Below are 144,179 nucleotides of genomic sequence, written 5' to 3' on the forward strand. Positions count from 1 at the left end.
ACACTCCACACACACACACTCCACACACACACACTCCACACACACACACACACACACACTCCACACATACACACACACACTCCACACACTCCTCACACACACTCCACACACACACACTCCACACACACACACACTCCACACACACACACACACTCCACACACACACACTCCACACACACATACTCCACACACACACACTCCACACACACACACTCCACACACACACACACACACACACTCCACACATACACACATACACACATACACACACACACACACACACACACACACACATACTCCACACACACACACTCCACACACACACACTCCACACACACACTCCACACACATACACTCCACACACACACACACTCCACACACACACACTCCACACACACACACTCCACACACACACACTCCACACACACACACACACACACACACTCCACACACACACACTCCCCACACACACACACACACACACACACACACTCCACACACACACACACACACACACACACACTCCACACACACACACACTCCACACACACACACACTCCACACACACACACACACACACACTCCACACATACACACTCCACACACACACACTCCACACACACACACTCCACACACACACACACTCCACACACACACACTCCACACACACACACACACACACACACACACACACACACACACACACACACACACACACACACACACACACACACACACACACACACACACACACACACACACACACACACACACACACACACACACACTTTTTTAACCCACTTTCCCTCTTTGTACAATTCCAGCCTGCATGGTTCTGGGTGTCAATGGTATACCTGCTGTATTAGAAAAGGTGGATCCATTTACATAGCCTCTTTCATTTCAGGAACAAAAAATTATACTAGGCAAAAATAATTTTACAAAAAGACAATGGATTATCTATTTGTGTTTCTTCAAAATACATCTGTTTTGTTCCATTATTTTCCAATCATCTGTTCTTCTCTGTTATGCCAAACAACATCACAGTTGAGGGTGGAAATATGACATTACAATGCAGTGGAGTCTCCATAGGAGAGACCCTACTGAGAAATGGCACGGAACTCCTACAGAGGAAATCAGATGGATTGCCAGTGAAATTGTATTTTGAGGAGATGGAAGTGAAGAATGAAGGTTTTTATTCCTGCAAGACACAATCAAGTCATCTAACTAGAAATGAAAAACTAATTTTGGTGCAAGATACATCATCTAATTTATGCTACTAACCATTTATTTTTTAACCACTTGATGACCCAGCCTTTACCCCCCCCCCCTTAAGGACCAGCGCTGTATTTGCTGATCTGTGCTGGGTGGGCTCTACAGCCCCCAGCACAGATCAAACACCAGGCAGAGCGACCAGATCGCCCCCCTTTTTTTCCCACTAGGGGGATGATGTGCTGGGGGGATCTGATCGCTCCTTCCTGCGTGTGGCTGGCAGGGGGAGGCACCTCAAAGCCCCCTCCACCGCAGGATTCCCCCTCTCCCTCTCCTCCCTCCCTTCCCCGGAGATCCGAGGCTGCACAGGAACGGATCTGTCCTGTGCAGCCTCTAACAGGCTCCTGCCTGTCATGTGACAGCGATCCCAGGCCGCTGATTGGCCAGGGATCACTGATCTAGTACAACGCTGCTACTGTTAGCAGCGTTGTACAAATGTAAACAAAGCGGATTATTTCCGCTTGTGTTTACATTTAGCCTGCGAGCCGCGATCGGCGGCCCGCAGGCTATTCACGGAGCCCCCCGCCGTGAATTGACAGGAAGCAGCCGCTCGCGCGAGCGGCTGCTTCCTGATTAATTAGCCTGCAGCCGGCGACGCAGATCTGCGTCGCTGGTCCTGCAGCTGCCCCTTTGCCGACGCGCGGTATGAGTGCGCATCAGCAAGTGGATAAAGAATGCCACTAATAAACTGCAACTACTCAACCTACTTAGATGTTGATATAACAATGAATTATAGTATTCAGTATAAGAAATCAGCCTCCTGATCCTGAATGGAGAGAGGTGGGCCCTTATTCAATTCACTTTTTCTCCTAAGTTTTCTCCTAGCTGATATTATCACACCTTGTCAATAAAATGCCTTTTAATAATAATAATTCCTATAACTGTGTAGCGCTTTTCTCCTGGCAGACATGAAGTGCTTGCAAGGCAGCCACTGGAGCGCTCTCAGTGGGCCAACAGCAGTGTTAGGGAGTCTTGCCCAAGAACTCCTTACTGAATAGGTGCTGGCTTACTGAATAGGAAGAGGCAAGGCTTGAACCCAGGTCTCCTATGCCAGAGGCAGCACCTTAATCATTACACTATCCTGCAAGACCGCCAGCAAGCAAGAAAATATACTAATTTTGACAGTCCTTTTTACCTGCTTTGTGGTTCTTTTTCAATCACAACATTTGGAAAAGTTACTTTAAAAAGAAGATAAAAAAAAATATCTCCTGGGAGAAAACTCAGGAGAAAAAGTTTATTGCATATGGGCCCTAACCAATAAAATGCCCTTTAAAGAGACACTGAAGCGAAAAAAAATGATGATATTATGATTTGTATGTGTAGCACAGCTAAGAAATAAAACATTAAGATCAGATACATCAGTGTAATTGTTTCCAGTACAGGAAGAGTTGAGAAACTCCAGCTGTTATCTCTATGCAAACAAGCCATTAAAGAGACTCCGTAACAAAAATTGCATCCTGTTTTTTATCATCCTACAAGTTCCAAAAGCTATTCTAATGTGTTCTGGCTAACTGCAGCACTTTATACTATCACTGTCTCTGTAATAAATCAATGTATCTTTCCCCTGTCAGACTTGTCGGCCTGTGTCTGGAAGGCTGCCAAGTTCTTCAGTGTTGTGGTTCTGCTATGAACTCCCCCTTCCAGGCCCCGTTCTGCACACTGCCTGTGTATTATTTAGATTAGAGCAGCTTCTCTCTTCTCTCTTATCTTTTACAAGCTGAATAAATCGTCCTCTGAGCTGGCTGGGCTTTCACATACTGAGGAATTACAAACAAGGGCAAAGCTGTTTGCAGGAAGAAAAGAGCAGCCTGAAACTTCAGTGCATGGGGAAAAGAAACACACAAATGATCTCTTGAGATTCAAAAGGAATGCTGTAAGCAGCCTGCTTGTGTATGGATGTATTTTCTATGTGTGGACATGCTGTACATCAACCTACTTCCTGTTTTGGTGGCCATTTTGTTTGTTTACAAACAAACTTCTTAAAACTGTTTTTAACCACTTTTAATGCGGCGAGGAGCGGCGAAATTGTGACAGAGGGTAATAGGAGATGTCCCCTAACGCACTGGTATGTTTACTTTTGAGTGATTTTAACAATACAGATTCTCATTAAGCTCTCCGACTAAGTTAGTCTTGGAGAGGGCTGTTATCTGACTTTTATTATCTCAACTGTTCCTGGACTATTTACTTTTTCTCTGCTAGAGGAGAGGTCATTACTTCACAGACTGCTCTGAAAAACTCATTTTGAATGCTGAGTGTTGTGTAATCTGCACATATTATAGAATAATGCAATGTTAGAAAAAACACTATATACCTGAAAATAAAAATATGAGAATATTTTCTTTGCTGCTAATCTTCTAGTAATTATTCATAGTACACAACCAATTCACTATATCATATATTTTTTTCGCTTCAGTGTCTCTTTCAGCCATCAGGAAGCAAGAAAATACAGTATTTAGAAATTACATTTTCACCTACTTTTTGGTACTTTTTTCAATTGCAGAGTGCTGAAAAGTTATTTTAAAGCGGTTTTAAACTCTGACAAAATATTCAATAAAAATGTGTTTTCCTCCTTTTTAGAACCCATACAATTATCATATTTGCTTTTGTGCACAAGGATTATTATTCATTTAGAAATTATAAGTTCCCAAAGTTCAATAAATGCACCCAGTAATGATTTCTGAGCAGTGTTTCTGTTCAGGACTCATTAGCAGAAGTTTCTGCACAGTCAGAGAATGTTTACTTTAAAGGGATACTGTAGGGGGTCGGGGGAAAATGAGTTGAACTTACCCGGGGCTTCTAATGGTCCCCCGCAGGTATCCTGTGCCCGCGCAGCCGCTCACCAATGCTCCGGCCCCGCCTCCGGTTCACTTCTGTAATTTCTGACTTTAAAGTCAGAAAACCCCTGCGCCTGCGTTGCCGTGTCCTCGCTTCCCCTGATGTCACCAGGAGCGTACTGCGCAGGTACAGACCATACTGGGCTTGTGCTATACACTCCTGGTGACATCAGCGGGAACGAGGACACGGCAACGCAGGCGCAGGGGTTTTCTGACTTTAAAGTCGTAAATTCCAGAAGTGAGCCAGAGGCGGGGCCGGAGCATCGGTGAGTGGCTGCGCGGGCACAGGATGTCTGCGGGGGACCATTACAAGCCACAGGTAAGTTCAACTCATTTTCCCCTGACCCCCCTACAGTATTCCTTTAACTTCTTGCCGACCGCGTCACGCCAGTAGGCGTGGCCGCGGCGGCAGCCCCAGGACCGCCTAACGCCAATTGGCGTAAAGTCCTGGGGCTCTGTTTTGCAGGAGATCGCGCGCAGGCTGCGCGCGCATCTCCTGCTTGGGGGGCGGAGCTCCGCCCCGCCTTCAGTCTCCGAGCGGCTATTGCCGCTCGGGAGACCGGTAGACGGCGTGATCGCCGTCTATTTACTTTGTGCAGCGCTGCGATCAGCAGCAGTGCTGCACTGGGGACAGCCGTGTGACACGGCTGTCCCCATGGGGGACAAGAGAGCGATCGGCTCTCATAGGCAGAAGCCTATGACAGCCGATCGCCATATTTGGCCGGCTGTGGGGAGGGAGGGAGGGAGGGAGGGAAGGGAGTTAAAGAAACAGGGTTTTTTTTAAAAAAAAACCAAACAATAATATTTATTAAAAAAAAAATAAACATGGGGGGAGCGATCAGACCCCACCAACAGAGAGCTCTGTTGGTGGGGAGAAAAGGGGGGGGGAATCACTTGTGTGCTGAGTTATGCGGCCCTGCAGCTTGGCCTTAAAGCTGCAGTGGCCATTTTAGCTAAAAAATGCCTGGTCACTAGGGGGGTTTAGCCCTGCAGTCCTCAAGAGGTTAAGCGGACCCAAACCAAACATTTTTTTAATTCAAAATATTTAGTTGCACCACTCTGACACATACAAAGCTAAATAAACACTCCTTCAAGCCCATGAGCATTTCAGTGCATGCTTTTCACCCTTCTCTTTTCATAACTAGGGTTATACAGGTGGCAGCCATTAGCAATTCCTCCTCTGCCAGACACCTCCTACTCCACCAGTCTGCCGGATTCTGTCCCGGCAATATGAAAGGAAGGAAGGGGTTCCTCCAATAAATGTAAAATATTTTATATTTGTCATCATGCAGCTGAAAAAAGGCTGCTATTTATTATTATAATTTAGAAAATAGATTTTATTTCTGAAATCTTGTATTTTTAATTTGGGTCCACTTTAATTGTATCAAGGGAAGAATGTATACACAAGATAAGGTTATCACCAGTTTTGATGCAGCTGCCCCTGGCTGCAGGAGAAAAAGTCAGTCCTGTGATATAACCCTTTGAATGCTGTTTTACTTAAAAAAATGTGTTCGTATATTATGTGCTGTAAATAATTTTTTAGAGCAAAGAAGAAATGTTGGGTTTCATTTCACTTTAAACAGAAGATTATAAAATGTCTCTTAGGATACTAAGGTGAAAACCTTTTCAGCACTCTGCTAACTGAAGAAGTGCCAAAAAGTAGGTTCAGGTGTACTGTCTAATATGGGTTGCACTATTTGCGCAGCACACACTATTTCCCTTGCATCAACTGCAGTACTTGTATCAGCCCAAACCATAACATTCAGTCAGGTAGGGGTCCCTGTATGCAATCTTGCATTAGAGGTGACAGCCCATCAGGGCCGAATTTGCACTCTTTACCGCCCAAGGCCACTATCAGCAGCTGGACCCCTTCAGTATAGGTAACAGATGTCCCCTCCCCTTCTCCAATTTAGTTATCCAGATGACACTTCCCCCTCCCTCCAGTATAAGTAGCCCATTGACCATTCCCGTTATTATCGACAGCCAGATGACCTTTCCTCCCCCAAACCTACACTATCGGTAGTCAGATAACCCTTTCCTCCTCCTCCAGTTTAGATAGCCTAATGACCCCTCCCCCTTTCCCTCTAGTGTAAGAAACCAGATTACTCTCTCCCTTCTGTAAAGTTAGCCTGATGACCAACCCTCCCTCCATATAGGTAGCCAGTTGACCCTTCTCTCCTTCCCTAGTATAGCCTGCTGCCTACCCACCCCTTGATCCTGTGATGCCCTAGGCCATGGCCTATGTGGCCTTGGCTTAAATCCGACCCTGCATCTCCTATTAACGAATAGGCCTGTTTACATATTTAACTTACTACAGTGCTCCATTTTATTCCATCAGGCCACGTTATCTCCATTAAAATCATTGTCCATTTTTGCCTAACAACACACATTGATTTGTAATGGAGATAAATGTGCTAGAAAATGGTGTTCATGCTGCTTGCACGCGGCAACTTAGTCCCTCCCTTAGAAAGACTAATCTGCCAGTTCTGTAATAGTCATCTGATTTTTTTTTTTTTGCGCAATAAAACTTTAATAAAAAATAACTAATGATACAAAAACTATAATAATTGATTTAACAGCTATTTGAAGCTTGAATCACTTTGAAAAAAAATCCATAATGAAATATAAAATGCCATGCTAAAACTGCTAATAGAGCTGTCTGATGTATACATCCCTGCATTATATGAACACTCAGTTCTTCTTTGCATGTGGCCCGGTGTTAGTCATTTAAGTTATTACTTGAACAGCTTTTGCTGTTATGTCTTACTATTCTTCTGTGTAATTTTATTTAGTTTCAGTTTTCCATTTCTTAACCATGAGTAGCAGAGGCAGACCTAGACCCATGCAGACCATCCAGCTACACAGGGGCCTCATGACCTCTAGGACCTCATGCAGAGGAACCACAGTCAGGATCCTCTGCACCACTGTTTATCCTCTAGGCTTTTCTTAGTGCCTGTTTCCACTAATGGAGAAAAACTGACTCCAATGAATGCCTATGGGTCTGTTTCCACTAAACGCAATTTTTCTGATGCAGATCTCCCATAGGCATTCATTGGAGTCAGTTTTCTGCATCCAGAATCTGTGTGTAGTTAAAATAGGCCCTTAGTGTATCTCTTTCTGAAATCCTTTTCCCATGTGTCTCTTTCTCCCTCCCTGTGTCATTCCCTGCATCTAACTGTCTTTGCCTTAGTTCCTGGATCATTTTTCCCCATTTGGCTTCCTCTCACCGTGACTATGGTAGGGGTTAGATTGTGAGCTCTTCTGGTGACACTGACATGACTATTGTAATATGTCTACTTAATGAATACCAAGAACAATATTTTAGGCTATAACAATGGTAGGGATTAAGTTGTGAGCTTGAGGAACAGTTAGTGACATGACTATGTACTCTGTTAAGTGCTGCAGAAGATGTCAATGCTATATAAATGCTTAATAAATACAATAAATACATTGTAGGGCATTAGACTGTGACTATGGTAGGATTAGATTGTGAGCTCCTCTGAGGACAGTCAGTGACATGACTATGCCCTGCGTAATATGTTGGCGCTTTGTAAATACAATAAATAAATAAATAAATGTACCCTGTAAAGTGCTGCAGATGACACTGCTATATAAATACATAATAATAATATGGTAGGATATTAGACTATGGCTGTCTGTGGTAGGATTAGAGTGTGAGCTCCTCTGAGGACAGTCAGTGACATGACTATGTACTCTGTAATGTGCTGCAGAAGGTGTCAGTTCTATATAAATACATAATAATAATATGGTAGGACATTACACTATGACTATGGTGGGATTAGATTGTGAGCTCCTCTGAGGACAGTCAGTGACATGGCTATGTACTCTGTAAAGTGCTGCAGAAGATGTCAGTGCTATATAAATACATAATAATAATATGGTAGGACATTACACTATGACTATGGGCTTGATTCACAAAAGAGTGCTAACTGTTAGCACGGCCGTTTTCACGCGGATTTCCTCATTGCGCGCGCTCGCGAATTTTCACGCAAAACGATAAAGTTTTCACGCAGAAACGCAACTTTTCACACGAAAACGATATTGATTTCGCGTGAAAATTCGCGATTGCGCGCAATGCGAAAATTCGCGCGAAAACTGCCGTGCTAACAGTTAGCACTCTTTTGTGAATCAAGCCCTATGGTAGGATTAGATTGTGAGCTCCTCTGAGGACAGTCAGTGACATGACTATGTACTCTGTAAAGTGCTGCAGGAGATGTCAGTGCTATATAAATACATAATAATAATATGGTAAGATATTATATTATATTATGACTATGGTTATATTAGATGGGAGTTCCTCTGAGGACAGTCAGTGACATGACTATGTACTCTGTAATGTGCTGCAGAAGGTGTCAGTGCTATACAAATACACAAAACAATACCAATGTGATTGTAGTTAAGTGTTTTTCCATTTACATTTTTACACATTTTAACCTTTACTTAGAAGCATGTGTGACACTGTTGCAGCAATAATTGCTGAGGCCAAGTCATGTACTGTACGAGTAAAAACATATGCTACATTAATACTGTGCCTACAGAAAATAACCTAGGATCATGTACTTACATTACGTTATGAACATTATTTGGAGCCACCCATGATCTGTTATGACCATAACAGATCAGGATTATAGAAAGTTATTTTGGGTGTTTGGGTTTCCTTTTCCTAAAATGCTCTACAAGTTTACAAAAAATGCTTGTGTGCTATATATCAGCAGCTAAGAGGAAATAACTCTATAGTTTCACATTTATAAGAGACTGACTGCAATCTGTTCCTCTTTACTGATAACCATCATGGGAAGCAGCATGAGAACTACCCTGCAGTTCCTGAGCACTGTTATTGGTGAGTAGCTCATCTCACTGGCAATTTATTTCTTTAATGTACATTGTTATTTTAAACAAAACCACTTTTTGTGGTTGACTGCTACTTATGGCTTAAAGATGACCCAAACTCTGGCACAGCACACAATGAAAAGTTTTCATTCCACAGATAAGTGCTGTAGAAATCCATTGTATGTTGCATTTTTGATCATAGACACATTAGTAGACATTTTAACCACACTTAAAGGATAACTGTAACCCACCACCACCTAAGAGGAGGCAGTAGTGAAGCTTAGGAGCTCTGGAACCCAGTGTGAGATTTATACACCTGCCAAGGACATCTACAGTGTCAGAGAGGTGTAAGCTGGGGGGGTGAACAGCATATTAATGGTTACAACTAATCAAAGCACACCTAGAGGTGATCATTACCAGCAAAGCACCAATAAAGAGCTAATACAGCAGTTGAACAAGGGCCCCTCTAATCCAGGGGCCCTGGTGCAGTTGCTACCTCTGCATTCCATATTGCTACGTCACTGAGAGGAAGTAAGGCTCTGAAACCCTTAGAGCCTTCCCGGTCCTCTCTGCATCCCCTCATTCCACCACCAGGTTCAAATTCAGATTCACTGCTGGCTGCACCTTCGGGTCTCCTCAGGATTACTCTGGTCTGTGCGCAGTACAGAGCTACTTGTCTTTAGAAGTCCTCGGAGACCCGGATACTTCTGTAGCTTACCGAGGAGACCCCAACGCTTCTTCTACAGTAATGTCAAATGCTGCATTGGGGAGCCTGGCGGTGGAATGAGATGACACAGAGAGGAACAAGAAGACTCTAACGGATCCAGAGTCTTCCCTCTTCTTAAGAGAGTATCTAACTTTTTTCTTGGGTTGTGGTTACAGGTATCCTTTAAGTATCTTTTACATACACTCTGAACTGCAAGGTAATGTTAATGTTTTTTTTTTTTTGGCAAACTTTAATAGAGTAGAGTGTAATGCAACACATACCAACTACGTACACATATTAATACATATTAACACAGTTATACTGTCATGTGTCATCATGCATATGTAAATCATTTACAATAGGTGCAAGCATATCTAACTGAAAGGTAAATGTAAAGTCACTGTATTGCAGCACTTTTCTAAACTAACATTAAATAGTTACACATGGTAACATTTTAGGCATGGTAGCATTTTATGCAGCCAAGAGCCTTACCTAGTGACCCCCCCCCCCAACCACCTATAGATTGTAAGCCTTTGGCAGAGTCAAAAGCTGGCGGGTTCACTTAAAGCAAACTTGGTAGCAGGAAAAAAGGGCGCTGGCTGAGGGTGGACAAAAAGGGCGCCGCCCGCCATAGACTTTAATACAATTATCGTAAAAAAGCAGAAAAAGGGTGCCGTGATATATATTGTTAACAACATTAAAACATTAAAGTTTTTGAAGTATGTTATCATTTTAGAAGCTTGCAACGTTATAGTTTTTTGTCATATTATTTCGTTTTGTATGCCAAGATTTCATGTTATCAAAGATATTATTGTTTCTATGTGTAAAAGGGTGTTTCTGCAGAGGGAGTGGTTAGGGTTATGCAACATCAGCCAGGGGGAGTGGTTAGGCACCACTCGGGCGGCGGTTAGTTTTAGGCAACACCAGGGGGGTTAGGGTTGGGCACCACCGGGGGGGGGGGTTTAGGGTTAGGCACCACCGGAGGGGTTAGGATTAGGCACCACCGGGGGGGGGGGGGGGGGGGTTGGTATTTATCGTTAACCAAATTTGACAATGATGTTTATCATTATCAAATTTCGTTATCCACCCGCGCCATTTCGTTATCCAGCCGGGCCCTTTTTTCACGGCGCCCATTTTTCATGCACGCGCAAACTTAAAGAGAAAAAAAACTTATGCTATAATGAATTGTATGTGTGGTGTGGATAAGGAATAGAACATTAGTAACAAAGTAAAGTCTTTTACTTTTATTTTCAGTTAGAGAGCTTTTTTTTTTATAACATTGCATCATTCTGTCATATTTGCAGTTTACAAACCAGACTCTGTATCTTAACAACCCTGGCGATAATCTTGAGCGTAGCTTGGGCTACTGATTACAATAAAGTGCTTTTTTGTATTATAAGGTGGTCTATTGATCCAATTATGCCAGACCTCTCCTTTTTTGTACCCTGTGAACTTCCCTACAGAAAAATCTAAATCTGTCTCTCACTCTTTCATTGATGTATAAGTGCTTCAGAATGCAGGGCTGTCTTTGACCCATGTTCGGTTGAAGAGCTCAGAGAGGATCTTTTGCATAGATAACAACTTAAGTTTCTTAACTCTTCCTGTACTGGAAACAGTATGAGATGCCTATCTTTGCTACTAATGTTATATTTCTTAGCTGTACTATACATACAATTCATTATAATCATAAGTTTATTTTCACTTCAGGTTTGCTTTAAGTCTTTGCTGGTCTCCTGAACTTGTATATTTTAGGCCTCTTGCACGCTACATGCAATTCCGATTCCAATTTGTGATTTTGACGTGATTTTACATGCGATTCCGATTTGCAATTCTTAATTGGTACTGCATGCTGCGTTTTTACTGCGTTTTTTTTTGTGTGTTTTGTTTAGATAGCATCCAGGTAAAATCAGAATCGCAAATCGGATTTGCAAATTGGGTGTGGCCGTAGGTGCCATTTTAAATTGCAACTATACAGTGAAATTTGGGCACCCATGCTGCCTGCGGACACTCAAATTTCACAGTTTAGCTGCAATGTATAATGGCGTGTGTATGTAATTTCGGCGGATTGGTGGCTGATTTTGGTTAAGGTTAGGCGTGGCATTTTTTTTGTAAGGGTTAGGCATGGTGGTGGTGGTGGTGGGGGCTGGGGGGGGGGGGTTAAAGATTAGGCATCAGTAAGGGAGGGTTATATGTGAGAATAGTGTTAGGTTAAGTTGTAGTGAAATATAAGTTTTAATTACTGATTTACTACAGTAATTTACACTTTTAAAACTTAGTACATCTGTAAATTTTACCGAGATTTTATGAGCCACAATTGGGCGGCAACAAAGATTTCCTTGCTCCCCTTTTTCATGCATGTGTTTGAGGTGCTTAAAGTGCTACACATTGTTTAAAATACTGGACACAATTTGACATGCTGAATTGCAACATAACATAACACAATCACCATAACAAGGAAGCCGCATCTGCTGAGTTTAGTCCAGCATATGTGCAAGGCTTAACAATAGGTTAAAGGACCACTGTTGCAAAAAAAATTAGATTTAAAATATATATAAACACATACAAATAAGAAGTATGTTTCTTCCAGAGTAAAATGAGCCATAGATTACTTTTCTCCTATGTTGCTCAATTAGAGGTAAAGAGGCACCCTGGTTGAAATAAAAGCATCTAAAAACAGCTTAAAATCGAAGAAATAATATGAGGTGGCTTACCTCAATAACGAAATCCTTGTATATGACAAAGGATTTTTATTTAGCACTGGCAGCAAGTTTCGCGGGTCCAAGCCCGCTTCATCGGGCCAATAAAAGTGCCAAATGAACAAGTCGATATGGCAAAGGGAGCCTTTTTTCCCTGCAAGGTGCTGTGACACCCCCACTACACTACTCCTATGTTGCTGTCACTTACAGTAAGTAGTAGAAATCTGACAGAACCAACAGGTTTAGGACTAGTCCATACCCTCATGGGGGGTTCTCAGGGTTTTCTTTATTATCAGAAGCATTTAGTGAAAGGCAGTTGCTCTGTCCAACTGCCAAAAAAGTGTACAGCGAGTATGGAGGCTGGCCAGCATCACTGTATAAATCTTTTTCAGGGAGTGTTTATAAAAAATAAAGGCAATGCTGAGAATGCTCTGTGGAGAGATGGACTAGCTCAACACATGTCGGTAATGTCAGATTTCTACTACTTACTGTAAGTGACAGCAACGTAGGAGAAAAGTAATTTTGTGACTCATTTTACTCTCAAAAGAAGCATACCTGTTATTTACACACATAAACACTCAGCGAGCTCCACCTACTAGTCCTAAACCTACACTCTACTGTGGGTATGCTGCAATAGTTACAATGTTGCACTGACACATATAAATATAATTCTATAAAACTATGCGCTGCCTCACAGTCCTCTAGCAATAAAGAAGTCCCACGTCCCACAGTTCACAGGTCCTCTTCAATCTCCAGAACCGATAACCTCATACATGAAAGAAAACAGAGAAAATCTTCATCGCATAGGCTGCCAGATCAATTGAGCAATTCTCCACCGACTATGCACAATTCTACTGGATATCACCAATCGCTGTGCACACCGCCACCCGTGGTGACTGCTCTCACCTTGCACTTTGGCTGCCCAGACCCACAGACAGCTAGTACAGCATGAATTCCAACCACGATCAACTCTTCTTGTTTCCAATCCAATTCACAGGCAATTCTCCAAAGAATCACAAATAAAAATCATTGCGCAGGCTGTACTGCTGGTGTTTGAGAAGGATCACCCACTAGCCAGGATATGTCACCGTGCTCTAATTATGGGGGCCACCAATTCAACACTCAGGGCCGGTTTAAGAAACAATGGGGCCCCAGGGCAAAATAAACCTGCCCCCCCCCCCCCCCAACAGATACCCCAGAGCAAAAATCGGCATTAAGGGACCTTTTTGCAGCTGGTATAGTCAGGGTTTGAAGCCCCAATCGGTCGGAGCTCCACATTCTGGCTACCCCAGCCTGCATGGGGGACAAGGGGTTAAACAGTTTTAGGAGGGGGGACCCCACATAATTAAAAAAAAAAAATCCCACACTCCAAACATAAATTTTTTGGGGGGAAAATAGGAAAAAAAATGCCAGGGATCTTCATGCAGCCATATTGCGGCTGTATAGCGATCCCTGGCCAAAGCGCTGCGGCTGCGTATGGACCCCCTGGAAACCCCGTCAGGAAATTTATTGCTCTTTCTTTTGATACATGTAAAATTACACTACCGTTAGGTTTGCTACTAAAAGTGACATTTACCGCATTTAAAAGTATACTTTTTTCCTTCGAAACTTTAAAATCTATTTTCTCAAAAACTATAAGGTCTTTTTGAAAAATTGTTTTTTCCTCTTATTCCCAATGATCTCCTTAACATATCTTGCAAATTTAGGGTTTCTAGAATTTAAGGTGGATTTGCTATTAACCATTAAAGTCGGCTGTTTTTTAAATGTGTATTTTTTTTCCCTTGAAACTTTAAAATCGATTTTCTCAAAAACTATAAGGTCGATTTGAATTTTTTTTCCTTTTGTAGCCACTCGGGGCCCCTACAAGCTCTGGGGCCCTGGTGCAGCTGCCTCCTTTGCCTCTATGGTAGCGCCGGCCCTGTCAACACTGTGCCACCCCCACCTTCCGGGATCGTGCTCACCTGATTTTTTGGCTGCCCAGATCACAGACAGCTTCACAGTGTGTGTGCACAATCCTGTGACTCCCAGCAATCTCTGCCAGCTTGAGGTTATACCTTCCCAGCTTCCAGCCAGATAATCAGCCCACTGCAACTAAAAACTTCATATAGCATAAAACCCTTTAATTCAGGTAATAAAATCAGTAGTGCTACTCACAAACATCAGTAAAATGTCAGCATGTATCAATAAAAGTCCAGGACTTCTTGCACTGCCGCTCCCTGCCCGCTAAGCCACGCCCTACGCGTTTCGTCTCTCGACTCATCAAGGGCTCTGGGTCAGGATTCGCTGGCAGTGCTGATATACCCACCCCTCATACATATGCAACAACCCTTATAGTTCCGACCCTAATGGTGTAAAAACCTGCACACAGCCTGCGCGCATTACACCTAACATAATTACATTATCCCCCAACCGCAGACCCGCATCAATTACCCTTCAGATCCCGCGAGACTCTCCGCAAGTCACTTCCGCGCTCCACCACGGATCGCGCATGCCCGCAGGTCTCCGAGAATTCCTTCCCTGACCACACATCTCGCGCGAGCGCTTAGGGGAAATTCGAGACCACGCTCCTACGGGAACATCATCGGGCTCACGCAATAGCTTTTGAGTTGCCATAGTAACCCACAATCCTCTAAATATAAACCAGGATACATGCAAGGTTTCCACACCATTCACAACTATATAGTACCATAATCTCCCATACCCATATGCGCTATATTCACTAAATCAAACCTTAACCATATTCAATATCCCGGGACCTCCAATTGAATAGCTCATTAGTGCTGTATTATATCGTGTCAAACTAAAACTCAAATCCCATAACATCCATATTTACCTATTAGTATACATGAATTATATTCCCCAATCAATTACTATAACGTGTCATAAGAGGGAGAACCTCCCTCCCACTAATACAAGGTGTCATAGAGAAATGCCCACCCTCCCATCATTAGTGTACCCCCACAATTAACTACACCCCCTAAACATGATATCTATTTATTACTAATGTATTCCCATAATTATATAATTTCACCTTATCATAATCAATACTCTCTGTACCACACTATTACTACCTGAATGTGCCATAACACTGGAACCACCATAAGTGATCAATTTACCACCCCCCTATGTATAACTAATTTCTGTAACAGTGTACACTTTTAGTGTCTAGTGTAACCAACAATAATTCACTGCAACGTGCACAACCATCTAGTGGCCCCACCTTCTCGTGGGCTTACAGAACCCAAATACAAAATAATAACAATTAGAAAAATAGAAAAGTAATAAAATTATGAAATTATAAAAAACATTATAGCAGTGTACATATACCCCTCATGCCAAAATACATCTAGTCATCAGATATGAAGCAATTGTCTACTTCTATATTAAGACCCATGGGGGTGCAGTGTTTTCATTTTGTAGATCCACTCTGTTTCCAGCCTCGACACCTCCCTCACTTTATGGCAACCTCGGCACTTCAGTGACAGCTTCTGTAGTGCCGTGAACTGCAACAGAGTAGGATCTCTATTATGCAGCAGATTAAAATGTTTGGAGAGACTGTGCCCCTCTACCCCTTTTTCAATATTTCTAATATAATCCGACATCCTTTTTTTCAATTTTCTAGTGGTACGACCAATATACTGGATCCCACAGGGACACCAGGCTAGATATACCACATACGTAGAATTGCAGGTTAAACATTCCCGAATCCTGTGGTCCCTTCCAGTCACAAAAGAACTCACCATATTTCTTCTTCCTGATCTGGTCTTACAACAGATCCGATACCCTCCTCCCACCCCCATACCGCATCCCCCCTGCCCCCCCACCCCCCTCTCTAAAAAATCCTGTGAATTGTTACTTACCTCAAAATGATTGTAATTGGTGAACTCTCGAATTGGCTCATATCGATTGTAGACAGGAACATTGTATGCTTCCTGGGGTCTACCTCTGATCTCTCCACCCCTTCCCCCCCCCCCTCCATCCTCCCTGTGAGGGCACAAGGTATCCCATGGGTTCCCTATTGGGCGGACCCCTTTGCAAATGCTCCTGAAAATGTCTAGTTGGAGCCCATCTCCACTCCCCTCCCTATTCCTACCCCCCTTCCCCTTCTCTGCGGCTGCGACCACCCCCCCTGTCCCATGGGACCCTCCCATTTGCCCATTTGGATGTGGACCCCCCTATCCTCACCCTGGCCAGCACCTTGAGGTGGCGCTCCCTGTGGGATTAATTTCTCCAGGAGCATTTCTGATTCCTGTTTCTGTTGCAACTCAGCATCCTTCCTTTTCTTCTGTTCCATCTGCCATTTATATGCCACATTTTCCTTGTACTCCTGCCAATCCTTTTGGAACCTGAGAACCCGTCGTTCTCTCGCCTCTCTCTCAACTTTTTCCATACTTTTATTTAGCTCCATAACATATTGAGAAAGTTCCAAACTTTCTTTGTAGGGTTCTATCTTGGCTTTTACCTCATTAATTTCCCTAGCTAGTCTATTTAATCTATTTTCCTTTCTTTTAGCCAAAATTTTCAGAAGTTTACCCCCACAATCCTCAAGGAAATCCCCCAACTCTTTATCATTTGTATCACTTTCTTCCCCATCATACACACTCAGATCCCACCTAAACCTTCTCGGCACAATGCCAGCCTGAGAATATTTTCCCAGACTTGCCATATCCCACCATGCATTCACCTCCTTCTGCATTAATCCTTGTAACATTTTAAAGCAGCCCTCCAGGCTCATTTCTTTTGCATTAGGTTCTTTCAAATAGATCGTATCAAGATCCACCTTACCCCTGCTCCTAATATTAAACATCTCCATTGTGCTACCCAATCAAACTCCGGGTCTTGTGACAAACTTGTGACAAAAAATAAAATCTTCTATGAACTCACCATACTCCTAACTGAATACCTTGGGGTGTCTTCTTTCTAAAATGGGATAATTTGTGGGGTTCCTATACTGTCCTAGCATTTTAGGGGCCCTAAACCGTGAGGAGTAGTCTTGAAACCAAATTTCTCAAAATGACCTGTGAAATGCAAAAAAGTGCCACACGTGGTACCGCCGTACTCAGGAGAAGTAGTATAATGTGTTTTGCGGTGTATTTTTACATATACCCATGCTGGGTGGGAGAAATATCTCTGTAAATGATATTTTTTTTTTTTTTTTTTTTACACACAATTGTTCATTTACAGAGATATTTATCCCCACCCAGCATGGGTATGTGTAAAAATACACCCCAAAACACATTATACTACTTCTTCCAAGTACAGCAATACCACATGTGTGGCACTTTTTTGCACCCTAACTGCGCTAAGGGGCTCAAAGTCCAATGAGTACCTTTAGGATTTCACAGGTCATTTTGAGACATTTGGTTTCAAGACTACTCCTCACGGTTTAGGGCCCCTAAAATGCCAGGGCAGTATAGGAACACCACAAATGACCCCATTATAGAAAGAAGACACCCCAAGGTATTCCGTTAGGAGTATGGTGAGTTCATAGAAGATTTTATTTTTTGTCACAAGTTAGCGGAAATTGATTTTTATTGGGGTTTTTTTTCACAAAGTGTCATTTTCCGCTAACTTGTGACAAAAAATAAAATCTTCTATGAACTCACCATACTCCTAACTGAATACCTTGGGGTGTCTTCTTTCTAAAATGGGGTAATTTGTGGTGTTCCTATACTGCCCTGGCATTTTAGGGGCCCTAAACCGTGAGGAGTAGTCTTGAAACCAAATGTCTCAAAATGGCCTGTGAAATCCTAAAGGTACTCATTGGACTTTGGGCCCCTTAGCGCAGTTAGGGTGCAAAAAAGTGCCACACATGTGGTATTGCTGTACTTGGAAGAAGTAGTATAATGTGTTTTGGGGTGTATTTTTACACATACCCATGCTGGGTGGGAGAAATATCTCTGTAAATGGACAATTGTGTGTAAAAAAAATCAAAAAAATCTAATTTACAGAGATATTTCTCCCATTCAGCATGGGTATTTGTAAAAAATACACCCCAAAACTCATTATACTATTTCTCTTGAGTACGGCGATATCTCATACACTTTTTTGCAGCCTAGGTGAGCTAAGGGGCCCAAATTCCTATGAGCACCTTTATACTTTACAGGGATGCTTACAATTTAGCACCCCCCAAAATGCCAGGACAATAAACACACCCCACAAATTACCCCATTTTGGAAAGTAGACATCCCAAAGTATTCAGAGAGGGGCATGGTGAGTCCGTGGCAGATTTCATTTTTGTTTGTCACAAGTTAGCAGAAATTGAAACTTTTTTTTTTATTTATTTTTTTGTCACAAAGTGTCATTTTCCGCTAACTTGTGACAAAAAATAAAATGTTCTATCACCATGCCACATAGTGAATACTTTGGGATGTCTTCTTTCCAAAATGGGGTCATTGGGGGGGTATTTATACTATCCTGGAATTCTAGCACCTCATGAAACCTGACAGGTGCTCAGAAAAGTCAGAGAAGGTTCAAAATGGGCAAATTCACTTTTTGCACCATAGTTTGTAAACGCTATAACTTTTACCCAAACCAATATATATACACTGAATGGGTTTTTTTTTATCAAAGACATGTAGCACAATAAATTCGGACAAAAATGTATGTAGACATTTTACTTTATTTGAAAAATGTCAGCACAGAAAGTTAAAAAAAATCATTTTTTTTGACAAAATTCATGTCTTTTTTTATGAATATAATAAAAACTAAAAATCACAGCAGCAATCAAATAGCACCAAAAGAAAGCTGTATTAGGGACAAGAAAAGGAGGTAAAATTAATTTAGGTGGTAGGTTGTATGACCGAGCAATAAACCGTTAAACTGCAGTGGTCTGAATGGAAAAAAGTGTCTGGTCCTTAAGGGGTTTTATGGCTGCAGTCCTTAAGTGGTTAACGTAACTGTAACTGTAACAGTAAGGCAGTGGGCTACGTGGGCTAATATAGGTAGCCAGAATAGTTGCCCCAGCATAGGTTAGATAGGTAGGTGCCCCCAGTATAGGTTAGTTAGGTAGGTGCCTCCAATATAGGTAGCCAGTATAGTTGCCACCAGTATAGGCTAGCTAGGTAGGTAGGTAGGTGCCCCTAATACAGGTTAGAGAGATAGGTGCCCCAGTATAGATTACATAGGTAGCTGCCCCCAGTATAGGTTAGATTGGTAGGTGCCTCCGGTGTAGGTTAGATAGGTAGCTGCCCCCAGTATAGGTTAGATACTTAGGTGCCCCCCAGTATAGGTTAGATTAGGTAGGTGCCCCCCAGCAAAGGTTAGATAGGTAGCTGCCCCCCAGTATAGATTAGATTAGGTAGGTGCCCCCAGTATAGGTTAGATAGGTAGCTGCCCCTGGTATAGGTTAGATAGCTGCTGCCCAGTATAGGTTAGATTAGGTAGGTGCCCCCCAGTATAGGTTAGATTAGGTAGGTGCCCCCTAGTATAGGTTAGATTAGGTAGGTGCCCCCCAGTATAGTTTAGATAGGTAGCTACTGCCCAGTATAGGTTAGATTAGGTAAGTGCCCCCCAGTATAGGTTAGATAGGTAGCTGCCCCCCAGTATAGGTTAGATAGGTAGCTGCCCCCCAGTATAGGTTAGATAGGTAGCTTCCCCCCAGTATAGGTTAGATTAGGTAGGTGCCCTCCATTATAGGTTAGATTAGGTCGGTGCCCCCCATTATAGGTTAGATTAGGTAGGTTCCCCCAGTATAGGTTAGATAGGTAGCTGCCCCCCAGTATAGGTTAGATAGGTAGCTGCCCCCAGTATAGGTTACATAGGTAGCTACCCCCCAGTATAGGTTAGATTAGGTAGGTGCCCCCCAGTATAGGTTAGATAGGTAGCTGCCCCCCCGTATAGGTTAGATAGGTAGCTGCCCCCCAGTATAGGTTACATAGGTAGCTGCCCCCCAGTATAGGTTAGATAGGTAGCTGCCTCCCAGTATTAGGTTAGATAGGTAGCTGCCCCCAAGTATAGGTTAGATTAGGTAGGTGCCCCCCAGTATTAGCTTAGATAGGTAGCTGCCCCCCAGTATAGGTTAGATTAGGTAGGTGCCCCCCAGTATAGGTTAGATAAGTAGCTACCCCCCAGTATTAGGTAGGTGCCCCCCTAATGGAGGGGAGAGCCACAGCCGCGGGGAGGGCAGCCCGACCTCTCCCAGGGCTGCCCTCCATGCTCCCCCCTCCTGACTGCAGAGAGCAATGTGCAGGGAAGCCTGTACTAAACTACTCACCTACCTGGTTCCAATCGCCGCTCACTAGCCACCAGTCTCCTCTCTGCATATCTTTATTGAAATATATATTATTACCAACACAGGACCAATAGAGAGCTAATATTGTGCTTGAGAGAGGACCCCTCAGGGCCCCTCTGACCCAAGGGCCCCGATGCGGTCGCTACCTCTGCAACCCCTATTGCTACACCACTGTGTATTTACATGCATTTTACATTTTAAGATTTTCGCAACAGTGGTCCTCTAATAATGTGTGCCAATGGTTGTTGTACACCAGCCTGAGTATAAATTGCAGTGTGCCCTAAAAACACTAAAAGCTTCAGTTTTATGCTTTGGGTTAATGAGATGGTGACAAATAAAAGGATGAAATATATGTGAGATTTGGACTGTAGTCCATCTGAGCTTGATCTTTCTCTCTAACATTGACACTGCTTTATTCTTTATTCTTGTAAAGAATTAACTTTGATTTCTGTTACTATCCTTCATTTTTATAGAGTAATGCCTCAAAGCTCTTGCCTGACAATGAAGAGATCATAAGCAATTTTCTGAGATGTTGATTGCTTATATAATTGTTTGAGGGCCTTCAAAGGTCTTCCTCTTTATCTCTTGGGCACTTCATTTGATATAAAACTTTTTCTGTAAGTATTACCGTATATTCTATATTATCAAACCACCAACTTCTTTCCCCTCAATCAAATCTAAGTAGTCTTCAATTTGGCCACAAATGAGGGGCCCAGTGGATGGGTCCGACAAAACGCCAAGATCCTCTGCAGGTCTGCTGTACTGCAATTTTGATTTATAGGTAGTGATGATTGTACTTTGATACACTGTAACATAACCAGTGCACAGCTTATGTGACAGTGTACATTTGCTGTCACATGAAAATAACTTAACACACACACACCCACCCATTAATGACTAAACCGCTGGCAACAAAAGTTAGTAACTCTTTAAGGCATGGAGTTCATTATCATTAGAGCTTTGGGAGGTTGCCACTGGAATCCTCTTCCGCTCCTCCATGACAAACCTTGTGCTTGTGCATGTGAGAGCTTGCGCTCCTCCACCTTCTGCTTGAGGATGCCCCACAGATGTTCAATAGGCTTTAGGCATGGGGGCATGCTTGGCCTGTCCAGTATCTTTATCCTCACTTTCTTTAGCAAGGCAGTGGTCATCTTGGAGGTGTCGCTCATTATCATGGTGGAATACAGCATTGAGGACCAGTTTACAAAGGTAGGGGATCATGCTCTGCCTCAGTATGTCATTCTACATGTTGGCATTCATGGGTTCCTCAATGAAGGGTAACTCTCTGGTGCTGGCAGCGCTCACATAGCCCCAAACCATGACACTCCCACCACCATGCTGTAGTCAAGACACACTTATCTTTGTACTCCTCATCTGGTTGCTGCCACACGCCCTTGACACCATCTGAACCAAACGAGTTTATCTTGGTCTCACCAGACCACAGGACATGGTTCCAGGTTGTTAGTTTATTAATTTAGCAGGGGCATAACTACAAACCTTGGGGCCCCCTCTGTGAAAATGTCATGGGGCCCCCTTTTTTAACGTTCCAGTCCTCCTCCCCCAGTGTACAAGTGTGGCCATCATTGACACATTACATTTACACTTTAACCCGGGCACCTAAACTTCCAGGCACCCTTTTTTGACGTACACCTCTCTATACAGATAGACACACATATACACAATGCTTTCACACAGTACATAGATAATGCACGTATATACAAAAATAAAATATACACAAACTTGAAGCACTCACTGAAACAAACACACACACACACTCACACACAAACACATACACACACACACATACACACTCACTCACTCACTCACACAGTCCCCCTTTAATCTTGCAGCATTCACTGATACACACACACACACTTCTCCATCTTGCAGCACTCACTCAGTGGCCATTAAGTGTCTCCTCTTTAGCAAATAGCCGTGGGTATGCCTATATGCATACACGTGGTGTCTGCTTAGGGACTCTTCAAAATCTTCTTGTTTGCCAGGTCGGTGTATTATCATTTCACAGGCCCCTACGTGCTTCCGGGCCTGACTGCGGCCGCAGACGCAGCAGGGGCGATAGTTACGCCCATGTAAATTAGTGAGTTGAGGCCATGTGGTGTAATATTTTGAAACCACAAAGGTTGCTGTGATATCCGGTCTGAGTCACTTTTGCTCTTCTGTCAGTAACAGGGCCATATGTGAATCTCTTTCATGACGTTGGTCAAACTTGCAGCAACGGACATTAGCAAAAAACATTTTCAAAATTAGCCTTTTAACTGAACAAACCAAACTTAAAATGAAGGACTTTAAAAGTATAAGCAATAGTGCTGCTAATCTTGAGAGTATTTGCAGTGAGTGGGAGAGTGGGTTATAGCAGAGGCATAACTTCAATTCAGAAGTAGGGATAAGCGAGCGAGAATACAAAGTTCATTCTTATGGCAAATCGAGCCTTTCTCACTTGTGAACGAGGGAAGACAGAACCTGCAGTGGTAACAAGTGCCAAAATTGTGTTGGGAAGTACAGAATGGGTGTCTTTTGAGTGAATAATTTGCTCCCAGGATAGAAGCCAAGCCCAGCAGCTAATGAGAAGAGATCCCACCAGGGCCAGATTTACCATAAGGCCCTGTAGGCACGTGCCTACAGGCGCATGCCGATGATGGAAAGACAGCCCACTCCCTTCCCCAAGTGCCTCCCTAACTCCTTCCTACGCAGAGTCCTGATGAGATAGGAAATAAGAGATTACTCAACCTTCTCTCGGCATTCTCCTCTAGCTACCCAATACTTGGGGACACCTCTAGCTACTTAATATTGAGGCTCCTTTAGCTATTTAATACTTGAGGGCAACTCTAGTTACTCTATGTTGAGGGTACATCTGACTACCTAATACTTAAAGAGACACTGAAGCGAAAAAAAAAATATGATATAGTGAATTGGTTGTGTACTATGAATAATTACTAAAAGATTAGCAGCAAAGAAAATATTCTCATATTTTTATTTTCAGGTATATAGTGTTTTTTCTAACATTGCATTATTCTATAATATGTGCAGATTACACAACACTCAGCATTCAAAATGAGTCTTTCAGAGCACTCTGTGAAGTAATGAGCTCTCCTCTAGCAGAGTAAAAGTAAATAGTTCAGGAACAGTTGAGATAATAAAAGTCAGATAACAGCCCTCTCCACGACTAACTTAGTCGGAAAGCTTAATGGCTTGTTTGCATAGAGATAACAACTGGAGTTTCTCAACTCTTCCTGTACTGGAAACAATTACACTGATGTATCTGATCTTAATGTTTTATTTCTTAGCTGTGCTACACATACAAATCATAATATCATCATTTTTTTTCCCGCTTCAGTGTCTCTTTAAGGGAACCTGTAGCTACCTATGAAGGGCAAGGGAAGTAGGGGAGAAGTGACAGCTGGGCCAGCCAGCACACTTGTGGTGCAGTTCGGTGGGGGTTTGTAGATTCCCAGAGGGCAAAGTCTAAGGTGCCAGGACATCTGTGCCTATAGGCTCCTCTGAGGTAAATCCGGGCCTGGATCCCACCACAACCAGATATTAAAGTGGGCAGAGGGACGGGTTAGTCACTCCATCTTGTGTTTGAACAGGTAGACAGAGACGGAGAGAATTGTATTGTTTTAGGGAGAGATAGTTAGGTCTGTTAGCACCACAGATATGTAATTTATAGGGTATATAGGGCAACATCCAATTCAGTTTTTTCTCCTAAATTTTCTCCAAGGAGAAGATCCATCTTATGTTTTAATAACTTTTCAGCTTTCTGCAAATGAAAAAGTACTAAAAAGTAGGTGAGAAAGTACTGTGAAAATTATTTTGAGTACTTTCTTGCCTGCTAGTGGTTTAAAAGGCATTTTAATATGAAAATTTCATCTAGGAGAAAACTCAGGAGAAAAGTGAACTAATCTAGCTCATAGTATGCAGAAGTGTTCTGTGTAGGATGTGCTGTGTGCAATGTGCATAAGTAGTTAATAGGCAGATGTGTGCAGTTACACCACTAAAGGTGGCCCACACACGATACAATAAAATAATCGGATTGTTTTCTATGAAAACAATCAGATTTCTCGCAAAATCGAAAGCTTTCTTTTTTATTCAAGCAAGAAATCCAATCGAATTTCACGTTTTTATGCGATATAAGTCGATTAGGAGTGGTGGATTTTCGGATCAATTTTTATGAAAATTGAATGGTGTGTGGTACATTGTCAATTTATTAATATGCAGTGCTGCCCATAAATATTCATACCATTGGAAAATTTTGACTTAAAGTTACTTTTATTCAACCAGCAAGTAATTTTTTGACGGGAAATTACAGGTGTCCCAAAAGATAATAAGACAATATACAAGAGGCATTACTCTGGAAAAAAACATTTCTAAGCTTTTATTTACATTTGAGCAAAAAGTGTCCAGTCCAAAATTATTCTTCTCAATAATCAATAGAAAAGCCTTTATTGTCTATTACAGCAATCAAACACTTCCTATAATGGCAGATCACTTTTTTGCATGTCTCCACAGGTATTTTTGCCCATTTATCTTTAGCAATGAGCTCCAAATCTTTCAGGTTGGAGGGTCTTCTTGCCATCACCCTGATCTTTAGCTCCCTCCACAGATTATCAATGGAATTCAAGTCAGGACTCTGGAGGGGTCAATTTAAAACGTTAATTTTGTTGTCTCCTAACCATTGCTTAACCACTTTTGCTGTTTGTTTTGGGTCATTGTCATGCTGAAATGTCCACTGGTGCCCAAGACTAAGTTTCTCTGCAGACTGCCTGATGTTGTCGTTGAGAATGCTCATGTATTGCTTTTTTTAACATGGTGCCCTTTACTGTGATTAGGTTCCCTGGTCCATTGGCGGAAAAACACCCCCAAAGCATTAGGTTCCCACCACCATGTTTGACAGTGGGGATAGTGTTCTTTGGATGGAAGGCTTCTCCTTTTTTTAAGCCAAATGAAGGAAATATCATTGTGGCCAAACAATTAAATTTTTGTTTCATCTGACCATAACACAGAAGACCAGAAGTCTTCTTCTTTGTCCACATGAGCATTTGCAAAGGCCAAGCAAGCTTTTGTGTGCTTGATCTGCATCTGTGAAACCCAGCAGTTTGCAGTATCTGTTGGATTGTCTGCCTTGAGACATTGCCACCATCAGAGCCCAGATTCACCAGGATGGCCTTGGTGGTGATCCTTGGATTCTTTTTCACCTCTCTCACTATCCTCCTGACCAGCACAGGTGTCACTTTTGGCTTCCGACCACGTCCTCTGAGATTTTCCACAGTGCGAAATATCTTGTATTTTTTAATATTACTTTGCACTGTAGCCACTGGAACTTGAAAACATTTAGAAATGGCCTTGTAGCAGTGTTGCTTGCGAATTTTCGCCAAAGTCATTTTCGCATCGAAAATCCCATTTTCGATTTCGCCGAATTTTCGCAAAAATAATTACTATTTTCGTTTCAAAAGGTGAAAAATCACCTAAAGTCCGTTTTTCGCGTTAAATATCTAAGCCCCCTTTCAAGCTAGAATCACCACATTTTCAGGGTATATTAAGGAGATACGTGGGTACAAGAGGAAAAATTTTTTGCAAAAAGACCTTATAGTTTTTGAGAAAATCGATTTTAAATTTTCAAAGGAAAAAAGTTTACATTTAAATGTAGTAAATGACAGTTACTGTAGCAAACCTAGCGGTAGTGTAAATTTAGTAATATCAAAAGAAAGGGCCAAGTGCAAACTGGCAAGTGCAAGTGCCATGGGCCAAGTGCCAGCACAAAGGGTCAAGTGCCAGCGCAAAGGGCCAAGTGCCAGCGCAAAGGGCCAAGTGCCAGCGCAAAGGGCCAAGTGCCAGCGCAAAGGGCCAAGTGCCAGTGCAAAGGGCCAAGTGCCAGCACAAAGGGCCAAGTGCCAGCGCAAAGGGCCAAGGGCCAAGTGCAAAGTGCCGAGTGCAAAATGCCAAGTGCAAGTGCAAAGGACCAAGTGCCAAGTGCAAGCGCAAAGGCCAAGTGCAAGCGCAAAGAGCCAAGTGCCAAGCGCAAGCACAAAGGGCCAAGTGCAAGCGCAAAGTGCCAAGTGCAAGCGTCAAGGGCCAAGTGCAAAGGGCCAAGTGCAAAGGGCCAAGTGCAAGCGCAAAGGGCCAAGTGCAAGCGCAAAGGGCCAAGTGCAAGCGCACAGTGCAAAGGGCCAAGTGCAAAGGGCCAAGTGCAAAGGGCTAAGTGCAAAGGGCCATGCAAAGTGCAAAGGGCCATGCAAAGTGCAAAGTGCACTTTGCATTTAACACTTTGCACTTGACACTTTGCAATTGACACTTTGCACTTGGCACTTTGCATTTAACACTTTGCACTTGGCACTTCGCATTTGACACTTTGCACTTGGCACTTTGCATTTGACACATTGCACTTGGCACTTTGCATTTAACACTTTGCAGTTGACACTTTGCACTTGGCACTTTGCACTTGGCACTTGGCACTTTGCATTTAACACTTTGCACTTGGCACTTTGCATTTGACACTTTGCACTTGGCACTTTGCATTTGACACTTTGCACTTGGCACTTTGCATTTAACACTTTGCACTTGGCACTTGGCACTTTGCACTTTGCATTTGACACTTGGCCCTTTGCACTTGGCCCTTTGCACTTGGCCCTTTCATTTGATATTACTAAATTTACACTACCGCTAGGTTTGCTACAGTAATTGTCATTTACTGCATTTAAATGTATACTTTTTTCCCTTGAAACTTTAAAATCTATTTTCTCAAAAACTATAAGGTCTTTTTGCAAAAAAAAAATTTCCTCTTATACCCACAAATCTCCTTAAAGAGACACTGAAGCAAAAAAAAATATATGATATAATAAATTGGTTGTGTACTATGAATAATTACTAGAAGATTAGCAGCAAAGAAAATATTCTCATACTTTTATTTTCAGGTATATAGTGTTTTTTCTAACATTGCATCATTCTATAATATGTGCAGATTACACAACACTCAGCATTCAAAATGATTCTTTCAGAGCAGTCTGTGAACTAATGACCTCTCCTCTGGCAGAGAAAAAGTAAATAGTTAAGGAACAGTTAAGATAATAAAAGTCAGATAACAGCCCTCTCCACGACTTTGAAAGTCGTAGAGATTAATGGCTTTTTTGTATAGAGATAACAACTGGAGTTTCTTAACTCTTCCTGTACTGGAAACAATTAGACTGATGTATCTGATCGTAATGTTTTATTTCTTAGCTGTACTACACATACAAATCATAATATCATAATTTTTTTTTTCGCTTTAGTGTCTCTTTAATATACCCTGCAAATTTGGTGATTCTTGTTTGTAAGGGGGCTGAGATATTAAACGCGAAAAAAAAAAAGGACTTTAGGCGAAAATTAATGCAAAATTATTCGGCAAATTTTTGCCTTTCGAAACGAAAATTGTAATTATTTTTGCGAAAATTCGGCGAAAAGAATATTTGCATTTTCGCTCATCACTGCCTTGTAGCCCTTTCCTGACTTGTGAGCACCCACAATGCGCAGCCGCAGGTCCTCACTGAGTTCCTTTGTCTTAGCCATGACTGTCCACAAACAATCTAAAACAGATGATTGTCAGGAGTTCTTTGAATAGGCCTCAACAAAAGGGAACATCACCCTTCAGACAAAAAATATGTGGGACCTGCAGACACATTTACTCCACTGACAGGTTAACGATACCAGGTTCACAACAGGAGTACAGAGTACAAGGCACATTTTCCTGTGGTTCCACCAATCTGGTATATCTGATCATGTGTACTAAATGCCCCAATGTTATGTAGGTGGGAGAAACTGGACAAACTCTGTGCAAACGTATGAATGGACACAGGCACACTATTAACGATACCAAATCTGAACTCCCAGTTGCTACATACTTTCGGTCCAACGGACACAGCATGTATGATCTTCGTGTCACTGCCCTGAAGGGTGGCTTCAAAACGTCAAATGATCGATTAATAGCAGAAACAAATTTTATAAATTGGTTCAAAGCTGTGGAGAAGGGTTTGAATAAGGACAAAAACTTTTTATATTGGTAGGAGGCTGATGATATTTGAACTTTCTCAGCCTATACAGCTGAACTTGTGAACTAAGAATTTACGATACCTCTGGGTCAATCCTAATCCCAGGTCTGTGAGCATGGAGTAAACAAGGATCCTTATCTCAGCTAACAACCTCTATCCCCATTTAGATGTTCTGTTTGAATTAAGGCATCTTAATGACATGTATTTATACTTGAAAAAAATATCTGTTTTCCCTTTTGATGTTGCATGTATATAGCTGTCTGTACCACCAGCCTGCAAACTAACAGGATATAAGCTCGGCGAAGGCTGCAAGGCCGAACGCTTGCTTATTTTTATTCATTTTTAGTTAGCCAATAAATGGTATCATCCTGATTTAAAACTTCTAGGTTTAAAAAATAAATAGTAGTAATATCCTAAATTGTTCCAGACAACGACCAGTTGCACATCCTAGCACCAACGCTGATTGCATGGCAAACTTGTATAAAAAGTATTGTTTGGTCATTTCTTTAATTATTCAAAACCCTCACATGACCTGTTCCTATTAGTATTACATTGCATATCACTGAGTATCGTTACACAGAAAAATAGCAAATGATAGTTAAAGACAGAAGATTTATGACGCCTTTGTTCATTTTAAAAGACCTTCATGACGGATTAAATCAGAAACGAACAATGTTTCCGCAAACTTCTATGAAACTTCCCCTCTCATTTAACGATCCGACTGTTAATGTTCATCGTTTACATCACTTCGCTTAAAATCTTGAAAGATAGATCAGGGAAGGATTGTTCATTGGTAGATTTCCACAATCTATCTTTCTGTGGGTAGCTTAAAGAGGAACTGTAGCCGAGGATTGAACTTCATCCCAATCAGTAGCTGATACCCCCTTTCCCATGAGAAATCTTTACCTTTTCTTGAATAGATCATCAGGGAGGTCTGTATGGCTGATATTGTGGTGAAACCCCTCCCACAGTGTGATGTCAGGACCTAGGCTCTGACAGTTTGCTGTCTGTGAACCTTGATGCCTTTACAACTGCCAAGCAACCAGTATCTCCCTCTGTGTATGTGTATCTATTAAAAAACAACCTTTTGGCCTATAGCAATGTTAGTGGGTATAGTTATAAATAATGGCAGTTGGTGCTGTCTTTTTTCATGTCTGACAAGCAGGCTCATTGTGGAACAAACATGAACACTTTACATGGCGATTTGCGAATATAAATAATTTCTTGATCTAGGTTCTATTTTTTTAACTTCTCACTTTGCAATGTATTGATTTATTTTTTTCCCCTTTTCGCTAAAGTTCCTCTTTAAAAAATGGTACATTTATTGCATAAATATCGAGAGACATCCATCTAGTGGATAATTGAATACAAATTGCTGTCCAATATAACAACATTTAGGGTACGTTTCCATTGGGGCGGTGTGACTCCAGTGCAAAAAATGCATGTGTGATTTCGCATGCGGATGCGTTTTTCCATGCGATTATGCGTTTTTTTGCCAAGCGTTTCTAATCATGTCAATGCTGGTGTGCTTTTTATATTGTTTTTACACAAAAATGCATGCGAAAACGCATAGAAAAACGCATGGCAAAACCGCATGCGTTTTTCCTATTTAATTACATTGTATGCGATTCGCACACCGCTTCGCGGTATACAAATTCTGATGGTTCTGCCATGCAGATTTTTTCTGCACAGAAAGACGCAAAGAAATCCTGACAAGTGGTAACAGTCCCATCCACTTGTATTATTTATGCGAATCTGCATGCAGGAAACGCATGCAGATTCGCTCTAGTGGAAACGAGCCCTTACGTATCCCTGATTAAAAGCAATTAAAAGTCTGCAGCAAATATTCAGGGTATAAATGGTATAGTGTTACTCAGTTATATAGCAGTACGGTATTTTACCGTGTTAGCCATCAGTAAAAGCAAGAAGTTTTAACCACTTGCCGACCGCACACTCATACCGTGCGGCGACAAAGTGGTAGCTGGAGGACCAGCGACGCAGCTTTGCGTCGCCATGTGCCTCCCTAATTAAACAGGAAAGGCCGCTCGCGCGAGCGGCCGTTTCCTGTTAGATCACAGAGCGGGTCTCCGTGAATAGCTAAATTACTAAATGTAAACGCAGGAGACATTAGTCTCCTTTGTTTACATTGTACGGCGCTGCTGCGCAGCAGCGTCGTAAGGCAGATCGGCGATCCCCGGCCAATCAGCGGCCGGGGATCGCAGCCATGTGACAGCGGACATCCTGTCACAGGCTGCACAGGACGGATAGCGTCCTGTGCAGCCCCGATCACCGGGGGGACAGGTAGGAGAGGGAGGGGGGGGGGGGGGAATGTCGCCGCAGAGGGGGGCTTTGAGGTGCCCCCCCCCCGCAACATGCCACCAGCAGGAGCGATCAGACCCCCCCCTGCACATCATCCTCATAGGGGGGAAAAAAGGGGGGCAATCTGATCGCTCTGCATGCCAGCTGATCTGTGCTGGGGGCTGCAGAGCCCACCCAGCACAGATCACAAAAATCAGCGCTGGTCCTTAAGGGGGGGGGGGGGGGTAAAGGGTGGGTCCTCAAGTGGTTAAAGAGAAACTCCAACCTAGAATTGAACTTTATCCCAATCAGTAGCTGATACCCCCTTTTACATGAGAAATATGATGCTTTTCACAAACAGACCATCAGGGGGCGCTGTATGACTGATTTTGTGCTGAAACCCCTCCCACAAGAAGCTCTGGGACCGCGGTACTCTGGGCAAACTGCCACAATGTAACAAGGTTCACAGACAGGAAATAGCTGTTTACAGCTGTCTCTAACAGCCAAAACAGCTAGGAGCAGCTACATAACCTGCCCACAGTAAAAATGTCACCAAGTAATAAATGTCAGAATGTCAATCGGGGAGAGGAAAGATTTTACAATGAGCAAACACTGACTAAATCATTTATACATAATTATTGTAAAAATGAAGCACTTTTTTTACTACATTATTTTCACTGGAGTTCCTCTTTAAAGAGAACCCGAGGTGGGTTTGAAGAATATTATCTGCATACAGAGGCTGGATCTGCCTATACAGCCCAGCCTCTGTTGCTATCCCAAACCCCCCTAAGGTCCCCCTGCACTCTGCAATCCCTCATAAATCACAGCCATGCTGCTGACAAACAGCTTGTCAGAGCTGGCTGTGTTTATTTCTATAGTGTCAGTCTGCTGCTCTCCCCGCCTCCTGCAGAACTCCAGTCCCTGCCTGCATCCCTTCCCTCCCTGCTGATTGGAGGGAAGGGACGAGGGCAGGGACCGGAGCTATGCAGGAGGCGGGGGAGCAGCTGAGACTGACACTACAGATGTAAACACAGCCTCACAGCATGGCTGTGTTTTATGAGGGATTGCAGAGTGCAGGGGGAGCTTAGTGGGGTTTGGGATAGCAACAGAGGCTGGGCTGTATAGGCAGATCCAGCCTCTGTATGCAGATAACATTCTTTAAACACACCTCGGGTTCTCTTTAAAGGGACTCCGAGCAGTGCCTGTGGGTATGCCTTTAAGCATACCCACAATCAATTAATTATATCCTCACACCTACCAGCATGATGTTTGTAATTATATCCCCCTGGGTTCCTTGTATTTCATTGCATTGTGCTGAATGGAGCTGCCGACACTGGGTAATGTGTCGTCCTGTGTAATACAAGTAACTATGGAAAGATGCATACATCCTCCTCTTTCCAACGGCGGCCGCGATTTCGATAGCAAAAATAGCGAAAGAGAGCTTCAAAATGGTATGCATCTTTCCATAGTTACTGCACTGCTCGGAGTCCCTTTAAATCAGGATGATACCATTTATTGGCTTGCAGCCCGACGAAGGCTGCAAGGCCAAATGCTTGCTTATTCTTATTCATTTTTAGTTAGCCAACAAATGGTATCATCCTGATTTAAAAATTCTCAGTTATATACGTAATAATCAAAGAAAAAAAAGGGAGGGAATGAGTGATGACAAATGGACCCTAAATAAAGCATAAACATGCATACACGTATTTGTAGAAGGAGCTAGTGTGGATAACACATTTTGCGGGCCTCGCCGACTTCTTCAGGTAAAAAACAAAACACTGTCTGTGTCTAGAGGTGGGCCGAACGGTTCGCCGGCGAACGGTTCCAGGCGAACATCGGGTGAAGGCGAACTTTCCCAGAAGTTCGATTCGCCCCATAATGCTCTATGAGGGTCAACTTTGACCCTCTGCATCACAGTCAGCAGGCGCATTGTAGCCAATTAGGCTATACTAAGCCCTGGAGCCCCTCCCCCCCCCTTATATAAGGCAGGCTCCGGCGGCCATTAGCCTCACTCGTGTGCCTGCTAGAGACAGACTAGGGACAGCTGCTGCAGACTTGTTCTCCTGGGGACAGATTAGTCAGGCTCTTGTCTTCTTAGCTTGCTCCTAGCTGAATCTTATTGCTATAATAGCGCCCCAGAACAGCTCTTTTCAGAGCTCATCCTGCTCGTGTGATCAATTTTTTTTTCTGTGTTTGAAACTGACACTTGTGTTGTTTAGACAACATTTCTAATTCATACTGTGTGTCCCACTGCAAGCAGCAGTAGCACATTCAGTGACTACCTGTGTGTGTGAGACACTTGTGTTGCTTAGACAGCATTGCTAATTCATAATGTGTGTGTCCCACTGCCAGCAGCCCACCAGCATCAGCAGCACATTCAGTGACTACCTGTGTGTGTGACAGGGAGCTGCACATTGTACTACCCACCCAGTACTGCATTTACCTACTACTAGTACCAGTTGTGTTTAGTTAACCCACCTCATCACTACATACACCTACGTTTGTGTTGAGTGAACCCACCTCGCTGTACATAACTACCTTTTGTGTTGAGTGAACTTGCCTCACTGCATATAACTACCTTTTAAGTTGAGCAAACTCACCTCACTGCATATCTACCTTTTCTGTTGAGTGAACTCACCTCACTGCATATAACTACCTTTGTGTTGAGTGAACTCAGCTGACTGCATCTAACTACCTGTTGTGTTCAGTGAACTCACCTCACTGCATATATAACTACCTTTGGGTTGAGTGAACTCACCTCACTGCATATAGCTACCTTTTGTGTTCAGTGAACTCACCTCTCTGCATATAACTACCTTTTTTGTGTTGAGTAAACTCACCTCACTGCATATATAACTACCTTTGGGTTGAGTGAACTCACCTCACTGCATATATAACTACCTTTGGGTTGAGTGAACTCACCTCACTGCATATAACTACCTTTGTGTTGAGTGAACTCAGCTGACTGCATCTAACTACCTGTTGTGTTCAGTGAACTCACCTCTCTGCATATAACTACCTTTTTTGTGCTGAGTGAACTCACCTCTCTGCATATAACTACCTTTTGTGTTCAGTGAACTCACCTCACTGCATATATAACTACCTTTTGTGTTCAGTGAACTCACCTCACTGCATATATAACTACCTTTTGTGTTGAGTGAACTCACATAGTTACATAGTTACATAGTTATTTTGGTTGAAAAAAGACATACGTCCATCGAGTTCAACCAGTATAAAGTACAACACCAGCCTGCTCCCTCACATATCCCTCTTGATCCAGGACAAAAAGCTCATCCGCCAAGCTATTATATTGCCCTCTGATGTATTTATACATGTTAATTAGATCCCCTCTAAGGCGTCTTTTCTCTAGACTAAATAAACCCAGTTTATCTAACCTTTCTTGGTAAGTAAGACCTTCCATCCCACGTATCAATTTTGTTGCTCGTCTCTGCACCTGCTCTAAAACTGCAATATCTTTTTTGTAATGTGGTGCCCAGAATTGAATTCCATATTCCAGATGTGGCCTTACTAGAGAGTTAAACAGAGGCAACATTATGCTATAAACAGGGGCAATATTATACCTAGCTTCCCCCCGAGATGGACAAAATGGACAAACCAGGTAGAGGAAGAGGTAGAGGCAGACCCAGAGGAAGGCCACCTGGCACTGGCAGGTCTGTGCGAGGTGGTGTTGCTGTGATTTCGTGCGGACCTGGCCCAAAGTACAGTGCTCAGAAGAAGGCACGTGCCATCACTTCCCAAAATTGTGAGGACGTGCTTGAGTATTTAACACAAAACACCTCATCTCCCGCAGCCACCAGCGCTACAACAAGCACCACATCCGCTGCATTTGACACTTCGCAGGAGTTATTTGGTGGTGGTGGTTAGAGTTGGGCCGAACCTCCGATTTTAGGTTCGCGAACCGGGTTCGCGAACTTTCGCGGAAGGTTCGGTTCGCGTTAAAGTTCGCGAACCGCAATAGACTTCAATGGGGATGCGAACTTTGAAAAAAAAAAAAAAATTATGCTGGCCACAAAAGTGATGGAAAAGATGTTTCAAGGGGTCTAACACCTGGAGGGGGGCATGGCGGAGTGGGATACACGCCAAAAGTCACCGGGAAAAATCTGGATTTGACGCAAAGCAGCGTTTTAAGGGCAGAAATCACATTGAATGCTAAATGACAGGCCTAAAGTGCTTTAAAACATCTTGCATGTGTATACATCAATCAGGGAGTGTAATTAAGGTACTGCTTCACACTGACACACCAAACTCCACTGAACAGAACAGGTATGCAGTGGCGGGTTCACTGAACAGAACAGGTATGCAGTGGTGGGTTCACAGAACAGGTATGCAGTGGCAGGATCAATGAACAGGTATGCAGTGGCAGGATCACTGAACAGGTATGCAGTGGCAGGATCAATGAACAGGTATGCAGTGGCAGGATCAATGAACAGGTATGCAGTGGCAGGATCAATGAACAGGTATGCAGTGGCAGGATCACTGAACAGGTATGCAGTGGCAGGATCAATGAACAGGTATGCAGTGGCAGGATCAATGAACAGGTATGCAGTGGCAGGATCAATGAACAGGTATGCAGTGGCAGGATCAATGAACAGGTATGCAGCCAGGGACAAGCTAAGGCTAACTAATCTTTCCCTATGAGAGACTGCAGTAGCTCGCCCTACTCTAACTAATGCAGGCACACGAGTGGCCACGGCCGCCGCTGCCTGCCTATATAAGGGGGGGTGGGGCTCCAGGGGCTAGTGTAGCCTAATTGGCTACACTGGGCCTGCTGACTGTGATGTAGAGGGTCAAAGTTGACCCTCAGTGCATTATGGGGCGAACCGCAATGGGGCGAACTTTTCCGCAATAAAGTTCGCGTGCGGTACCCGCACGCGAACCACCTAGGTTCGCGCGAACCAGGTTCGCCGGCGAACCGTTCGGCCCAACTCTAGTGGTGGTGAAATCACTGATTCACAGCCACTACTGCAACAACAAGAAGAAGGCGCAGGGACACCACCTCATACGTCTGAGTTAGGTGGTGATAGTATGGACGTAACGTGTGAGGAGGGGCATGATGAACCACCTAAAGTTGTTGCAGTTGTGGAGGTGTCTGAGGAAAGCGAAGCTGGGCAGGAGGATTATGATGACGATTATAAGGATGCCACGTATGATCCCAATAGAGGAGATGACCAGGGGGACAGTTCAGAGGGGGAGCCAGAGAGGAGTAGGAGGAGACGACTCCATGATAGAAGCAGAGGGAGCTCGTCCTCAGAAACAGCTGGGGGCAGTGTCTGGCGCCATGTATCGCCAGCTATGGCCAGCCAGCCAGCCAACATGCCCTTCAAGGTCAGCTGTTGATACCACCGTAGTGCCATCACCCCAGGGGGGCTCAGCGGTTTGGAAATATTTTAACTTGTGTGCCTCAGATAGGAGCAAAGCCATCTGTTCTCTCTGCCTCCAAAAATTGAGCCGTGGAAAGGCCAACACTCAAGTAGGGACAAGTGCCTTACGAAGGCACCTGGAGAAAAGGCACAACCAGCTATGGGAAGAACACCTGAGGAAAAGCAGCACCCCTCAAAAGACAAGCCACCTTCCTTCTCCTCTTCCTCCTTCAGGTGCATCGTCTTCATCCGCTTTCTCCCTTGAACCTTCACAGCCACCCTCCTTCACACCGCCTCTGCCCTTGAGCGGTTCCTGCTCCTCTGCCCACAGCAGTAGCCAGGTGTCCGTGAAGGAAGTCTTTGAGCGGAAGAAGCCAATTTCGGCCAGTCACCCTCTTGCCCGGCGTCTGACAGTTGGCGTGGTGGAATTATTAGCACGCCAGCTATTACCATACAAGCTGGTGGAGTCAGAGGCTTTCCGTAAATTTGTGGCTATTGGGACACCGCAGTGGAAGATACCAGGCCACACTTATTTTTCACGAAAGGCCATACCCAAATTGTACCGTGCAGTTCAGAGGCAAGTGGTGTCATCTATTGCGAAGAGCGTTGGGTCAAGGGTCCACCTGACCACGGATGCCTGGTCTGCCAAGCACGGGCAGGGCCGCTACATTACGTACACAGCCCATTGGGTCAACCTGGTGACCGATGTCAGCAAGCAGGGAGTACGTAGCTGCGCAGCGGACCGACTTGTGACACCTCCACGCAGGGGCGTAGCAATAGGGGGTGCAGCGGTAGCGACCGCATCGGGGCCCTTGGGCCAGAGGGGCCCCGAATGGGCCCTCCCTCAACTACAGTATTAGCTCTCTATTGGTCATGTGCTCATAATAATCACTTCTATAGATACTTTGAATAGTGGTAATCATTAACAAGCTGTTCCCCATCCCCTTCTTGCACCTCTGACACTGTAGTTACCATTGGCAGGTTTTGGTGCGCCGTATCAATTGTTATGTATAGAGTGCTTGAGGGGCCCCATTGTAAGACTTGCATCGGGGCCCACAGCTCCTTAGCTACGCCACTGCCTCCACGGCTTGCAGGCAGGCCTCCTGCCACCTCCTCTCCTTCTCCTCCAGCTACATCCTCTTCGCTGTCAACCTCCTCATCCTCAGCTGAGTGTCAGTTGAACTCTAGCGGTGCTGCTATCTCCTCTTGCTCTCCAGCTACACAGCCCCATCTCTACAGAGCCTACGCTGCATGCCAGGTACAACGGTGTCACGCAATTTTAGACATGTCTTGCCTCAAAGCGGAGAGTCACACTGGAGCAGTTCTCCTGGCTGCTCTTAACAAACAGGTGGAGCAATGGCTGACCCCGCACCAGCTGGAGATCGGCAACGTGGTGTGTGACAATGGCAGCAATCTCCTTTCCGCTTTGAATTTGGGAAAGCTGTCACATGTACCCTGCATGGCACATGTGCTGAATCTGGTCGTGCAAAGATTTGTCTCAAAGTACCCAGGCTTAGAGGACGTCCTGAAGCAGACCAGGAAGTTGTGTGGGCATTTCAGGTGGTCTTATACGGCCATGGCACGCTTTGCGGACATTCAGCGGAAAAACAACTTGCCGGTGAGACGCTTGATATGTGATAGCCCAACTTGCTGGAATTCCACCCTGCTCTCTCGCCTGCTAGACCAGGAGAAAGCCGTCACCCAGTACCTCTACAACTACAGTAGAAGGACACAATCTGGGAAGATGGGGATGTTGTGGCCCAACAGCTGGACACTGATGCGAAATGCATGCAGGACCATGCGGCTGTTTGAAGAGGTGACCAACCTGGTGAGTCGCATTGAAGGCACCATCAGCGACTTGATCCCCTACGCTTACTTCCTGGAGCGTGCCGTGCGTAGAGTGGTGGATAAAGCTGTGGAGGAGCAGGAACAGGAACAGCTACGGCAGGAGGATTCGTGGGAGCAACCACATGTTTCCTCGACACCTGTGGCACCACAGAGGGGAGAAGAGGAGTTCGAAGGAGAGGAGTCAGACTCGGATGACGATTATGTGGAAGGCGTTTCTGTGGAGGAGGAAGAGGCGGCGGCAGAAGAACAATCGCAGCAGCCATCACATGGGGCTTCTGCTGCTCCACGTTCCCGTGGTATTGTTCGTGGCTGGGGGGAGGAAGAGGAGTTGCGTGACGTCACTGTGGAAGAGCAAGAGGAGATGGAGATGGATCCGACTTTGTGCAGATGGCCTCTTTCATGTTGTCCAGCCTGTTGAGGGACCCCCGTATCAAAATACTCAAGGGGAATGACCTGTACTGGGTGGCCACGCTACTAGACCCTCGGTACAGGCACAAAGTGGCAGACCTGTTACCAACTCAACAGAAGGCGGAAAGGATGCAGCACTTGCAGAACAAGCTGTCAATGATGCTTTACAATGCATTTAAGGGTGATGTGACAGTACAACGCAATAAAGGTACCACTGGCAGTAATCCTCCTCCCCAGTCCACGCAGGCAAGGACAGGATGCTCCAGCGATCTCGGGGTGATGTCGGACATGCGGACATTCTTTAGTCCAATGCCTCACAGTAGCCCTTCGGGATCCACCCTCCACCAACGCCTGGACCGGCAGGTAGTCGACTACCTGGCCTTAAGTGTGGATGTACACACTGCGACTGCGAGTAGCGAGGATGAACCCTTGCTCTACTGGTTGCGCATGCTTGACCTGTGGCCAGAGCTGTCCCAATTTGCCATACAACTTCTCTCTTGCCCTGCCGCAAGCGTCCTGTCAGAAAGGACCTTCAGTGCAGCTGGAGGCATTGTCACTGAGAAGAGAAGTCGCCTAAGTCATGACAGTGTTCAGTACCTGACCTTTATCAAAATGAATGAGGCATGGATCCCTGAGGGCTATTGCACGACCGAAGACTAAGTCAGTCTCCACACACAGCATCTCTGCCTGCAGGCCGCTTGACTGCCTTCTCCGCCACCACCACTCAGGACTCTAGGTCGGATTCCAGAATTTTTAAGGACTGCTGCTAGCAGCGGCCGCTATACTAATTTTTCTGGGGCGTTCACATGCCTGCCTAATTTTTCTGGCTGAACTGCAGGCGGCTGCAACAAAAAAACAAAAGGCATGTACATGTGCCCATCCCCCTTCATGATCATTACCTTGCCGCGGTGAAGGGGCTTGCGTATCACAATAAAGCAATGACCACCGGCTATATGAGTGTCTCGGGTGGGGGTGGCACACCAAAGATAATAAGGTCGTTGTTTCATTGTGGTCAGACCAAATTTGATCAGCTGGACAGTCACTGTTCTGTCATTCAGCTACATCAGCCGGGCGACCATATGGGCTGAAAAGCCACCAACACCTGCACTCTCGTCATGGTGCGCACCAGTCCAGCACGGCCGTCACTACACAAACGGCTGTTTGCAGTCACTGCATACCTTTCACTGCATCTGTGACTGCACATTGTATTACACCTGGCAGTCAGTGCAGAACTTGCACTTGAATGGATGGCAGACATGCCCTCCATAACAGATTCCCGTTAAAGGATTTAAAGTTGATTCATTACAATTAGGGCCTCAAAAGTCCTCCTGAGTCCTGTATTGTTATTATTGGTCCCCACCTCGGGGCGGGCGTGCATGCCTGCCTGCTGCCCTCCTTGCCTGGATGTGTGGTGGTAGCCGTTTCTTAGGCTCCAACTCCGGAACGCAATACAACCATGCAGAGCCGGGACAAGTTCCTCCAGCACCCAAGGCTGAGACACCAAAGTGTGCCCCTCCATCCCTGCCACCCCAGCCATCGCACACTGATTGCTATTAGACTAAGAGGCGCCACAGGGCCCCCAACCTCCCCAACACCTTAATCTCTAGTTATCTGGCTTGCAGTCACTGCCATGTATCCCCTTTTCTTATTTCTTTCTGCTTCAAACACAATTAGGAATGACAGCTGAATGAATTCTACGCCCCCTCCTACACTGCGCCCTGGGGCTGGAGCCTCTCCAGCCTATGCCTCTGCCCGGCCCTGCAACCATCTACAGTTTCAAACAATTGAAAAATACAACCATCTACAGTTTCAAACAATTAAAAAATAAAACTATCTACAGTTTCAAACAATTAAAAAATACAACCATCTACAGTTTCAAACAATTGAAAAATACAACCATCTACAGTTTCAAACAATTGAAAAAAATGGCAAAAAACTTGCCACCCGTAAAACATTCTTGGCAAATGCTTTCGACTTGGTTTGTCTTCCGCTGGGTCAAGGGTCCACAGATGCCTGGTCTGCAAAGCACGGTCAGGGCAGCTACAGCATGGGTCTCAGCAGGCTCCCACTTCGGGTCGGAATCCAACCTTCATTCCCCGCCCATTACCCGTGGTGACAATGGTACACTTGCCCTCCATAACGGATTCCCGTTAAAGGATTTAAAGTTGATTCATTACAATTAGGGCCTCAAAAGTCCTCCTGAGTCCTGTATTGTTATTTTTGGTCACTACCTCGGGGCAGGCGTGCATGCATGCCTGCCTGCTGCCCTCCTTGCCTGGATGTGTGGTGGTAGCCGTTTCTTATGCTCCAACTCCGGAACGCAATACAACCATCTACAGTTTCAAACAATTGAAAAATACAACCATCTACAGTTTCAAACAATTGAAAAATACAACCATCTACAGTTTCAAACAATTGAAAAATACAACCATCTACAGTTTCAAACTATTGAAAAATACAACCATCTACAGTTTCAAACAATTGAAAAAAATGGCAAAATACTTGCCCTCCATAAAACATTCTTGGCAAATGCTTTTGACTTGGTTTGTCTTCCGCTGGGTCAAGGGTCCATCTGACCACAGATGCCTGGTCTGAAAAGCATGGTCAGGGCAGCTACAGCATGGGTCTCAGCAGGCTCCCACTTCGGGTCAGAATCCAACCCCGCCCATTACCCGTGGTGACAATGGCAGACTTGCTCTCCATAACGGATCCCGTTAAAGGATTAAAAGTTGATTCATTACAATAAGGGCCTCAAAAGTCCTCCTGAGTCCTGTATTGTTATTTTTGGTCACTACCTCGGTGCGGGCGTGCATTCTGCCTGCTGCCCTCCTTGCCTGTGTAGTGGTAGCCGTTGCTCAGGCTCCACACCGGATTCCATCCCCCATTCCCCAGCCATTACCCGGGGTCACAAATGGCAGACTTGCCCGCCTCGATATGATTCTCGTGAAAGGAATGTTGTGTCATCTTTGCCCGCCATAACTGGTTCTCGTTAAAGGATTTAAAGTACATTTATTCAAATACACAGCAGGGCCTCGAAAGTCCTCCTCCTGTATTTTTATTTTTGGTCACTACCTCGGGGCGGGCGTGCATGCCTGCCTGCTGCCCTCCTTGGATGTGTAGTGGTAGCCATTGCTCAGGCTCCACACCGGATTCAAACCCTCATTCCCCGGCCATTACCCGGGTTCACAATGGCAGACTTGCCCGCCTCCATAGAATTCTCATTGTAGCGGTACTGAACAAGTACACAGCAAGTAGAAAATGTAATTTAAAAACAAAACGTAAGCTTTTTAACAATGCCATGGAAAGCTGATAAGGCAGTCACACATTACCTGACATCACTGAGTGAGGAAGAGCAATCTCGCCATGTTGCGCAGTAGTCCAGCATGGCCGTCACTACACAAACAGCTGGTAACTTGCGGTGTGTTACACAGTTAGTTTGGTGTGTCAGTGTGAAGCAGAACTCTAATTACACCACCTGATTGATGTATACACATGCAAGATGTTTTAAAGCATGTTAGGCCTGCAATTTAGCATTCAATGGGATTTCTGCCCTTAAAACGCTGCTTTGCGTCACATCCAGATTTTTCCCCGGGACTTTGGGCATGTATCCCACTCCGCCATGCCCCCCTCCAGGTGTTAGACCCCTTAAAACATCTTTTCCATCACTTTTGTGGCCAGCATAATTTTTTCGATTTCTCAAAGTTCGCCTCCCCATTGAAGTCTATTGCGGTTTGCGAACTTTTTCGCGAACCGAACCTTCCGCGGAAGTTCGCGAACCCGGTCATCACTATCTGTGACCTGAGCACTTAGCTCACAAGGCACTCCAAGTCTGAGGTGCTTGAGTTACAGACAACATATTTTTTTAACCTGTAGAATCGGGTAAGGTCGACAAATGCATCACCCAATAAACTGCATATTTCTTACAATAGCTCCTGTACTGAGGAAAGATTGCTTATTTCACACTGCTTCCCAGCTGTTCACAGTTATTTGGGGCACCTCCTTCCACCTATTTTAGTTTATTCCCCCTAGCTAAAGGCCTGCTCCCTCCGCTCAGCTAAGGGCCTCCTCCCACTGTTCGGTGAAGGAGATTCCTGTACATTAGAGTTGGGCCGAACCTCCGATTTTAGGTTCGCGAACCTGGTTCGCGAACTTCCGCCGGAAGGTTCGGTTCGCGTTAAAGTTCGCGAACCGCAATAGACTTCAATGGGGATGCGAACTTTGAAAAAAAAAAATAATTATGCTGGCCACAAAAGTGATAGAAAAGATGTTTCAAGGGGTCTAACACCTGGAGGGGGGCATGGCGGAGTGGGATACATGCCAAAAGTCCCCGGGAAAAATCTGGATTTGACGCAAAGCAGCGTTTTAAGGGCAGAAATCACATTGAATGCTAAATGACAGGCCTAAAGTGCTTTAAAACATCTTGCATGTGTATACATCAATCAGGTAGTGTAATTAAGGTACTGCTTCACACTGACACACCAAACTCACCCTGTAACGCACCGCAAACAGCTGTGTATGCAGTGGTGGGTTCACAGCACAGGTATGCAGTGGTGGGTTCACAGCACAGGTATGCAGTGGTGGGTTCACAGCACAGGTATGCAGTGGTGGGTTCACAGAACAGGTATGCAGCCAGACAGGAACAAGTTAAGCCTAACTAATCTTTCCCTGAGAGACAGTCTGCAGCAGCTCGCCCTACTCTCACTAACGCAGGCAGCACACGAGTGACCGTAATGGCCGCCGCTGCCTGCCTTATATAAGGGGGGGTGGGGCTCCAGGGGCTAGTGTAGCCTAATTGGCTACACTGGGCCTGCTGACTGTGATGTAGAGGGTCAAAGTTGACCCTCATGGTGCATTATGGGGCGAACCGAACTTCCGCAAAGGTTCGCCTGCGGGACGCGAACGCGAACCACGGAAGTTCGCATGGAACCGTTCGCAGGCGAACCGTTCGGCCCAACTCTACTCTACATCCACACAGAGACGGAATTTTCGACACGCCTGTTACTGTAGTTGCCTTTCAGAAACCCAGTCTTGTAAGTAGCATTTCTTGTACCAGTTATCTAGTTCACTGGAATACTTCACTATATTGACACTTCTGGTTTCTCTATCTTTCTTCTTTTTCTTCCTTTTCGGTTCCTGGAGTTTTATCCCTTGAATCTCAGTCACAGGATACATCCATTGTCCTTTCTATAATCGCTTTCTTTAACCCACTAACAAAGTAATGAGGAGATTGTCATATGTTGGTGTGTTGCTAGGCAAAACACGGAAAGTTTCCTGTAAAAAAAAATCACAAAAAAAATATTGGAAAAATTGATGGGTTTTCTTTTGAATGAAAAAAATGTGCATGCAAAGTTTTATATGAAAAACATAAGCCTGTAGCTTCCTTCCCTCTTCTAATTATATAACATTGCACTCACACTATAAATGTCTCACACTTGTTTGCTGTCACAGAAGCAAAAGAAAAGAGAAGAGAAAAAAGAAGAAGAAAAGTTGCAAGAAAAACAATATGCAAAGTAGACTGGTGCAAAACATCACTTTATAAAAAGCAATTTCCAACATTATGCAACCATAACAACAAGTTTATGTCTTACTTTATATTTCACTTTTAATTTAGCTTCTGCTTCCAACTTCTGCTTCCAACTTCTGAAATGTATATATATATATATATATATTGTAGGGGTCATCGGGGCTGGGTGCACAACGGGAGGTATATTTCCCCATTATTTGGACTGTGGTCCCTTTAAAAACTACATGTGTACCTGGAAAGGAGTCCGGGTAGTGTTTGGTAGCAAGCCAGTTGCTGCCTTTGTTGTTGGTTTTTTTCCCCCCCAGGGCCCGACCCCTGGAATGGGAAGGAAGGAAGGGTGGGCCTTCCCATTCCACCTAGGTACACTCCTGGTTTTCTGTGGAGCAGAAGTAAGCTCTACCAAAATTTGCGTACAAGTAGCAGCTCACATGCAGTCTGGGTGGAGTTGATGTGGAGGAGCATGTGGGTCCGGGTACGGGTGAAAAATGGGGCCTGTTAAATAATGGCGTCGCTAAAGTGTTTTTAAAATGATAAATATTGTTTTGACATAAAACAATAAATATTGTTTTATGTCAAATCGATATTTATCGTTTTATGTCAATGTGGCTCCCTAAAGTGCTTTTAAAGCCATAAATTAAGGCGCTGCAAAGTGCTTTAAAAAGTATAATAATAATAATAATTTTATATATATATATATATATATACATATATACACACACACACACACACACACACACACACACACGTGTGTGTGTGTGTGTGTGTATGTGTGTGTGTATATATATATACACATATGTACACACACATACATATATATATATATATATATATATATATGCTTATGTATGAATATACTGTATATATATGTGTGTGCATATATATGTGTGTGTGTGACTGTGTGTATGTGTGTGTATATATATATGTGTGTGTGTGTGTATATATATATATGTGTGTGTGTGTGTATATATATGTGCGTGCGTGTGTATGTGTATATATATATATATATATATAAATATATATATATATATGTGTGTGTATATGTGTGTGTGTGTATGTGTTTGTGTGTGTGTATATATATATATATATATATATATATATATATATATATATATATATATATATATATGTATATATATATATATATATATATATATATATATATATACACACACACTGGGAGCAAACTCATATTTAACCCGTAAAACGATAAATAGCGTTTTGAAATTTAAGTCATAAAACGATAAATATCGCCATCGCTGTTTGGAGACATTGCTGGAAGCCAAACCATTCCTTGGACTGCTGTTTGTATGGCTTTGGCTTGAGGAAATGAACTGTATTTGAAGAGCTGGACTGCTACTGCTATGGACTACAAAGCTGAAGTAAGCTTGCCATGTATTTTCCAATTTATGCTGGGGTAAAGCTGTTTATGTTACTGCTGCAAATAAGCAGACTTTTGTCTTACACAACTGTGTGCTGCGTACTGGCTGCAATCCCTCTAAACTTATATATATATATATATATATATATATATATGCTTATGATAAAAGTGGCATAACTATTGCAAGGGCTATTGTTATGCCCAGCTGATAGTACTAGTACTATAATGGACTTTGTTCCCACACACACACACAAGGAAATATCTAAACTTTCTCATTGTGTTATCCCTGTGTCTGTTACATCACTTTTGTATAAATATAGCTGATATGCACAACATTTACTAATTATTTCTCAAAAACATATTCTATTCTAGGTTGCACTCTGCTCTTGAAGGGGAATGTTGGAGGAGGTAAGACAACAACAACAAACAACAAACAATATTTGTAAAGCATTTTCTCCCATAGGACTCGCATGGTTCCGGCCAATATTTGGTTTATTGGTAAAATTAGGTACAGAGGAAGAATTCTACAAGTTCACAAATGCCGGGCTAAACAGCTGGCTTTTCCAGGGATGGGACTGTCTTTACTAAGCGTGGTAAGGGAATTCCAAAGGGTAGGAGCAGCATGGCAGAAAGCTCTGGCTCCAAAGGTTTTGAGGCAAACTCTGGGAGTGACAAAATGTATAGATCCTGCTGATACGAGATTGTGAAGAGGTATGGTGCAGTTTCAGCAAGTCCTTTATTTATCCAGGGACCAGGACCTAAATTGTGTAGTAATTTGACTATCAACAGTCCAATCTTGAAAAATATTCTCCATTTTACAGGTATCCAGTGCAGTGAGTGAAGAATCAGTGTAATGTGACAGTGGCAAGGCTGGTTTGTTGCATGCACGGTGGCATATTGGGTGGTGTTGTAGTTTTCGTGTTGTATTGTGATCTAGTGATGAGCTAGAATTTTGCATAGCAATTTTGCAGTGAAATTCAGAATTACAAAATTATAACTTTCTCATGCTTGTAGATTTTAATGCATGCAAAAATGTGCTTTCTCGTATGTGAAAATTTAATTTCGTACCCCTCTCATATACTTCAATGCATTTATGCAAAAACTGCATGAAATCAAGATTACCCATGAAATCATAATTTGGATCAGACTCGTAATTGCAAAAATGTGCAAAATCATTATGCAGATATCACACATATTAACCACTTAAGCCCAACTGGACGAACTTCCTCATCCAGTTGGGCTGCGCACACTCCAGTGGGCTGCACGGGCTCCCGCGGGATCTCCCGTGCGCGCTCCCGCCGCCAGCCGTTAGTCCAGCGATCAATGAAAGGGATTATAGATCCATTTCATTGATCAAAGCCCCCCGCAGAAAAGCCGACAGCGTCTCATCAAACGCTGCGGTTTTTCTGAGTTCAAAAAGTTCCCCGTCTTCATTCTTCTTCCTGGGAGCGAGATCGGTCACAGGGATGAGCAAATCAGATCTGGGAGACATCCAGACAGTTGTTATCCGGATATCTCACAGTAAAGCTTACCTGAATGATGTCTTCTTTGTCCGTATGCGTCACCTCCCACGATGTGCTCCAAGCGCCGCATGCGCTTCCAGGGTGAAGGAGGAAGTGTTTGTAATCACGTGACCGGTGCATGCGGCGCTTGGAGCACATCATGGGAGGCGACGCGTACGGACGAAGAAGACGTCATTTAGGTAAGATTGACCCCCCCGCACAGCTTTACTGGGAGATATCCGGATAACAACTATTCGGATGTCTCCCGGATCAGATTTGCTCATCACTGATCGATCACTCCCAGGACTTTATGACTGTGGCCATCTTGTGGCCAAATAGTAAAACTACACCCACATCCACTTTTTATTAAAGCGGATCCGAGATGAAAAACTAAGTATAACAAGTAACTTGTCTCTATATATTATCTAAAGTTTAGATAGTTTACACAGCAAATCTATCTGCAAACAGCTTTAATAGAATATGATTATTTCTTCCTGTGATACAATGACAGCAGCCATGTTGTTTGTAAACATTACACAGAGGCAGGCTTATCTGCATCTTGAGCAAAAAATCCTCCTCCCCCTCCTCCTCCTTCCTCCTCTATGCCTCTGAAATCTCTGGCTAGTAATACCTTCCCCTCCTCCTGCCCAGGCTGAGCTCCCATGAGCCCTTGCTACTGTCTGAAAGTGCCTTGGCTCTCTGACAACCTGTGGGCGTGGCTTTTTTAGTTTATAGAGAATTCGTGTATTAAAACAAAAACAAAAAAGTATTTGGCTTGAGGAATGCCCTATAAACAATAGGAAAGGAACACAATTATGCAATGTGAAAAACTTCTCACTGCATTCCTCAAGCCAAATACTTTTTTTTTCTTTTTTGTTTTAATACCCTAATTCCCTATAAGCTAAACAAGCCTTGCCCACAGCTTCTCCAGTGCATTGGCACTCACAGACCCATGTAGCAAGAGTTTATGGGAGCTCAGTCTTGGCAGGAGGAGGTTAGTAGCCAGAGATTTTAGAGGCAGAGGGGAGGGGAAGAGGGAGGAGGAGAGGGGAGTGAAGTTTTCGCAGGCTGAGGGGTGGAGTTGCAGAGCAGCTTGTATGTATGTTTACAAGCAGAACATGGCTCCTGTCATTGTATCACAGGAAGAAATAATGATATACTGTTGAAGCTGTTTGCAGCTAGATTTGCTATGTAAACTATCTAAACTTTAGATAAGATATATCAACAAGTTGCTTATTATAGTTAGTTTTTCATCTCGGATCTGCTTTAAAGAGAAACTCCAACCAAGAATTGAACTTTATCCCAATTAGTAGCTGATACCCCCTTTTACATGAGAAATAGAATGATTTTCACAAACAGACCATCAGGGGGCGCTGTGTGACTAATTTTGTGCTGAAACCCCTCCCACAAGAGGCTCTGAATACCGCGGTACTCTGGGCAAACTGCAACAATGTAACAATGTTCACAGACAGGAAATGGCTGTTTAAAGCTGTCTGTAACAGCCAGAGCAGCTAGAAACAGCTACATAACTTGCCCACAGTAACAATGTCACCATGTAATACATGTCAGAATGTGAATCTGGGAGAGGAAAGATTTTACAATGAGCAAACACTGACTAAATCATTTATACATAATTATTGTAAAAATGAAGCACTTTTTTTTATTAAATTATTTTCACTGGAGTTCCTCTTTAAGCAGCTAGAGGTGCCCTGAAGTATTAGGTAGCTAGAACTACCCTCAGTATTAAGTAGCTAGAGGTGCCATCAAGTATTAGGTAGCTAGAAGAACCTCAGTATTAAGTAGCTAGAGGTGCCCTCAAGTATTAGGTAGCTATAAGAACTTCAGTATTAAGTAGATAGAGATGCCTCTGACTGAAGGCAGATCTCGTCAGTGGAATGTCGAGAGCAGGGTGAGTAACCTCTCATTTACACTCTCATTAGGACTTAGTGAAGAAGGCACGTAGGGAGGGGAGTGAGGCTTCTTACCACCATCAGGCGCCTGTAGGCACGTGCCTACAGTGTCTTATGGTAAATCCCGCTGTGGTTACACTACAGTGCAATACACACAGGTAGTATGCTACTTTTGCACTTTAGAGGAGATGACTGTGGTAATAACTGAGCTTTCTGCTTGTATTTTAGCTCAAGGTGTACTGGAGAAGCCAGAGTTCCAGTTGTACACAGATGATCCTTATGATATGCATATGATAGGAGGAAATGTTTGGCTGAATTGCTGCAGTTCTACAAAGGCAGATGCCTACATTTTCATCAAAGATGGAAAAGAGTATGCAGAAAACCACAACAGCCCAAACTTTACTATGACTAACCTGAATACAAGCAACTCTGGCCAGTACAGCTGCAAATACCGTTTTGGCTCCAGTGTTTCAGAAGAAAGCGACCCTCAATACATTTATGTTAAAGGTAAGAATCCAGAATGTTACACCGTGTAATGTAAGACTGCTTTACATGAAATGACACTATGCCACGCACGTTGACATAGCGAGCAGCACTGTGGTGTAGTGGTTAGTGCTCTCACCATGCAGCGCTGCATCCCCAGTTCCAATCCCAGCCAGGGCACTAGCTGCAAGGTGTTTGAATGTTCTTCCTGTGTCTGTGTGGGTTTCCTCCAGGCACTCCAGTTTCCTCCCAAGAACAAACAGATAAGTTAATTGATTTCCCCCTAAGTTGGACCTAGACTATGATACATTCATACATAGACATATGACGCTATTTTCTCCCCTGCCACAATACACTCGTCCTGCCATCTCTATGACAGCTAGAGGGGGTTAAGATAAAACATTAGTTACCTTTCAGAAATGGTCCATATGATGCTAATACTTTTAAGTTGATGCACATTTTATGATGATTGTATGCAAATAAAAGCATCTTTCAATTGGACTAATCAAATTTAGTAGCCAATGATTTAGACTGGTCCAATTAGAGGATGCATAAACTTGCATACATTTAATCCATAGTTTGTTTCAAATCGATCCAGTACCAAGATGCATGAAGTATAAATCAATAATGAAAATAGTTATAGAAACCTATTACGCCTGATCTAGGATACGGTAGAGTCGAGGTTATCCAGAACTCAACTAACCAGCACGAATCACTGGCTAAGGCCAAATTCTTAAGCTACGTACACACTCCTGATTTCTTCAAACGACGGGTCGTCAGCCCTGCCCGTGGGCAGGGTTGCCAGGTCGGCTGATGGAGAAAACCGGACAGGGGGTGGAGTTAGGGGCGGAGTCAGAAGCGCACTTTTATGTAGAGTGGGGCTAAGCAATGGGCTTTTTAAAAAATGTTTTTTACAGTATTTATATCGCACTGACATCTTCTGCAGCACATTACAGAGTACATAGCCATGTCACTAACTGTCCTCACCAGTACATGCACATAAGAGACCACTTTTCACCAGTAAATGCACATAATAAGAGACCGCTTTTCACCAGTAAATGCACATAATAAGAGACAGAGCAGAAAACTATTACAAAACTGGAAAACTATGCAAATAATGCAATGCATTTATGGCGTTTTTGCACAGTGAAGTGGTCGATTTCTTGCGGGAAGTTTTAAAAAAAAAATTTTTTTTCCCCACCAAAATTTTTTATTGAGAACAATAAAGTGGACATACATAGGCATAAAGTTAAAATATAAATCTGCGCATACATGTATGTACACATTTTGAGCAAATATAACAAATATAACAGTATAACAGTATAAATTGCGTTGTACAATAGTATGAATTCAAGTGTAAAGTATAGTAAGCAGCGGGCTCAGGCGAGATTGAATGAGATTGAAAGTCACGCCTGGATTATACGGAGTGGAGATAGAGCGGAGCCAATGCACACAAAGAGCGGAAATACAACCAGAGAATTATGGGTCACTCACTCACCATATCTCCAGACTCCTGACCTTACCTTGCTTCCTTCGCAGATGCAGAATCGCATTGCAAATGACGTGAGTGACGCACGTCATGCGTGCGTTGGCAACGCAGCGTTGGCGTTGCCGTAGCAACGTCGGGAAGCGCGGGCTCGGGGGCGGTACTTAAGCTGGCGTAACTTACGCCGCATAAGCTGGCTGGCTGTGCCTTTGACTGACAGCCAGGCAGCGAATCAGCGGTCGCGCAGCGCTGGCGGACGGGTGGCGGCAAGTGGCAAAAGGCATAAAACCGGACATCTTAATTGTCCGGTTTAACATGCCTTTTTGGACAGGACACAGCGGCCAAAAACCGGACTGTCCCTTCTAAAACCGGACACCTGGCAACCCTACCCGTGGGGCGCCCGTTCTGATGACAGTTTTACTGTGTGTACAGTCTGTCGGCAGGCTGATCAGGCTGGTTTTGACTGATCCGCTCTGCGGATCGGTCAAAACCAGCCTGATCAGCCTGCCGACAGACTGTACACACTGGCAAACTGTCGTCAGAACGACCGCCCCACGGGCGGGTCTGACGACCCATCGTTTGAACAAATCAGGAGTATGTACGCACCATTAATAGACACCAAATGGGCCAGCACCACTTTAAAGTATTATAGCTCTTTATTTCATAAAGTCGGCAGCAGTGACAGACCGCTGTTTTGGGGTGAACCCCTTTCTCAAACTGCAAAATGCCATGGCATGAGAAAGGGGTTCACCCCGAAACAGCGGTCTGTCACTGCTGCCGACTTCATGAAATAAAGAGCTATAATACTTTAAAGTGGTGCCGGCCCATTTGCTGTCTATTGACGAGTGCTCCCCAGGAGGCACTGGGGTTTTCTGGGCATTGGCACGCAAACCATTTTTCTGATTTTTTTTTTCTGGTGCTTCTCTCCATCTGTTTGTGGTGTACGCACCATTAGGCTGTTTGTGAGTTTAGCTGTGCTTAAAGAGGAACTGCAGCCTAAACAAACATATTTTCATTAAGTTACATTAGTTATGTTAATTTAAATAGATAGGTAATATAATCTCTTACACACCCTGTTTTAACCACTTGAGGACCTAGGGCTTTCTACCCCTTAAGGACCGGCCACTTTTTTTCCATTCAGACCACTGCAGCTTTCACGGTTTATTGCTCGCTCATACAACCTACCACCTAAATGAATTTTGGCTCCTTTTCTTGTCACTAATAAAGCTTTCTTTTGGTGCTATTTAATTGCTCCTGCGATTTTTACTTTTTATTATATTCAGCAAAAAAGACATGAATTTTGGCAAAAAAATGATTTTTTTAACTTTCTGTGCTGACAGTTTTCAAATAAAGTAAAATTTCTGTATACATGCAGCGCGAAAAATGTGGACAAACATGTTTTTGATTAAAAAAAACCCATTCAGCGTATATTTATTGGTTGGGGTAAAAGTTATAGCGTTTACAAACTATGGTGCAAAAAGTGAATTTTCCCATTTTCAAGCATCTCTGACTTTTCTGACCCCCTGTCATGTTTCATGAGGGGCTAGAATTCCAGGATAGTATAAATACCCCCCAAATTACCCCATTTTGGAAAGAAGACATCCCAAAGTATTCACTGAGAGGCATAGTGAGTTCATAGAAGATATTAATTTTTGTCACAAGTAAGCGGAAAATGACACTTTGTGACACGAAAAAAAAAAAAAAAAAAGTTTCCATTTCTTCTAACTTGCACCAAAAAAAAATGAAATCTGCCACGGACTCACCATGCCCCTCTCTGAATACCTTGAAGGGTCTACTTTCCAAAATGGGGTCATTTGTGGGGTGTGTTTACTGTCCTGACATTTTGGGGGGTGCTAAATTGTAAGCACCCCTGTAAAGCCTAAAGGTGCTCATTGGACTTTGGACCCCTTAGCGCAGTTAGGCTGCAAAAAAGTGCCACATATGTGGTATTGCCGTACTCAGGAGAAGTAGTATAATGTGTTTTGGGGTGTATTTTTACACATACCCATGCTGGGTGGGAGAAATATCTCTGTAAATGACAATTTGTTAATTTTTTTTTACACACAATTGTCCATTTACAGAGTTATTTCTCCCACCCAGCATGGGTATGTGTAAAAATACACCCCAAAACACATTGTACTACTTCTCCTGAGTACGGCGATACCACATGTGTGGCACTTTTTTGCACCCTAACTGCGCTAAAGGGCCCAAAGTCCAATGAGTACCTTTAGGATTTCACAGGTCATTTTGCGGAATTTGATTTCCAGACTACTCCTCACGGTTTAGGGCCCCTAAAATGCCAGGGCAGTATAGGAACCCCACAAATGACCCCATTTTAGAAAGAAGACACCCCAAGGTATTCCGTTAGGAGTATGGTGAGTTCATAGAAGATTTTATTTTTTGTCAAAAGTTAGCGGAAAATTGATTTGTATTGTTTTTTTCACAAAGTGTCATTTTCCGCTAACTTGTGACAAAAAATAAAATCTTCTATGAACTCACCATACTCCTAACGGAATACCTTGGGGTGTCTTCTTTCTAAAATGGGGTCATTTGTGGGGTTCCTATACTGCCCTGGCATTTTAGGGGCCCTAAACCGTGAGGAGTAGTCTGGAAATCAAATTCCGCAAAATGACCTGTGAAAGCCTAAAGGTGCTCATTGGACTTTGGGCCCTTTAGCGCAGTTAGGGTGCAAAAAAGTGCCACACATGTGGTATCGCCGTACTCAGGAGAAGTAGTACAATGTGTTTTGGGGTGTATTTTTACACATACCCATGCTGGGTGGGAGAAATATCTCTGTAAATGGACAATTGTGTGTAAAAAAATCAAAAGATTGTCATTTGCAGAGGTATTTCTCCCACCCAGCATGGGTATGTGTAAAAATACACCCCAAAACACATTGTACTACTTCTCCCGAGTACGGCAATACCACATGTGTGGCACTTTTTTGCACCCTAACTGCGCTAAAGGGCCCAAAGTCCAATGAGCACCTTTAGGCTTTCACAGGTCATTTTGCGGAATTTGATTTCCAGACTACTCCTCACGGTTTAGGGCCCCTAAAATGCCAGGGCAGTATAGGAACCCCACAAATGACCCCATTTTAGAAAGAAGACACCCCAAGGTATTCCGTTAGGAGTATGGTGAGTTCATAGAAGATTTTATTTTTTGTCACAAGTTAGCGGAAAATGACACTTTGTGAAAAAAACAATACAAATCAATTTTCCGCTAACTTTTGACAAAAAATAAAATCTTCTATGAACTCACCATACTCCTAACGGAATACCTTGGGGTGTCTTCTTTCTAAAATGGGGTCATTTGTGGGGTTCCTATACTGCCCTGGCATTTTAGGGGCCCTAAACCGTGAGGAGGAGTCTGGAAATCAAATTCCGCAAAATGACCTGTGAAATCCTAAAGGTACTCATTGGACTTTGGGCCCTTTAGCGCAGTTAGGGTGCAAAAAAGTGCCACACATGTGGTATCGCCGTACTCGGGAGAAGTAGTACAATGTGTTTTGGGGTGTATTTTTACACATACCCATGCTGGGTGGGAGAAATAACTCTGTAAATGGACAATTGTGTGTAAAAAAATCAAAAGATTGTCATTTGCAGAGGTATTTCTCCCACCCAGCATGGGTATGTGTAAAAATACACCCCAAAACACATTGTACTACTTCTCCCGAGTACGGCAATACCACATGTGTGGCACTTTTTTGCACCCTAACTGCGCTAAAGGGCCCAAAGTCCAATGAGCACCTTTAGGCTTTCACAGGTCATTTTGCGGAATTTGATTTCCAGACTACTCCTCACGGTTTAGGGCCCCTAAAATGCCAGGGCAGTATAGGAACCCCACAAATGACCCCATTTTAGAAAGAAGACACCCCAAGGTATTCCGTTAGGAGTATGGTGAGTTCATAGAAGATTTTATTTTTTGTCAAAAGTTAGCGGAAAATTGATTTGTATTGTTTTTTTCACAAAGTGTCATTTTCCGCTAACTTGTGACAAAAAATAAAATCTTCTATGAACTCACCATACTCCTAACGGAATACCTTGGGGTGTCTTCTTTCTAAAATGGGGTCATTTGTGGGGTTCCTATACTGCCCTAGCATTTTAGGGGCCCTAAACCGTGAGGAGGAGTCTGGAAATCAAATTCCGCAAAATGACCTGTGAAATCCTAAAGGTACTCATTGGACTTTGGGCCCTTTAGCGCAGTTAGGGTGCAAAAAAGTGCCACACATGTGGTATCGCCGTACTCGGGAGAAGTAGTACAATGTGTTTTGGGGTGTATTTTTACACATACCCATGCTGGGTGGGAGAAATAACTCTGTAAATGGACAATTGTGTGTAAAAAAATCAAAAGATTGTCATTTGCAGAGGTATTTCTCCCACCCAGCATGGGTATGTGTAAAAATACACCCCAAAACACATTGTACTACTTCTCCCGAGTACGGCGATACCACATGTGTGGCACCTTTTTGCACCCTAACTGCGCTAAGGGGTCCAGAGTCCAATAAGTACCTTTAGGCTTTACAGGGGTGCTCAAAATTTAGCACCCCGCCCACTTGCCAGGACAGTTAACAAACCCCACAAATGACTCCATTTTGGAAAGAATACACAACAAGGTATTCCATGAGGGGAATGGTGAGGTCATTGAAAATTTTATTTTTTGTCACAAGTTAACGGAAAATGACACTGTTAAAAAAAAATAAAAAAAAAAAATCTGCTAACTTGTGACAAAAACTAAAATCTTTTATGAACTCACCGTGCACCTCACATAATACTTTAGGGTGTCCTCTTTCCAAAATGGGGTCATTTGTGGAGTCTGTCCTGGCATTTTAGGGTCTCTGCAATCATTACATGTATGGCCAGTATTAGGAGTTTCTGCTATACTCCTTATATTGGGTATACAAGTAATGCACTCTGGGCTGAAAGGAAAAATGAACGGCAAACATACCTTGCTCCACATCAATGGCAGATCTTCCTCCACATCAATGGCAGTGATAACCTCAGGAGAGAGACACCCCGTGCCACCCTGCACTCAGGGTGAGCCACCAACTTATGTGACTGGGCCTCAGAACTTTAGTATACAGCATTATGCCTGTAGGATACAGCAATATGCCTGCCAATAGAGATGACTCTGTGTGGCATTAAAGCATCATCATAGGCCCAAATCACATATAAACCGGGGGTGTCCACACTCAAGGGAAATTCAAACATGCCGTCTTATATCGCCAACCCAGGACAGATCAGCAATATCAAGCATGGAAACCGATCCTTCTTCCCATTTTTATGCTTACCCGTTTGGTCTTCAAGCTTACCTCTCCTCTCCCTGCGACAATGTGCGAAAGACCACTGAGTGTGTGCCTACTCCTGTGTCTGGAGTTCCCTAGGTTCTAATAGTGTACCTGCTCGTGGTACCTCTCAAAACACGGCCCTACGCATAGACCAGGCTGGTCAGGACAGCGGGGACAATAATAAACGGTGTCACTCCTTGTTCCAGCCCTGCTGCAGACACGGCAACGTTTTCTTCGGATGCGTTGACCTGGGGCACACGGAAGCTGATAGGCGTAATGCCTTCCATGCAGTCGGCTAGTTGCATCTGGGGGGGGGGGCCTGGCACCTCCTGGATACAGGATGTCCATAATGATCTCTTCCTGAAATTGGAGGAAAGATCCAGTTCTCCCAGCCTTACTGTAGAGAACAAAGCTGTTGTAAACTGCCAATTGAATCAGATAAAAAGACACTTTCTTATACCAGCGTCTTGTTTTCCGGGTAACTAAATAGGGCGCTAACCTCTGGTCATTGAAGTCCACCCCTCCCATGTTGACATTATATTCGTGGACGACAAGGGGCTTTTCAATGACCGCAGTTGCCCGTTGAATTTGGACTGTCGTGTCTGTGTGAATGGTGGACAGAAAGTAAACGTCCCTCTTGTCCCTCCATTTCACCGCGAGCAGGTCTTCAGTACGCAAGGCGACCCTCTGCCCCCGTAAAAGTCTGGTGGTAACGAGCCGTTGGGGGAAGCCCTGGCGACTAGGCCGCGCAGTGCCACAGCATCGGATTCCTTCTAACTTTAAGTGCTGAAAGAGGGCCACACTTGTGTAATAATTGTCCACAAAAAGATGGTACCCCTTCTGGAACAAGGGTGACACCAAGTCCCACACAACCTTTCCACTGCTCCCCAGGTAGTCAGGGCATCCGACCGGCTCCAATTTTGAGTCTTTTCCCTCATAGACCCTAAAACGACATGTATAGCCTGTGGCCCTTTCACAGAGCTTATACAGTTTCACCCCATACCGGGCGCGCTTGCTTGGGATGTACTGTTTGATGCCAAGGCGCCCGGTAAAGCGTAAGAGGGACTCGTCTACGCAGATGTTCTGTTCAGGGATATAAGCATCTGCAAATGTTGATGACAGGTGGTCTATGAGGGGCCGAATTTTGTGGAGCCGGTCATAAGCAGGGTGGCCCTTTTCATGACAGGTTTTGTCGTCGTTGAAGTGCAGGAAGCGCAGGATGGACTCAAATCGTGTCCTGGACATGGCAGCAGGGTACAAGGGAACATGATTTACTGGGTTCGTAGACCAATACGACCGCAGTACATTCTGTTTCATTAGTCCCAAGTGAAGGATAAGGGCCAAAAAGATTTTAATGTCGGAAACTTGGACTGGTTTCCACCCGAAAGGCTGGGCATACATGCTCTCCGGGTGCTCGGTGATGAATTGTGTGGCTTTACGGTTGGTCTCAACCACAATTAAGTCCAAGAGAACCTGGGTGATGAACAGCTGCAAAAAGTCTAGGGCCGTTCCTAGATGAGCTGTCGCCACCTGGACTCCAGACTGGGCGGTGAAAGGGGGCACTACGGGTGCGGCGGAATCAGGGGATTGCCAATCTGGTTGTGCCAGCACCTCTGGGAGTCTATGGGTACTACGGGCCCGTCTTCTTGTTGGTGGCTGCGACGGGGGTACTACTGCACTTGCCACCGTACCAGTTTCAACTTCCATGCTGACGCTCACCACTTCGTCAGGGTCTACGGAAGCACTGGCACTAAGTCCAGGAGATGCTGCGCTGCTGGTGCCTGCCTCACCAAGAAAACTATCAACAGCGCTAGCACCACCCTGCTGCCCTTGAGGCGGATCCTGCGCCACCTGCGGTCTAACGACTTGGGGTCTGGTACGCCTGGCTCTAGCCGGGACCATAGCCTCGTCATCACTATCGGTCAGGGAACCACTGCTTTCTACAGGTTCAAAATCGGACCCGGAAGATTCGACGGATGATTCTTCCCAAAAGAACTCATCCGACTGGTCCATGTACCTGTATACCTCGTCATCGGAAAGCCCCCTTCTTGCCATTTTGGATTGCTAAATTTATGGGGTTTTCCTCCGAGACTACCCAGAAAAAAAGAGCACCTACCTAGCAAAAAGGGAGTATTTGAGAGGTATTGGGGTTGGTGGGAAGTGGGGTCTCAGAGGCAATCAAACAATCACGGGACAATCAAATCCAATTACAGCACAATCGACTCCAATCACAGCACAAGCAGATCTGATGCACTCGGAAGGTGATGGGGGGAGGGTGGGATTGGGTGTGGCGGGAAGTGGGGTCTCAGGCAATCAAACAATCACGGGGCAATCGAAGCCGATCACGGGACAATCAAATACAATTACAGCACAATCGACTCCAATCACAGCACAAGCAAATCTGATGCACTCGGAAGGTGGTGGTTGGAGGTGGTGGGGGGGTGGGGTTGGGTGTGGTGGGGGGGAGGGTGGGGTTGGGTGTGGCGGGAAGTGGGGTCTCAGGCAATCAAACAATCACGGGGCAATCGAAGCCGATCACGGGACAATCAAATACAATTACAGCACAATCGACTCCAATCACAGCCCAATCAAATCTGATGCACTCGGAAGGTGATGGGGGAGGGTGGGATTGGGTGTGGCGGGAAGTGGGGTCTCAGGCAATCAAACAATCACGGGGCAATCGAAGTCGATCACGGGACAATCAAATACAATTACAGCACAATCGACTCCAATCACAGCCCAATCAAATCTGATGCACTCGGAAGGTGATGGGGGAGGGTGGGATTGGGTGTGGCGGGAAGTGGGGTCTCAGGCAATCAAACAATCACGGGGCAATCGAAGTCGATCACAGGACAATCAAATACAATTACAGCACAATCGACTCCAATCACAGCACAAGCAAATCTGATGCACTCGGAAGGTGGTGGTTGGAGGTGGTGGTGGGGGGGGGGGGGGGTGGGGTGGGGTTGGGTGTGGTGGGGGGGAGGGTGGGGTTGGGTGTGGCGGGAAGTGGGGTCTCAGGCAATCAAACAATCACGGGGCAATCGAAGCCGATCACGGGACAATCAAATACAATTACACCACAATTGAATACAAGCGCAGCACAATCGAATACAAGCGCAGCACAGTCAAATACAATGCACTTGGACGGTGATTAGGGGGGGGGTCTGAGGGCGATTTGAGGGGATGGGGGGTTGATCAGGAGCCTGCACGGGGCAGACTGAGTCCTGATCTGATGAGAGGCAGACACAGGGGGTTACTGATCAAAGATCAGTTAGTGATTGCTGGGGAGGACAGATGTAAACAAACAGCAGGGGATGTAATCAGAAGGGGGGTACGAGGGCAATCGAGGGCCTGGGCAGGTGATCGGTTACCCCCGCGGGGCAGTTAGGGTCTGCTCTGATGGGTGGGGGTGCTGAGGGCTGATGGACAGGTGATAGACAGGTGATCAGAGGGGGATCAGAGGGGGATCAGAGGGTAATGTAGCTGTATACAAATGTATACAGTATACAGGGGGGTAGTCTGGGATGGGGTGTGGGGGTGATCTAAAGGTAGGGAGGGGGGATCAGGGGTGACTAGGAGGCAGTTAGGGACCTAAACTAAGGGGCAGCGTCGCTAGTTAGTGGCAGGTGGGGGGGGTGGGGGTTTTGCAGGGGTGCAAGGGTGCTGGGCAGGGGTCTGCTGGGGTGATCAGGGGGGGTATGAGGCCTGGGGTGGGTGATCAGGGAGGCTGTGGGCAAAATCAAGCTGCGTGCAGTGAAACTTACAAGTGCTTCCTCCTCGCTGGTGGTCTCTGGAACAATGAGACCACGAGGCGAGGAGGAAGCACGTATAAGGCACTTTGTTTACCTAACAAAGTGCCTTATACTCAGGGATTGGCTGATCCTGCGGATTCCTCCGCTCGCCGGCTCTGCTAAGTGGCCGGCGAGCGGAGACAAAATGCCCGTGCTTCGATCCCGGGCGGAGGATCGCGTCACGGATGACGCGATCGCTCCGCCCATGCCCTTAAATGGACTGCCGCCTCTGTGGGTGAGGCCGTCCTACAGGGCTCCACTTCCCCGCCGCCCCTGTGTAGTGGGCGGTCGGGAAGTGGTTAAAAGAACGGGCAAATGTTTGTGATTTCATGGGGGCAGCCATCTTTTTGGTTGAAAGGAGGTTACGGAGCATGAGACACAGTTCCAACTGTCCTGTGTCCTGATCACCCCTCCCAGCTGAGCGCTAGGCTTCAAATTTCAAATAAAAAAAAATTGTGCCAAAACTGCAGAACGGGAATAACAACATCAGAAATCCCATCATGCTTTGCACAGCATCAGGGGAAAAATGCCTGTGCAGATTTCTTCTGTGCAGCTAAAAATGAGGCTTGGGTAAGAAAAACAAAGTTCTGATGCTGTGAAACTGTTAGGCTGGGTGCACACATAGCAGAAACACTAGCTTAGCGGGAAACGCTGCATTTTATGCAGCAATGTTAGTGGGATGCATAAGAAGCTGCATTTCACTGGGTTTGTACGCTGGTAGTGTTGCATAATATGCAGGCTGGCTGCCAAAACACACATAATCAAAGTCTATGGTAACGCATATGCATTGCGCTTTTCATGCATTTTTTTTTTTTAAAGTCAAAATTTTATTGTTTTATGCAGAAAAAGAAGAACAACAGCAGGTGGTCCCCAGTTACAACATTCTGGGTCCAGCCCGCAAAAAACATAACATAACAGAACATCAACTAAAACCTATCAACTAGTGAGCTGTCAGCGGGTGTGGTCCTCACCCCAGGTATCAAAAAACAACCTCTTAGTGTGGTGGAATAGATGGTATTACCATCCACTTAGTCTAGTGAGATATTGTAGTGTTTGAGCCACCTTGCCCAGACCTTATCAAACTTTTTAGGTATTTTCCTTTGTTCGTATACTTTCTTCAGTATCGGGAGTTCTTTTCTAACAAGGGTTTCCCAGTCCTGTATCACAGGGGGGAGGTCTTGATTCCACTTAAGTGTAATCGCCTTAATTGCATAAAATACTAGGTTTCTGAACAATAACCTTGCTGCTTCCGTTTTAATTGTGTCGTTAATAACACCTAATAGATAATGCCGAGGAGCATTTGGGATTATATGCGAGGGAAACATTTTTTGCGTTATGGAGTGCACTTGAGCCCAGAAGGGTAGCAACCGAGGACAGCGCCATAACATATGAAAAAAATCAGCCCCTTCATGGTTACATCTAGGACAAGCAGAGGGGTTTTCATTTTTAATTCTATGCATTCGGATGGGAGAGTAATATGCCCTATGGATTATTTTAAGCATTATAAATGTATCCCTGGCTGAGATTCTTGCCTTGATTGAGAAAGTTAGAGCTTCTTCCCAATCCTCCTGATCAAGGTCTGCATCAAGTGTTTGCCATTCAGAGAGCAGCTTGTCCATTTTAGGGGAGACTTGCGGTTTAAGGGCTTGATATAAGGCAGATAACGCCTTAGGTAAGTCCCCAGTGGCTGCTGTCAATTCCATTTGGGTGGATTCTAGCTTAATTGGTGTCATGATGCCTCCAAATTGGGCAGAAAAAGCATGCCGAATCTGGAGGAATCTAAAGAACCCCTTATTAGTGATACCATATAGTTCTTTCATTTGGTCAAATGTTATCAAGAGACCCCCCCTAATCAAATCCCGGAGTCTAGTGACTCCCAACCCGACCCAGAATCCAGGATCCGGGATCGTGAGAAAGTGCGGAAGTGCCTTATTATTCCAGATTGGGATGAATGGTGAGTATTGTGGTTCTAAGGATTGGGATTTTTGAGCCACTTCCCATACCTGTATGACTGTTTTCATTGGGCTAGTGAGTCTGGGAGAGCAGTTCCGGCCCCGAAAAGGAAGACTGGCCAAGGCGTTGGTAGATCCCATTATTGCAGCTTCAATTCTGTTAGATGGGTTCTCGGTGGATTGGGAAAACCACCACCTCGAGGTAACCAGCACTGCCGCCCAATAGTATAATTTGAAGTTGGGTAAAGCTATCCCTCCTTCATCCTTAGCTAGTTGGAGTGTTTGTAATGCAATTCTAGCAGTTTTAGAGTTCCATAAACAAGAGGATATGTGTGAGTCTATTGCCTTAAAAACCGAGTTAGGAATCACCACCGGAGTATTACGAAAGTAATAATTAAATTTTGGAAGAAGATTCATTTTGACTGCATTGGCCTTCCCAATGAGCGTTAATGGCAAACCTTGCCAGGCTTTGCATTTAGTTTTGAGACTCTCCAAGGCCGGGAGTATATTTAGTTTTACATAATCTTTTAGGTCTGTTGTGAATCTTATTCCAAGGTATTTAATTTCCTTTGCGCAGATTAGTGAGCTCAGTGGCCCATCCAGTGGTGGAATGGGGTCCAAAGGTAATATAACCGACTTATTCCAGTTTATTTTTAACCCGGAGTATTTTCCAAAGGTGTCAATGGTGTTTAGAGATTCCACCAGGGAAGGACCCGGGTCCTCCAGGTACAGAAGGATATCATCGGCATATAATGATATAATTTCGGTTATATCCCCTACCCTTAATCCCTTAATTCCAACATTATTCCGTATCGTTATTGCCAGTGGCTCTATGGCCAATGCAAACAACGACGGAGACAAAGGGCAGCCCTGACGAGTGCCCCTCCCCAAAGTGAAGGGCGCGGAAATGTAATTCCCTGTTTTGATTTTGGCTATAGGTTTCTCATATAGTGCTTGCACCCAATTGATAAATTTAGGCCCGAAACCGAATCTATGGAGCACTTCCCACAAATACACCCATTCTACGGAGTCAAAGGCCTTCTCTGCGTCGAGAGAGGCCACCACTCTTGATCCCGTGTTGTCATGTTTTATTGCCAGATTAGTAGTAAGTCTTCTGATATTTATGTCAGTGCCCTTCCCAGGAATAAATCCTGATTGATCAGGATTGATTAATTTAGTTATTATGTTGTTCACTCTGAGGGAAAGAATTTTTGCTAGAATTTTATAATCCTGATTGAGGAGAGAGATTGGGCGGTAGGAGGAGCACTCGTCAGGACTCTTACCCGGTTTGGGAATGACCACTATTAGGGCCTCTGCCATGGACTTAGGAAGTTTTTGGCCACTTTGGACCCCTTGAAACAGTGACAGCAATTTTAAAGATAATGATTGGGCATATTTCCGGTAGAAGTCTATAGGGAGACCATCTGTACCTGGGGACTTATTTGACGAGATCGTACTCATAGCCAACTCCAGCTCCTCCCTGGTAATATCTCTTTCTAGCAGTTCTCTATCAGCATCCTCTAGTTGTGGGAAGGTTATAGTATCTAAGTAGGAACATAATTGTTCCAGCGAGTAGTCAATCTTGGTACTATAAAGTTGCGAGTAGTAGTGTTGGAACGCTTGGTTAATTTGTCTAGTAGTGTGAACTAGTTCATGCTGGTGATCTCTGATTGAGGAGATATGATATACCTGCCTTTCCTTCCCAATTAAGTGAGCTAGTAACTTCCCCGTACTATCCCCTTGTTCATATATCCTGACCTTTTGGATCTGGCCTATTCTGGACGTGACACTCAACTGTTTACTGGCTAGGGTCGTTAACGCTGCCTTCCATACTGAATAGTTCCCTGGTGTTTTATGTGCAATATATTCATTTTCGGCTCTAGTTGCCTTATTCTCCGCATTTGTCAGTAGCATTCTGTGTTGTTGTCTAGCTGTAACTATTGCAGAAGTATAGGCTCCTCTCACTACCGCTTTGTATGTATCCCATACAATTTCAGGGGGGGCCGTTCCCGCATTCTCTGCCCAGAAGTGAGTTAAGGATGCTTTAGTTTCCCCCTGCACGTTTATGTCTTCTAGCCAACCCGGTGATAATCTCCAGAGCGGTCTGGTTTTTGGTCCTTCAAAGTTTAATGTTAACTCTAAGGGTGCGTGATCAGAAATACCTCGGGGGAGAAGTTTAATATCAGTAGCGAAAGACGCCAGGTCCGAGCTAGCCAAAAATATGTCTATGCGCGAAAGGGATTGATAGGTGGACGAGTGGCAGGTAAAACCTGGTGTATCTGGGTGTCGCAATGGCCATATGTCCACTAGGTTATATGAGTCCGCCCATTGCTGGAATATCAAGTTGTCTTTAGGGGTTGGGGTTAACCTATCTTTAGATGGTGAAAGGACCATGTTGAAGTCACCTGCAATTAGTGTTTTGGTTGCTGGCCACTGTGTAACTGCCGCCATAACCTCATTTAGTATTGTGATGTCCGCCGGGGGCGGTATATAAAGTGCTATGAGGGTAATCAGTTCATCAGAGATCTTGGCATGCAAGGCTATATATTTGCCTTGATCATCTAGTTTAAGATGAAGTAATTGAAAAGGAGTTTTTTTATGTACCAAGATTGACACTCCCCTAGCATAATTTGAGTACGTGGCATGGTAGTAAGCAGCCACCCACGGCTTTTTTAAGGCCATTATTTTACTACCAGTAAGATGCGTCTCCACCAAGATGCATATGTCTGGTTTAAAATCCTTTAAGTAGTTAAAGACAAGCGACCGTTTGAGTTTTGCATTAAGGCCCCTTACATTCCATAGAATACACTTTAACACCGACATTGGAATTTTATCTTATAATAAACAATGAATGCATTATCATTTTAAATTTGCACTTCTTCCACCTCATATTACCTCTCCTAAGGCGAGTAAAACATAGACCACAACCACCGACAGCTTCAGAACCACAAAACCTAAATAACATTTTAATCCCCATTACCCTCTAACCCACCCTGCTACTCTATACAACAGGTACGGCAGCTTATTCCCTCAACGTAACCTCTCCTGGTCCTACCCCGAGAGGTTTTAGAACTTAGGCACCTGCACTATTTGCGTGAGCCTAAAACGGTGGGGGGGGGGGTATGTGGCAGCGGGGGACGAGGGTCCGCTACCCAGCAACTCCCAGCATGCTGGGGGACAGTATTCCTTATGAGCTTGAATTATGTGGCTGTAACTTATACGTGCAGACATGGACAATCAAAGTGACATATCAAACTAGCGTTGGTAAGCATGTGAGGAGATCAGGGAGGGAATGGTGCAAGAGGGGAGGGGGGGGGGGGAAAGAGAAGGGGGGGGAGGTGGGGTTGAGAGGGGGAGGGGGGGGGAAAGAGAGGGAATCTCCTTGATACTTAGTAGGTCTATTTGGGATTCATTATGCATAAATACACATTCTGCAGTGTTGGTTATACAGGACAGCACCTATATTGAACTTTCATTGAGTATGAGTGGCAGTTCAGCATTGAAACGGTCATAGACTGTGTTTACTTGTGAGCACTCGGCCTCAGTTGGATTGTCATCTTCTTCCAGTCATATCACAGCTTATATTTGCTTATGCAATAAGAATTGGCAGTTGTAGACAGCTGTGAATAACAGCACATTAGCAGTGTGAATGTAGTTCCTGAGCCCCCTTCAAGGGTACAAAAGTCCTTAGTTTTCGGATATTAATATATATGAAGTCTTGTTTCATACCTCCTGACAAGGTGCCATGTCATTATCATTAATAACTCTGTTTGGCTGTTCAGTAAACAAAAGTCCCACAGTGACCTGAGACAATATAACTCTTGTCAAGGATAGAAGTAAATCAGAACAGGAGAGATGTCAGTGTGTCTAGTGGCATGTTACCTGTGACAGTTAACCCTGTTGGTGGTGTGTTGTCTCTCCTGTCCATTAGGGCTCAGTTTCATCATGAGAATTTAAATTCGGTGGAGAGTAAGACATACACCCCAAACAGTCGTGGCATACCTCTTTCTTCTGAAGAGATTAGATGAAAAGTGTTAGGTAGAATTCACTGCAGGAAGAGACTCCAGCCAGGTCGAGACTTCTGACGGAGTGTCAAAGATCCTGATGGTTTCTCCGTCCTGGACACGCAATTTCGCTGGAAATAACATAGAATAGATTATTTGTCGTTCTCTTAGCTTAGTTTTGACCTGCTGGAACGATTTCCGCTGCTTTTGAGTTTCCGCCGTATAGTCCGGAAAGATCATAAGCTTAGTTCCATTATAAAAGACTTCACCTTCCTTCCTCATGGCCGCCAAAATGGCGTCTCGATCCTTATAATTTAACAGTTTAAAAATTACCGGTCTAGGAGGAGCTCCTGCAGGGCCTCTCTTCGCTGGAATCCTATGTGCTCTCTCAATTACAAATACATTGGAGAAAGTGTTTCCAGGGAGCAGCTGTTTAAGTAAGTCCTCCATAAATGCAGTTACGTTAATATCTTCAGTACCCTCAGGGAGCCCCAGCAGTCTTAGGTTATTCCGGCGGTTCCTGTTCTCCGCATCTACCGCTCGGGTCTCTAGTTGGGTGAGCCTTTTCTGCATGCCTGGTATCACCACCCTGTGATTTTGTAGTGTATCTTCATTATCAGAAGTACGGCGTTCTAACTCGGCTGTTCTGCCTCTGAGATTCCCCAGGTCCTGTCTAAGCAGACTCAGGCTGGCTTCCATGTGGTCTATCTTCAGGGTCAGTGTCGTTTGACACATTCGTATAGCGTCTAACAGCTCTGCCGAATTGGGAAGAGAGCTGCCGCCATTACTCCCATGCTGGTTCGTGTCACCTCCCTCCTTATTATGTTTCCCGCGGCCAGTGGTTCGCTGCTGGATCGGGGTGCTAAGGGGGATCTCTGTCTCACCCTGTTCTTCCCCGGGGTCTTTGTTGGTCTTATTTAGTTTGGGAGGCATCGTTTGGTATGGAGCGGAGCGGTGCAGTACCTTAGGTGTGCGTAGCGGGCCTCCGCAGTGATCCCAGTCTGAGGCCGCTGGCTCTGAGTCGGCTCCGTCTGCCGGGTCTTCGCTCGGAGGTTTACTCCACGACTCCAGCTTGTTCCCGGTAAGCTTCTACTGCCAGTCAGACTGTTCCGGCGAAAAATTGCAGCTCTATTAGTCTACGCAGGGAAGCTGGGCAGCGGAGCTCTGATAAAGACGTCCGTCTAGTCCGCCATCTTGGCCACGCCCCTTTCATGCATTTTTAATGCGTTTTTTAATTAAAAAGTAAAGATTTCTGGTGTGTTTCCACTTCCTGTTGTCTTCCTAGTGATTTGCATAAATTAAAAAAGCATACAAAACGCATATGTGTTTTCCACTAGCTATCCGCAAACGCAATAAAACGCACACAAAATGCGTGAAAAACGCATCTGCGTTAAAAAATTCAAACGCAAAATGCACCAAAAACATGGTAATAACACAATAGCAAATCGCAAACGCACCATCCTAAAAAGCTAGTTTCACGCTATGTCATATGTGAACACAGCCTTAAAGAAACACTAAGCCTTTTCAGTGCTGCTGAGTAGATTTTTAGTCTGGAGGTTCACTTTAAAGAATGGGTTCTACATCTGCGTACATTTAAATAAGGCGCTGCGCAAAAATGGTGTGGGGTGATGCCAATAATGGCATCTTGCTACTAAACGTATTTAGCGTTACAGCAATGTCCTGAAACGATAAATATATTTAGTGATAAGATGTCATCCCCAGCATCTGTGATGCATTACCTGGTCCTGGCATTCCTGTTTCTCTCCACTTCCTGTTTAGTTTGGAAGAGTCCTGCAGCCAGCCAATCACTATGCAGGGACTGAAGCCGTATGGTGATTGGCTGGCTGCCGGACTCATTCAAACTAAGTAGGAAGTGGATAGAAGACGCCATCATTGGGGACCAGGTAATGTATACAAACCCCTCTGCCTGTGTCACCTGCTCTCACACTGCCTCAAATCCCCCTGCCTCTCTCACACCAAACCCTCCCTCTACCTCTGCCTAAACCCGGACTACACTCCCCGGCTGCCTAACACTAACCTCTCTGCCTCCATAGGCAATAGTACAAGCCGGATTTGCAGCAAGCAAGCAGATTAAATTATGGAGCCCGATAAAGCGGGCACTGGACGCCCGCCATAATTTATCCTTCTTTCCGCTAATTATGGCTTGTACCTTTGCCGTGCCATTTGTCCTGTGCCATTTTTATCTGCTCCGTCTACAGCTCCCCCACTATATTTTTACTATATTACTATATTTTTACATTTAATACAGAGTGTATGGTAACTATATAGAGTGCTGTATGATACTACATTAGCTGGGCCTATTTTTAACATTGAGTTTCAAGCAACCAGAAAGCAGACTTATCCGGCATAAGCCGATCCCCGCCGGCGCCGGATAACTGGGGGTTTGCTGAACTGCTGTCTTTATTTTGTGCCAATGGTATCTTTACTTTCCAATGGGCCTGAAGGTACCCAGGAATCATATGGTCAAAAAAAAAGATGTAATGGAATTGTCTACAAATGCTACATGATCTTGCTGTAATCATGCTTTTAACATTTTCTCATCCATACAGACAGATATGAACCTCCAACCATTATTGTCACACCTCATAAAATCGTTCATCCAGGGGAGGACGTCACTGTAACATGTTGCTCTAGTTATTCGAACATAGTATTTACCATTTACAAGTACGATACTCCACTGGAAACAAGCGAGGACAATCCATTCTCATACGTGCTAAAAAATATAGAAGACAAACATGCTGGACAGTATTTCTGTGATTTCAAAACTAAACCTGGGAGTGCAATACAGATGAATTCAGATCCCTCCAATCCTATGAGGATACAAGTGAAGGGTAATTAAAGAACAATATCATGTCATTTGAATATATGAAAATATAGCAATTAGGGATGGTCAGCAATCCTTTGGCTTATCTTTTAGAAAAGAGAGGACGTTTTGAGTTTAGTTCCACTTTAAAGGAAACCTAAACTGTGAGGGGTATGGGTGTTTCCTTTTAAACAATACCAGTTGCCTGGCAGTCCCGCTGATCTCTTTGGCTGAAGTATTGGCTGAATCAAACACCTCCAACAAGCATGCAGCTAATTCAGTCTGACTTCAGTCAGAGCACCTGATCTGCATGATTGTTGAGGGGCTGTGGCTAAAAGTATTAGAGGCACAGGATCAGCAGGAGAGTCAGGCAACTGGTATTATTTTAAAAGGACAACCATATCCTTCTCAGTTTAGGTTGCCTTTAACTGAAGAATGTTGTATGTTTGAAAAAGTGCATAATACCTGTTTGACTGAATGCACATCATAGTTACCTACTTACCTATCAAATGCATAATGGGTATTATAGATGATGATCATTTTAATTTAATAATAGAATCAGTTATGATATATATACTATACAATTTGAGGTAGATCAGGTAAGCAATCAGTGTCTTCCAGATATTGATTGGTTACCTTACCTATTCTGTTCGTCTTTGTCGAAACTGGAACACCCTAGGGTACCCATTCAAACCCAAGTAAAACATACAGATTCAATGCAGATAGTGTTTTGGTTAAAACTTGAACCTGAATGGTGTAAGATGAGTGTTATCCCTCTAGCCACCATCCCATTGCAGTGTCTGTTTGTCTCACTGATGGTTTCTTTTTTTACATTTTGCAATGTTTTACTCCAGATGAAGTTTTTCAATCAGTAACTTTGCCTATTCAATAATAATAATAATAATACACTTTCTACTTTCAGATCTTCGCAAGCCTTATATCGCTTGGGCTGGTAATCACATGTCAATTAAATGTGAAGCTCCAAAGACAGGTGAAAGAATAAGTAAATGGTGGTTTCAGCTACTCAACAGTGACAAAGAAGTTGAAGAAGAAACAAGTGTAGTAAATAATAATTTCGTATTTAAGATCTCAAATACTGAAGACAGTGTGAAGACTTACTACTGCCAGTATGCTATAAGGATAGGCAATGACCTGGCATATTCTGTAATCAGTGACCAACTTCTCATAGCTGGTAAGTTTGAACATGGTTCTTCAATTATTCATTTTCATGTGTGTAAATACACCATATAGGCCACACTGCAAAACTTTGATGCCCCCCAACATTCACACCCTCGTCCCTCATTGTAAGCTTTTAAATCGGAAGACCCCTCTGCCATGTATTATAACGAGTGTGGACACCATGGCCCATATGCAATTAACTTTTTCTTCTAAGTTTTTTTTTCCCAGGATATATTTTTACACCTTGTCAATAGAGATGTCCCGAACACCAAATTTTCCATTCGTGAACAGCGAACGCGAACTTTCGCAAATATTTGCGAACATGGTGCACTGTCATAGACTTTAATGGGCAGGCAAATTTTAAAACCTACAGGGACTCTTTCTGGCCACAAAAGTGATGGAAAGGTTTTTTTCAAGGGGTCTAACACCTGGATTGTGGCACGCCGGAGGGTGATCCATGGCAAAAGTCCCACCAAAATGTACAGAGTTGACACAAAGTCGGGTTTTAATCCCTAAAGGGCATAAATCACTGCATTCATACACTGGAGTGGTAACGTGCAGGGCCGTTTCTTGGGCAGTGCGGGCAGGGCGGCCGCCCTTGGTGCGGAGTGGCCAAGTAGAACAAGGGGGGCGCAGGCAGTGGTACATAACCACTAGGAAACTGGTGACACGCGGTGCAGCCAAATGGAATTGGATTACCAGCGCGATCACCTTCCTTGACTCCTCCTGGGCTGCCTGCGTCAGACGTCAAGCCATCATCACGTTACCCACCACGTGATGACACCTGATGTCCTGTAGCGGTACTGCAAGATGTCAGTGGGCGGTGCTCATGGAGGAGTCGGCTTTCTGGGTTCTCTTTGCCTGTGTGTTTTCCTGGTCCCTGCTTCCCCCTGGATGAGCGGCTGGTCACTAGTAATTAGGCAGATCTACCTATGGCTGTGTGACTGTCCCTAAAGAGTAAGGGATGGCGAGTCCACAGGGGTGGGGAGGGGGGCACCATTGTTACACCCTCGCCCTGGGTGCAATTTAGCCTAGAAACTGCCCTGCGTGCCTTCAACTTAATGTAGCAACAATAGCAGTAGTACTGTGCACAGCTCTGGGTGTCAGTGGGCTGTGGAGCATTACACACAGAGAAATGCAATAGTACTATCAGAATACAGTGAAATAGTAATGCACTGGAGTGGTAATGTGCCTGCAACTTAATGAGGCAATAACGATAGCAGTGCACACAGCTCTGGGTGTCAGTGGGCTGTGAAGTATCGGACACAGAGAAATTCAATAGTACTATCAGAATACACTGAAATAATAATGCACTGGAGTGGTGCTGTGCCTGAAACTTAATGTAGCAACAGCAGTAGTGAGCACACAGCTCTGGGTGTCAGTGGGCTGTAGAGTGTCACACACTCAAAAAAAACAAAAAACACAGGCGACCGATGTGCTAGCCCTCAAAAGGTATATTTGGGGTGCTTTCACAGCAAGTGAGGAACAAGAACACAGGCCTACATAATGCTTTCCCAACCTATCTGCAGCAAGTCTGACCCTGCTCTTACTATCAGTCAGCAGGCCAGCAAAGAATGAATCCGAAATGGCCACCGCAACTGCTTTTTAAAAGGGGCGTGGGGGGTCCAGGAGGGGGTGCTAGCTGATTGGCTGCCCTGTGTCTGCTGACTGTGAGGTAAGAGGTCAAAGTTTGGCTCCATGATGATGTATAGGGGCGGGTCAAACACGCCATATGTTCGCCACGAACGCAAACAGCGCAAATTCGCCGGGAACTGTCCGCCGGCGAACTGTTTCGGCGATCTCTACTTGTCAATAAAAATGCCTTTTAAAACACCAGCATGCAAGAAAATATTCAAAATAATTTTGAAGAATGGATATGCCCATTCCACAGGGAAAAAGAGTTAGAAAGCATTGAATAAATATCACTAGAAGGGTTTCCAGGGACCAGGGGCGTAACTAGAAATCACTGGGCCCCCCTGAAAAACATTGGATGGGGCCCCCTTGCCCCACCTTCTGCACAGGTAAATTGAGAACCATTGTTATTATGTTGGCTAGTGTACACTTGAATGTGGTTTCCCCATGCAGATAAAAACAGACAGCAGGGAAGCACTGCATGCATTTTCTCTATCAATTACATTAGCTTCTGTGATAAAATGTGCATGTTTTCATACATACAGAAACATATGGGGCTTGATTCATTATACCGTGATAACTGATATCACAGTCGCGCTAGCATTTTGCGTGCGTTATAACGCGTGTAATGCTTTACGCGCGCAATTGCAAATTTTCATCCGCAAACGCGAATTTTTGCTCGAAACCGGTCGTTTATGTTTGAAAATGTGCATTTACGCACAAAAATTTGTGATTGCGTGTGAAAATTTGCGATTACACGTGAAAACGTTACGCACGTTATAAGGCACGCAATATGCTAACACGACCGTGATATCAGTTATCACAGTTTAGTGAATCAAGCCCATGGTGTGCAGAAAATGCACACAGAAAACCACACCCAGAAAACTGATGGACGAGTGTACTCCCAGCCTCATTTTCTTATTAAACTAACTCTGTTCTCCTCTGAAGGAACAGAACTGGCTTGGCAGACTCCTGCTCCAGCACCACTACAGTACACAGCACTTGGGGAGGAGGTGGAGGGTGTAGCTGTACACAAAACCCTGCTGAACACTGATCAGGGACTGTCTACATCTTTGCAGAAACTTTTTTTCTCTCCGTTGCCTTAGTTGTCAGTCTCTCAGGACAGGGAAAATAAATTTCTCCCCTCACGTGGCTCCCTGCGGTTTCTGGCCCCCCTGTGGCTGCATCCCTTGCAGGGTCTATTGTTGCGCCCCTACCAGGGATCCCTTAGTCTGAAAAGTTAAAATGGGCTCATCGCACGCCTGGCATCATAGGCCAAAATGTAAATTGTGGCTATGGTGGTGCCGACAAGATAATTTGAATGCCAGGTGCAGGAGTTCAGCTGTGGTATAACCAAACCCTGACTAGTGTTTATGGTGAAGTTTGCATCAGTTACAAGCTATCGTACAGTTGTAGTACAGACGAACTACAGCTACTGGATGTGTTAGAGCAGGTATGTCAAACGAGGGCCAAGATCCTCACACATTTTTGATACAGCTCAAATGAATTGATGGGTCTGAATCAGGAAAGGTATGGTCCACCAGGTAGAACACATTCCTTTCTTTCTCAGTCCATCCTAAACACTGGCATGGATCTGGCCCTCCAGGCCTTGAGTTCGACACATGTGTGTTAGAGAATGCGCTGGAGTTTGTGGCAACAGTATTAGTTACAGCAATTGGGTGCCAGAGTTCTCCGGGTAGTGTTGCTGTTGAGAAGCAGCAGATATGAGGGAGCAGCAGCCACAGGGTAACAGTGGAGAGGAAATGACAAAAGCAGTGAGGAGGCTGGATGGCAGCACTAAGTAGAGGAAAGGCTAGTGTTAGGCGTAGGAGGGCGTGGTAAATTAGAGTTAGATGTAGAAGGCAGTGGTGCTCGTCACAACCTCATGATCACGAGTCGAGTTTTTGCCGATCACAAGGTTTTCATCGGCAATAGTGATCGGCTCTCGATCACGAATGGCGATCATGAATGCATGCATGATTGCACTCATTACCCGACTCTCGATCACGAATGCCGATCATGAATGCACTCGTGATTGCACTCATTACCCGACTCGTGATCACGAGTTACTCGTGATCACTAGTCGTTAATTGTGATTAAAAACCCGCCGAATTTAGCGGTTAATAAAAGCCCCCTTACATGTTAGAAACACCAAATTTGCCAGATATGTTAAGAAAAACAATGGGAACAAGAGGACATTTTTTTTACAAAAAGACTCTAGTTTTTGAGAAAATCGATTTTAAAGTTTCAAAGGAAAAACGTATACATTTAAATGCAGTAAATGACAGTTAATGTATTTACCGCATTTAAACCGCATTTAAATGTATACTTTTTTCCTTAGAAAATTTTCTCAAAACCTATAAGGTCTTTTTGAAAAAAAATGTCTTCCTCTTGTTCCCACTGTTCTTCTTAACATATCTGGCAAATTTGGTGTTTTTAGCATGTAAGGGGGCTTTGCTATTAACCGTTAAAGTAAAATCGTGATCACGGCCGTGATCATAGATATCACTTTTAATCATGGTTAAAATCTGAGTCAAATTCAGAATTGGCCATCAAGATCACGATCACGGCGTATCCGGATTTCGATACTGCCATGATCGGATTTACTTGAATCCGTTATTGGGGTTATTCGACTACCACTGCTAAAAGGGGAAGGTTAATGTGCATGTAGGTTAAAGAAGACACAATGTTTGAGGAGGTGATAGTTAAATATTTGGTAATGGTAATATTGGTAATATTGACGGTAATACAATATTGGTAACATTACTGATATTACTGATATTTTTTTTCACTATTAAAGCTTATTGAAAAAACATTACTGATATTTTACTATCGACTTGTTCCAGTGCCCAAATTAACATACGCCTTGATTATAATGTACGCCCCTTAGTGATTAATATAACATTCTATTAAAGCTTTGGTTATATAAATTGTAACCCTGATCGCTGGGCTCTAAATATAAATGTGACTAATTGATGGAGAAGCTGGAATGAAGGGCCATCCTGGTGTTATCTCTTTAAAATTTCCCCTTCCCATTTCATTAAATACTAACCTTGGGCCTAATCATTAGGGGTCAAGGTTAGATAACCATTTTGTGATTGTGGACTGTGAGTTACAATGGTTGTACCTCTGCTGAAGTCATTAAAAGTTATTTTAACCATTTCAGGTTCACAGGTATTTTTCCCCTTCAAAACCAGAGCAATTTTCACATCACGCTCCTCCCATTTATTTGCCAACAACTTTATTGCTACTTATCACACTAAAATGATCCATATATTATTTTTTTCTGGGAAAAACTAGGCTTTCTTTGGGCAGTATTTTTTGCTAACAAATATTTTATTTTATATGCATTTTACAGGGAAGAAAATAAAAAAAATAGAAAAAATAATTTCTCAGCTTTCAGCCATTATACTTTACAAATAAAATGTGTTATTGTAAATAAGACCCACACATTTGACTTGCCCATTTGTCCCAGTTACTACAACAAATACATTATGTCCCTAGTACAATGTATGACAATAATATTTTATTTGGAAATAAATGTTTATTTTTTCCAATTTTTTTTTTTTTTTTATACCACAGCAATGATTACAAGCATTTATTTACAAAAATAACAGTAACATACCCTTATGACATACACATTAAAAAGTCCCTACGGTAACTATTTATGTATTTTTTTTTTATGATGTCATTTTTTTACAGCTGTTTTATTTTGGTAACTTTGGGGTAGGGTGGAAGGGTTTAAAAAATAACAATGTATTTCATTTTCCTATATAATAGTGTATTTGGGTGTATTTTAACTTTTTGGCCACAAGATGGCTCTATACTTAGTTCCCAACAGTAGATGGGATTAGTGAATGTATCTGGTTACTTTCATTTTGTGAATAAAAGCAGATGTCTCTCTGACATCGGCTTTTATTCATCACAGGCACAGTGATCGGGTTTGGGAACAGCTGTTTCCCATACCTCGATCACCGAAAGCAGATTTTCAGCAAAGGCGAACAGGAGGAATGGGACGAACATGAATGGTGGTGGTAACGAAACAATATGTATATCTACGCCCCTGATTCACAAGTGACGTATATAGGGGTGTAGATAGCAGATAGCAGAGATTCAGAAGTAGTTATAGGCATATCAAATATGTCATTTTTTGTACAGTGTTTTAATCCTCCACTGTTATCTGTTTCTGTGAATGTTTAAAATATCCATCCATCCATCCAAATATGTTAAAAAATAACCATCTTACCATTAGAAGGGGAAGATATCTGGTTGCTACCATAAAAGGGGTCATCTAGATCCCACTGTAAGTTGTCCCATTTTACTAAAAATCTTTTACCACCTTTTTGGGGCATACAGATGAAGGGAAAATGCCATTGTATACCAGCATTGGGACAGGGATACGTTGCGTGCAAGTGAGAAAGGAACCCTTGTAACCCCCTCTCCCACCCACACACACACCTAAACACCTAATGCTAAGTACCCACGGCCTGATGAATCGCAGATCTCCGCCCGTGAATGATAACTCCCAGATCCACCTGGCATAATCTGTGCTGTTTGCATTCACGGAAAAAACAATGGTGTAAAGGATCCTTTTCATCATTGCGGAAACTGCAGTGGGAGTCTATAGGGATCTGAACAATTCGCTTGTTCAGTGATCTGTCATGACGGTTGTTCAATAGAATGACCATCGCAGGTGGTCGTACGTTGTTAAACATTGTTTAAGGGATTTTTCGTTAAACAATGTTGCATGATATCATAAAAATAATTGGTTTTGTGTGAAAACGTTGCCTGAAAAATTGTGTCAAGGGTATGGACCTTTACATGGTACCATCCACTCCACCACTGGAAGATCTGCAGTCTGATATGGTTTAGAAAGAAGGGGCTGCCCTTGTTTTCCTGGTCACCTAGGCCAAATGCCTAAATGGGGATCTGTGTAACATATGGGAAGCCCCACGCTAATATATATATATATACAGTATATATAAATTGCTGATTTATTGTAGTGCCAAATTATAAACTGGTTATGTAGTAGTTTATCATTTAAATGTGGAAAGGTGCCATTTATTGATCTGTCCATCTAAAAGAGATATATGCCCATAATTATGCACATTAAAGACTACACAGGCTGACATGTGACGTGATGAGAGAGACATGTGTATGTACAGTGCCAAGCACACAAATAACTATGCAGGGTTCTTTTTTAATTTCTCTGCCTGAAAGAGTTAAAAATCAGGTATGCAAGTGACAGTTTCTATCTGGGGCCAAGTCGGACCATAGCATAACCCTCATTTAAATACAGCCATGAAAAACTTTCCTGGCATAAAAAGTCATATTTAGGAGAAGGAGGATAGATACAATTATTTTTTTTTTTACCTTGGTATTCCTTTAAGCATCTTTTTGCACATGTTTTTGCTTTGAATGTTATGCACATGAACATCACAGATATTTGGTTCTATATTTTCATAACTGAAACTGAAGTGTTTGAAGCAAATTTGTTTTTTTTTCTCTGACCCGATCAGCACCAACAGCCATTGAAGAGACATTTGCCCCTATTTACTGCAATGAACATATGATCATCATTCACCTTGCGTTATCCTCTTGTCTTTGCTTCTTTCAGACTATACCATGATGAACATCATACGGAGTCTCCTCTCAGCATTACTCTTTATTATCCTGGGCATCATCCTTGTGACCCACTTCAACATGTGTTGGGGAGAAGAAAACAAACCACCTAAACTACCACCTATGAGGAAGACTCAAGCTGTGGAGTCGGAGTACGCTGAGGTCAGCAACTATACTTAAAGGGATACTGTAGGGGGGTCGGGGGAAAATGAGTTGAAGTTACCTGGGGCTTCTAACGGTCCCCCGCAGACATCCTGTGTTGGTGCAGCCACTCACCGATGCTCCGGCCCCGCCTCCGGTTCACTTCTGGAATTTCTGACTTTAAAGTCTGAAAACCACTGCGCCTGCGTTGCCGTGTCCTCGATCCCGCTGATGTCACCAGGAGCGCACAGCGCAGGCCCAGTATGGTCTGTGTCTGCGCAGTACACTCCTGGTGACATCAGCGGAAGCGAGGACATGGGCGTGCAGGCGCAGTGGTTTTCTGACTTTAAAGTCAGAAATTCCAGAAGTGAACTGGAGGCGGGGCCGGAGCATCGGTGAGTGGCTGCGCCAACACAGGATGTCTGCGGGGGACCATTAGAAGCCCCGGGTAAGTTCAGCTCATTTTCCCCCGACGCCCCTACAGTATCCCTTTAAAGGACAACAATCAAAGTTAACAAAATTCTAAATGCCACAAATATTTCCAGTAATTAATAGCACATAGCAATACAAAGGCTTTTTTCATCTTTTCATTTGTTATGTGAAGAAAAAATGACATTTATAGAGAACAGTTTTCACTGTGGGCATTACCATGGATGGCTGTGTCCCCCATATCCAGCATACAGAGACAGTCCTCGCTGTCTGTAATCCTGTGACTGGAATCTCTAGTCTTTAGAATGATAGAAAGCAGAAATATAGCATCAATATAGTGTGTAAATAACTCATCAGCTGTTCCTCTGTCTCTCTGCTCATGCAGTGTAAAGTAAACAGAGATTACAGACAGGAAGAGCTCATTCTAATTAGGGGAGGGGGAGCATGCAAAAACAGGAATAAAGTGAGCCTCCTTCTCTCCAGATCCTTTCTCTGTAGCTGAAAAATCTTTCAACTGTTCTCATATGATCTATGAAAAAGCAGTGTGTGTGTGTCCAGGGCAGAAACAAATAGTAAAACACTCCTCTGTGAATAGTGAACCTATCTACATGGTACAGCTCTAGCCACAACTACGACTTTTGTTACAAAAAGCTGATACATTTGACGTTCCTTTCACACAGGCTGTGATCAGAGCCTTCTCAAAAGTTTTCTATTGTTGCTGGCTTAAAGCTGTATAGGTATGTGGGGTTTACAGAATGACAGTTTCTTTGATAGTTACTCTTTAACAACGGGACTTACTTGCTGGTTCATAGTAGGTCTCATCATTTTGCTGTTACCTCCTCAACATCTTATGCAGTTTTTTAGCTCTATCCATTATATATTTCTCTTCTTTGAAATCTGTGCTAAAAGGAGGTAGTTCTAGTCCAGATGTAATTAAGGAAGAGATCCAGAAGATACTTTCAGGCAAAGGAAAGCTTATGAACATTAACCTCCTAAGTGGTATGCCCAACACTGTGTTGCGCATGCCGCTCAAGAGGTTTTGCCGGCCTCAGGAGTCCCCCCATATAAAACTTTTAGGTTATATGCCTGCATTAGGTGTTAGCTAGCACTAGGCTAGATAATATAAGTGTTCACAGCCCCCCGATTATCCCCAATCCCTCCCGATCCAGCTGCTTATACATTACCCAGCCTGGTTCCAGAAATCACCGCAGTCTCCCGCACAGCTCTGGTCTTCTCTATAGGGAGGATCGGGACTGCGCATGACATCATGACGTAGGTGACGTCATGATGTCATGTACGATTCTCCTCATAGAGAAGACCGGAGCTGTGACAGAAGGCTGCAGCGATCGCGTGATAGAGGCTGAGTAATATATAAGTGGCTGGATCTGAGGCAATCGGGGGGGGGGGGGGGGGGGTTATGGACACTTATACTATCTAGCCTAGTGCTAGCTAACACCTAATGCAGGCATATAACCTAAAAGTTTTATAGGGGGGACTAAGGCTAGCAAAACCTCCTGAGCAGCGTAACGCTCAGGAGGTTAAGGAGCCCCATTACAATTTTGCTGGGTTGCCCATGATTTGTAGTTACGCTCCTGCAGGGAGGTTCACTGGCTGGACAGGTGAGATTGCTCTATTGCCAAGAATACTTTGCAGGGTCCCCAGTGGAGCACGATTAGCTTGTGGGGGAAACAGCTTGGGTGTGGGGAAGACCTGGCACCAACTCTGCTGTGACACTCCATAAGTCGCACCTGGTTCTGAATATTCTCTTCTGGCTTTCCTCCTCTAAACCGAGATGCATCTTCTGATCAGGTGTGTCTTATAGAGTGAAAAATACTTGAAATAACAAAGCTTTTTGCTAGCCTGATTAATGAATTCAGGTCATCTTCATCAGGTCTGAAGACATGATGGCATAGTGACTAACACTCCCACCTTGCAGTGCTAGAATCCCCTTTATTCACTAAGCTTTATCAAACACTTTATCAAACATTTGATAATTTACCTCATGGGTAAAATCTAATTTTGAATTCACTAAGGTGTTATAGATTTATTGAACGTTTTATTGATAAAACATTCAAGAAATCTAGAACACCTTAGTGAATTCAAAATTAGTTAGTTAAATTATCAAACGTTTGATAGTGTTTGATAAAGCTTAGTGAATTGAGGCCTATGTGTTAGGAGTTTGCATGGTGTATTTGTGTTTGCATGTGTTTCCTCCCAAAAACATACTGGTAAATTAAATTAGTTCCCTAGAACAGGGGTGTCAAACTCAAATACCAAATGGGCCGATATTGTACACTGGGACCATGTCGAGGGCAACCTCAATGTCTTCTGGCCACCATCCTCCATTATAAAGTTCCCAGGTGTCTGATGGCCCCCCTCCAGCCCCTATACAGTTCCCTTATGTCTAGAGGGCCCCACCCTTCCCTATACAGTTCCTTAGTGTTTAGTGCTTTACCCTACTTCCCCCGATATGGCTTTCCTGCTATTCTAGGGCTTCACCTAAAATATAGCTTCCCTGGTGGTCTAGAGTGGGCCAAACATAATGCAAAGTGGAGAAACCTCTTGAGGGCCAAATTATATGGCTCTGAGGGCCAGATTTTGCCCGCAGGCCAGAGTTTGACATGTAAATTACACCAGAAAGGAAATGTGTGCATCAACCAAGTGAACCTGACAAATCTGGCTTTGCAAATTTGGCCTATTGGCTAATCACGAGACATTGCTCATGCAAATATGCATTTGCTTTCGCATGCCTAAATATGCAGGGTCAAAAACCAAAACCGCAAAACAATCGCCCTGCAGGAATTAGTTCATGCTACATAGCACTATCCAGGGGAGCCACGAGGAGGCTTCCCATTGCCCCCTTATATGACCCTGCATATTTAGGCATGCGAAAGCAAATGCATATTTGCATGAGCAATGTCTCGTGATTAGCTAATAGGCCAAATTTGCAAAGCCATATTTGTCAGGTTCACTTGGTTGATGCACACATTTCCTTTCTGGTGTAAGTAGCAGAGTTTGACATGTATGCCCTAGAATGAGCTTTAAACTACGGGAGGAACATAGACATAGACTAGTGACTATTTTAGGGATTCGATTTTGAGGTCCCCAAGAAATAGTGAAATAACTATACAGTATACTCACTAAATAGAGGTAAAATTGCTGTGCGTACACAGTGTATGGCAATTTTACTGGTGTTTATGTAACCTAGTGCAACTAATATTCTGTACCAAACACTCTCATCACTTCTATAACGCATATTACGCTATTTGCGTAATTTGTTTAATAGAAGCACTGTGTGCATTGTATACATGGCTGTGCTACTTGCCTAAACACAGGTTTACCATTGTTTAGTGAATATGTCCATATGTAGAATATAAAGTTCTGCAAAATTAATTGTTGCTGTATAAATACACAATAATAATATGAATAACACAAACCTAGCAGAGAACTTTTATTTGGAGCGAGTCATTAAAAGGTATTGCCAGTAGTTACAATTGTGATTTTGATGAAGGGTATTTTTGTTTAACCTTTTAGGGTATATTCACAGAGGAATGTTTACATTTATATGTGCTCCTGCTCATGGATACTTTTCAATTATTATTTTTTATTTTAATGAATGATGTATCCACATTCTAGAGTCACACAGCTCTCCCCCCTCCAGCTTGTCATGCAGACAGGGTTTCTTCTAGCCCACCATCCTTACCTTGTAGCAGAACTCCATCAACACTGCTCTGGTGAAATTTGGGTGCTGTCATGTGGGCGCTCATGTTCAAAACCGCAGATAGCGGCTACAATAGGAAATATGGGAGCCTCAGGTGCCTGATAAAAATAGCGGGCAAACTGTCTGCAGCTACAAATAGTGGGCACCAGCATGATGGCATCCCCCGAAACGTTTTTGGGGGTACGCTGCTGTTTTGGTGCAATGGGCAGCCCTAACACCCGTTATTTTTCACGGGCGCCTCCAGTGCCCAAATGTACAGTTGTATCCACGAATCATGGTTATTAACATGGATGCCTACGGCATCGCCTAGACTTCCCTGACACCTCTGATGCCCGTTTTTTCTGCTTTCCACTGATGCAACCCAATCAGTTATCTCTTTCTCTCGTAGATGGTAATAATGAAAGTAGAAGATACTGAAGACAATACAGAAGATGCAGAAGACAATACAGAAGCAACGCAAGAACAACCAGCAGATACTCTGGCTTAAAGTGGCCATGCACAATGCAATAACATGATCCAATTTTACAGCAATTCGATGAAAATGATTGGTTGTAATCAGATATGTCATTTAGGAGTGTTGGATTTACCTGATCAATTTTTATGAAAATTGAATGGTGTAGGGTAGATTGAAAATTTCTTGATGTGTAGACCCAAAAATGTTCTGTTTTCAATCATTTTTTTCATAATTGGGGAAAAGTTGAACACGTGATACATTGGTCAGATTCTTCATGTTACAACCAATCAATCAATCAAAAAAAAAAAAACTGATTGTAATTCTTGAATTGAAAGAAAATATTTAAAAAATTGTATGGTGTGTGGCCACCTTTAGAGACCTACTTGGGTCTACTTCTGTGGCCCGGCAATCTGTTTTTGAATAGTGTTTGTACCTGCAACCTAACTTCTGACTACCCTAACTGTAGCTACAAACATATTCTAAGCTTGCAATTAGTGCCACTGCCACCATGCTAGGAAACAGTGTCCTAACTACAATTGAAGGGGCCCCCCAGGAACACTTTAATGGGACCCTCCCCCAATGTTCACACCCCTTACCTTGCCTCCCCTTGATGCCCTTCATGGCCTTGGGGCCCATCTCACAAGGGTCATAAAACAAGTGTGGCCATCATGATCTTCACACCTGTAACAAGTGTAGCCACACAAACACCTGATCTGAAGTATAGTCCCCTGTATCGGAGGCAGGGAAGGTTAGTAGTTGCCCCTCCCAGCTCTGGACCCCCCTGCAATCACAGGGGTTGCTCTGCTCTAGTTATGCCCCTGCTAGGAAACACTGCTATGTTATTCAAGAGCTCTCAGGCTACATACTGTTACGTAAGAGAGATTGTTACAGGAAACTTGGATGCTGCAAGAGATCACGTTAGACATTATCAAAGACTGAGACAGCTGTTTGTCACATTTTAACATGCTGAGAAACACTGCATGGAAGTGATGTAGAAGAGTTTCACAGACAAGTGTGTTCATTACTGTATGTGCCCCTATCCTTTCCCAGTCCCAGCCTGAACAAGATACTGTAGGTGAACATCAGTTCTCAAAATTCACTCATAAGTCATATGGTAAACTCTGGCCTTAGGCCTCGTTCACATCTCTTCAGCGCAGATGGCCGTGCGATTGGAAAACAACGCGTACGATTGCATGCCATCTGCGCTGCTGCTGATCCCATCCATTGACAGTGATGGGATCAGCTCTGCGCTTACGGGCAAAATGCAGGCAACAATACGCAAGCGCTTCATAGCGCATCGTACTGCTGCGCAGCGCAGTAGATGTGAACGGTAGAAGGACTGTCTACGCCCTTCTGCCGTTCCTGCGTTTTAGCACATCATACGCGCTTCCAAATGCGCACGGAAGCGCATATGATGTGAACGAGGCCTTAGTCTATGGTGGAGACATTAGGCTATGACTATGGTAGAGTAGATTGTGAAGATGTCACTGCAATATCAATAAATAATAGTATAAATAATTATTAGTTCCTATGTGAGAACTACCCTAAAGGATAATAGGAGATTCATGACTTACTCACTGCTAGGGATTAGAGGGTATAGAGAGGCAGGCTCAGAAGGAGAATTGCAATCATAGAGAATAATAGCTGTAATATTACTCTAGAGATGGTTAGTGAAATGTACGGTAAATAATTCTGGTTTTCATGAAAATCTGAAGAAAACGAGGCTGGATTTATATTTTTGTGCCCCTAGGCCAAGTATGTTGTGGCTCCTTTTTTATGTGCAGCAGCACCCCTCCTGCTCCATGAGCAGTCCCCTTTTCCATGTGTATCATACATTTAATGCAGTCTTTCTCTTGAGGAACAGCTCCCTTGGGCATCATTTTACCTTTTTCCATGTGTTGCTCCCTATTTTCAGCTTCCTCTTTCCTATGTAGCAGCACCCTTTTTAAGTTCAGGTGCTCCCTTGGGCTGCTGCAGCCCAAGGCCCGGACCTTTGGGGCCTTGCCAGAAATCCAGCCCTGTAAGCAAATCGTATCCAGCTTAGGATTGGGCCAATCATGTTCAGCAGGAAGTACATGTGACTGGCCAAATTCCAGGCGGGACACAATTCGCTGGACATTTGCCTAGCAGCTGGAATTATTTGCATTTAATATGTACTTGCTAGAGCTGTAATAGGTACAGGAGATCCGCTTATCCTGAAATCATGGCATTTAAACTGTAGGTTCATGCTGGGAGGACAATCAGGCTTCTGTCAGCTGGTAGCATCCACACAGGAACTGACATTAACTTTTTTTCATTAGCTTTGAAAGAACAAATTGATAGGTGAGTGCATATATCCTTAAACGCTGCCAGTATACTAGAGAAACTATTAGAGGCTCACGGCATTTAAAGAGGAACTGTAACCAAGGATTGAAATGAATGCCAATTAGTAGCTGATACCCTCTTTCCCATGAGAAATCTTTACATTTTCTCAAATAGATTATCGAGGGGTCTGTATGGCTGATATCGTGGTGAAACTCCTCCCACAGTGTGATGACCATGGTCCTGACAGTTTTCTTTCTGTAAACCTTGTTGCATTGTGGGAAATAACAGCTGTTTCCAACTGCCAAGCATCCAGTATCACCCTCTGTGCATGTGTATACCTATAAAAAAAACAACCTTTTAGCCTATCCTACGGTTAGGGGGTGTGGTTATAGATAATGGCAGTTGGTGCTGTCTGTTTTTTTCATGCATGCCAGTAGTAAAGATGATTACGTGTCGGATCAAACAACATAACAAATTACACTGCGAATATCAATCATTTCTTGATCTCTCTTCTATTTTTTAACTTCTCCCTATGCAATATATTTATTTTTTTCCCCTTCTCGCTAAAGGCTTCACTACCTAGAAAGCTGCTCACTATTAATAAGTGTGGGCACTGGTAATCCAAAATCAGAACAAATAATGGAGTATATTCAGCAAACAGTGGAAGTATTGCTGTGCAAAGATTTTACTGGTACTTGCAAAATTAACATAGCATGCATCGCGCAAATAGCACAACCCATGTTATGTACACAGCTCTAGCGTTGGTAGTATAATGAGAGTTATGCCATTTGCATAATGTGCGTTATACTAGCAATGTGGTCCTTGTGTACATAATGAAGTTGTACTATTTATGCGTTATGTATCTTGTGCTCCCTATGCACAGCAATTTTACCACAACTTAGTGAATATGCTCCAGTGGAGCTTAGCTCATAGCTAAATTTATACATTATGCCATCCCCATACTGAAACTAGCCCAAGATTCCTCAAACTACAACTGGATTGCTACTTGGATACACTTTCATCTAATATCTAGATTTTTTTTTAATTCTTTAATTTTTTATTGCCAAAATGCGAGAGAACTTGACATAAAGTTATAAAATCGTATATTACAAGTGGCATTTACATACCGTATATACCGGCGTATAAGACGACTTTTTAACCCTGAAAAATCTTCTGAAAAGTCGGGGGTCGTCTTATATGCCGAGTGTCAGAATGTCAGGTCTGGTCAGGGTGCCGTGTGTCAGGCAGAACTGTAATTACCTTATGCTGCAGTCATCCGGTAATAAGAAAGATAGATCGCGTTCTCAGTTTAAAAAATAACTTGTTGTAACAGCTTCTTGCGAGCAGCCGCTCGCACGGGTAGCAGTGCAGCTTCCGGCGTCACCTGACTTGTGACGTGTGCGCTCCACAATACAGCCCGGCAATCTCTTCCGGCGTGAGCCTCATCAGTGGAGCGCACACGTCACCAGTCAAGGGAAGGGACGCAGGAAGCTGCACTGCTACCCGTGCAAGCGGCTGCTCGCAAGAAGCTGTTACAACAAGTTATTTTTTAAACTGAGAACGCGATCTATCTTTCTTATTACCGGATGAGTGCAGCATAAGGTAATTACAGCTCTGCCTGATACTCGGCACCCTGACACTCCTACTATTGGGTAGTCTTATACGGCGAGCATACCCCAACCTCTACATTTTAACTGGCAAAGTTGGGGGGTCGTCTTATACGCCCAGTCGCCTTATACGCTAGCATATACGGTATATACAAAACAAATCCAGAAAACAAACAAACATAGGCTATAAACAAGGCATAACTCTAATCAGGAGCAAACAGAGAACATAAAATATTATCTTCTAATCTGTCACCGGAGAGAGCTCTTGAGCTGTCAAGGATTACATTGATGTAAAATTACTGTTGGCATAAAGGGTTAATCGGAGATATGACATAGTTTTTTCTCCATACTCATATTTATTGAGGATTGAGCAATAACTTGTGATAGCAAGGGGGGGTTGGGATCCCACCACCAATTAGATACTATCTGATGTCGAGTAACACAAAGAATCTGAGTTATTTCTAAGCGATATGGGGTTGGGATGGACTCAAGACCAACATGCAATAGCGCTAGTTGAGGAATTATTGTGAAAGAGGGCCAAATGTTAGTTGAAATATGTAGAAATGTCTCTCCGTAGGGTAAAAATAGGCCGACAGTGCCAAAGTATATGGGGTAGCATGCCAAGGAACCCACACTTCCTCCAACAATCAGGGGATGAGCATCCCTTAATTTTGGATAGGCGTGAGGGAGTTACATACCAGTGTGATAAAATCTTCTGAAACGTTTCCCAATGTGAGCTACATTTGGAGTATCTAGATAACAGTGAAGAGGCCTGTCTTATTTGTTTAATAGATATGTATTTTAGTTCATATGACCAATATTCAGAAGACCTAAGGATTTCCATGTAGTGTAAGGAGATACCTTTTTTTTTTAAAGAAGTTTGGGCTTTAACAATGTGGAACAAAGTCTTGGGAATGCTAGGTAGAGAGTTTTGTATAGAGGTCCATACATGTTTAAAATCCAGGCAACAGGTTGCTGCAACCACTGCACCTACTGTGATCGGGATCAGAACACCAAAGAGCCAGGAAATTGTAGTAGATAAGAATTCCGCTGCACCGATCTCAGGATAAAAGTTTAATTTTTATTGGGGCAATTGTGGACAAACCGCAATACAGCTCACGCGTATCGGAGCAAACTTACGGCTCCTTAGTCATAGCTTCATTTAAGTTGAGTACAGGTAAAAAAGTCTGATGGGAGTAGATGGAACTCTGATTGGAGCTGTGAAAAGGGTTTAAATGTCCCAGTTGATAGAAGATTGCTAAAATTAGAAACTGCTAAAATTAGAAACTAAGATCTAGTTTTATGATGTAATGAGCAAACAGCTGGTATTTACACATAAGCAAAGCACTCACTGCTCTTATACACAATGTGCATATAGCTTCTATAATGCATGCTTCAACACTTCCGTAACGAGCATTATACTATCTGCATACAGCAATTTTGCCAAAGTTCAGCAAATTAATGATAAGTGTGTATGACAGATTTATGTGCAATACGTATATGCACTAGCAAACTTGTCAGATTATACGGGGCACTCTTTGGCATCTGTGTCTCAGCCTTTCTTCTTAAAGGACAACGGTAGCGAGAGGGATATGGAGGGAGGCTGCCATATTTATTTACTTTCAAGCAATACCAGTTGCCTGGCTGTCCTGCTGATCCTCTGCCTCCAAAACTTTTAGCCATAGACCCTGAACAAGCATGCAGCAGATTAGGTGTGTCTGACATTATTGCCTGCTCTGACAAGATTAACTGCATGCTTATTTCTGGTGTTATTCAGACTCTGCTGCAGCCAAGTAGATCAGCTTGTCTGCCAGGCAACTCATATTGTTTAGAATAAAATAAATATGGCTGCCTTTATATTCTTGTCACTTCAGTTGTCCTTCAAAAGTAGCTATGTGGTAAATAGCATCGGACAAGTATGCTTATTTTCACTTTGCCAAAAGCTTAGTGAAAAAAGGACTTTGTGGTACCTGTGTATGACTTGGATGGACAATAAAGAATAACCTTTGCTGATGTTACTTGGACCTCTCGTTCTTTTTATATGCATACATTTGCATAGAATTACCTAAAGTCACCAAATGAGAAAGATGTAAAATGTCTTTTGAAAGTTCAACCTATGGGATTGTCTTTCAAAGCAGATTGGAACTCAAAGTCTTGTACAAGACTTGCTGTATGAGAAGGGCCAAAAACATTATCCAAGGATAACATTCATCCTGGAAATGCTTGGTTTGCGCTCCTACTGTTATGGTGGCCATACATGGTACAATTTTTTTCATACAATCTTACAATTTCTATGTAGTATAAGGTTAAATGAAGTGAATATACTGAAAGGATAATTTAGGCAGTTCCCTTATATTACATAGAAATGGTAAGATTGTATAAAAAAATTGTACCATGTATGGCCACCATTAGGTAGATGTTTTATATCAATCCACATACACACACATGGAATGAAAAACAGCTTTTCCCCATCTGCCATTAACTTTTTAAAGGGATACAGTACTTAAACCTAAGGGGAAAAAAACAGTTTTACTCACATGGGGCTTCTACCAGCCCCCTGCAGCTGTCCCGTGCCCTCGCAGTCACTCTCGGATCCTCCTGTACCCCGCCGCCAGCTACTTTCGTTTGCGGCCGACAGACTTACTGTGGCTGCGCAAGCCTGGCCACACGTCTCCTTCTACGCCTTCCCGTCCGCAATAGCATTCTGCGCAGGATGCTATTGCGGACAGGAACGTGAAGAAGGCTACGTGTGGCCAGGCCTGCCAGCAAAACGAAAGTAACTGGCGGCGGGGGACAGGAGGATCCGATCGAGACTGCGTGGGCACCGGCAGGGCCGAGGCAGAGGCGAGAGAGGCTCCAGTCTCGGGGCGCAGTGTAGGAGGAGGGCGCACAACTCACTCGGCTATCATTCCCCTATTGTGTTTGCAGCAGAGAGAAATAAGAAAAGGGGACGCATGGCAGTGACTGCAAGCCAGATAACTAGAGATTAAGGTGTTGGAGGTGTTGGGGGCCCTGGGGAGCCTCTTAGTCTAATAGCAATCAGTGTGTGACGGCTGGGGTGGGAAGGATGGAGGGGCGACCTCTGGTGTCTCAGCCTTGGGTGCTGGAGGACCTTGTCCTGGCTCTGGGCATCGGACAGCTGCAGGGGGCTGGTAGAAGCCCCAGGTGAGTAAAACTGATTTTTTTTTCTTAGGCTTAAGTATCCCTTAAAACTCTGAATCTTCTCTGAGATAATTGTTTTATTGAATACTTGTTGAACATGTGCAATAATTCATACTGGCAATGTGCAATTGTTATTATTGATTTATAAAGTGCCAACATATTCCGTGGCACTGAGCAATATACTATTCATTAATGTGTGCAATATAATAATTATGATGCTGACTACTTAATACTGTGTGCAACATTTTGAAATATTTGGCATACTTGTATAACTCCCCTATATCTACTTTTGCTACTGTCACTATGTTGTTTGAAAAGTAATTTTGTTTTGCTTGAATCTTGAATATGCAAAAAAAAAATAATAATATATATATATATATATATATATATATATATATATATATATACAGGATCTTCTCAAAAAATTAGCATATTGTGATAAAGTTCATTATTTTCTGTAATGTACTGATAAACATTAGACTTTCATATATTTTAGATTCAAATACACACAACTGAAGTAGTTCAAGCCCTTTATTGTTTTAATATTGATGATTTGGGCATACAGCTCATAAAAACCCAAAATTTCTATCTCAGAAAATTAGCATATTTCATCCGACCAATAAAAGAAAAGTGTTTTTAAAACAAAAAAAGTCAACCTTCAAATAATTATGTTCAGTTATGTAATCAATACTTGGTCAGGAATCCTTTCACAGAAATTACTGCTTCAATGCGGCGTGGCATGGAGGCAATCAGCCTGTGGCACTGCTCAGGTGTTATGGAGACCCAGGATGCTTCGATAGCGGCCTTAAGCTCATCCAGAGTGTTGGGTCTTGCGTCTCTCAATTTTCTCTTCACAATATCCCAAAGATTCTCTATGGGGTTCAGGTCAGGAGAGTTGGCAGGCCAATTGAGCACAGTAATACCATGGTCAGTAAACCATTTACCAGTGGTTTTGGCACTGTGAGCAGGTGCCAGGTGGTGCTGAAAAATGAAATCTTCATCTCCATAAAGCTTTTCAGCAGATGGAAGCATGAAGTGCTCCAAAATCTCCTGATAGCTAGCTGCATTGACCCTGCCCTTGATAAAACACAGTGGACCAACACCAGCAGCTGACATGGCACCCCAGACCATCACTGACTGTGGGTACTTGTCACTGGACTTCAGGCATTTTGGCATTTCCCTCTCCCCAGTCTTCCTCCAGACTCTGGCACCTTGATTTCCGAATGACATGTAAAGGTTGCTTTCATCCGAAAAAAGTACTTTGGACCACTGAGCAACAGTCCAGTGCTGCTTCTCTGTAGCCCAGGTCAGGCGCTTCTGCCTCTGTTTCTTGTTCAAAAGTGGATTCATGCTTCCATCTGCTGAAAAGCTTTATGGAGATGAAGATTTCATTTTTCAGCACGACCTGGCACCTGCTCACAGTGCCAAAACCACTGGTAAATGGTTTACTGACCATGGTATTATTGTGCTCAATTGGCCTGCCAACTCTCCTGATCTGAACCCCATAGAGAATCTGTGGGATATTGTGAAGAGAGAGTTGAGAGACGCAAGACCCAACACTCTGGATGAGCTTAAGGCCGCTATTGAAGCATCCTGGGCCTCCATAACACCTGAGCAGTGCCACAGGCTGATTGCCTCCATGCCAAGCCGCATTGAAGCAGTCATTTCTGCAAAAGGATTCCCGACCAAGTATTGAGTGCATAACTGAACATAATTATTTGAAGATTGACTTTTTTTTGTTTTAAAAACACTTTTCTTTTATTGGTCGGATGAAATATGCTAATTTTTTGAGATAGGAAATTTTGGTTTTTATGAGCTGTATGCCAAAATCATCAATATTAAAACAATAAAAGGCTTGGACTTCTTCAGTTGTGTGTATTTGAATCTAAAATATATGAAAGTCTAATGTTTATCAGTACATTACAGAAAATAATGAACTTTATCACAATATGCTAATTTTTTGAGAAGATCCTGTATATATATGCTGCAAATTGCAATGTCTAATGCCCTGTTCTCTTTTACATTATGTTTGCTGGTAGTGATGATCATGTCTAGGAGAAGCATGTGATTTGTTTGAGCAGCTGATAGATTTACAATGCTCTGATTTGCTGTGGTCACATCCTGCATTAGCATGTGAACATGATTAGCAAAGCAGAGACTTACATATCTATAACCTGACTCCGGTGCAGATGCCGACCACGCTAGGTCGGCATCCGGGTTGGCTTCTCCTGCGCTCCAGCATGCAGCTCATGTGGTTGCGTTCACATTATCCGGACTGTACTGCGTAGGCGCAGAACTACTGCATCTGCGTAGTACAGTCCTGATGATGTCAGTTCGAGTCTGAGAGCTGCTCATGCAGGCACAGTGGGCATCTTGCACCGGTGTCAGGGATCTATCTGCCCGGTCTGCTTTGGCTTTCTCAAAGACAGATCTGGTTGGAAAAAAATTATATATATTTAGGTAGATAAAAATGCTAATTTTTATGTATATCAGATATATTTAGCATTCATCTTTAAAATGTACCCAAGCCAAAGCTCTGGCAAAATCACTTGCTAACGTAACTAAGAGGGATTACTCATCTCCTAATGAAGCTTTCCTCACTGTCCTCTGGTCCCCCCTCCCCAAGTGCAGACCCTACAAAGATTACCAACAAGGATTTGTTGGTAATCCGATCAGGACATGTACTCTTCAAGCACAAACGTGGTTGTTCTGCACTTGCTTGAGTATAGCCACTCCTGCGTAGTGATGCTCGGATACCCTATCCATGAATTTGAGTAAATCCGGAAATACCAGATTTCCTCATCCATGGATTCGACAAACCCGGCCGTGGCTAACTCCACTATCTCTAACTCCTCCTCCTCCTGTGAGGTGGATTGTGCTGCCTCCCCCTCTTCCATTAGATCGGACATTGCCCTGTCCAGCAGGCAAACCAAGGGCACCCACTCACACATGGATGCACGGTCCCAGCTCACTATCTTGGTTCCCTGCAGGAATGGAGTCAGGACCAGGCACACTTGCTGTATCTGTGTCCACTGAGCTGCGGTGATAATCACTTGGAGTTGGTGGTCCTCTTCACTACATATTTACTTGGTAAGATCTGTCCTGTGCTGCAACAGCCGCTCCAACATCGCCAGAGTGGAGTTCCAGCGAGTTGGGACATCAATAATAATCTGTGGACCCTGGAAGTGGGAACACAGACGTTAGTACTTACACACATCATCAGCAGTAGGAGGAGGAGGACTAAGGACTCAGCAGCAGCAGCAGCAGCACAGAAGGGCATGGCCCCTCATTGATGGCACCACAGCATGAGAATTGTGCCCAAAAATTGTAAGCATCCGTGGACCCTGGCAGTGGGAACACAGACTTAAGTATTAAATTTCAACATCAGCAGCAGCAGCAGGAGGAGGACTACTAAGGACTCAGCAGAAGCACAGAAAGGCATGGTCCCTCATTGGTAGCACCACAGCATGAGACTTGTGCCCAAAAATTGTAAGTATCCGTGGACCCTGGCAGTGGGAACACAGACTTAAGTATTACATTTCAACATCAGCAGCAGCAGGAGGAGGAGGACTACTAAGGACTCAGCAGAAGCACAGAAACGCATGGCCCCTTATTGGTAGCACCACAGCACGCTGCATGAGAATTGTGCCCAAAAATTGTAAGCATCCGTGGACCCTGGCAGTGGGTACACAGACTTTAGTACCTAAACACAGGATGCAACATTTCTTTTCGGGGTCTGAGGCACATACAGATGGTTTTGATCATCATCATCATCATCATAATAGAACTCTTCTCCTGACCCCCCCACCACCACCTCTGCCGCCAAAACATCTCCAGACACAAACCCTTCATCGTCCTCAACATAAACTTGGGATGTTGGCTCGAGCCCAAGCTCCTCCTCCATATCAGGCCCCATCATCTCCTCAACAGCAGCCATCAATAATCGCCCAGACGCCGGACTGAGGGACACAATGCTCTCGTCCGGAGAAGGCTGCTGACCACTGGCTGCTTTGTGGATTTCACAACTTGCGTGGGGCATTGGCTGCTGCTGGGAGTGCTGCTTACAGCGGAGGTCTGTGAGAAACTCATGATGGACTGCTCCTCCGTCATCTTGTCCATCAATGCCTGTGAGTCAAACTCCTGAACAACCACACGGCGTCAAGCCAAGGTGCTAAAAATGGGTGACACTAGTGTCGGCTGACTCGGTGCAGGCAGTGCTGCGGATAGATGCCTTTCTGCTGCACCCGCTACAGCTGAGCACCCTCTCCCTGGCCGTGGATGAGTCCCAGAACTGGTTGAGGCAATGGCACTTCCTCTCCTGCCACACCCACGACCCCTGCCAGATATGTTGTATATAACGCACAAGATTTCAAAGTGGAGAAAGTGTGCTGCTTTTTACAGTCAATACCTGTGTAGGCATGGGCACAGACCGAATATAACAGGGGTCTTGATCACTGGCTATGAGCTGAATACAAGTGATACAGTAAAATAATATAGAACACAAAAATGAGTGGACAGAGGTCTGCCTGCACTAACAGTACGATACAATGGGCTTGATTTATAAAGCAGTGCTAACTGTTAGCACGCTGGTGAAAAGCCCATTATGACGCCTAAACTCAGTTTAGGTGTGATAAAATAAACTTGCGCGAAAAGTTTTGCACGTAAAGTTTTACACAAAGTTTACGCACGCAACGCCATTAAACCCTATGCGATGTTTCGCGCGCACCGGACTTTGCACGCAAGTTTTTCCCTCAAAGCGGTGCTAACCTACTTAGTGCAATGCTTATCATGCCCTAAAGTCTTTAGGCATGCTAACTAGGTTAGCACTGCTTTGTGAATCAAGCCCAATGTCACTGAGTAAACTGAAGTGACTGACCAGTGGCAGTGACTGCAAGTAACTGACGTTGATCACTGGCTATGAGCTGAATACAAGTGATACAGTAAAATAATATAGAACACAAAAATGAGTGGACAGCGGTCTGCCTGCAGTGCACTAATAGAACAGTACAATATCACTCGCTGACTAAACGTACTAGTGACTGACCAGTGACAGACAGTAACTGAAGTTGATCACTGGCTGGCTGGCTCAGCTAGATAACAAGTATAAAGTATTACAGCAGTATAATCAGTCTGAACCTGCCTGCCTGCACTAAGCACAGTAATTAGTACACTCCTAACATTGCTCTGATACTCTACTTGTCAGTTGTATTTAGCTAGCTAGCCTGTTAGTGATTTATTATTACTTCAGTTACCACACCTTGCTGCTTTTTACACCCTGATCCTGACTCAGGGATACCGCCACAGAGGGTAATGGGGCCCTAGGCAAGGTAGTAGATTTGGAACCCCCGTGTGGTCCTTTTGGTAAGCTGAAATGGAGAGAAGTTAAAGAAGGTGGCAGGTGGGCCCCTGACACCTGCTAGGCCCCAGGCGCCTGCCTAGGTTGCCTGGTGAATGATCCTGCTCTGACACAGGTGGATATCCACAAACCCTTGTCCATTTACTAGGCATTGAGAACAACAGCAGTTTGGAAATTCGCTCATCCACATTCTCTTTCTCTCATATGAAAAAAGGGAAGTGATCTATACAGTGTGCATAGAAATTACCTTACTGAGCATCAAAAAGGTGGACAAGCAAAAAACTGGACAAGCTAAAAAACTGACAGATATGGTAAATTCGAATCGCAAGCCCTCAACAGCCTGGAACATAAACAATGATAAAAGCTACTGAAAGTTGTAATAATATATAAAACGTAATTGCCACTGCACCGATGGTTGGTAGATGTGCCAGAATCACCTTTGGAGTCACAAGTCACTGTAGATCACTCCATAAAATTCACACCATCTAAAAATTTCCTTTATTAGGCTCATTTCAAAAATGTTACAACAGTTTAAAATTCCACATGTGGGTAAGTACTAGATTTAGTACTTACCCACATGTGGAATTTTAAACAGTTGTAACATTTTTTAAAGGAGCCTAATAAAGGAACTTTTTAGATGGTACGAATCTTATGGAGTGATCTGGAAGTTGTAATAATAGAAGATATTGTTTTTTTCTGTACTAGAACTAGCTCCTACTCTACCCACCCCGGTAAGCACGCAAGCAAACATATCATGTTATGGAACATGAGTTTCAAGATGAAATATATTTTTGGTTCTGAACCATTGCATGGATGTTTTCCCTCTGTTTGAGGGCCCTTTAACACCAGGGTGGTAAGGTGTGGTATTTTTACCACCTCTCACCGCCAGTCAATGAAAAACTATGGAGACTTTCATACTGCCACGGTACGGGGCGTTGCAACGGAAGTGACGTTTTCGTTGCATCCCTGACTCTAGGACAAAACTACGTTAGCGTGCGTGCTTGAGTTGCTCTGCGGCAAACCGGAAGTCAGGGTACTCTATGGCGACGCAGGGATTTTAACAATATTGGCGTTGCGGTGCACATGTGAGGAAGCATATTTTAACAATAACCTTCTGTGCACTTTTGCATAGCCGAAGCAGGAAGTGACGGCAAGCACACATCACTTCCATCTTGGCTGGTGGCCAGACATAGAAAATGGAGGCCTCCAAATAGACAGGAAGGGGGGGGGGGGCTACTGAACATCCCCCTGTAGGTAAGTAATCGCCTGCTGCACCCCTAAAAACCTACACACTTAAATGATACCTTAGCGCTTAATTAATTTAATTAATTTCAAAAAGGACGCCTAATGTGTGTGGGGAGCTGTGCGGATCCTTACTGTGCCCCAGCCTCTCCCTCCATTTTCTGCTAATAAATAATTTCCTCCTCTTCCTGGTCGGCGTGGTCGATGACCTCCATCCCGGACATACTGCGCTGCGTCTGCCCAGCATGGGAGGTGCAGTAAGGATCCGCACAGCTCCCCACACACATTAGGCGTCCTTTTGGAATTTAATTTATTGCTAAGGTATCCTTTAATGAACCAACATTATGGGGAGGTTTATTTAAGACATTTTTTAAAATCAGTTCATAGTTTCCTTTAAAATATTTACTAAACTTCTGGAAATCCATGCAGATTTAATGGGTTAGAATCACTGGCATTTACTGGCATCTGGGCAACATTTCTTTTTTTACTAACTTATAATACAGTATATTGCATGGCATGAATTCCTACAGACTGAAGAAAATAGTAATTAGTTAGGAAGTGGCCGAGTTTGAATTGTTTTCTGAAAATGTCTCCATATAGGGTAATTACTGGAGGAAAACAAAATATAACTAGTAAGGATTTTCCTAGTCCTTTAGTGAACGTAACACTTTATAAAAATAACAAATATTATAAAGCCTGGGCATAACATGAGTGAAATACTAAATCTTCACTGAATATGCTGTAATTTTTGTTCATTGCAATAATTGTGTAAATGTTCAACGTCAAGTGGGTGGGGGGGAAATCCAACTGTTTTATAGAGACACCAAAATGACTGTAAAATAATGAAGACAGTAACAGATAATAATAAGATGCTGTAGAGGGCACTAAAACGGCACCAACAGCTAAAAGATTAATGATGATGATGCAGCCATTTAGTCAGACAAGGACAAAGGAAAGTGTACAGTGTTCCCAAATGTCAAAAACTGAAATGCAGATTCTGGTATGTCTTAACGACTGCGCCACTAAGAAGTGACTGGGCTCGGTTTAAGGAAAAGCTGCCATGTCTCCAGATTACATCACAATTTTCTTCATCCGTAAGTATTGAATGTATGCTATATTTACAGGAATGGTGACAAATGCAGATGAGTTGTAAAAAGTAGGAACTACTTATTAAGCACAATGTGGCTATGAGAATGGATTGTGGATTAGATGTGTTTAAAAGTATTTGGGTTTCTTTTATGCATTTTATTGATGTATTTTACTCATTTACAAGTAATGCTGATAGATTTTCCATAACAATTTCACAGGGAACATCAAATTTCGCATAAACGGCTGTAATTGCAATTTGGACATGCAGCATGATTTTTCGTAATCCATTCGTATGCAAAATTTGTAATTTTGTGCTGCCTTTATGCTATCATCACCAAATAATTTTGTGCCGCCTACATGCTATCATCACCAAATACTTTTTAAACAATAACTTGTAGTTTTTTTTGTAGATATTTGATTTTGAAAATGCAAAGGAAAAGGGGGTTTCAAACTGTCATTTTTTTTGGTGACATTAGCATGTTTGGGGGACTCTGCTATTAACCTCTAAAGTCGGCACAAAATTATGCAGAATTGCTAAATTACAGTTCCTGGTTACTTTACATGTGAAATTAATTACAAATTTTCTCTAAATTTCGCAATACGATTTCACACCATAATAGCGAATTACAATGCATTGCACATTGTAATTTTACTGGCAGTTCATGAATATATCCCAATGTCTAAGAGCATCAAATATCAGAACGTTAATACTGCTGCACAGATAAAAAACAACAACATAACATAAGCAGAAGAGAGAAGGAAAACATTTGTAAGAACACCTTATATTTCTCAGATGGTTGCACAAAATACCACAGCTGAGTCACAGCTGCCACAGCTAGTTCCTGCCTCTGATAAGGAAGTGTGAAAACTATTTAAGAACCATCCATCCTTTCCTAGGAAGCTGGCCAAGACAGTCAGTAATATAGTGAACTATTGGGCATGTGTTTAGTGAAGGAAGGGAAGGGGAAACAGATATGGGACATGAGCTTGTCTGTGGTGTACTACTGTACGTATGATGCTTGATGCAGTAATAAAAGGTGATAAAATATCACATCTACACAAAGGAAATAGTGCACGCATCGGGAATTATGTGTAATAGTTGCCTTGTGGTGTAAGGGCTTAAAGCCAAAATAAATTGGAAAACAAACAGCTACTTAGCTATAGAGAGGGAAGGCTCTGGATCTTATAGAGCCTTCACGTTCCTCTCACAGTCCCCTGGTTCCAGTGCCCTCACCACCGTTCCAATCTGCCACTGCAGGAGGCTTCGGAAGTCTTTGAGAGCCCAAGTGCTCCTGAAAATGGGCTGCTCCGTACTGCTTATGTGTGAGCGTGAGAAAGAGCACGCTCGTGTAGGCACGGTACATAGACGCTTGTCTTCAGGAGCTCCAGAAGACTTCCAAAGCCTCCCGCAGTGCCACAGACAGAGCAGTTTTCAACCTGCTACCAGAGGTGACAGCACTGGAACGAGCGGACAGTAAGAGGAGCGGGAAGGCTCTATAGGACCCAGAACCTTCCCTTTCCATAGGTATCTGTTTTTTTCCCACTTAACATTTACTTTAAAGAGTAACTGTAACCATGGATTGAACTTCATTCCAGTAGCTGATCAGTAGCTGATACCCCCTTTCCCACAAGAAATCTTTACCTTTTCTCGGGGGATCTGGGTGGCTGATATTGTGGTGACCCTCCTCCCACAGTGTGATGTCATGACCAAGGTCCGGACAGTTTGCTGTCTGTGAACCTTGTTGCATTGTGGGAAATAACAGCTGTTTCCAACTGCCAACTGCCAAGCAACTTTAAATGCTTTTAATGCCTTCCCTGCAGCCATTTATAAGCCAGGTGCTTATTGGTCTGAGCACCTACTGTGCATCTGTCCAGTGATGACCTGAAATGCTGCTGTGACTATATGTATGTATGTGGAGCTAGCCCAAAAGGAAGTTTTCCTAAGTAATCTCACTGTGATAGAAACAAGCCCCACCTGATCTACAATGACAATCTGATCATAATTTACTATGCATAGAAAGTATCATAATGGTGAAATCTACAAGTGTATAATCCATGTATGTTTTCGCTTTTCAGATTTAATGTTAATGAGAGTTCTTTTGTCATGGGGTGAGTATATTTTCATCAGTGAGTGAGTTGTTAGTGCTTGTTCACATTATAAGCAATTTCGCTTATTTTTAGGTGCTGGTGATTTTAAACATTATTAGTTGGGCCCCCCTGTGGTCGCAGGGGCTCTTCCCTGCTAGTTACGCCCATGCTACACCTAAACCTAACCCTACTCTCACACAGAACCCTCCCTCCTCCGATGCCTAACCCTAAAACCCCCCTTCTTGATGCCTAACCCTAAAACCCCACTTCCTGATGCCTAACCCTAAAGCCCCCTTCCTGATGCCTAACCCTAAACCCCCCCTTTCTGACTCCTAACCTTAGAAACCCCCTTCCTTATCTTATAACGTTCAAAACTACACATTTCAAAACAATAATTTTCAAAAACTTCAAACATTTGTAAATACAAAGCACAATTTCAAAACGATAATATTCAAAAACTAATAATGGGTAAATACAAAACAGAAAAAAAATTCACAAGCTATAACGTTCTAATTTTCAAAACGATAAAATATTTTCAAAAACTATTGATGTAGTATAAGCTATTGAGGCTCTTGTATAGAAGAGAAGAACCATTAACCTCACCCCAACAGGTGCCTAGCCATAGCGCCATTTGCTGATTGTGTATGGAAATCTGTATGGTGTGTGGTATTATGCTGCTGAAACCAGTTTTTTAAATGCACAGGAATTGTTTGCAGTGATTATTAGCTAATTACGATTACGTGAAATTACGCGTACATTTTCACAATTGCACCTATACTTGATTAAAAAATTCGTAATCTAAAAGATTTTGTTGAATTTACGCGTAATTACATGCCGAATTTGGCGGTGAGTTGCAAAGCCCCCATACACTAAAATTGCTAAATATGTTTAGTAGAATAGTGGGTATAAGTAAAAAAAAAAATATTTTTCTAAAAGACTTTGTAGTTTTTGAGAAAATCAATTTTAAAAAAGCAAAGAAAAATGTTTTTTAAACGCAAAAAAATTAGTTTAAAAACATTTTTTTTGTATTATTAAAATCGATTTTCTCAAAAACCACAAGGTCTTTTTGAACAATTATTTTTTTACCTTATACGCACTATTTTCCTCAACATATGTAGCAATTGGTAGCAATAGCATATATGGGGGCTTTGCTATTCACCGCCAAAGTCGGCACGAAATTACGCATACATTCATGCGTAATTATGAATGCTTACAATTACATATGAAATTAATTATGCTTTTCCACGAAATTTTGCATTATGATGCATAATTGTGAATAATGATGCGAAATTACCTAGAGACGTAATTTCTGTTCATCACTAATAGCTTGTATCATAGAGAAGCACTATGTGCGCACGCAATTTTTTTCAAGTGTGATCCTTGCTTGGCACAGGATTCAGTGCTGTCAAGGCTTATTGAAGTACTCTGGAATTGTGTACAAAAAATACTGAATGAAGCCCATTGTGGACTAGACTGCCTTTTCCAGAGTCTCCAGATGCTGCTCATTATCCTCAGGGTTCCTCCTGCATCTGGTCCTCTTCTCGCCCAAGCCTCCTGGAAGTTCCTCCATGTGTCGCAGAGCAATTCTGAACTCCTTATGTATGAAAACAAGTGCTTACTTTCACTGGGCATGCTCAGTTCGGAACTCCTGCCTGCGCAGTTCTGAATTGCGCGGCACGACTCAGAGGAACATCCAGAAGAACAACAAGCAGCATTTGAAGACTCAAGAGGAGGTAATCTGGCCCACCATGGGCTTCATTAAATTTTTCTTTCCTCAGTTCAGCAGTACTTTAAACTTTGCATTATAGGAGACAGAGCATTTACATTGCACTTTTCTCCTGGCGTACTCTAGTGTTGGGCGAACATCTAGATGTTCGGGTTCGGGCCGAACAGGCCGAACATGGCCGCGATGTTCGGGTGTTCGAGCCGAACTCCGAACATAATGGAAGTCAATGGGGACCCGAACTTTCGTGCTTTGTAAAGCCTCCTTACATGCTACATACCCCAAATTTACAGGGTATGTGCACCTTGGGAGTGGGTACAAGAGGAAAAAACAATTTAGCAAAAAGATCTTATAGTTTTTGAGAAAATCGATTTTAAAGTTTAAATGCGGGAAATGTCTGTTTTCTTTGCACAGGTAACATGCTTTTTGTCGGCATGCAGTCATAAATGTAATACAGATAAGAGGTTCCAGGAAAAGGGACCGGTAACGATAACCCAGCAGCAGCACACGTGATGGAACAGGAGGAGGGTGGCACAGGAGGAGAAGGCCACGCTTTGAGACACAACAACCCAGGCCTTGCATGAGGACAAGAAGCGTGCGGATAGCAATTTGCATTTTGTCGCCATGCAGTCATAAATGTAATACAGATGAAAGGTTCAATAAACAGGGACCGGAAACGCTAACCCATCACAGATGTTCATTGTTCATGTTACTTGGTTGGGGTCCCGGGAGTGTTGCGTAGTCGTTTCCAATCCAGGATTGATTCATTTTAATTTGAGTCAGACGGTCTGCATTTTCTGTGGAGAGGCGGATACGCCGATCTGTGACGATGCCTCCGGCAGCACTGAAACAGCGTTCCGACAGAACGCTGGCTGCCGGGCAAGCCAGCACCTCGATTGCGTACATTGCCAGTTCGTGCCAGGTGTCTAGCTTCGATACCCAATAGTTGAAGGGTGCAGATGGATTGTTCAACACAGCTATGCCATCTGACATGTAGTCCTTGACCATCTTCTCCAGGCGATCGGTGTTGGAGGTGGATCTGCACGCTTGCTGTTCTGTGTGCTGCTGCATGGGTGTCAGAAAATTTTCCCACTCCAAGGACACTGCCGATACCATTCCCTTTTGGGCACTAGCTACGGCTTGTGTTGTTTGCTGCCCTCCTGGTAGTCCTGGGTTTGCGGAAGTCAGTCTGTCGGCGTACAACTGGCTAGAGGAGGGGGAGGATGTCAATCTCCTCTCTAAAGTCTCCACAAGGGCCTGCTGGTATTCTTCCATTTTGACCTGTCTGACTCTTTCTTCAAGCAGTTTTGGAACATTGTGTTTGTACCGTGGATCCAGAAGGGTATAAACCCAGTAATTGGTGTTGTCCAGAATGCGCACAATGCGTGGGTCGCGTTCAATGCAGTCCTAGGCCGAAGAGGTCATAGCCTAGGGTCACAAAAACCTGTTTATTTGGGCAATTTCAATGGTGGCGAGTCTGACGTACATAAATCGCAGCAATGGCCGTTAGCAAGGTCTGAATCTCACGAAATGTCTCATGCAGGTAGAAGACATATTGTTAGACTTGGGCTCCAAAGATGGGTTCCCTACATCTCTGCAAACCAGAGTTACAGGGCTCCAAATTTGGTAAAATCCCCCATAGGCTTTCATTGGGCCTCCTATTTACAGTTCCAAAATCTCACATCTTTTCAAAGGGCAATTGCTCAGCAGTGGCAAATTTTCTAGCATTGTAGGGACCCTTAGGGGGAACATGACTGGTGAGTTTCGGGTGCCTAGGCCAAAGAGGTCATAGCCTAGGGTCACAAAAACCTGTTTATTTGGAGAATTTCAATGGTAGTTATGCTGACGTACATAAATCTCAGCCATGGCCGTTAGCAACGTCTGAATTTCACGAAATGTCTCATGCAGGTAGAAGACATATTGTTAGACTTGGATTCCAAAGATGGGGTCCCTACATCTCTGCAAGCCAGAGTTACAGGGGTGCAAAATTGGTAAAATCCCCCATAGGCTTTCATTGCCTCCCTATTTCACTTTCCAAAATCTCACATCTTTTCAAAGGGCAATTGCTCAGCAGTGGCAAATTTTCTAGCATTGTAGGGACCCTTAGGGGGAACATGACTGGTGAGTTTCGGGCCCCTAGGCCAAGGAGGTCATAGCCTAGGGTCACAAAAACCTGTTTATTTGGGCTATTTCAATGGTAGTGATGCTGACGTACATAAATCTCAGCCATGGCCGTTAGCAACGTCTGAATTTCACGAAATGTCTCATGCAGGTAGAAGACATATTGTTAGACTTGGATTCCAAAGATGGGGTCCCTACATCTCTGCAAACCAGAGTTACAGGGGTCCAAAATTGGTAAAATCCCCCATAGACTTTCATTGCCTCCCTATTTCACTTTCCAAAATCTCACATCTTTTCAAAGGGCAATTGCTCAGCAGTGGCAAATTTTCTAGCATTGTAGGGACCCTTAGGGGGAACATGACTGGTGAGTTTTGGGCCCCTAGGCCGAAGAGGTCATAGCCTAGGGTCACAAAAACCTGTTTATTTGGGCAATTTCAATGGTGGCGAGTCTGACGTACATAAATCGCAGCAATGGCCGTTAGCAAAGTCTGAATCTCACGAAATGTCTCATGCAGGTAGAAGACATATTGTTAGACTTGGATTCCAAAGATGGGGTCTCTACATCTCTGCAAACCAGAGTTACAGGGCTCCAAAATTGGTAAAATCCCCCATAGGCTTTCATTGGGCCTACTATTTACCGTTCCAAAATCTCACACCATTTCAAAGGGCAATGGCTCAGCAGTGGCAAAACTCACCAGTCATGATCCCCCTAAGAGTCCCTACAATGCTAGAAAATTTGGTACTGCTGAGCCATTGCCCTTTGAAAAGATGTGAGATTTTGGAAAGTGAAATAGGGAGGCAATGAAAGCCTATGGGGGATTTTACCAATTTTGCACCCCTGTAACTCTGGTTTGCAGAGATGTAGGGACCCCATCTTTGGAATCCAAGTCTAACAATATGTCTTCTACCTGCATGAGACATTTCGTAAAATTCAGACGTTGCTAACGGCCATGGCTGAGATTTATGTACGTCAGCATCACTACCATTGAAATTGCCCAAATAAACAGGTTTTTGTGACCCTAGGCTATGACCTCTTCGGCCTAGGACTGCATTGAACGCGACCCACGCATTGTGCGCATTCTGGACAACACCAATTACTGGGTTTATACCCTTCTGGATCCACGGTACAAACACAATGTTCCAAAACTGCTTGAAGAAAGAGTCAGACAGGTCAAAATGGAAGAATACCAGCAGGCCCTTGTGGAGACTTTAGAGAGGAGATTGACATCCTCCCCCTCCTCTAGCCAGTTGTACGCCGACAGACTGACTTTCGCAAACCCAGGACGACCAGGAGGGCAGCAAACAACACAAGCCGCAGCTAGTGCCCAAAAGGGAATGGTATCGGCAGTGTCCTTGGAGTGGGAAAATTTTCTGACACCCATGCAGCAGCACACAGAACAGCAAGCGTGCAGATCCACCTCCAACACCGATCGCCTGGAGAAGATGGTCAAGGACTACATGTCAGATGGCATAGCTGTGTTGAACAATCCATCTGCACCCTTCAACTATTGGGTATCGAAGCTAGACACCTGGCACGAACTGGCAATGTACGCAATCGAGGTGCTAGCTTCCCCGGCAGCCAGCGTTATGTCGGAACGCTGTTTCAGTGCTGCCGGAGGTATCCGCCTCTTCACAGAAAATGCAGACCGTCTGACTCAAATTAAAATGAATCAATCCTGGATTGGAAACGACTACGCAACACTCCCGGACCCCGACCAAGTAACGTGAACAATGAACATCTGTGATGGGTTAGCGTTTCCGGTCCCTGTTTATTGAACCTCTCATCTGTATTACATTTATGACTGCATGGCGACAAAATGCAAATTGCTATCCGCACGCTTCTTGTCCTCATGCAAGGCCTGGGTTGTTGTGTCTCAAAGCGTGGCCTTCTCCTCCTGCGCCGCCCTCCTCCTGTTCCATCACGTGTGCTGCTGCTGGGTTATCGTTACCGGTCCCTTTTCCTGGAACCTCTTATCTGTATTACATTTATGACTGCATGCCGACAAAAAGCATGTTACCTGTGCAAAGAAAACAGACATTTCCCGCATTTAAAAGACAGTTTTCCCTTTGAAACTTTAAAATCGATTTTCTCAAAAACTATAAGCTCTTTTTGCTAATTTTTTTTTCCTCTTGTACCCACTCCCAAGGTGCACATACCCTTTAAATTTGGGGTATGTAGCATGTAAGGAGGCTTTACAAAGCACGAAAGTTCGGGTCCCCATTGACTTCCATTATGTTCGGAGTTCGGCTCGAACACCTGAACATCGCGACCATGTTCGGCCCGAACCCGAACATCTAGATGTTTGCCCAACACTACACGTGACCCGTTCGGCCAATCACAGCGCTAGCCGAACGTTCGGGGAACGTTTGGTTATGCGCTCTTAGTTCGGCCGAACACCATCAGATGTCCGGCCGAACTCGAACATCACCCGAACAGGGTGATGTTCTGCAGAACCCGAACAGTGGCGAACACTGTTCGCCCAACAATAGCGTACTCAAAGAGTCAGAGCTGCTCTGTAGGCAGTAGCAGTTTCAGGGACTCTTGCCCAAGGCCTCCTCACTGAATAGATGCTGGCTTTCAGTACAGGAAGAGCCGAGATTCGAACCCTGGTTTCCCATGTCAGAGGCAGAGCCCTCAACCAGTACACTATCAGCCACTGCTACAGCTTTACTAGACAGTTGTGTGTCCGAAGACATAACAACAAAAGTTTTGTAGGTGATACCTGTCCTTTAATGACTAACTGTACAAGATTTCTTTGCAACTTTAAGTTTCATCTTCAGGCATGAAGACATTACTTTTGTACAGTTCTGATCCAGTTCTGTGTCATGCTTAACCACTTCCCGACCGCCGTATGTACAATTGGCGGCCGGGAAGTGGACGCCGCAAGGACCGCCGTATTGACAATTGGCGGCGGTCCTTGTATGGGCATGGGCGGAGCGATCGCGTCATCCGTGACGCGATCCTCCGCCTCCGCCTGGCGCCGCTCACCCGCCGCAACATCCCGCCGGCCATACGGAAGCGCCGGCGGGATGTTAACCCGACGATCGCCGCATACAAAGTGTATAATACACTTTGTAATGTTTACAAAGTGTATTATACAGGCTGCCTCCTGCCCTGGTGGTCCCAATGTCCGAGGGACCACCAGGGCAGGCTGCAGCCACCCTAGTCTGCACCAAGCACACTGATTCCCCCCCCCCCTGCCCCAGATCACCCACAGCACCCATCAGACCCCCCCCTGCCCACCCCCCAGACCCCTGTTTGCACCCAATCACCCCCCTAATCACCCATCAATCACTCCCTGTCACTATCTGTCAATGCTATTTTTTTTTTATCCCCCCCCCTGCCCCCCGCTCCCTCCTGATCACCCCCCACCCCTCAGATTCTCCCCAGACCCCCCCCCCAGACCCCCCCCATGTACTGTATGCATCTATCCCCCCTGATCACCTGTCAATCACCTGTCCATCACCTGTCAATCACCCATCAATCACCCGTCAATCACCCCCTGTCACTGCCACCCATCAATCAGCCCCTAACCTGCCCCTTACGGGCAATCTGATCACCCCCCCACACCAATAGATCGCCCGCAGATCCGACATCAGATCACCTCCCAAATCCATTGTTTACATCTATTCTCTCCTCTAAACACCCACTAATTACCCATCAATCACCCATCAATCACCCCCTATCACCACCTGTCACTTTTACCTATCAGATCAGACCCTAATCTGCCCCTTGCGGGCACCCAATCACCCGCCCACACGCTCAGATTGCCCTCTGACCCCCCCCTTATCAATTCACCAGTGCATTAATTACATCTGTTCTTCCCTGTAATAACCCACTGATCACCTGTCAATCACCTGCCAATCACCTATCACCCATCAATCACCCCCTGTCACTGCCACCCAACAATCAGCCCCTAACCTGCCCCTTGCGGGCAATCTGATCACCCACCCACACCAATAGATCGCCCACAGATCCGACATCAGATCACCACCCAAGCGCAGCGTTTACATCTATTCTCTCCTCTAAACACCCACTAATTACCCATCAATCACCCATCAATCACTCCCTATCACCACCTGTCACTGTTACCTATCAGATCAGACCCTAATCTGCCCCTTGCGGGCACCCAATCACCCGCCTACACGCTCAGATTGCCCTCAGACCCCCCCTTATCAATTCGCCAGTGCAATATTTTCATCTGTCCTTCCCTGTAATAACCCACTGATCACCTGTCAATCACCTGCCAATCACCTATCACCCATCAATCACCCCCTGTCACTGCCACCCAACAATCAGCCCCTAACTTGCCCCTTGCGGGCAAACTGATCACCCACCCACACCAATAGATCGCCCGCAGATCCGACATCAGATCACCACCCAAGCGCAGTGTTTCCATCTATTCTCTCCTCTAAACACCCACTAATTACCCATCAATCACCCATCAATCACCCCCTATCACCACCTGTCACTGTTACCCATCAGATCAGACCCTAATCTGCCCCTTGCGGGCACCCAATCGCCCGCCTACACGCTCAGATTGCTCTCAGACCCCCCCTTATCAATTCGCCAGTGCAATATTTACATCTGTTCTCCCCTGTAATAACCCACTGATTACCTGTCAATCACCTATCAATCACCCATCAATCACCCCCTGTCACTGCCACCCATCAATCACCCCCTGTCACTGCCACCCATCAATCACCCGCTGTCACTGCCACCCATCAATCAGCCCCTAACCTGCCCCTTGCGGGCAAACTCCTATCCATCAGATCAGGCCCAATACAACCTGTCATCTAAAAGGCCACCCGCTTATGACCGGTTCCACAAAATTCGGCCCCTCATAGACCACCTGTCATCAAAATTTGCAGATGCTTATACCCCTGAGCAGTCATTTTGAGACATTTGGTTTCCAGACTACTCACGGTTTTGGGCCTGTAAAATGCCAGGGCGGTATAGGAACCCCACAAGTGACCCCATTTTAGAAAAAAAGACACCCCAAGGTATTCTGTTAGGTGTATGACGAGTTCATAGAAGATTTTATTTTTTGTCAAAAGTTAGCGGAAATTAATTTTTATTGTTTTTTTTTTTCACAAAGTGTCATTTTTCACTAACTTGTGACAAAAAATAAAATCTTCTATGAACTCGCCAACAAATGCTTCAAAATGACCTGTGAATAGGACGTTGGGCCCCTTAGCGCACCTAGGCTGCAAAAAAGTGTCACACATGTGGTACCGCCGTACTCAGGAAAAGTAGTATAATGTGTTTTGGGGTGTATTTTTACACATACCCATGCTGGGTGGGAGAAATTTCTATGTAAATGGACAATTGTGTGTAAAAAAATCAAACAATTGTCATTTACAGAGATATTTCTCCCACTTAGCATGGGTATGTGTAAAAATACACCTCAAAACGCATTATACTACTTCTCCTGAGTACGGCGGTACCACATGTGTGGCACTTTTTTACACCCTAAGTACGCTAAGGGGCCCAAAGTCCAATGAGTACCTTTAGGATTTCACAGGTCATTTTGCGACATTTGGTTTCAAGACTACTCCTCACGGTTTAGGGCCCCTAAAATGCCAGGGCAGTATAGGAACCCCACAAATGACCCCATTCTAGAAAGAAGACACCCAAAGGTATTCCGTACGGAGTATGGTGAGTTCATAGAAGATTTTATTTTTTGTCACAAGTTAGCGGAAAATGACACTTTGTGAAAAAAAACAATTAAAATCAATTTCCGCTAACTTGTGACAAAAAAATAAAAACTTCTATGAACTCACCATACTCCTAACGGAATACCTTGGGGTGTCTTCTTTCTAAAATGGGGTCATTAGTGGGGTTCCTATACTGCCCTGGCATTTTAGGGGCCCTAAACCGTGAGGAGTAGTCTTGAAACAAAAATGACCTGTGAAATCCTAAAGGTACTCATTGGACTTTGGGCCCCTTAGTGCAGTTAGGGTGCAAAAAAGTGCCACACATGTGGTATCGCCGTACTCAGGAGAAGTAGTACAATGTGTTTTGGGGTGTATTTTTACACATACCCATGCTGGGTGGGAGAAATACCTCTGTAAATGACAATCTTTTGATTTTTTTACACACAATTGTCCATTTACAGAGGTATTTCTCCCACCCAGCATGGGTATGTGTAAAAATACACCCCAAAACACATTGTACTACTTCTCCCGAGTATGGCGATACCACATGTGTGGCACTTTTTTGCACCCTAACTGCGCTAAAGGGCCCAAAGTCCAATGAGTACCTTTAGGATTTCACAGGTCATTTTGAGAAATTTCGTTTCAAGACTACTCCTCATGGTTTAGGGCCCCTAAAATGCCAGGGCAGTATAGGAACCCCACAAATGACCCCATTTTAGAAAGAAGACACCCCAAGGTATTCCGTTAGGAGTATGGTGAGTTCATAGAAGTTTTTATTTTTTGTCAAAAGTTAGCGGAAATTAATTTTTATTGGTTTTTTTTCACAAAGTGTCACATTTCACTAACTTGTGACAAAAAATAAAATCTTCTATGAACTCGCCATACACCTAACGGAATACCTTGGGGTGTCTTCTTTCTAAAATGGGGTCACTTGTGGGGTTCCTATACTGCCCTGGCATTTTAGAGGCCCTAAACCGCGAGGAGTAGTCTAGAAAACAAATGCTTCAAAATGACCTGTGAATAGGACGTTGGGCCCCTTAGCGCACCTAGGCTGCAAAAAAGTGTCACACATGTGGTACCGCCGTACTCAGGAAAAGTAGTATAATGTGTTTTGGGGTGTATTTTTACACATACCCATGCTGGGTGGGAGAAATTTCTATGTAAATGGACAACTGTGTGTAAAAAAATCAAACAATTGTCATTTACAGAGATATTTCTCCCACTTAGCATGGGTATGTGTAAAAATACACCTCAAAACGCATTATACTACTTCTCCTGAGTACGGCGGTACCACATGCGTGGCACTTTTCTACACCCTAAGTACGCTAAGGGGCCCAAAGTCCAATGAGTACCTTTAGGATTTCACAGGTCATTTTGCGACATTTGGTTTCAAGACTACTCCTCACGGTTTAGGGCCCCTAAAATGCCAGGGCAGTATAGGAACCCCACAAATGACCCCATTCTAGAAAGAAGACACCCAAAGGTATTCCGTACGGAGTATGGTGAGTTCATAGAAGATTTTATTTTTTGTCACAAGTTAGCGGAAAATGACACTTTGTGAAAAAAAACAATTCAAATTAATTTCCGCTAACTTGTGACAAAAAAATAAAAACTTCTATGAACTCACCATACTCCTAACGGAATACCTTGGGGTGTCTTCTTTCTAAAATGGGGTCATTAGTGGGGTTCCTATACTGCCCTGGCATTTTAGGGGCCCTAAACCGTGAGGAGTAGTCTTGAAACAAAAATGACCTGTGAAATCCTAAAGGTACTCATTGGACTTTGGGCCCCTTAGTGCAGTTAGGGTGCAAAAAAGTGCCACACATGTGGTATCGCCGTACTCAGGAGAAGTAGTACAATGTGTTTTGGGGTGTATTTTTACACATACCCATGCTGGGTGGGAGAAATACCTCTGTAAATGACAATCTTTTGATTTTTTTACACACAATTGTCCATTTACAGAGGTATTTCTCCCACCCAGCATGGGTATGTGTAAAAATACACCCCAAAACACATTGTACTACTTCTCCCGAGTATGGCGATACCACATGTGTGGCACTTTTTTGCACCCTAACTGCGCTAAAGGGCCCAAAGTCCAATGAGTACCTTTAGGATTTCACAGGTCATTTTGAGAAATTTCGTTTCAAGACTACTCCTCATGGTTTAGGGCCCCTAAAATGCCAGGGCAGTATAGGAACCCCACAAATGACCCCATTTTAGAAAGAAGACACCCCAAGGTATTCCGTTAGGAGTATGGTGAGTTCATAGAAGTTTTTATTTTTTGTCAAAAGTTAGCGGAAATTAATTTTTATTGGTTTTTTTTCACAAAGTGTCACATTTCACTAACTTGTGACAAAAAATAAAATCTTCTATGAACTCGCCATACACCTAACGGAATACCTTGGGGTGTCTTCTTTCTAAAATGGGGTCACTTGTGGGGTTCCTATACTGCCCTGGCATTTTAGAGGCCCTAAACCGCGAGGAGTAGTCTAGAAAACAAATGCTTCAAAATGACCTGTGAATAGGACGTTGGGCCCCTTAGCGCACCTAGGCTGCAAAAAAGTGTCACACATGTGGTACCGCCGTACTCAGGAAAAGTAGTATAATGTGTTTTGGGGTGTATTTTTACACATACCCATGCTGGGTGGGAGAAATTTCTATGTAAATGGACAACTGTGTGTAAAAAAATCAAACAATTGTCATTTACAGAGATATTTCTCCCACTTAGCATGGGTATGTGTAAAAATACACCTCAAAACGCATTATACTACTTCTCCTGAGTACGGCGGTACCACATGCGTGGCACTTTTCTACACCCTAAGTACGCTAAGGGGCCCAAAGTCCAATGAGTACCTTTAGGATTTCACAGGTCATTTTGCGACATTTGGTTTCAAGACTACTCCTCACGGTTTAGGGCCCCTAAAATGCCAGGGCAGTATAGGAACCCCACAAATGACCCCATTCTAGAAAGAAGACACCCAAAGGTATTCCGTACGGAGTATGGTGAGTTCATAGAAGATTTTATTTTTTGTCACAAGTTAGCGGAAATTGACACTTTGTGAAAAAAAACAATTCAAATCAATTTCCGCTAACTTGTGACAAAAAAATAAAAACTTCTATGAACTCACCATACTCCTAACGGAATACCTTGGGGTGTCTTCTTTCTAAAATGGGGTCATTAGTGGGGTTCCTATACTGCCCTGGCATTTTAGGGGCCCTAAACCGTGAGGAGTAGTCTTGAAACAAAAATGACCTGTGAAATCCTAAAGGTACTCATTGGACTTTGGGCCCCTTAGTGCAGTTAGGGTGCAAAAAAGTGCCACACATGTGGTATCGCCGTACTCGGGAGAAGTAGTACAATGTGTTTTGGGGTGTATTTTTACACATACCCATGCTGGGTGGGAGAAATACCTCTGTAAATGACAATCTTTTGATTTTTTTACACACAATTGTCCATTTACAGAGGTATTTCTCCCACCCAGCATGGGTATGTGTAAAAATACACCCCAAAACACATTGTACTACTTCTCCCGAGTATGGCGATACCACATGTGTGGCACTTTTTTGCATCCTAACTGCGCTAAAGGGCCCAAAGTCCAATGAGTACCTTTAGGATTTCACAGGTCATTTTGAGAAATTTCGTTTCAAGACTACTCCTCACGGTTTAGGGCCCCTAAAATGCCAGGGCAGTATAGGAACCCCACAAATGACCCCATTTTAGAAAGAAGACACCCCAAGGTATTCCGTTAGGAGTATGGTGAGTTCATAGAAGTTTTTATTTTTTGTCAAAAGTTAGCGGAAATTGATTTGAATTGTGTTTTTTCACAAAGTGTCATTTTCCGCTAACTTTTGACAAAAAATAAAATCTTCTATGAACTCACCATACTCCTAACGGAATTCCTTGGGGTGTCTTCTTTCTAAAATGGGGTCATTTGTGGGGTTCCTATACTGCCCTGGCATTTTAGGGGCCCTAAACCGTGAGGAGTAGTCTTGAAACGAAATTTCTCAAAATGACCTGTGAAATCCTAAAGGTACTCATTGGACTTTGGGCCCTTTAGCGCAGTTAGGGTGCAAAAAAGTGCCACACGTGGTATCGCCGTACTCAGGAGAAGTAGTATAATGTGTTTTGTGGTGTATTTTTACACATACCCATGCTGAGTGGGAGAAATATCTCTGTAAATGGACAATTGTGTGTAAAAAAAATTAACAAATTGTCATTTACAGAGATATTTCTCCCACCCAGCATGGGTATGTGTAAAAATACACCCCAAAACACATTATACTACTTCTCCTGAGTACGGCAATACCACATGTGTGGCACTTTTTTGCAGCCTAACTGCGCTAAGGGGTCCAAAGTCCAATGAGCACCTTTAGGCTTTACAGGGGTGCTTACAATTTAGCAACCCCCAAAATGTCAGGACAGTAAACACACCCCACAAATGACCCCATTTTGGAAAGTAGACCCTTCAAGGTATTCAGAGAGGGGCATGGTGAGTCCGTGGCAGATTTCATTTTTTTTTGTCGCAAGTTAGAAGAAATGGAAACTTTTTTTTTTTCCTCACAAAGTGTCATTTTCCGCTTACTTGTGACAAAAAATAAAATCTTCTATGAACTCACTATGCTTCTCAGTGAATACTTTGGGATGTCTTCTTTCCAAAATGGGGTCATTTGGGGGGTATTTATACTATCCTGGAATTCTAGCCCCTCATGAAACATGACAGGGGGTCAGAAAAGTCAGAGATGCTTGAAAATGGGAAAATTCACTTTTTGCACCATAGTTTGTAAACGCTATAACTTTTACCCAAACAAATAAATATACACTGAATGGTTTTTTTTTTATCAAAAACATGTTTGTCCACATTTTTCGCGCTGCATGTATACAGAAATTTTACTTTATTTGAAAAATGTCAGCACAGAAAGTTAAAAAAATCATTTTTTTGCCAAAATTCATGTCTTTTTTGATGAATATAATAAAAAGTAAAAATCGCAGGAGCAATCAAATAGCACTAAAAGAAAGCTTTATTAGTGACAAGAAAAGGAGCCAAAATTCATTTAGGTGGTAGGTTGTATGAGCAAGCAATAAACCGTGAAAGCTGCAGTGGTCTGAATGGAAAAAAAGTGGCCGGTCCTTAAGGGGTAGAAAGCCCTAGGTCCTCAAGTGGTTAAATAAGAAACTTGGTTTCGAAAGCTTGTAAAGAAAACAACTTTTGTTGTTATGTCCTCTGAGTCTTTACTAGGCAGTAAAACACCCATACTTATATGCATGTCTTGAAATATTAGGCGCTTCAGGAGAAAACCCCTAAATCCTTAAGAGATATTATTTATAGTACTTAAATTTTGTACTTACCTGGGGCTTCCTCTAGTCCCCTTGAGGCTATTCGGTCTCTCACCATCTCCCCGTCTGCAGTAACTACTGCGCAGGTGCAAAACGCTCCCGATTGTGGGAGCACGACAAGGGAGCACACATGGCCACCAAGGCATTCACAATAAAGCACGTTTCGGCCACAGTACCGGGTTGTCCAGTGGGAGACAGGAGGCGGCGCAGGGAACGAGCGGCCTCAAGGAGGCTGGAGGAAGCTCCAGGTAAGTATAAATCCTGACACCTCTTTAGTTTCCTTTTGCATTTTTTATGAAAGCTATGACTTTTTTGCTATACTGACTTTTATTCCCCTATTCTTCAGGAAATAAACTTACAATTCGGGCCTTTCCTAGTACAGTTGTGAAGAAAGGAGAGAGTGTAACGATCCAATGTAAAAGTCATAACTACACAGGACAGTTTCGCTTAGAGCTCAAAAAGAATTCTTCCTGGTATGAAGACAGCAAGTACAATGTTAGAAAGGCAAACTTTAGTCTTCCAGTTGAGAGAATACATGATGGCATGGCTTACTGCTGTAGGCAATATTACAATAAGCAGTGGAGTAATATCAGCGACAATATAATACTCAAAATAATTGGTAAGTAGGTGTTAAAAACGGGTAAGCGAACCAGACCCAGTAGCTCCCTAAGTATCTGCGAGTAGGATCTTTCCATCATCAGCAGGGTCATAACTACATTTAGCCAGGTACCCGAAGAGATCTGTCGGCATGGTCGAAGCAGCATTACCACAGTATTAATCCCGGTCACGGGGGCCCGGGGAGAAGTGGAGGGGCTTCTCCTGTGTAAATGCAGAGAAGCAGCAGAGCTATACATTACTGGCTTCTGATGGCAGTATATCTCCTTACCACTTCTTTTCACCAGACAAGGGCCATACCACACCATGCGACTTACCCCCACTCGCATGTCACATGACATACAGGGATGGGAGCTGCATGGTGCTGTATGGCCCTTGTACATAAAAGAGGAGTGTGGATGAGCTGTTGTGGGAGCTACTGTTATGCCCCTGATCTTCAGCCCAAGATAGATCACAAACGGGACAGCCATCTTGGTTATTCTGGTTGCAGACAGTGTGTGTCATAGCACAATAGGAACAGTAGAGGGTAGAGAGCACCAATGTATAGTGGAGAACATGCCAAGACACCTGTCCCAGACAGTGTCCCTTTGGATGCACCAGCACAGCTGAGGTGTAAATGATAATCGTCATCTTTATTTTGCTAAAATGTAAAAACTAAAGTGAATGTGATATGTAGGCTGCCATATTTATTTCCTTTTCACCAATGCACATTGCCTAGCTGTGCTTCTGATCCTCTGCCTCTAATACTATTAGCCATAGACAGTGTACAAACATTCTAATCATATGTTTGACTGAAATCTGACTGGATTTGCCGCTTGTTTCAGGTGTGTGATTACTACTGATGCATGAAAGATTAGCATCCAAGCAATTCGCATTGTTTAAAATAAATATGGCAGTCTCCATATCACTCTCACTTCAGGTGTCCTTTAAGTCAGAGCAACCCGGGACCATCTCCAGATTTTATGTACATTTTCTGTCCATACAATTAGCCTGACATTGAGCCTCTAGGTTTGATTTGTTGGTATTAATTTTATATAATAATATAATGATTTTTATGTGTAGTACAGCTAAGAAATAAAACATTAGGAGCAGAGACATAAGTCTTATATTGTTTCCAGTACAGGAAGAGTTAAGAAACTCCAGTTGTTATCTATGCAAAAGAGCTATTGAGCTCCACGACTTTCAAAGTCGCAGAGAGCTCTGTCTTCTGAAGCTTGTTATTTCAACTGTCAGTCACTGTATCTTCTTTTTCCCGCAGAGCACAGGTCAATAGTTCATTGTCCTGCTCTTTAAAATCATTTAGAATGCTGAGTAGTTTGTAAACTGCAAATATTAGAGAATGATCTAATGTTATAAAACACACTATATGTAATGATCCGCTCAGCTGGATGCACTGGCAGACAGCTGTTTGACCATTCCTCTAGTCTGTGGGCTGCAGGTCTCTGGAAGAGAGACCTGTCTTTCCATTACAAGTTTCTGGTCTGTTCTGCTGCTGAGGAATTTGCATACACTCGTTATGCAAATCCCCTACCTGCCTCCTTTGATGACTGGCAGTATAAAGAGCTATGTTTCCCAGAGTCCTTTGCTGGTCATAAGGGTTAGTCCTGTGAGACACTGGAGTGTCAGCCTTGCTCATTGTTTAAAGATTAGCTTAGAGTAATTCCTGGGACTGCACTAGGCAGATTCCCTAGTGCAGTTAGGATTGCATATCTGTTTTGTTTGTCTGTTGCAATTGTCCTGTCCCAGCGGTGGGTGACAGGAGATCGTTCAGATCTTTGTTCTTGGAGTATAGCTGGAGCAGCGGTTGCTACCAGCTATCTCCTCTAATCTGTCTTACCTGGATCGCACTTGCCTTGCGCTAGTGCTGTGGATCCGTCTCTCTCAGTTATTCCTGTTTTCGTGTATCTGTCTTGTCTGCTCCGAACGCTTGCTGGAGGCTCGGTGAGGTAACCGTTAAGCAAGCGCTCGCGTCCTCTGTTTCATGTTTGTCTGTCGGTGGTCAGTTAGGCGTGCTTGTCTCTGTTGTGCTTATCACGCGGGGACCGCGCATAAACGCGTGCACTGTTGCGAATGAGTGCGGTGTTCGCCTTTAGTTAGCGTTTGTTATTTTCCTTATCTTCTCATTGTATTATTTGCTGTGCCTTTGCTACTCTCATGCTCTGCCTTGCTGTAGCCTTGTGTCACCTCTGGCAATCGCCTCTCTCGCGATTGCGTTCCTACTTCATATCTACTGTTGTGTATGCACCGTCGCGGGTTGCCGACTAGTTTGGTGCACACACATACAATCTGTCCCTGTGCTCATTCTCTTTCGCAATCGCTTCTCTTGCGATTGCGTTCTCACTTGGTTTCCTTTGTTGTATGTCCGCCGTCGCAGGGTGGCGGCTATATTGGTGGACATACATACATTCCTCATCTGTGCTTATTCGGTCTTGTGTCGCTGTTAGCAATCGCCAGCTCTGCCTTCTCGCTTTGTCTTCATGGTTGTGTGTTCATCGTCGCAGGGTGGCGACTAGTTTGGTGGACACACATACCCTCTGTCGCTTTGATCTCTCTCTTTCAGGGCTATCTTGCTCTGCGTTTCTTCCCTTCGTACAATTCCTGTCTGGCGTCTGTGGCAGGGTAGAGGAACTGTTCCTCTGCACTCCACAGCTCCACCTGTCGACAGGAATTTCCCTCTACAGGTGCATTGCACCTTTTGCTGGGTTCCCTCAAATTACACGCTTGTGGAGGATTTCCGCAGTGTCAGCGCACGTCTTGTGCGTTGATCACGGAGGGAATTCCACAATCGTTACAGTATGACCAGCCAAACCGAAATTCCCAGTGTAGAGGGAATTTCAGATTTGTACGATTTGGTCAAATATGGGTCCTGTATCTTTAAGAGGTTTAAGATACTGAACTCTGAAACCAGAGATGAGTTTATATCAGAATGTTCCAGATTCTTGGCAAATCCTGAATTTCAGGCCACCAATATTTCCACTTGGAGTGGTCAGATTGCTTACAATCTTTTCCAAGGGGATCTGTTTGTGTGGGCTGATGAGTGTGCCAGACACGAGAATCTGAGACATAACCCTCGCAGATTTCTGAGTCATGTATTTTCTCGTAAGCTTAGAATTCCCCTGCCAGGTTATTTCTATGAGTTTTTTTCCTGCAGTGCATGATGCTGATCAGATTAGGTTTTGCAACATTTCTGTGTCATTACCATATGTTAATGAATTGGTGCATGCAGGCCAATCTGCTGATTCGGCTTGTCAGCCAAAAGATTCGTTGCCCATAGCAACCACAAATAAAGAGGTTATTTCTGTCAAGTCTGAAATGTGCAAAACCATTCAGTATGATAATGATGTTGCTCAGTCTCCAGGTTTTTTGCCCCAATCCAAAGCTTATGTGGATCCTATTATAGGTAGGATCTCACACTATATTAAAGCAGTTAAAAAAATCTGTTCTTGTTCCTGAACTCCACCCATATGGAGATTATCTGGATACTGGCCTGTTTGAACCTCCATTTGCCTCATGGGACATTGGGGCCTTGATGGAGGAATTTGATTTTGATTGGAAAGCCTTTTGCGATTTTTACATCGCAAAAAGCGAAGATGTCTTGAATGATTGTCTCGATTCTATGTACCTTTTGATTGATTCCGATGAATGTGACGAGGGTGATGTGGATCTGGTGATTTATGTATGGCAGACGATTTTGGATGAGTTGCGCACACACACCAATCAATTGATTCCAATAATGAGACATCGTTGTCGGATGATTGTTCCTGCCTTTCTGGGGTAAAGCATGTGAGTCGTGACATTGTGCAATTTGAAATGAGTGGGTGTGCCACTGTGGTTGATTCCTGTGCGAATCCTGGAGGATTCTCTCCTGACTGCGTGCAGTTTGAATCTGTGCGATCTGATGCCTGTTTCTTGGATGTTCCTGCAGATTGTGATCGGCATGGATGTGCCAGTTTTCTCAAGGATGTGTGGGACCCCTTGTCATTTAGAGACAAATCTTTAAGATCTTCCATCTGTGATCCTGTTATGGGGAAAATTCCTAAATTATGCAGCATCAAAAGTAAAATTAATATGTCTAATAAAGTTTTTCCTGATGTTGTCGCTATTTCTACTGCAAATGCGTCTTTGTCTCACCCTGTTCACACCTGTAAGGGCCCGTTGCCAGGTGACAGTTGCTCCAGTGTTTCTGTCCTGAACGCCTTACAGTCTGCCCCGCAGATCGCGGAGGTTTGCGCTATGGAAGCGTCAGTTTCACAACCTACAGCGATTTTTGATTCGCAAGGTTTGCGTTCTGACTCCTCGGATTTGACATTGTTAGCCGAATCTAAGAGTGAGACAGCGCTTCGGTTTTGCGAATCTGATGCTGAAGCTTCTTTGCTTTGCCCAGAGAAGCTTTCTCTGAATCTGCCCTGTACCATGAATGAAAACATGATCTCCACTCGCACTGACATTTGTGAGTCCCTTTCTTGTTCTGAGGAAAATGCTGATTCTGCACCCTGTACTCTGGATGAGTTAATATGGCCTTGTTTAGAGTCTCCTGCAGTGTCCCTAGAGGCTCGTCTAGGTATTGCTACTATACTCACCTGTTTTTCTGCAGTTTTGGAGTTGCAAGCTAGTTTGACTGCTACGCAGAATTCTGGGTGCAGTGAGATTAAAGTTAGGGAGTCAGTGTGTGTTCCAGTAAATATTTCTGTACATTCCGCTCATGATGATGAAATTCAGTCTCAGTTTATGGTGGAAACTTCCCTGGGACATCTGCCCTGTCCACAAAATAAAGTTCCAGTTTTGCCCTGTAACATGGACAGAATCCTTCTCAGAAAACTTGAAAAATGATGTTCCTGAGGTCTTGTCTGATGTCCTGGAGACCTCCGAGTTCATCCCAAAGGGTGCAGAACTTGTAGGAGATGTCTCCTGCCCCCCAAGTCCTTCTGAGGTGTTGCCCACTTTTGTAGGCATTGCTGTTGTGCTGACTACCTTTGCAGCTCTGGTGGAGCTTCACTCATATGTAGTCAATGATGATATTATTGTCACAGAGATTTCTAGGTTTGAGTCCAAGCCTTCTCTTGAAAGTCCAGTGCTTGTGACCACTGCTCGTGATGATTTTCTGCCCGGTTCTGGTTTTGGTCTTGTCGTGACAGACTCTGAGGTTGGCAGTTCCTCGACGTGTTCTGAGGTTCCCCTTGAGCTAGTGTGCCCCAATGTGTTCTGTGACCCAGAAAGCCCAAGTGTTTCTCGGTTGCCAGCCTGCTCAGATGCTTCCTCGGTGGAAACCTGTTCTGATGTTGCCTGCCTGCCTGCATGCCCAGAGGTGGTCCCTGAAGGCCCTGTTCTTGATGCTTGTCCTGGTAATTCTGAATCCGGAATTGTCATTGGTTCCATAGGGGTTCTTGATAGTTCTCCATGTGAGCCTGGTGATCGTTCTGCCCTCCTGGGATCTCTGCGGAGCTTCAAAGTGGTCTGGAAGATCCTGGGAGAAATATTTCCTGGTACCTTGGATGAGATCAGCAGTGGGTGCTTTGTGGAAAGGGACACTTCAAATGGGTATTGTGGCAGGTTCGGTATTTTTGGACGGTCCTTGGAAGGTGGTGGGCATGGCTCGGTGGGTGTTGATGGCTTCTTCTCTGGCATTCACAGTCCTGATGGGTGTTACACTGAGACTTGTGGTACTGATGGGCATGTTTCGGTGGCTTCTCCTTCCGATGAGGTCGGTTTCGGGTGGGCTGACTCTGGAATTGGGCCTTGTCGGGCTGCCCCGACCTTCATGAGTCTTCAGTTAGAGTCTTTTGCAAATATCAGTTTAGAGGCTCGTCTGGAATCCGACCCTAGATGAGGGGGTACTGTAATGATCCGCTCAGCTGGATGCACTGGCAGACAGCTGTTTGACCATTCCTCTAGTCTGTGGGATGCAGGTCTCTGGAAGAGAGACCTGTCTTTCCATTACAAGTTTCTGGTCTGTTCTGCTGCTGAGGAATTTACATACACTCGTTATGCAAATCCCCTACCTGCCTCCTTTGATGACTGGCAGTATAAAGAGCTATGTTTCCCAGAGTCCTTTGCTGGTCATAAGGGTTAGTCCTGTGAGACACTGCAGTGTCAGCCTTGCTCATTGTTTTCAGATTAGCTTAGAGTAATTCCTGGGACTGCACTAGGCAGATTCCCTAGTGCAGTTAGGATTGCATATCTGTTTTGTTTGTCTGTTGCGATTGTCCTGTCCCAGCGGTGGGCGACAGGAGATCGTTCTGATCTTTGTTCTTGGAGTATAGCTGAAGCAGCGGTTGCTACCAGCTATCTACTCTAATCTGTCTTGCCTGGATCGCACTCGCCTTGCGCTAGTGCTGTGGATCCGTCTCTCTCAGTTATTCCTGTTTTCGTGTATTTGTCTTGTCTGCTACGAACGCTTGCTGTAGGCTCGGTGAGGTAACCGTTAAGCAAGCGCTCGCGTCCTCTGTTTCATGTTTGTCTGTCGGTGGTCAGTTAGGCGTGCTTGTCTCTGTTGTGCTTATCACGCGGGGACCGCGCATAAATGCGTGTACTGTTGCGAATGAGTGCGGTGTTCGCGTTTAGTTAGCGTTTGTTATTTTCCTTATCTTCTCATTGTATTATTTGGTGTGCCTTTGCTACTCTCATGCTCTGCCTTGCTGTAGCCTTGTGTCACCTCTGGCAATCGCCTCTCTCGCGATTGCATTCCTACTTCAAATCTACTATTGTGTATGCACTGTCGCGGGTTGGCGACTAGTTTGGTGCACACACATACAATCTGTCCCTGTGCTCATTCTCTTTCGCAATCGCTTCTCTTGCGATTGCGTTCTCACTTGGTTTCCTTTGTTGTATGTCCGCTGTCGCAGGGTGGCGGCTAGATTGGTGGACATACATACATTCCTCATCTGTGTTTATTCGGTCTTGTGTTGCTGTTAGCAATCGCCATCTCTGGCGATTGCCTTCTCGCTTTGTCTTCATGGTTGTGTGTTCATCGTCGCAGGGTGGCGACTAGTTTGGTGGACACACATACCCTCTGTCGCTTTGATCTCTCTCTTTCAGGGCTATCTTGCCCTGCGTTTCTTCCCTTTGTACAATTCCTGTCTGGCGTCTGTGGCAGGGCAGAGGAACTGTTCCTCTGCACTCCACAGCTCCACCTGTCGACAGGAATTTCCCTCTACAGGTGCATTGCACCTTTTGCTGGGTTCCCTCAAATTACACGCTTGTGGAGGATTTTCGCAGTGTCAGCGCACGTCTTGTGCGCTGATCACGGAGGGAATTCCACAATCGTTACACTATATAACTGAAAATAAAAATATGACTCCAGTTTCTTTGCTACTAATGTTCTAGTAATTATCTGTACTAAACAACCAATTCATTATATCATTATTTTTTTCCGCTTCAGTCTCTTTAACGGTATCCTTGTAATCTATGAAGATTGTATGATCCATTATAAATGACAAGTACATTACGTACCACTAGTGTTAATGTTAGTGTTAATCATAATCGGTACATTCATTTTTTATAGATTTCCACGTAATTTTTCGTAATTATAACGTCATGAGTAATCTTGATTTTGCATAAAAATTTGCGTAATTATGCTTAGTATTCGCAAGTTATGCAAAATTATATTCAAAGTACTCACTAATGTTTGGGCATGAGAACATTATTTTTCACATAGGAGAAAACACATTTTTGTGTAAATGTATTGAATTTTATGGGCATGGGAAAGTTATATTTTCATAAAATTACAGGTCATTGCAAAATTACACATCATAAATTTTAATTTTACTACTATACAAAATTTGAGCACATTGCTACTAGGGATGGTTGGAAAATTTCCACGGAATACCAATTTCCAATTAGAAATTGGCTGTCTGCAGCACAGTAATTGGAAATCAGTGACAGGTATTAGTAATTGGAGAAGGATACCGAACAGAGACAATGCAGTCAGGGCAATACAGAGCCAAGGCATATAGACATGTATTATAGATTATTATCATATATTGGAGTGAATATTGTACTGAATTGAGCACTGCTGAGCAGGGCCGGGCCGAGGCATAGGCTGGAGAAGCTCCAGCCTCAGGGCGCAGTGTAAGACGGGGCGCAGAATTCATTCAGCTGTCATTCCTAATTGTGTTTGAAGCAGAAAGAAATAAGAAAAGGGGATACATGGCAGTGACTGCAAGCCAGATAACTACATATTAAGGTGTTGGGGAGGTTGTGGGCCCTGTGGCGCCTCTTAGTCTGATAGCAATCAGTGTGTGATGGCTGGGGTGGCAGGGATGGAGGGGCGCACTTTGGGGTCTCAGCCTTGGGTGCTGGAGGACCTTGTCCCAGCTCTGCTGCTGAGATTTATGCAGCACAATGAGGCAATATGGGTCAGTTTGCAGCCAGTGCTTAGCAACTGTTGCAGCATAATAGACCTCCTATTACTTTCATGTAGCAGGCAGGCAGTGATGTCCTACCAGGTCAGAGATAAGTCTTGTGCTAGAGCAGATCCTGTATATTAAGACAGAGCAGTGGCGAGCCAAAGAGAGGATATTGGTGCACAGTAATCTCATAGCGCACTTCAAATGCAGGAAGTGACCAATGACATTACTTCCACATCTGAAGTCCTCTGTGGTCACTGTGTGCCACCCTCCACTCTTTCGGTCGCCGCTGATCGGAGGTCTGTATGTGAGTAATGGGAAGGCACACAGAGAAGCCCAGCACAGAGGCCCCTGCTGTGGGTGAGACTCCAATTCACCACTTCGGTCACTTGGTGCCTAGCGGCACCCCTGCACTACTGCATGCATGTATCTTAGGGAATTTGGAAAAAAAAGTCTAAAATACTGAATGCATTATTTTACCGACCTAATATTTTTTACTCAACAGGTCTTAGTGAATTGAGCCCATTGTGTTTATTAATTTTTCTAGCTATATTATATTTGTTCAAATGTTCATATAATGCTATTTTTGTAAGAAATTGACCGCTATATTTTTCAGATCCCAAGAGTCCAGCCATTTCAGCCCACTGGAAAAAGGATTCCATGGGTGGCATAATTCTTATCTTAAATTGTACAGCTCCCAGACCTCCCAGAGAATGCATTGTGAGCAGTTTTCTACTATTTGTAAATGAACAAACTGAGATAAAAACATATGGAAATGCGACTGTTCGGGGGATATTTGAAATTCCTGAAGAAAATGCAAAAAATAATTATCAGTGCTCTTACATTTTACAAGTAAAAAGAGCCCCAGAGCACTTTATTAAATCACCACTCAGCAATATTCTGGTACATAATGATCATAAAAGTAAGTATAATATGAATACTGTTTTTATTTTCAAACCACATTTCAAATCTGTATGGATATGCTGAATTCTTCGCTCCATAAAATGCACCCCCCCCCCCCCCCAAAAATAAAATAAATAAATAAATAAAATAAGGGAAAATGTCTGTGCATGTTCTAAACAGAATAATATGTTACAGCAGGGCCAGTGCCAGGTCTCCCAGTAAGCTAATAATGATCCCCGTGTCAGCAGTGCACACTCGCCTATCCCATTGCTCCCAACTGTTCCTCTTTTGGAGGGACAGTCCCTCTTTGGGGGCCCAGTTCCTCTGTCCCTCTTTTTGAGCTGATGTACAGATCAATGTAAATATATGTATTTAACTGACTCTAAACTTTATTCCCATCCTTTAAATTGATATATTTCTTATTTTCAAAAGTTAATATGAAGGGCAATGAACCAGGATAGAAAGGGCCAGGATGCTTTGAATTCTAAAACAACATATTTTTCTTATGAAATCTTCATAGTTTGCCTGACTGGGGGGGGGTTAGGGGGGGTATTGTGGGCGTGGTTAAAGGGGTGACATGGGTGTGGCTTAAATGTCCCTCTTTCTGATCTCAAAATGTTAGAAGGTATGCTATCCTGCCGCCACACTTCTTCCTCTCGGTTGCCTTCTGTCTTCATCCTCACTGGTACCTCTTCTCCATGTACTCACGTACATGCCACCAGGTTGCAAAGAGTGGCCATAAGTGAGGATGAAGAGAGGAGGACTCAGACAGGAATGATATGACGACTGGTTAGATTAATGTGCTCCGCTGCCGTTACTCTCCAGTGGGCCCCTGGGGGATTAACTATTACAGCACCACGGAATATGTTGGCGCTTTATAAATCAATCATAAATATAATAATAATTAACTTGGGGGAGGGTTTCTTGGTTACCTCCTGTCTTCGTCCTCACTGGTGCCTGTTCTCCATGTACTCACGTACATGCTGCTGGGTCGCGCAGAGGGGGCTCTAGTGAGGATGAAGACAGGAAGGATATGACGGCTGGTTAGGTAACTGCGCTCCGCTGCCGCTACTCTAGAGGGGCCCCTGGGATCACTATCAACTTGGGGGAAGGGGAGGTGACACTCCAGAAGATCTCCCTGCTCCGTGAACATGCAACTGGTCCTTGCCACTAAGCAAGCAAGGAGATTGTCAGGGTTCTTAGGAACTGTTGGGGTTCTGTTGATCCTATCACTAGAGATGGCCTGAACTGTTCGCCGATGAGCAGTATTCTGCGAACATCCACTGTTAGCATTTGTGGTTAACAGCGACCATTTGGTGTGGTCGAATCGCCCCCTATACATCATCATTGAGCTAAACTTTGACCCCTTACCTCACAGTCAGCAGACACATGGCAGCCGATCAGCTAGTGCCCTCTCCTGAACCCCCCAATCAAAAACAGTTGCAGTATGACCAGCTGATACATTTTTAAGCTTCTGATTTGATGTGATGACTTCCTGGTTTAACACATGATCATGACCATCAGATCAGAGCCTTACAAATCTATCAGCTGATCAAACTGATCAAATGTTTCTCCATGAGTTCTCTTAAGCATTGCCACCCCTATTGGGTAACCCATCAAACTTTACCAAGAGCACCCCCTCCTGTCATTAAATGTTGACTTTTCTAAAGCAAATGTCAGATATATATATACGCTATAGCAGCATAGAGGGGTGATATAGCGGCTGGGAACGCGGAAAATCAGCCACGTTCCCAGCCTGTCGGCGGCTGTCGCCGAACCCGGAAGTAGCCGCCGGCGGGGACAGGACGATCGGAGCGGGGCTGCGAGGGCACCATCCAGCTTCGGGGGGCTGAGGGATGCCCCGGGTGAGTAAATGTCATTTTTTTTTCCTGACTTAAGTTTTCCTTTAATCCAAATCTGAACAGCACTAATGTCATTAAAGAAGTGTGACACATTTATTTATTTTTTTCACATTAATGCTTGTGTTTGTTTCAGACTATTCAACAATTAACATCATACGGTGCTTCTTGTCTGCGTTACTCTTAATTATCCTGAGTGTCATCCTTGTGACTCACTTCAACGTGTTTCAGGGAAAATAAAGACCATCAACTTTACTTTACCATTTTACGGAAGGCACATGCTGTAGATTCATAGTATACTGAGGTTAGAAACTCTTCTTGACATAACAATATATTGGCTGTTTAATATACATATATATCACCCATTTTGCTATTACCTCCATTCCCTTTTTTTCCCCAACTCCATTCACCATACATTTCTCCACTCTTTCTCTCTCTTCCAGTCTTAAAGAGGTTCCCCCAGCCCTGCCCTCTGCCCCCCTCCCCCTCAGCGCTGCGCTATCTCCCCTCGAAATTGCTGACATGCAGCTTGTTGGCATCTCAGATGGGAAGGGGTGTTTCATGCAGGGGAGGTACTCCCTGCTAAATGCCCACTGAGATTGTTTCTGAAACTCTTCCCCAGCTGCCATTGGGCAGCTTTGCCTCTCCACGGCCGCTCCCTCTGCCTCCCTGCTAGTGTTGGGCGAACAGTGTTCACCACTGTTCGGGTTCTGCAGAACATCACCCTGTTCGGGTGATGTTCGAGTTCGGCCGAACACCTGATGGTGTTCGGCCAAACCATTCGGCCACATGGCCGAACTAAGAGCGCATGGCCGAACGTTCCCCGAACGTTCGGCTAGCGCTGTGATTGGCCGAACGGGTCACATGGTTCGGACCCGAACGTGCTCTGATTGGCCGAACTGTCACGTGGTTCAGGTAAATAAATACCTGAACCACGTCATATCTCCGCCATTTGTCTGTGGGTTTAGCTTTGGGTAGGCAGGCAGGGTAGTTCGCGCTCCAGCCACGCTAGCCAGGGTCCCCCCAGTCATTGTATCGCTGCTGGGAATAGTAGTACACCGCTCGCTCAGCCACACTATATAGCATTGTGTTTACTGCCACTCTGTGTACCTCGCTCAGCCACACTATATAGCATTGTGTTTACTGCCACTCTGTGTACCTCGCTCAGCCACACTATATAGCATTGTGTTTACTGCCACTCTGTGTCTGCTGGGAATAGTAGTACACCGCTCGCTCAGCCACACTATATAGCATTCTGTTTACTGCCACTCTGTGTACCTCGCTCAGCCACACTATATAGCATTCTGTTTACTGCCACTCTGTGTCTGCTGGGAATAGTAGTACACCGCTCGCTCAGCCACACTATATAGCATTCTGTTTACTGCCACTCTGTGTACCTCGCTCAGCCACACTATATAGCATTCTGTTTACTAGGGATGGTCGGAATGCCAATTTCCGATTCCGCGGTAAATCCGCATTCCGTCATGTACCGATTACCGATTCCGCCTTCCGCTACCAATTTCCGCATTCCAATGCGGAATTTCCGCCGGAAATCGCGGAAATTCCGCCCGACTTTAACATCGATTTTCTCAAAAACTATAAGGTCTTTTTGAAAACTTTTTTTTGCATCTTGTTCAGAAGATTCTGTTTAATAAACCCTAAAAATTTGGTGTTTCTAGGACTTACGGTGGCTTTGCTATTAACTGCTAAAGTCGGCAGATTTTTACTGTAATATAAAATGCAGAAAATAGGCAGATGCAGATTTTCTGCATTTTACATTACAGTAAAAATCCACCGACTTTAATGGTTAATAACAAAGCCCCCTTAAGTCCTAGAAACACCAAATTTTCAGGGTTTATTAAACTGAATCTTGTGAACAAGATGCAAAAAAAAGTTTTCAAAAAGACCTTATAGTTTTTGAGAAAATCGATGTTAAAGTCGGGTGGAATTTCCGCGATTTCCGGCGGAAATTTCCGCGATTTCCGGCGGAAATCCGCCTACGGCACTTACATTACCGATTTCCGCATTCCGATGCGAAAATGCAATTTCCGATCGGAATTTCGGAAATTGCATTTCCGCGGAATCCGAATGAGCATCCCTACTGTTTACTGCCACTCTGTGTCTGCTGGGAATAGTAGTACACCGCTCGCTCAGCCACACTATATAGCATTCTGTTTACTGTTTATGGAACCTCTCATCTTTATTACATTTATGACTGCATGGCAGTAAAAAGCATGCTATCCGCACGCTTCTTGTCCTCATGCAAGGCCTGGGTTGTTGTGTCTCAAAGCGTGGCCTTCTCCTCCTGCGCCTCCTTCTGTTCCATCACGTGTGCTGCTGCTGGGTTAGCGTTGCCGGTCCCTGTTTATGAAACCTCTTATCTTTATTACATTTATGACTGTATGGCGGCAAAATGCATGCTATCCGCACGCTTCTTGTCCTCATGCAAGGCCTGGGTTGTTGTGTCTGAAAGTGTGGCCTTCTCCTCCTGCACCTCCTCCTGTTCCATCACGTGTGCTGCTGCTGCTGCTGCTGGCCTGGGTTAGCGTTTCCAGTCCCTGTTTATTGAACCTCTCATCTGTATTACATTTATGACTGCATGGCGGCAAAAAGCATTGCTATATCCGCACGCTATTTGTCCTCATGCAAGGCCTGGGATGTTGTGTCTCAAAAAGCGTGGCCTTCTCCTCCTGCGCCTCCTCCTGTTCCATCACGTGTGCTGCTGCTGCTGCTGGCCTGGGTTAGCGTTTCCAGTCCCTGTTTATTGAACCTCTCATCTGTATTACATTTATGACTGCATGGCGGCAAAAAGCATTGCTATATCCGCACGCTATTTGTCCTCATGCAAGGCCTGGGATGTTGTGTCTCAAAAAGCGTGGCCTTCTCCTCCTGCGCCTCCTCCTGTTCCATCACGTGTGCTGCTGCTGCTGCTGGCCTGGGTTAGCGTTTCCGGTCCCTGTTTATTGAACCTCTCATCTGTATTACATTTATGACTGCATGGCGGCAAAAAGCATTGCTATATCCGCACGCTTTTTGTCCTCATGCAAGGCCTGGGATGTTGTGTCTCAAAAAGCGTGGCCTTCTCCTCCTGCACCTCCTCCTGTTCCATCACGTGTTCTGCTGCTTGTGCTGGGTTAGCGTTACCGGTCCCTTTTCCTGGAATCTCTTCTCTGTATTACATTTATGACTGCATGGCGACAAAAAGCATGTTACCTGTGCAAAGAAACATGACATTTTCCACATTTAAAAGACAGTTTTTCCTTTGAAACTTTACAATCAATTTTCTCAAAAACTATAAGCTCTTTTTCAAATATTTGTTTTCCTCTTGTACCCACTCCCAAGGTGCACATACCCTGCAAATTTGGGGTATGTAGCATGTAAAGAAGCTTTACAAAGCACGAAAGTTCGGGTCCCCATTGACTTCCATTATGTTCGGAGTTCGGCGCGAACACCCGAACATCGCGGTGATGTTCGGTGAACGTTCGCGAACCCGAACATCTAGGTGTTCGCCCAACACTACTCCCTGCACTCTGCTCTGTGTAAGACACACAGAGCAGAGCTTCCAGCATCATGAACCCAAGAGTCACTGAAAGCGAAACTAAAGTAAAGCAGAGCCTCGAAGAGTGGTGGGGATTGAGACTACCTGATCTGGCCAGCCCTGTGGATCAGGTAGCATGCCTTGTTTTAGCTAAAATTCCCACCTTGGATTCATTTTAACTCATCTTAGTCTTTTTTTCCCCTTTTAAAGTCAATCCATGTTCTCTCTCTAAGCTTTCTAATTTATGCCAGAAGGGATGTCTGTACAGCGCAGGCGCAGACTTGATGACGTCGGCAGGACCACGTGACCCGTGCCATGGAGCGCAGAACAGGCTGACCCAGAACCCGACCTGGCGAGGTTGGCTTATGCAGCAGAGAAGACCGGGAGCCTCCGGAGCTGCGGCGAGGGCACAGGACGGCTGCCATGGGCTGGAGGAAGCCCCAGGTAAGTGGATCTTTTTTTTTTTTATTTGCTTGGACACTTACTCTAAATCAATGGAAGGGCAAGAAAATCACATATTTTAATGGCACAAAGAGATTTCCATACCAGTATCTAAACATGCATTTGATTTTTTTGATGGAAAAGCTGAAAATGCTGCATTATAGCAACAGTTCAGTCAGACCCAGACATAGGACTAAATTATTCAGAGCTGTGCGCAAATGGATTTATTTACTAAAGACTCTATATCATAATGGCCGTAAGGCCTCATTCACACTGGAGCATTTTACTAGCAATTTCAGCTGGTCTGTAAATCGCTAGGGCTTGAAAAAGCGCTATGGCAATGCAAATCAATTGTAGTGTTCACATTGTAGTGATTAGTCATTAGTGATTTGCTGAAATCGCAAACATGGTGCATGCAGCATTTTTGTTTTGTTCGGGATTTTTTTTATTTTTATTTTGGAGCGATTGTGCTTCAATGCTAAAGAATTACAAAATGCAATCACTGCAAAACCGCTTTCCTTAACATAATTGCTTGGCAAAATGCTACTGGCTTTGCTATTGTTTTTCAATTCCTAAGTGGGAATGGGGTCTAATGAAGACGTAGGATTCAGTGTGGGTTTTTTTTTTTCTTGATATAAATGTTTCCCTTATCTCCTCTGTGGAGTAAGTACAGCAATATTGGATAACTGAGTATTCTCAATTTTCACCACTAGATGTCACTCACCAACACAGAGTTGTGCTTCTTTTCCACTCTTTCACATTATCATGTTATATTGTTTTACAATTGATTAACCAGTAATTTATATTTTGTGATTTCTTCCAGCCATGCTTGCCATTGGATTTGGGATTAGATTCTATATACTATTCTACACATATCTGTCTCTGGATCCACCACCTCATCTATATTGAAACTAAAACAAGATGGCGTTTTGTGAAGATGTACTGTATATTGTCCATCTACTGTCAAACTATCCTTTGGATCCACTTTTCATTTTTTTTTTCTTTAGTGGCACTACAACAAGATGTCGTTTTCCTAAAACATAGATACTTTTCTATTTTTTTTTTTCTATTTAAATTTTTATTTATTTAACAGTTAACAGTTAGGTTCCTTTTACACTTAATCAGTTCGTGTGCGTTAGTATGCGTTAGTGCGCGTTGGTACACGTTTTTTTCCATAGCAGTGCTTCGGAAGAAGATTTCAGTTAATACGCGTTAAGTGTGAAAGGTGCCATAGGAAAACATGGGACTTACTTTGAAAATCAGTTTTCTTTCCGTTTTAACTGAGAGCAACTGATTAAGTGTAAAAGGACCCTAAGTCACTGTGTTAGTGACTCCATCAGGGCCGAATATACCATAACGCACAGTAGGAATGTGCCTACAGGCGCCTGATGGTGGAAAGGCGGCTCACTCCCCTCCCCAAGTGCCTCTTTCCCACCTTAACTATGGAAAGTTCTGAGCGGAGTGTAAATGAGAGGTTACTCACCCAGCTTTTGGCATTCAACCCTTTAGTCGGGTGCACCTCTAGCTACCTAATACTCGGAGGCACCTCTAGCTACTTATTAGGTAACTAGAGCTATCCTTGATATTAACCACTTGCCGACCGCGCACTCATAACGTGCGTCGGCAAAGTGGCAGCTGCAGGACCAGCGACGCACATCTGCGTCGCCGGCTGCAGGCTAATTAATCAGGAAACAGCCGCTCGCGCGAGCGGCTGCTTCCTGTCAATTCACGGCGGGGGGCTCCGTGAATAGCCCGGGGCTGCCGATCGCGGCTCGCAGGCTAAATGTAAACACAAGCGGAAATAATCCGCTTTGGTTACAATCCCGATCCCCGGCCAATCAGCGGCCGGGGATCGCTGTCACATGACAGGCAGGAGCCTGTTAGAGGCTGCACAGGACAGATCCGTTCCTGTGCAGCCTCAGATCTCCGGGACAGGGAGGGAGAAGAGGGAGAGGGGGAATCCTGCGGTGGAGGGGGCTTTGAGGTGCCCCCCCCCGCCACCCACACGCATGCAGGAGCGATCAGACCCCCCCCCCAGCACATCATCCCCCTAGTGGGGAAAAAAGGGGGGCGATCTGGTCGCTCTGCCTGGTATTTGATCTATGCTGGGGGCTGTAGAGCCCACCCAGCACAGATCTTAGTAATCAGCGCTGGTCCTTAAGGGGGGGTAAAGGCTGAGTCCTGAAGTGGTTAAGGGGCACCTGTAGCTACCTATGATGGCCAAGGGAAGTAAGGGATAAGTGACAGCTGGGCCAGCCAGCATACTTACAGTTACAGTGCAGTTCAGCACGTATTTATATGTTCAAGTAGGGCAAAGTCTAGGGTGACAGGACATCTGTGCCTACAGGCTCCTGTGATGTAAATGCTGGCTTGGACTCCAGCTCCATGTGAAAAGCATCCTGTAGCATGTCTACACCTGATGATGTCCCAGATGTCATGTTACGTGTCCTTCTTCCTCCTCTTCCTCCGCTGTATTTAAACCCAGTGAACAGCACAGATTAGTTACCTCTGATGAAGCAGGCTAGTGACTGTGATATGCATCAGGTGTACCCCCCCCCCTTTCTCCATCACTAATGCTGGTCTGAATGAGGTCTGGGTGAATGTATATATGAGATGATTGAGCCTATTACAGTGTGATTATACATTGTTTCTGGGTAGACCTCTTTCATCTATTTATTAGGTATTTTTTGTCTAATTTTACCACTTGATTGATTTTTTTTATTTTTTTGCACAATGTTTTCTTTAATGCAAACTGCACTTTTTGCATGTTGTATGGGTCTTGAATTTTATTGATTGATTACGGTCATTGGTCACTTGTCAATGCACACGTCACTGAGCACTGGTTTATGCATTTTTAATTTGTTTTTATATGGTGCACTTTGTGATATATTTATATTAAGGAATATATTTTTGAACATTAAAGGTTGAATTGATCAGATTTTGGTGGTGTGAGCATCTTTACTACTAAAAGTGACATTTACCGCATTTAAAAGTATACTTTTGTTCCTTCGAAACTTTAAAATCGATTTTCTCAAAAACTATAAGGTCTTTTTGAAAAATTGTTTTTTCCTCTTATTCCCAATGATCTCCTTAACATTTTTTTTTTGCAAATTTAGGGTTTCTAGCATTTAAGGTGGATTTGCTATTAACCATTAAAGTCAGCGGGGGGTTTTAAATGTGTATTTTTTTTCCTCTGAAACTTTAAAATCGATTTTTTTCTCAAAAACTATAAGTTCTTTTTGAAAAATGTATTTTTCCTCTTGTAGCCACTGGGGGCCCCTACAGGCTCTGGGGCCCTGGGGCAATCACCTCCTTTTCCTCTATGGTATCGCCGGCCCTGGATATTGGTGCAGGATAATTTCTGAGGATATTGGTGTTGTATCATTAAAGAACAACTGAAGCGAGAGGTGTATGAAGAACTGGCAGAGGTGCTCATCACGAGGTCATGATCAGGAGTAACACGTAATCACAACCTGTTTTTTGTGATCACAAATTCGGCTAGTGATCGGCTCTCAATCACGAATGCCGATCACGAATGCACTCGTTATCCAACTCATGATCACGAGTCGGTTTTCGCAATTAAAAACCCGCCGACTTAAACGGTTAATAGCAAAGCCCCCTTACATGCTAGAAACACCAAATTTGCAGGTTATGTTAAGAAGAACAGTGGGAACAAGGGTAATTTTTTTTATCAAAAAGACCTTATAGTTTTTGAGAAAATTGATTTTAAAATTTCAAAGAAAAAAAGTATACATTTAAATGCGGCAAATGACAGTTAATGTAGCAAACCTAACAGCAGGGCAGTTTCTAGGCTAAAATGCACCCAGGGCGAGAGTGTAAAAATTGTTCCCCCCCCCCCCCACGCCGGAGCCAGGTATAGGTGCCTGCAGTATAGGTTAGCTAAGTCTAGTTGCACTCAGTATAGGCAGTGGGCTATAGGTCCCCCCAGTATAGGTAGCCAGGCATAGGTGCTCCAGTATAATTGCCCCCAGTATAGGTTAGCCAGGTAGGTGCCTCCAGTATAGGTATCCAGTATAGTTGCCCCCATTATAGGTTAGATAGGCAGTTGCCCCTGGTATAGATTAGATAGGTAGGTGCCCCAGTACAGGTTAACTAGGTGGGTGCCTCTAATATAGGTAGCCAGAATAGTTGCCCCCAGCATAGGTTAGATAGGTAGGTGCCCCCAGTATAGTTTAGATAGGTAGCTTCCCCCAGTATAGGCTAGGTAAGTAGGTGCCCGCAGTATAGGCTAGGTAGGTAGGTTCCTCCAGTATGGGTTAGGTAGGTAGGTTCCCCCAGTATAGGTTATATAGGTGGGTGCCATCAGTAAAGTTTAGATAGGTAGATTTCCCCAGTATAAGTTAGGTAGGTGCCCCCCTCATAATGGAGGGGGGAGCCGCAGCCGGTGGGGGCAGCCCGACCTCTCCCTTCCTTCCTCTCCCCCGGGCCGCCCTCTATGCTCCCCCTTGGACTGCAGAGTAATTAGCGCAGGGAAGCTCTGTATACAGCTACTCACCTCCCTGGTTCCAATTGCTGCTCACTCGCCACCGGTCTTCTCCTCTCTGCATAGACGCTGATACACACGCTGCTTCCTGCTAAACAGGAAGCAGCGTGTGTATCAGCAGCAAGGCAGAGAGGAGACCGGCGGCGAGTGAGCGGCGATTGGAACCAGGGAGGTGAGTGAGTAGCTGTATACAGTGCTTCCCTGGGCTAATTACTCTGCAATCGCTTGGGAGAGGGAGGGAGAGATCAAGCAGCGCCCTCTCTCCATCTTCGCTCAGAGCTGCCGCGCGGCTGCACGGCCCCTAGGAACGGGCCTGCCTAACGGTAGTGTAAATTTACATTTATAAAACGAAAGAGCAATGAATTTCCTGACGACGTTTCCATGGGGTCCGTAGGCAGTGTGTACGGACCACCTGGAAACCCCTCCGGAGCCGCAAAGCTTTGCCTAGGGATCACTATACAGCGGCAATATGGCTGTATAAAGATCCCTGGCATCTTTTCCTATTTGTTTTTACTTTTTTTATGTTCAGAGGGTGGGAAATTGAGAAAAAATGATGTGGGGTCCCCCCTACCCAGCATATTTAACCCCTTGTCCCCATGCAGGCTGGGGTAGCCAGAATGCGGAGCCCGGCCCGACTGGGGCTTCACACCCTGAGCTATACAAGCCCACATTGTCCATGGTATGGGTGGCTCCAAGGGAGAGGGGTGGCCAAACCTTCCCCTCCCCCCAGAGCCCTTGTCCAATTCATGAACAATTGGCTTTTCCCCACCTCCGGTGCCCCAGGAGGAGGTGGGGACGACGACTCTCTGGGGATGGGGAGTTTCACGGTGGTATCTAGTAGACCCGTTTAAGAAGGGGACCACCAGATGCCCGCCCCCATCCCAGAACAAATGAGTATAGGGGTACAAAGTACCCCTTACCCATTTCCACAAAGGGTTAAATGAAATAAAATCACAACAACGAGTAAAGTCCTTTATTGGTCTTAATTAACCAGGAATACTTACCTGTACCTTTAAAAAAAAGTTCCCACACCAATATCCTCTATCTTGTGTTACACACGCGACATCTTTGAATATGTGGGGAGCCTTGGAGCCAAATGCAAAGATGCTTTGAGCTTTGCTATGCTAAATATAGCAACACACACAATTGCTCACTTCCAGCTAAAGCAATTTCCTATCTTTATCTGGTCAGCATGCGCCAGTCAGCCAATCAGGTGTACTGTCATACACCCTTTGCCTGCCATACCAAATCTATCAAGAATTGCATAAATTAGCATTCAGGTGGGAGGCTTCGGTTGGACGTAATAGTGATTACATCGTTTACAGGGACCGCCGCATGTAGGCATTTCCCACACGGTCCCCTCCCTAACCACTCACCTGTCAACCGCATCCTGGAAGCTGCAAAAAAGGAATTTAAAATCACAAACACTGGTTTGCACCAGGGGCCCCAGTGTCTCTTACTGGCTGGGGCCCCTAAACCACCATGCAATACCTAGAGGAAAGTGCAGGTGGGCCCTGGACCTCTCACTCCCAGGGAATTCACCCCCATTGCCTCTAAACTGAATGCTAACTGCAACACCCACAATTGCTCACTAGTACTACCAGCTAAAGCAATTTCCTACCTTTATCCGGTCAGCAGGCGCCAGTCAGCTAATCAGGTGTACGGTCATACAACTTTTGCCTGCCATACCAAATCTAGCAAGAATTTGTCTCTAGCATTCAGTTTAGAAGCAATGGGGGTGAATTCCCTGGGAGTGAGGGGTCCAGGGCCCACCCGCACTTCCCTCTAGGTATCACATGGTGGTTTAGGGGCCCAAGCCAGTGAGAGAGACTGGGGCCCCTGGCTGTCATGCGAACCAGTGTTTGTGATTTTAAATTTCTTTTTTGCAGCTTCCAGGATGCGGTTGACATGTGAGGGGTTAGGGAGGGGACCGTGTGGGAGATGCCTACATGGGGCGTCCCTGTAAAAGATGTAATCACCATTACGTCCATCCGAAGCCTCCCACCTTAATGCTAATTTATGCAATTCCTGCTACATTTGGTATGGCAGGCAAAGGGTATATGACAGTACACCTGATTGGCTGACTGGCGCCTGCTGACCGGATAAAGGTAGGAAATTGCTTTAGCTGGTACTGACCAATTGTGTGTGTTGCAGTTAGCATTCAGTTTACAGGCAATGGGGGTGAATTCCCTGGGAGTGAGAGGTCCAGGGCCCACCCGCACTTCCCTCTAGGTATCGCATGGTGGTTTAGGGGCCCCAGCCAGTAAGAGAGACTGGGACCCCCGGCTGTCGTGCGAACTAGTGTTTGTGATACTAAGTATAGCAAAGCTGCATCTATCTCCATCTCCCTCCACGGGTTTCCGCTCTCCTCCCCACACACTGCACCTATCTCCCCCACCTACACTGGCACCCTGGAGCACCCTCATAGGTGCTGTGGGTGCTCCAGGGTGCCAGTGTAGGTGGGGGTGAGCGGCGGTGTGTGACGTCGGGTGCGCAGAGATCTTCAATCAATATATCAAAGAAGGTTGCAAGATAGAGGATATTGGCGTGGGACTTTTTTTCCGAGGATATTGGCGTGGGAACATTTTCTTAAAGGTACAGTTAAGTATTTATGTTAATTTAGAACAATAAAGGACTTTTTTTGTCGTGTTTTTATTTTATTTAAACCTTTATGGAAATGGGTAAGGGGTTATTTGTACCCTAATTTCTTCTGGGAAGGGGTGGGCATTTGGGGGTCCCCTTCTTAAAGGGGACTCCCAGATGTCACCACTAATCCCCCCCAGGGAGTTGTTGCCCCCACTTCCTTCTAGGGCACTGGAGGTGGGGAAGAGCCCCTTGTCCATCCCTCTTCCTTGGCCGCCCTTCTCCCCCAGAGCCCCCCATACCATGGACCATGCGGGCTGGAATAGCTCAGGGTGCAAAGCCCCAGTAAGCTGGGGCTCGGCATTCTGGCTATCCGAGCCTGCATGGGGGACAAGGGGTTAAAGATCCTCGGCAGGGGGACCCCACGTCATCTTTTTTTTTTTTTTTTTAATTTCCCACCAACTTTTTTTTTATGTACAGTGGGTGGGAAATAAAAAAAAAAGGAGGGCTTTGCTATTAACAGTTTACAGTATTAAAGTTGGCGCGTTTTTAATCACAGCTCATGATTCGTGATTACATGCAGTTTTCCGACTCAAAACCACACTCGAGTCAGATATCTGTTTCTATTCGTGATGCGGTTATGAGTCAATTCGTAAGTGAGCGGAGTCGAATTTGGGATCACACAAATACATGATTGGGGGTATCCGAGCATCCCTGTTGCCTGGCTTTCCTGCCGATCCTCTGCCTCTTATACTTGCCATAGACCCTGAACAAGAATATGCAGATCAGGTGTTTCTGACGTTATTGTCAGATCTTACAAGATTATCTGAATGCTTGTTTCTGGTGTTATTCAGACACCACTGCAGCCTAATAGACCAGCTGGGCTGCCTGGGAACTGGTATTGCTTAAAAGGAAATAAAATGGTAGCCTCCATATACCTCTCATGGCAGTTGACCTTTAAAGAAAGGTATATATGGTAAATTTAGAATAATACAAGTTTTTTTGACATTCTTTTTTTTACAGTGGGTTGCAAAAGTATTTGGCCCCCTTGAAGTTTTCCACATTTTGTCACATTACTGCCACAAACATGCATCAATTTTATTGGAATTCCACGTGAAAGACCAATACACAGTGGTGTACATGTGAAAAGTGGATCGAAAAATCATGCATGATTCCAAACATTTTTTACAAATGAATAACTGCAAAGTGGGGTGTGTGTAATTATTCAGCCCCCTGAGTCAATACTTTGTAGAACCACCTTTTTCTGCAATTACAGCTGCCAGTCTGTTAGGGTATGTCTCTACCAGCTTTGCACATCTAGAGACTGAAATCCTTGCCCATTCTTCTTTGCAAAACAGCTCCAGCTCAGTCAGATTAGATAGACAGCGTTTGGGAACAGCAGTTTTCAGATCTTGCCACAGATTCTCGATTGGATTTAGATCTGGACTTTGACTGGGCCATTCTAACACATAGATATGTTTTGTTTTAAACTATTCCATTGTTGCCCTGGCTTTATGTTTAGGGTCATTGTCCTGCTGGAAGGTGAACCTCCGCCTCAGTCTCAAGTCTTTTGCAGTCTCCAAGAGGTTTTCTTCCAAGTTTGCCCTGTATTTGGCTCCATCCATCTTCCCATCAACTCTGACCAGCTTCCCTGTCCCTGCTGAAGAGATGCACCCCCCGAGCATGATGCTGCCACCACCATATTTGACAGTGGGGATGGTGTGTTCAGAGTGATGTGCAGTGTTAGTTTTCCGCCACATATAGCGTTTTGCATTTTGGCCAAAAAGTTCCATTTTGGTCTCATCTGACTAGAGCACCTTCTTCCACATGGTTGCTGTGTCCCCCACATGGCTTGTGGCAAACTGCAAAGGGACTTCTTATGCTTTCTGTTAACAATGCCTTTCTTCTTGCCACTCTTCCATTAATGCCAACTTTGTACAGTGCATGACTAATAGTTGTCCTATGGACAGAGTCTCCCATCTGAGCTGTAGATCTCTGCAGCTCGTCCAGAGTCACCATGGGCCTCTTGACTGCATTTCTGATCAGCGCTCTCCTTGTTTGGCCTGTGAGTTTAGGTGGATGGCCTTGTCTTGGTAGGTTTACAGTTGTGCCATACTCTTCCCATTTCCGAATGATCGCTTGAACAGTGCTCTGTGGGATGTTCAAGGCTTTGGAAATCTTTTTGTAGCCTAAGCCTGCTTTAAATTTCTCAATAACTTGATCCCTGACCAGTCTTGTGTGTTCTTTGGTCTTCATGGTGTTGTTGCTCCCAATACTCTCTTAGACAACCTCTGAGGCCCTCACAGAGCAGTTGTATTTGTACTGACATTAGATTACACACAGGTGCACTATATTTAGTCATTAGCACTCATCAGGCAATGTCTATAGGCAACTGACTGCACTCAGATCAAAGGGGGCTGAATAATTATGCACACACCACTTTGCAGTTATTTATTTGTAAAAAAATGTTTGGAATCATGTATGATTTTCGTCACTTCTCATGTGTACACCACTTTGTGTTGGTCTTTCATGTGGAATTCCAATAAAATTGATTCATGTTTGTGGCAGTAATGTGACAAAATGTGGAAAACTTCAAGGGGGCCGAATACTTCTGCAACCCACTGTATTTCTGATTTAACTGTTTGTGGACATTGATAAAGGTTAAAATGCTACCCCTAAACTCATTTCACCTGGGGAAGGGGTGGACATCAGATCCAAGATGCCACCATGAACCCCCAGGGCCTACACCCACAGCTCCACAGTTGGGGTAGTTAGTTCCACTTCATCTTAGGCAACGGAGATGGAAATGAGTGTATGGATTGGACAAGGGCTCTGGGGGAGAGCGGGAGGCTTTGCAGCCTCTCTCTTCCAGAGCTCTGCTATACCGTGGACTATGTGGACTGGTGTAGCTCAGGGTGTGCTGCCCCGGGCTCTGCATTCTAGCCATGATACCAGCCTGCATGGGTGACAAGAGATTAAAGAGGCTTAGTAGGGGGGATGCCATGTGGTCTGTTTCCATGAAATGTATACAGTGTGTACACAGAACTTGGAACTCAGAATGCAGTACAGTGTATCTCAGCAAAGTGTCATGTTTAGAGATGTAGCGAATGGTTCGCCGGCGAACGGTTCCAGGCGAACTTTGTGGGTTCGCGTTCGCCTGGACCAAGCGAACTTTTGCAGAAGTTCGATTTGCCTCATAATGCACTATGAGGGTCAACTTTGACCCTCTGCATCACAGTCAGCAGGCACATTGTAGCCATTCAGGCTACACTAAGCCCTGGAGCCCCACCCCCTCTTATATAAGGCAGGCTGCAGCGGGCCATTAGCCTCACTCGTGTGCCTGCTAGAGACAGACTAGGGACAGCTGCTGCAGACTTGTTCTTCTAGGGATAGATTAGTTAGGTTCTTGGCTGCTTAGCTTGCTCCTGGTTGATTATTATTCCTTTCTAGCACCCCTCAACAGCTCTTTTCAGAGCTCATCCTGTACTTTTTTTTTCCCTGTGTCAAACTGACACTTTTGTTGCATGCACAGCCTTGCTAATTGATTGTGTGTGTGCCACTGCCAGCAGCCCAGCACATTCAGTGACTACCTGTGTGTGTGACAGGGAGCTGCACATTGTACTACCCAGTACTGCATATACCCAGTACCTGTTGTGTTTACTTAACCCACCTCATCAGTGCATATACCTAGCTTTGTGTTGAGTGAACCCAGCTCACTGCATTTAACTACCTGTTGTGTTCTGTGAACCCACCTCACTGCATATACCTAGCTGTTGTGTTGAGTGAACCCACCTCACTGCATATAAATACCTTTACTGTTGAGTGAACCCACCTCACTGCATATAACTACCTGTTGTGTTGAGTGAACCCACCTCACTGCATCTAAGTACCTTTACTGTTGAGTGAACCCACCTCACTGCATCTAACTACCTGTTGTGTTGAGTAAACCCACCTCACTGCATCTAACTACCTTTACTGTTCAGTGAACCCACCTCACTGCATATAACTACCTGTCGTGTTGAGTGAACCCACCTCACTGCATATAACTACCTTTACTGTTGCGTGAACCCAGCTCACTGCATATAACTACCTGAGGGGTTGAGTGAACCCACCTTACTGCATCTAAGTACCTTTACTGTTCAGTGAACCCAGCTCACTGCATCCAACTACCTGTTGTTTTGAGTGAACCCACCTCACTGCATCTAAGTACCTTTACTGTTGAGTGAACCCACCTCACTGCATCTAACTACCTGTTGTGTTGAGTAAACCCACCTCACTGCATCTAACTACCTTTACTGTTCAGTGAACCCACCTCACTGCATATAACTACCTGTTGTGTTGAGTGAACCCAGCTCACTGCATATACCTAGCATCCCCCCAAGATGGACAAAATGGACAAACCAGGTAGAGGAAGAGGTAGAGGCAGACCCAGAGGAAGGCCACCAGGCACTGGCAGGTCTGTGCGAGGTGGTGTTGCTGTGATTTCGTGCGGACTTGGCCCAAAATACAGTGCTCAGAAGAAGGCATGTGCCATCACTTCCCAAGATCAGGACGTGCTTGACTAATTTAACACAGAACACCTCATCTCCCGCAGCCACCAGCGCTACAACAAGCACCACATCCGCTGCATTTGACACTTCGCAGGAGTTTTTTGGTGGTGGTGGTGAAATCACTGATTCCCAGCCACTACTGCAACAACAAGAAGAAGGCGCAGGTACACCACCTCATACGTCTGAGTTAGGTGGTGATAGTATGGACATAACATGTGAGGAGGGGGATGATGAACCACCTGAAGTTGGTGCAGTTGAAGAGGGGTATGAGGAAAGCGAAGCTGGGCAGGAGGATTATGATGACGATTAAACGGATGCCACATATGTTCCCGGTAGAGGAGATGACCAGGGGGACAGTTCAGAGGGGGAGTCAGAGAGGAGTAGGAGAAGATGACTCCATGATAGAAGCAGAGGGAGCTCGTCCTCAGAAACAGCTGGGGGCAGTGTCCGGCGCCATGTATCGCCAGCTATGGACAGCCAGCCAACATGCCCTTCAACGTCAGCTGCTGATGCCACCGTAGCACCATCACCCCAGGGGGGCTAGGCGGTTTGGAAATTTTTTAACATGTGTGTCTCAGATCGGAGCAAAGCCATCTGTTCTCTCTGCCAGCAAAAATTGAGTCGTGGAAAGGCCAACTCTCACGTAGGGACAAGTGCCTTACGAAGGCACCTGGAGAGAAGGCACAAACAGCTATGGCAAGAACACCTGAGGAAAAGCAGCACACAAAAGACAAGCCACCCTCCTTCTCCTCTTCCTACTTCAGGTGCATCGTCTTCATCCGCTTTCTCCCTTGCACCTTCACAGCCACCCTCCTCCACACCGTCTCTTCCCTTCAACGGTTCCTTCTCCTCTGCCCACAGCAGTACCCAGCTGTCCGTGAAGGAAGTCTTTGAGCGTAAGAAGCAAATGTCTGCCAGTCACCCTCTTGCCCGGCGTCTGACAGCTGGCATGGCGGAACTATTAGCTCGCTAGCTATTACCATACAAGCTGGTGGAGTCGGAGGCTTTCCGTAAGTTTGTGGCCATTGGTACACCGCAGTGGAAGATACCAGGCCGCAATTATTTTTCACAAAAGGCCATACCCAAACTGTACCGTGCAGTTGAGAGGCAAGTGGTGTCATCTATTGCGAAGAGCGTAGGGTCAAGGGTCCACCTGACCACGGATGCCTGGTCTGCCAAGCACGGGCAGGGCCCCTACATTACATACACAGCCCATTGGGTCAACCTGGTGACCGATGGCAGCAAGCAGGGAGTATGTGGCTGCGCAGCAGACCGACTTGTCACACCTCCACGGCTTGCAGGCAGGCCTCCAGCCACCTCCTCTCCACCTGCTACCACCTCTTCGCTGTCGTCATCCTCCTCCTCCTCCTCCTTGGCTGGTGCCGCGATCTCCTCTCCAGCTACACAGCCCCAGCACCCCAGGGCCTATGCTGCATGCCAGGTACGACGGTGTCACACAGTGTTAGACATGTCTTGCCTGAAAGCGGAGAGTCACACTGGAGCAGCTCTCCTGGCTGCTCTTAACAAACAGGTGGAGCAATGGCTGACCCCGCACAAGCTTGAGATCGGCAACGTGGTGTGTGACAACGGCAGCAATCTCATTTCTGCGTTGAATTTGGGAACGCTGACACACATACCCTGCATGGCACATGTGCTGAATCTGGTCGTGCAAAGATTTGTGTCCAAGTACCCAGGCTTAGAGGACGTCCTGAAGCAGGCCAGGAAGTTGTGTGGGCATTTCAGGCTCTCTTACAAGGCCATGGCACGCAACAACTTGCCGGTGAGACGCCTGATTTGCGATAGCCCGACTCGCTGGAATTCCACCCTGCTGATGTTCTCTCGCCTGCTAGACCAGGAGAAAGCCATCACCCAGTACCTGTATAATTACAGTACAAGGACACAATCTGGGAGAATGGGAATGTTGTGGCCCAACAACTGGACACTGATGCGAAATGCATGCAGGGTCATGGAGCCCTTTGAGGAGGTGACCAAACTGGTGAGTCGTGCTGAGGGCACCATCAGCGACTTGATCCCCTATGCCTACTTCCTGGAGCGTGCCATGCGTAGAGTGGTGGATACAGCTGTGGAGAAGCGTGAACGAGAACAGTTACGGCAGCAGGAGTCGTGGGAGCGATTTACATCCGAACCCGATGTTTCCACAACACGTGCGGCAGCACAGAGGGGGGAGGAGTAGGAAGAAGAGGAGTCGTGTGGGGAAGGAGAGGAGTAAGACTCTGATGATGGTGATGAGGAAGGTGTTTCTGTGGAGGAGGAAGAGGCGTCGGAAGAAGAACAACTGCGGCAGCCGTCACAGGGGGCTTCTGCTGCTCCACGTTCCCGTGGTATTGTTCGTGGCTGGGGGGAGGAAGAGGAGTTGCGTCCCATCACTGAGGAAGTGCAAGAGGAGATGGAGAGTACGTCTGCATCCAGCTTTGTGCAGATGTCCTCTTTCATGTTGTCTAGCCTGTTGAGGGACCCCCGTATCAAAAAACTCAAGGCGAATGACCTGTACTGGGTGGCCACGCTACTCGACCCTCGGTACAGGCACAAAGTGGCGGACCTGTTACCAACTCAACAGAAGGCCGAAAGGATGCAGCACTTGCAGAACAAGATGTCGATGATGCTTTTCAATGCGTTTAAGGGTGATGTGGCTGCACAACGCAATCAAGGTACCACTGGCAGTAACCCTCCTCCTCCCAAGTCCACGCAGGCAAGGACAGGATGCTCCAGCGATCTCAGGGTGATGTCGGACATGCGGACATTCTTTAGTCCAACTCCTCGCCATAGTCCTTCCGGATCCACCCTCCACCAACGCCTGGACCGGCAGGTAGCCGACTACCTGGCCTTGAGTGTGGATGTAGACACTGCGAAAAGCGACGATGAACCCTTGGACTACTGGTTGCGCAGGCTTGACCTGTGGCCAGAGCTTTCCCAATTTGCCATACCACCTTTCTCTTGCCCTGCCACAAGGGTCCTGTCAGAAAGGACCTTCAGTGCAGCTGGAGGCATAGTGACTGAGAAGAGACATCGCCTAAGTCACGACAGTGTTCAGTACCTGACCTTTATCAAAATTAATGAGGAATGGATCACGGAGGGCTACTGCACGACCGAAGACTAAGTCAGTCCCCACACACAGCATCTCTGCCTGCAGGCCGCTTGCCTTCTCTGCCACCACCAACAGGGTCCAGGACTCTAGGAGGATTCCTGAATTTTTAAGGCCGCTGCTAGCAGCGGCCGCTACACTAATTTTTCTGGTGCATGTACATGCCTG

The 144,179-nt window shown here is 44.4% G+C and overlaps 1 protein-coding gene across 1 annotated transcript; it reads left to right on the forward strand.

Annotated features, from left to right (window-relative positions):
* Nucleotides 1-8,916: 8,916 nt before the first annotated feature.
* Nucleotides 8,917-82,145, forward strand: LOC137522819 (immunoglobulin superfamily member 1-like). Its single transcript, XM_068242925.1, has 7 exons — nucleotides 8,917-8,964; nucleotides 45,838-45,873; nucleotides 49,106-49,384; nucleotides 68,454-68,735; nucleotides 69,630-69,899; nucleotides 77,136-77,302; nucleotides 81,820-82,145. Exons 1-7 carry the CDS (start codon nucleotides 8,928-8,930, stop codon nucleotides 81,916-81,918), a joined length of 1,170 nt encoding a protein of 389 aa, XP_068099026.1. The 5' UTR covers nucleotides 8,917-8,927; the 3' UTR covers nucleotides 81,919-82,145.
* Nucleotides 82,146-144,179: the final 62,034 nt, after the last annotated feature.

The sequence above is a fragment of the Hyperolius riggenbachi genome, chromosome 6, assembly GCF_040937935.1.
Source record: "Hyperolius riggenbachi isolate aHypRig1 chromosome 6, aHypRig1.pri, whole genome shotgun sequence".
In the NCBI taxonomy this organism is placed as follows: domain Eukaryota; kingdom Metazoa; phylum Chordata; class Amphibia; order Anura; family Hyperoliidae; genus Hyperolius; species Hyperolius riggenbachi.

Excerpts from the sequence above, each read along its gene's own strand:
- LOC137522819 (XM_068242925.1), top strand. The coding sequence starts at position 8,928 with ATGAGAACTACCCTGCAGTTCCTGAGCACTGTTATTG. Across the intron at positions 49,385-68,453 it reads TCAATACATTTATGTTAAAG|ACAGATATGAACCTCCAACC; the intron begins GTAAGAATCCAG and ends TCATCCATACAG. Across the intron at positions 69,900-77,135 it reads TGACCAACTTCTCATAGCTG|ACTATACCATGATGAACATC; the intron begins GTAAGTTTGAAC and ends TGCTTCTTTCAG.